Source organism: Lampris incognitus, chromosome 7, assembly GCF_029633865.1.
Source record: "Lampris incognitus isolate fLamInc1 chromosome 7, fLamInc1.hap2, whole genome shotgun sequence".
NCBI classification, from domain to species: domain Eukaryota; kingdom Metazoa; phylum Chordata; class Actinopteri; order Lampriformes; family Lampridae; genus Lampris; species Lampris incognitus.
In genome coordinates this window covers 53462447-53585978 of record NC_079217.1, presented here as the reverse complement: position 1 = coordinate 53585978, position 123532 = coordinate 53462447, and the positions used below count along the sequence as shown (strand labels likewise).

Sequence of the window (123532 nt, the reverse complement as noted above, 5' to 3'; positions counted from 1 at the left end):
TGTGCTGGAGAGATGCCAGCCGTGTGAGGACCTGGTCCCAATTGTGAGGGAGGTGCTGGCGGGGTGTTCTGAAAGGGAGTGGCGCCACCCTGCTGTTGCCATCGTCCATGTACATCTCTCTGTTCATGACATCCAGGAAAAGTCTGTCTTCAACAGAGAGCCCTATTTTGTTGTTGTCATTGGCTGTATTAAAGACGGTTTCTCCTAGAGTGCATTCATAGGGTGCAAGCATTTCAGGGATGGGGAAGAGTCTGTGCTCAGAATTGGACCCATACTTCTCTATGACGCGAATTTTGTTTGGGCATGGGCTGAAGAAGGAAGGGCATTTGTTTTCAAGGATATTGGTGCGGTAAGTATGAACAGCTTCAGGCTTGTAAGCGTCCCCTAAGCAAACGTTGCCTACGATAACCCATCCCACGTCTAATCTCTGTGCGTATGGGGCATCGTGTGGACCATTCCGTTGCTCTCTCACCTTGTGAACTCTAAGTACGTCTCGACCCAGGGGGAGGAGGATCTTAGCTTTAGGATCGAGAGGTGGGATAGAGTGTGCTATTGGCTTGAGGTGAGGGTGATGTAGTGCCGCCTCAGGAGTTGGTATTTCAGCTCTGTCACTTGGAATGTTGTTGCACTCGATCAGCATAGGCAGTGTGACTGTCGAAGCTCCATCTAGTGATTCCACCACAAAACCTGTAGCCCTTCTCCCGGTCATCTCTGTTGTTCAGCACATGTACGGAGTGTAAATGGCGAGGCAGTCCCCTTGATACTGCACATGTCAAAGAAGTCAGACCTGGCAAGACACCGGTTACTTTGGTCATCAAGCACAACATATGCTCTTGTCACTCTTTCTGGGTGTACTTTAGGGAAGACCTTCACTAAGCAGATCTTGGAGCAAGACCTTGTGCTCTGACCTTCTCCACAGACTTCAATGCAGTTTGACAAGACAGTAGGCTGAGGTGTTGTTTCTGTTCCCTCCCCGCCATGCCCAGAAAGTGGAGACGGCGGCGGTCCAGGATAAAGAGCAGAGATGTGGTTCTCACTTTCACACTCTCTACACTTGATGGCTGCGTTGCAGTCTTTGGCCACGTGGCTGGTTGAGGAGCAGCATCTAAAACAAACACCATTGTCCTTAAGAAAGGCCTTACGCTCCTCAATAGGTTTGCTGCGGAACCCTCTGCAGCGATTGAGGGGATGCGGCTTCTTATGGAGAGGGCACTGTCTCGCAACATCACCTGCTTTATAGCTACATCCTTCCTGCTTGCCCTTCTCCTGTGGTATATCTGTCTTGTGAGAAGAAACTAGGCTTTTGTATGGTCTCTTTACAGACGCATCTGACTTGAGGTTATCTGTGCTACCTGTTGTCAGCCTGAAACCTGGGTCGTTACGTGCTTGTGCTTCTTTGCAGACGAAATCGCAGAAAAATGAGAATGGAGGGAAGGTCACGCCATTGTCAGTCTTATACTCAAAACCCTGATAGAGCCACCGTTCTTGGATATTGTGCGGTAACTTTTCAACTATTGGGGCGATACCACGTGCAGTGTCGAGATAGCTTAGGCCAGGGAGGCGACCCTCTAATTTGGCAGCTTCTACCTCTTGCAGCAGATCGCCAAGCTCTCTCAGCTTCACAGGATCTTTACCACTGACCTTTGGAAAGTTCATGACCCTGTCAAAGAGTGATTTCTCAATTATATCTGGAGCCCCAAAGCATTCTTCTAAACGCTGCCAGGCTTTGCTTAATCCAGCAGGAGGATGACGAACAAGCACTGCTCTTATTCTCCTTACATGTTTTGCAGATTCCTGCCCCAGCCACTTAATGAGGAGCCAGCTCTTCACTGGCGCTCAGCTGCAATCCATCAGTCGCATTAAGGAAAGATTTCCACGCCCAGTAGTTCTCGGGGCAGTCATCAAACATTGTGAGACCAGAGGTGATAAGATCTCTGCGTGCCAAGTATCTCGCTACATTACTAATCTCAGCAGTGCCATCTAGTGGCTGTTGTAGAATGGCTCTTTTGAATGAGCACTGAACTGCGTTGGCTGACGGCTGTGCTGGAGAAGGGCGATGAAGCAGGTTATTTGACCTTTGAAGCGACGCTGCCTAGAAGTGCTCCATTTCTCCTGTTGGAGACACAAGTGGTGAAGCGTTGTCTGGGTTGAGTCCCAGGTCTCATTACGTGAGCAATAGGCTCTACGGGCTGTGAATAAGGGTTGACGCTTTCAGATGGTGCAGTTGCTGGTGTTCAACATACTGGCGCGTTCTTTCAGTTGCCTCTTCAACAACTGAGTGTCTATCACCTTTTTCAAACTCTTCTGCTGCCTCTTTGAGCACACTAGCCTCAGCAATGGCTGCTGCCACCTCCTTTTCATGCTTCAGTGTGTTCAATCTTGCTTCTATGGGGGCTTTTTCAATCATTATTTCTGATTCCATTTTAGCAAAGTTAGCTAGTGCGCGAGCTGCTTCAACTTTAGCGCGAGCCGCAGTAGCTCTGCTAGCTGTTGATCTGCTGGATGTTATAGAGGCGACTGACCTGGTTTCAACAGTGACCACTGTGTTTCTTCAGATCCCTGCTTTACTTCCATCATTCAGTGCTGCTGTGAGCCTAGCGTGAGCAGTGGTGAAGATGATGACAAGCGTTGGGACTGAAGACCACTCTTCCTGGGTAGTTCTGCCCGCCGTGAGGTTGCTTTTTTTTTTTTTACCGTTCTGTCCTTATCTCACGCCCGTTCGCTCAACTAGACAGACAGCTAACAGCTAACACGTCCAATGAGCTTCAGAGGCAAGATGTGGTTTCCAGGCTTTTACTTGTCTTCAGTTCAGCAATGGAGTGTTATTCTTTTTTTCCCATAAAACTGCAAACAAACACAAAATGTACATTATAAATGTGTCTTGTCATTATTCAAATTCCATACAAACAGATATGCACTAGCCTAGCCTATCAATCAAGCTACATAGAATAGCTTTCGAAGCTAACGTGGCTTACGCGATTTAAATGAGCATTCAAAACATTCTATCGGTATATTCTTAAATACATTTATAAGTCAATACTTACAATTTATAAGTCAGTGCTTTTCGAACTGCCGAGATTTAAAACAAATTTTTGATGATGATGTAAACTACTAATAAGACACGTTAGTCCATAACTAACGGGTCTGACCCTTTAGCAGAGCGGTTAGTGATGTCGCCTTGTGGTGCAGTACACCCCGTATCGAATCCCGCACCGGGCAAGAAAATAACCGGTCACATTGGTGGCAGCGGTGGGATCCGGAAGTGTGCAGATCCTCAGAAGTCTTTTCGGAGCGCGGGAATAACAAAGCGCGAGGGCGCGCTTCCGGGGAGGGTGACGACTGTAAACTACTAATAAGACACGTTAATCCTTAGCTAACTGGTCTGACCCTTTAGCCGAGCGGTTAGTGATGTCGCTTTGTGGCGCAATACATCCGTATCGAATCCCGCACCGGGCAAGAAAATAACCGGTTATATTGATATTGCTTGCTTGTTTTGATTTTGTTTTCTTTTATTATACTTTTTTTTTTAAAATGTAACATTCGAAAAATAAACAATAAATAAATAAATAAATAAATAAAACAAGCAAAGCTTTCCCAAGGCATGAACGCTTTCAAGAGTTAGTCGGAAATTTAAAAGATTTCCTTGAGAACAGCGTAACCACACAATTTATGTCAATCGGCTTCCGGAATTAGAATGAACTTTGACCTGCGACGTCACGGCCCTTTGACTACTACGTATTTACGCAATCATTTCTATTTTAAGGGAAGCCGCTAGATGGCGCAAGATCACCGCAAATAACACTAGATTACTGCTAAATAAGAATGCCCTGACTATATCTATATCTATATAGATATAACTATATCTATATAGATAGATCGATCGATAGATCGATAGATCGATAGATATAGGCTGGTTCACCCTCCGAAGCAGCAGGTGGCGACACTAAAATTCACTATTGAACACCACTTGCCGAGCCCATAAGAAAATAAGGAAGAAGGTTATTTTCACAGGGGAAGTTCCGCAGTGTAAGCCGCCAGTCGCTGCGCGTGATCATTTAATCAGCTAAATATTGGTAAAAAGTGTACATCGGATTTTAAAGCGTCAAACGGAAACCAGAATGGCCTCTGGTAAGAATACTTGTTGCATGATTACAAACTCCTTTAGGTGTAAGACGTTTTGTAAAGAAGTGTAAAAACCGATTCAAAACCGTGACCGATTGGAGATGTTGGTTGCAAGGCCGGAATGGCCCCGACTATTTCATGAAAACTAGCACGCGTTATCAACTTAGCCAATTTACATAGCTTGATGTTAAAAATTAGCCTCACTTATAAGCGGGCCTATTAAGAGTAATGTATCAATTCGGGATTATTGTAGTGTTCTGGCACAGCTGATTTAACCGTTTGTTTGAAAGTGATGATTTAACTTAATAAATACAACACCGTATCGGAGCCCGTTGGGTTTGCTAGCTAATGCTAGCACTTAGCTGCCGTCTTTGTTCACACCCCCACAGCGTTTTTTGTGTTAAGTTGGCGACGTTGGCGTCAACTAACGTGAGCGGCAACCAATTATCGGCCATTTGATAGTGTGCTCGGTCATTTTATTCATACCTATTCGTACGATGGATTTGTTTAGCGCCGGGGTTTTGGCGAAACGCACGCTAAGACGGCTTCGCAGATATTTTGAGTCGAGGCGTAGTCGAAGCCAAGAGAAATTTGACCGCCATTTTTGTTGGATCAGCGTGGTGGCGGGCGGGCGGGCCTGGTGTGGAGCTAGCGAGAAGAGCTGCCTGTGAGCGCCCGACACTGGCGTACACAAGTCTCCTGTCAACATTTTCCTTTCTCGTCATGGGGGGGGGGGGGGGAATGCTTTCAGATAGATCCGATTTCATCATCGCTAACGGTTTACTAGGGTTAATGGCGTTGAGCTTGCCAACCTGAATATAGGCAAGGTCGTTTAATGTTCAACTGCTGTGAAATTGAATTCTCGCTTCGCATTTACAGATTCGGGCTACGGTCAGCACGGAGCTGCACAAAGGTATTTTACACGACACGAGACATTAGAAAAGGCATATTGTAGAGGATCAACCCCACGGCTGTTGATACACGCATGTCAGGATTAATGTGTACATGTTTTCAGACGGTTTCCTCAGAGTTAACACGTTTCCTATGGTGTTAATAACTTGATTTCCCCCCCTTTTTTTCTTAGCTATGGTTCGTATGGAAGTCAGCCGACTGGACAGGTAATACTTCTTTGTTAACTGCCAATCTTCTCTTTAGCTTGGAGCATCAAAACAGATAGCGTGTTCATTTTGTTGAATACAGCCTGACAAATTCTTTGTGTGTTTTGTTTTTTAGGGTTATAGTCACGGAAATGGTGGTGGCTCTTATGGGGGACAAAGCTATGGTGGTTATGGACAGTCAGGTATGGTTCAAGGTTTTGTAAAGATGGCATCCAAATATGAACCATCCTGTTTAAAGCTGCAAGACTGAAAAGCTGCACACAAATCAAGTTAGCAGATTTCATCCGGGGAAAAACCACATCTAAGTTACATATATTATTTTGGCAATTTTGTTTCTCTAATTTCTCTTGTTTGTTGGCAGCAGAGGGATACAACCAGTCTTCACAAGGTGGTTATGCACAGCCGCAGAGCTATGACAGTTTTGGGCAGCAGACTACTCAGGACTCATCTGGGTAAGCTCACCGGCGTTTGTGAAAGGGCTCTAAAATGTCATATTTTTGTAAGAGTTGTGGGTCTTGGCTTGTATATGACATGACAGTTTGCCACTTGGCCAACGTTATATTGGATTTGGGAGTGCCGATTTGTTGTCCTGTGCTTTAAGTGTCTTGATTGTCCATTCTGATTATATCAACCGTTTTACCCTGAAATTCAAAAGCTGTAGTGAATAGTCAAATCTTTGGATGGCTAAAATGCATGGGAATGTTTGTTCAAAGAACAACATATTGCACATGTATTCTAAAATGCCTGACTATCCAATTTATAGCTGTATAGTTCTGTGTTTGTTGGCCATATTTATTTAGAATTAATCATGACGCCCCACTTTGTCATACAGGTTTAAAGACTTGTTCTCCAAGTCGGAATTAGTTTTGTTTTAATGATTATGTCAAAATATCTTTGGAAGGTTTGGTGACAAGTCTTCAACTTATGGACAAGGATCAGGGTCCTATGGCCAGCAGCAGGGGTCTTATGGCCAACAAGGATCGTATGGTCAGTCTCAAGGAGGAGGCGGCGGCGGCGGCAGCAGCTATGGAAGACGGAATGAAGGTGAGAATACCTGAATCCCTCAGTATGTCAGTTAGAGCCAAGGCAGATTTATTTGTATAACCCTAAATCACATTTTAGCCCCAGAAAGCTTTACAGTCACAATTGGATGCTGTACAATGTGCTACACATGCTGTCCTTGGACCCTCAATTTGTATGAGGAAAAACGTTAGGGAAAAATTTGTGAAAATCTATAAGATAGAGGAGAAGAGGGATTTCTGTTCTGGGACAGAAAGGCAATTAACAGTTTACAACTGGACAGAGTATAAAGGCGGTAACAGATTTACAATGACCACTCGATGAGACGCCATTTAAAGTATTACACTAATAGTGAAACGATGCAGATTAAAATAAAATATATTGCAAAACTTAATGTTTATATAAGTTAAAGGGAAAAGACACTATTGTGTGTATGCTGAAGTACATGGTAAATGAGCAACATGGTAAATGAAGTAAATGGTAAATTGACTGCATTTTATATATTGCTTTTCCTGCTGCTGCAACAGGCACTCAAAGCACTTTAATATCAATTAATGGCACTGGTGCACACAAACTCACACTGAATTGTCAACCATGTAAGGTAACAACTAGGGCTGTCAATAAATATTCCAAATTTGAATATATAACAATTCTAAAAATAAAAAAAAGACATTTGAGTGTAAAAATTAATATTTGTTTGTGGGGGGGCAGCATATACCTATGCAAATAGTTATTTCTCTCGTTGTATTGGTTTGCCCAGTTATGGACATAATGGGCAAAAATATATTCGAATGGGTTTGAACCCATGTGTTTTTTTTAGAAAGAATAATCAAACTTAATTTTTGGCCAGTTTTGACAGCCCTAGTAACAACCAGCGCTCACAGGTAAAGACTTAAGCGGTCACATGCTTTTGGTTGATTGAAAAGGTTCAAGCACAGTTCTGTTAGCCATACATTTGCAAGTATGTTTGCCGGAAGCAATGCATTCTTTTTTCTTTCCTTTTTTTTTTGGTCATATCTGTGGGATTATGACTAAAAATGTTAAGGTTCAAATTCTCATATCAGATAACAATTTATCACAGAAGTTATTTCTGTCTAATTAAAGGGTTACTTTTGCCCCAATTAAAGAACAAGTCAAGGTTAGGTCGTCATGATCTGCACCCTACTACAAATGACTTAACAGTTTTTAATATCTCACTTTATTTAATGTTGTGTCAGGCTAACAAAACAGCTGATTTGATGTACCACATGATTAAAAATAAGAGATTCTGAACTGAAGGCATAATTTTACAAAATTAAATCCAAGGGTTTGCACTTCATGTCAGTTCACAACTGATTGCCTTTAGATGTATAAATTCCTATGTTGACTCATCTCTTCTACTACTACTTTCGGCTGCTCCAGTTAGGGGTTGCCACAGCGGATCACCTGTTTGCATCTCTTCCTGTTCTCTGCATCTTCCTCTGTCATGGAGGCCACCTGTATGTCCTCCCTCACCACATCCATAAACCTCCTCTTTGGCCTTCTTCTTTTCCTCTTCCGTGGCAGCTCCATATTCAGCATCCTTCTACCCAGCATGTCTAAACCATCTCGATCTTGCCTCTTGCTTTGTTTCCAAACCGTCCGACCTGAGCTGTCCCTCTAATATACTCACTCGTTCCCAACCCTGTCCTTCTTTGTCACTCTTAATGAAAATCTTAACTTCAACTGTCACTTCCAGCTCCGCCTCCTGTCTTTTCATCAGTGCCGCCATCTCCAGACCATATACAACATAGCTGGTCTCACTACCATCTTGTAAACCTTCCCTTTAACGCTTGCTGATACCATTCTGTCGCAGATCACTTCTGACACTCTTCTCCACCCACTTCTGCCTGCACTCTCTTCTTCACCTTTGTTCTGCACTCACTGTTACTTTGAACCAGTTGACCCCAAGTATTTAAACTCGTCCACCTTCATCACCTCTACTCCTTGCATCCTCACCATTTTGCTGTCCTCCCTCTCATTGATGCATTTGTATTCCATCTTGCGCCTTCTGACTTTCATTCCTCTTCTCTCAAGCGCATACCGCTACCTCTCCAGGCTCTGCTCAACCTGCACCCTACTCTTGCTACAGATCACAATGTTATCCGTGAACATCGTAGTCCATGGGACTCCTGCCTGATCTCGTCCGTCAACCTGTCCATCACTATTGCAAACAAGAAACGGCTCGAGCCGATCCTTGATGTAATCCCACCTTGAACCTATCTGTCATTCCAGCCACATACCTAACCACTGTCACACTGCCCTCATACCCTGCATCACTCTTATATACTTCTCTGCCACTCCCGACTTCCTCTTGTAATACCATACCTTCTCTCTCAGCACCGTCATATGCTTTCGCTATATCCACAGGCACAATGTAACTCCTTCTGACCTTCTCTGCCTCTCCATCCACATTCTCAAAGCAAACATTGCATCTGTAGAGCTCTTTCGTGGCATGAAACCATACTGCTGCTTGCTAACCATCACCTTGTAGCCTAGCTTTCACTACCGTTTCCCATATTTTCATGGTGTGGCTCATCAACTTTATACCTCTGTAGTTTCTACAGCTCTGCACATCACCGTTAGTCTTGAAAACCTGAACCAAAAATTGGTATGCTTCTTCTCCACTCCTCAGGCATCCATCCTCTCACTTTCCAAGATTGTGTTAAACAATCTAGTTTAAAAACTCCACTGCCATCTCTCCTAAACACTTCCATGCCTCTAGAAATGTCATCTGGACCAACTGCCTTTCTACTCTTCATCCTCTTCATAGTTGCCCTCACTTCCTCCTTGCTAGTTGCCCTCACTTCCTCCTTGCTAGTCCACTGCACTTCCAGATTCACTATCTCCACATCATCCAACCTTCTCTCTCTAATTTTCTTCATTCATCAGCCCCCAAAGTACTCATTCCACCTTCTTAACACTCTCCTCACTTGTCAGCACATTTCCATCTCTATCCTCGATCGCCCTAACCTGCTGAACATTCTTCCTTCCTAGCTCGCTCCCTCTGTCTAGCCAATCGGTACAAGTCCTTTTCTCCTTCCCTAGTGTCCAACCTCTCATACAACTCACCATATGCCTTTTCCTTTGCCTTTGCCACCTCTGTCTTCGCTTTACGCCACATCTCCTTGTACTCCTTTCTACTTTCTTTGTCTCTCTGAACATCCCACTTCTTCTTTGCCAACCTCTTCCTCTGTATACTTTCCCGTACTTCCTCAATCCACCACCAGGTCTCCTTTTATTCCTTCCTCTGTCCAGATGAGTACCTTCCTAGCTGTCTCCCTCACTATTTCTGCAGTGGTTATCCAGCAACTCTTCACTACCACTGAGTGCCTGTCTTAACTCCTCCCTGAACTCTACACAACAGTCTTCCTTCTTCAACTTCCACCATCTGATCTTTGTTTCTGCTTTCATTCTCCTTCTTTTCTTGGTCTCCAAAGTTATCTTAGAGACCAATATCCAATGTTGCCTAGCTACGTTCTCCCCTGTCACCACCTTGCAGTCTCCAGTCCCTTTCAGATTGTGCCTCCTACATAAGATATAGTCCACCTGTGTAAGATAAGATAAGATACTTTATAGTCATTGTGTACACACAATTAAATTTTGTTTGGTGATTCTCAGACCAGCAACACTAGACAAGGTAAATGATTAAAAAAAAAGATAAAAACAAGGACAAACAACATTTAGTAAGCGAGGTAGTAAAAATAAGTGAGGTAGCAAAAATGATGATAAGCAGCAGCTTTTAAAGTTCAAAATGGAGCATGGGGTTATTGCACATAGTTGTCCATATTGCAGCGGCTTTAGTACCAGGTAGTCCTCAGCAGCTACTATAGGCAGATGTGTGTGTGTGTGTGTGTGTGTGGGGGGGACGATGGAGGCTACAGCTCTGGGGAAGAAGCTGTTCCTCAGCCTGTTAGTCCAGGTTTTGATGGTACGGTATCTTTTCCCTGATGGCAAGGGAACGAACAGACTGTGACCTGGGTGTGTTGCGTCTTTGCTGATGTTGCTGACTTTCCTCTGTAGGCGGCCAGCATACACAGCATCCAGGTTCGGAAGCACAGCTCCCACAATCCTCTGTGCTGTCTTTACCACCCAGGCCGCCTGTGTGCACTTTACTCCACTCTTATACATCACCCGGTGTTCCCCCCTCTTCTTGAACTATGTATTCATCACAGCTGTCTCCATCCTTTTTGCAAAATCCACCATCTTCTGTCCTTCCACATTCCTCTCTTTAACACCATACATGCCCATCACCTCTGTTCCCCTCACCAACATACATTGAAGTCTGCGCCAATCACTACTCTCTCCTCCTTGGGTACACTCCACCACTTCATCCAACTCACTCCAGAATTCTTCTTTCTCTTCCATCTCACACCCAACTTGTGGGGCATATGCGCTGATAACATTCATCATCACTCCTTCAATTTCCAGCTTCATACTCATCACTATCCGACACTCTTCACCCCCAACGCACAGTTGACATATTCTTCCTTCAGAATTACCCCTACCCTATTTCTACTCCCATCCACACCATGGGAGAAGAGTTTGAACCCTCCTCTGATGCTCCCGGCCTTACTCCCCTTCCACCTGGTCTCCTGCACACACAGTATATCTACTTTCCTTCTCTCCATCGTATAAGCTAGCTCTCTCCCTTTACCAGTCATAGTGCCAACATTCAAAGTTCCGACTCTCACCTTCACACTCCTACCCTTCCTCCTTTCCTGTTGCCTCTGGACATGCCTTCCCCCTCTCCTTTGCCCAACAGTAGCATAGAGTCCACCAGCATCCTGCTGACCAACAGTACTGGTGGTGGTCGTTGGTAACCCGGGCCTTGACTGATCCGGTATTGAAATCCGATTTATGATCCGCATATTTGATTTGGCAAAGGTTTAACCCTGGATTCCCTACCTGATGCAACCCTCCTCATTTATCTGGGCTTGGGACCGGCACTAAGAATGCACTGGCTTGTGCGTCCTCAGTAGCTGGCCTATGTTGACACATGAAAATTGATATATACCCAAATATGTACATTTGCTGACACAGTTGCTGTAGTTGTAGATACAAAAGATATAAGAATGTTTTGTCCTCAAAGGCTGGTTGATATATAAGTGAATTACTGTCTGAATTTGGTCTGCCTTAGGTGATGCTGCCGGTCAGGGTGGGCGTTATGGACGAGACGATGGCGGCTCAGATCGCCCAGAAGGAGGGGGCTTCAGAGGTCGAGGCCGTGGTGGTGGCGGCTATGAGCGTGGCGGCTATGACCGCGGTGGTTATGACCGCGGTGGCAGCGGCTATGAGCGTGGTGGCGGATTTGACCGTGGTGGAAGAGGTGGACCTCCTGGTATGGGGTAAGTTGCAGAGCGCCACTGCCCCCAAGGTACTTCCATACACTGTGATAAATTAGACTTGTGCTAAACACATAGTATCATTAACTTTCTACTAGAAACCATCACAGACTGATAAAACTCACACTCATCCGTATTGTGCTCCAGATTTTCAATCACTATTTGGCTTTTTTTTTTTCCCCTTCCCCTTAATTTACATTCATAGAGCTTCACAGATCAGACATAAATGGTATGTCACCCCACATATATGTGAGATTCAGTGACTGGTTCACACTCCTGAAGTTGGGATTGACTTAAAAGGACTTGGACACACCGAGGATGTGCCTCTTTTTTTTGTCTTTGATCTCAACACAGCCCTCAATGACACAGAGAAAAGTACATCCTGGTCCAGCCAGGAGTTCTTATTGGTATAATTGTACAGTGCTGGTGTTCCAGCCTTTGGAATGGGTTTTGCCTATTCCTCACTTCAATAATTCTCGCTTCTTTGGCCCATTAAGGGACCCAGGCTTTGTCAGGTTAAGAGGCTCTACTCGTTTTTTTTTAAATTCCCACCCCATTTTTGAGAGACCTTTAGTGATACATGATATGCAAAGCTGGGAATTATGTACCCAAATATAATTTCCTGCTATTATAATTGGTCAACCCAAGCTAGATTTGAAGCCAGATCACGCTTTCAATCCAGCTGTGAGTGTTAATTGTTTGCTGGGGTAAATGGGGCCCCAGGTCCTTGTCATGCTTTGGTCTCGGTAAAAATGGCTCTCCCTCAGTCATCCGGCTTGTGAAGTCGCGCTATTTATGTGTAGTTACGGTTTATCCATTATCAGTATTTCGTTATGGGGTTTGTTTGGGTTATTTTATTTTTTTCCTCCGCTGTTTTGAATTTGGACTCTGCCACAGACTGCAACTCTGAATATTGGTCCATAAAGTGACACGGGTTTGGTAAAAACCAGTTTGTCATGCAAACGGGATTCTGTGTGCTTAGAACTGATTTTTACCTCACATGGCCTTGGGCTAGTGCAAGCTATTCAATGCACAAAAGAGGATTTTAATTATGTTTGTTAACTTCACCCACATTAAGTCAGAAATACTTGGTGGGCTGTCATGATGGCTGCCTGCAGCATAAAGATGAGCATGGCAGTATTCCCCCACTGTTGAATATTGCCCAGAGACAATATACTTTCAGAGAGTGAAAGCTGATTTTTTGACCTGGGCTTTTGCTCGGAAGTCCTTGTCAAACGGTTTCTTTTTGCGCAACGGAACACTGGAAATGATGCACTAAAACCTGGAGCCACATCTTGAGCTGATTATCATTCAGTAGGTCTCATTCAAGTGTTGTATATTTGACATGGCGAACATATGTGTTTTGTTAACATAAATCTACATTCTATACTACAGGTGTTCAAAGTGATTGAAATAAAAGTTGGACATCAGTTAAAGGAACTCTTAAAAGCACTCGGTGGAAGAACTCATTTCATGTGCCCCAGCCCTTCACACCAATCTGGCCCTTCTTATCAGAAAAACAAAATTAAGCTGGCTTCTCAGCTATGTGTATCCAATTTGGTCCTATAAGGCACAAAAAGTGGAAGAAATCCTAAATTTAATTACCATGGTTAACTGTGATCTAGTTACGTGATAGTTGAGTGTCTTCACTCGTCAGCCTGACATGTCCAGAGCTGTTTAGTCTGTTCATTGATATCTAATGTTCAAGACTAACACATTCCATCGTGTGAGACATTTCTACCATAGTCAGCACACCGTGGCAGGAGTGCATACTGATGGGGATGTAGGGGAGCTTTGAGCTCTCAGTTGGGACAAAGGAAAAGCCATCATATCTCCAATTTTTCCTCTGCAGAGGTGGTGACCGTGGTGGCTACAAAAATTTCGGTGGTAAGTGATGAGCATCAGAACTGTCTCGGTGGGGGAGGAAAGAACTTGAGCTAGCAAAAAAAAAAAAAAAGGTTGAAAAAGTGAATGCCACCATTTTCATGTCCAAATCCCAAGGGACTCCACCTATTGCATAAAAATTCACTTGAGTTATGGTAAAATCCATGGAGCCTGAGCTGTAAAATAATGGTACTGTTGCATGAAGACAAGGGTTGATTGTAGACTGCAGAGGAGGAAAGTGGTGTGCCCATGGCGAAGAAGGAAAACATACTAGAACTGGAGACATTTTTGGTGGTTTTATTTCTTTTCTAAAGTCCCAAACGAATCTACTCATTTTGCAAGGTGTTGGTATATGATGCAACCATTTCAAAACACACAGCAGAAGATGTAAACATTGACTTTTTTTATGTGTTTTTAAAGTAGTATTCGGCATTGTATTGCTAGGAATGAAGTTTTTTTTATTTTTATTTTTTTATTTTTATTTTTTTGAGGGGGGTTTTAAGATTAGTAAATGCATTAGATCCCTTGCTTAATGGATTTCCTGTATACTCTCCTCTGCTGTTTTACAGGATCTCGAGACTACGGCCAAAGGGATGAATCAGGTAAGACGTGCAACAAAGTGCCTACAAATTTCAAGAATTTATTGAAGTTATCTAATCATTTAGCTATTGAAAGCCCTTAACAGCAAGGGCTTGCTTGCAATTTTTTTGGGAAGGTCTTGCTTTTTGTTGGTTTCATATGTGCTACCCTCTTTGGGTCATTATAACTGGAAAATTTTATTATTCGCTGTCTGCGTGTTTAAACCTTCTAGTTTACCACTAAATATTTCTTCTCGATGCAGAGACTATGGGCACTTGAATTGATTATTCTTTAATAGTTTAAAAGATATATATTATTGTTTCTGGAATTTCACTGTCATCGTTGATCGCTCTCAGATCCTCACCTTGTGTTCATCTTGTTTACAGGTGGTGAGCAGGACAACTCTGACAACAACACCATCTTTGTTCAAGGACTAGGAGAAGAAGTCACAACTCAGGAAGTGGGCGACTACTTCAAACAGATTGGTATCATCAAGGTATAGCATTAGACTCATATCAAAATCATAGACTTGGGCATCTGGGTGGCATGGGTGTCTATTCTGTTCCGGTTCGAATCCCTGTGTTACCTCCGGCTTGGTCAGCCATCCTACAGACACAATTGGCCGTGTCTGCGGATGGGAAGCCGGATGTGGGTGTGTCCTGGTCGCTGCACTAGAGCCTCCTCTGGTCGGCCGGGGCACCTCTTCGGGGAGGGGGGGGGGGCTGGGGGGAAAAGCGAGATCCTTCCATGCGCCACATCCCCATGGCTCTCCTCACTGTCAGGTGAAAAGAAGCTGGTGACTCCACATGTATCAGAGGACGCATGTGGTAGTCTGCAGCCCTCCCCGGATTGGCAGAGAGGGTGGAGCAGAAACCGGGACGGCTCGGATGAGTAGGGTAATTGGCCGTATACAATCGGGGAAGAAAAGGGGTGGGGGTCCCAAAAAAAAGATAGAATATCTTCATCCAAGTTATTTTATAAATTGAGCATGTTGTAAACAAGACTTTACCTGAGCTTGTTCCCAAGTTCTTGATTATTTCCAAAGACGAAGCTCTAATATAGTTTGAGGACACAGTCAACGGAGATTGACTTCAACAACTTAAGGGTTTTAGTCAATCAGTAAGTCAGAAGGTTTTCTTGTAGTCATGGAGTGACATTTTATTTTTATTTTTTAATTCCATTTATTTTTTTTCAGGTCAAGCCAGAAACTGCAATCATACCCAAAGTATCAACTCTGGATAATTTTTGCTTGTAGACAATGTATGCATGAGATAATCACTCTTGTTAGGAAAGTGCTTCACAACATATGACTCTTGTTTTCCAAGTAGGTTTGATGGTCTTGGTCTCATTGGAGTGCTCAAATGACGAACATGGGATATAGAAAAATCTTTTAAGTAAAATATGGTTTTGTAGGGAAGTAAGATACTTTGGAGTAAAGATTCCTTTCTGTACAGAGTGCATAATCTACACTGTGTAGAGCAGTGGTTTATGGGAGGCTGACTAGTTTCACTGCCAGCTAACCCTGAGTACTGACAATTAATGAATAAAAGCAATAAGCATTGGGCATCTGAAGATATTTGTCTGTTGATGTGCTTTTAGGTCAACAAGAAGACTGGCCAGCCCATGATTAACCTCTACTCTGACAAGGCCACGGGTAGGCTAAAAGGAGAGGCCACTGTCTCATTTGATGACCCACCTTCTGCCAAAGCTGCAATTGATTGGTTTGATGGTAAGAGCCATTATCTCGATCAGTAATGTTTGAAATGCCCAGCATCCTCCTTTGTTCTATATTCACTGTTTTTATATTCTCTTACATTTAGGCAAGGAGTTCAATGGTAAACCCATCAAAGTGTCCTTTGCCACCAGGAGAGCAGAGTTCACACAAAGAGGGGGGGGGAGAGGGGGAAGAGGAAGCGGAGGTATGTCTTAAGTTGGCTCAAATAGGGGTTACTATGATTACTATTTTTTTTTTCTACCGTTGTGCCCCCCCCCCCCCCAAGTGATTTTTGCCTTTATATTATAGTGAACAGATGTGAACTGTCTTGCTCTGTCAGGTTTTAGAGGTCGCGGTGGTGGCGGTCCTAGTTTTGACGTAAAGGGGGGAGACTGGCCTTGTCCCAACAGGTATTTCTGAGGAATGCCTTTTATTTTAACTCTTGTGATCCAAGTGCTGATTGATTGAATACAATTATTTCAGTCAGTTTTGAAAAGGCCCCTGAATGTTATTACTTGTAAAAAGTTGATGCATCTAACTGTTACATCTTCTACTCTTTTTTTTTTTACGTAGCTCATGTGGAAACATGAATTTCGCACGGCGGTATGAGTGCAACAAGTGTGGCGCACCCAAACCAGGAGGAGATAGCTTTGGAGGCGGAGGTATGTGCTTCTACTTGATTTTATTACTGGGAATGTTGGTTTTGGACATGCAACTAATTTCTAATGTTAGAAATGCATTCAAAGGCACACCTCATCTGAGGATTATATAAATACAGATCCTGGCCTGTTAACTGATACTGGAGGATTGCACTGTAAGTTGCTTCTGTGTGTCAAGGTTCCAGTAGGATTAACCCCCCACCCCACCCCACCCCATATTCTCTGATGGCTCAGTTCTCAAGATTTAAGAAAAGATTTTCATTTTTGTTTCTTTGCACTAGGGATGTAACTGAATATGAATACATTATTCAGAAATGGACATCTTAAGCAGACATGATAATATGAAACATTATTTTTTTGTTTTTTGTTTTACTGTGCGGTTTCCTTTTGTTTTGATCTGACGTGATTGCTGGAAAAAATATCATCATGGCGGTAACTTGTGATACAGCATTTTTTTTCCTGTCATAACTTAAAGCTGCAGCAGGCAACATTGAAACAATCCAATGCAAATTCTTCTGCTTCTCTCCTGCCTCGTATCACTCCATTAAGTCCCTCCCACCAAATGACCGATCGTTCTTCATTGCTCTTCAGCCCTTTACACTCATCTGCAACCAGGAAATGTCAAAGCAAGACTCGTGAAAACTGTATGGTAGTTGATAATCTAGCCCATGTAAAAATAAAATTCAGCAAATCTTAGTTAACACTGATTGTTCACATGAAGCAGCCATTTTGAGTTGGTCTTGTTGATTTTTAGGGTTTGGGATATAACCACAGGTGGCTGGCGGGGCAGGTCAGACGTGAATAGATTGCAGACATGAGGCATTAGCATTTGTAGAACAGCACATAGGAATGCCCTCTCTGTAATGACCCATGATAAGCTCAAATCAGTCCCAGATTAGATCTTTTTAAAGCCTACAGAGCCAAGAGAAGGTGCAGAATAGGGGTCGACCGATGTGTTTTGGTTTTTTTTCCTCTCTCTTTTTTCAAGGCTGATACTGATATCGGTTACTGGTAAGTTATGGCGGCCGATAACTGATATTTGGGGCTGATATTCAGTTGCGGTAAATGTAAAAAAAATTGTGCCAAAATTTACAGCAACACAAACCCCAACACAAGGCTGCCTTTAAATGAACATGATGAACATTGAAGCCATAAACATTGAATCCATGATCCCATGAACATTGATGAACAAATGAACAATGATGGACAAATGAATTGATGAACAAATGAACATTGAATCCATGATCCCATGAACATTGAATTTTGTGTAAAACAAAATATTTGAAAAATAGTGCATGATGTTCAAGGCACTAGATAACAATGAGTGGAATTCCTTTTTAAATAAAGATAAATAACTCCCAAAACATGAAAATGGAATGACTTAAACAGCAAGGACAGCAGGAAGTAAACGTTGATTAAACTGAATAATTATCATATTAAAATAATTCCACATAAATTGGTTAAAGTGCTCCCAGCAGGCTTTGACTGAACTGAATGGAAAAATGTACATTAGTGTCATTATGTTCCCTTTCTCTTATCTTTAAAGTGATAGTTCGGGTTTTTTTGAAGTGGGGTTGCATGAGGTTCTTATCAATAGTCAGTGTATTACCGGCAGTGGATGGGGGTCTGTGCGCTCCAAGTTTGGAGATTCAGCAGGAATAGTCGGCACGGAAGTTGAGGAATAGGACACGGACAAAACCCTCCCATATGGAACTACATTCTCTCAACCGCAAAATGTCCGTATTCCTTTGCATAAGTGCACCTATGCAGTGCACATTATTTCGCCGCACATCAGCGGAACCAGATGGATGTTCTTCCATTGAAAGAATGTAGTTATGGAGTTAATGTTATGGAGGCTGATAGCCGATATTTGAGGCCAATATTGAGTTGCAGTAAATGTAGAAAATGTGCCAAAATTTACAGCCACACAAACCCCAACACAATGCTGCCTTTAAATTAACATATGTTTAATAGAAAATATTTGAAAAAGATAAAAATGAAGTGCATGATGTTCAAGGCACTATCTGACAACAATCTAATGTTCATTTTTATTCAATGCCATCACTCTGGATGAGCCTCATTCCCTCACATGCATGAATTCCCAGGATTGGTTTAGGATGTCTTTACCACAATGAAGTCCACTACATATGTTTTGTTCTTATATATTACTGTCAAGTTACACTTTGCTTTCACAGGTATTTTGTCTCCTGTTTATGTAGACAGCTTCACATTTGTGTGTCTTAAGTACATTCTTTTTCCCAATTCTCTGCAGCAGGCTGTAAGGATGCGCACCAGTGTCCAGTTTAAGTTTTACACATTTGCATGCTATTTTCAATTCAACTGTCCATTCAGCGGTCTGTGGCTGCGTTTGCACTATATGAACGAACAGACTAGGTTTCTGATCTGTGACGTCATCGTCATCAACTGCATGCACTTTTCATCGAGCTACACAATTTAGCAAAGTAGTTACAGACTGTCTACATCATGCCCATGATAAGGCTGCTTGCCCTGTCCTGGTTCTTGGATACTTAACTGCACGCAGGCAGGCAGGCTGCTAAGTTGGTGTTCTGGTCATGAATTACACTGGTAATGGAGGGATGTTGAGGACTTCTGCTTTAGGACATCTTATCTTTTTATTGTGCTTGGCTGCTTTGAATTTGAGTTACATGCCTCTATCTTTGTTTTTTTATTTTCTTTATCCTTTATGTTCAAGCCTGCTCTTTCACTTAATAGTACTGTTTATTTTTCTTTGTCTCGTGGCAATTTCAGATACCATAATGGACTGTTGGGGGGGGGGGTCGCGGGGATGCTGGAGCCTATCCCAGCAGTCAGTGGTTTGGATAATGGATGGATGGGTGGTTAATGGACTGTCAAATTAAAAAGGAACTTGCTCGTAGAAACTTACGAAAAGAAGGAATACACGATATGTATTGGGACACCTGGCCATTACAGCTACAGGAGCTTTTATGACATCCCATTCTAAATCCATAGGCATTAATATGGAGTTGGTCCCCCCTTTGCAGCTATAACAACTTCCACTCTTCTGGGAAGGCTTTTCACAAGTTTTTGGAGTGTCTGTGGGGAATTTCTGCCCATTCATCCAGAAGAGCATTTGTTAGGTCAGGCACTGATGTTGGACGAGAAGACCTGGCTTGCAATCCCCATTCTAGTTCATCCCAAGGTGTTCGATGGGGTTGAGGTCAGCGCTCTGTGTGAGCCAGTCAAGTTCTTCCACACCAAACTCACCCAACCATGTCTTAATGGACCTTGCTTTGTGCACTGGAGCACAGTCATGTTGGAACAGAAAATGGCCCTCCCCAAACTGTTCTGACAAAGTTGGAAGCATAGAATTGTCCAAAATGTCTTGATATGCTGAGGCATTAAGATTTCCCTTCACTGGAACTAAGGGGCTTAGCCCAATCCCTGAAAAACAACCCCATACCATTATCCCTCCTGCACCAAACCTTACAGTTGGCACAATGCAGTCAGGCAGGTAACATTCTCCTGGCATCCACCAAACCCAGACTCATCCATCAGACTGCCAGACAGAGAAGTGTGATTCGTCATTCCACAGAACATGTTTCCACTGCTCCAGAGTCCAGTGGCAGTGTGCTTTACACTACTCCATCCGACGCTTGGCATTGTGCTTGGTGATGTAAGGCTTGCATGCAGCTTCTCGGCCAAGGAAACCCATTCCATGAAGCTCCCAGTGCACAGTTTTTGTGCTGATGTTAATGCCAGAGGAAGTTTGGAACTCTGCAGTTATTGAGTCAACAGAGCATTGGCGACTTTTACGCACTATGCGCCTCAGCACTTGTTGACCTCGCTGTGTGACTTTACGTGGTCTGCCACTTTGTGGCTAAGTTGTTGTTGTTCCTAAACTCTTCCACTTTTCAATAATACCACTTCACCGTGGAATATCTAGCAGGGAAGAAATTTCACGAACTGACTTGTTATTGCAAAGGTGGCATCCTATGACAGTACCACGCTTGAATTCAGTGAGCTCTTCAGAGTGACTCATTTTTTCACAAATGTTTGTAAATGCAGACTGCATGGCTAGCTGCTTGATTTTATACACGTGTGGCAATGGGTCTGAATGAAACACCTGAATTAAATGATGAAGAGGTGTGTCCCAATACTTTTGTACATATAGTGTATGTTCTGGCAGGGAACACTTGTAGATCACCGTACAAACCATATAGTTTGGTTTTACCTGTCATAAGTCAAAGCCAAGTCAGCTCTGACACATGCGGTTATCTGTGCTGTGAAATGAAAGTAAAGTGGTAAGAATTAATGACTCCATAATGCTAACAAGCTTAACAGAGACTAGCAGTATTGCTTATAGGTGACTATCAGATAATATAGATGACCACATCAATTACACCACCTCAACGCTAAAGGGAGCCAGTTTTTTGTTGACCTGTAGAACTGTCAGTTCGGGATTTACAAGAGAAGGCCTGTTTTCTTTATGTATGTAATTATTATTTCAGTTAAAATGGAAGCTAGATTGGAGGCACAAAAGCGAGTGAAATACTGGGGAGTTTTTATTTTCATTTATGTAAACTTTTTTTTTTCAAATAATTTCACTCTCGATTGGCTCCCCCCACAATTCAGTTATATACGAATTTGGAACATTGATTGACAGCCCTACCAGTTTACCAAAGAGTTGGCCTTTGCTCTCTCCCTTTATGAAAGTTTATGACAGTTTTTAAAAGCAACTGTCAGTAACGTATTTTGAAGGAATGATGTTGCCAGTGCTGAGAAGGTTTAAAGACTTTTGCAACATTTAGAAATGCCTTGAAAAATGTTCTGGTGATTTCCAGCTACATAAAGGTTGTAGCTTAATTTTGAAGTTTATTTTCATAACCTTGCTCCTGTGCAGCAAAATTTGATTGCTGCATTTATTGGAGTGTCTAATAGATTTTACTCCTGATAATGCTGCAGTTATGCTTTTGAGCACACACCCTGACCATTCATGCCTGCTGTTTTTCTACAAGTTTCCCCGTTCTCCTCTTTTCACAAATCTCTTCATGTGATTGTTTCAAAACCTTTTTTTCTGTATGAAAGGAAATAATAAACATTTTCATATGTGATTTTTTTTTTTTTAAAATCAGCTGGCCGATGATAATATGCCGATAACGATAATATGAAAAATGACAAATACCTAAGCCGACACTCAGTCGATCACTAGAGCAGAAGTCTAGTTTTCTCTGACCGCTTGAATTACAATATGCTGAAAAGTTGTTATGGAAGTTTTGCCCAATGATGCCATAAAAAAACACAACAACAACAACACAGCTTTAATGACAACTCTGTAAGAGCCAGCTCGGTTTGGCCTGAATAGAGGCACTACAAATTCTTGTCTGTCGCTCATCAGTCAGCCTTTTAATCGCTGTTCTGTTCACCTAAACATGGCGGGATTCATTTCCAAAATAGTTCCACAAAGACTGGACCAAAATGTATTATTAGGGATGCACGATATCAGCTGATAAAGGCTTTAAAATGAAATATCGGCATTGATCCGAAATGCTGATATGACAGGCTATTAAGATGACGCTTTAATTATGTTTGCCAGATGTGAACCATTGACAAGACATAGATCTGGTGCATCACGTTGGTAGGGTGCATAGGCACTGATGTATTGTTTTTGCCCATGGGTGCCCAAGTTAAGTGAATAACACCAAGGTGATGATTGACACAAAATCACTTTTATTGTGCTTGCGTTAGTAATTAACCGTGATGTAGGCTTACCAGGCGGCTGTCTGATGTAGACACAAACTGCAGCGAAATGCAACACTGCTGTGCTACAATTTATAACAGGCTACACCATACCAGGGCACAGTCTTGTTTATTTATTTATATTTTGATTGGCCTTTCCCATTGGTGCTCAATCTTCCACAGGATCGACATCTATGGTGGGGCAGAGTGGGGTTTTTTTTGTCCCCCCCCCCCCCCCCCCCCACACACACACACACACACTAAGCCAACTGCGTCTGTTGCGTGTGTGCCAGCTGTGTTTTCTGAAATTTCAAGTAAGTTTCTTTGGAAAATGCTTCAACTGGTATTGGATTAATCAGGCAAAATGAGTTGGATAATATCGGCATATTGAATATCGGCAAAAATTCAATATCATGCATCCCTGAAAATTTTTATAGTCTTACCACCTAACAAGTGAACATCCCAAGCGGCATCTCGTGCAATCAACCTTGTCTTGGTCTAAATCGTTGTTGAATTTATAAATGCTTCACTGATAAACACAACTGCTTTTCTAGCTCACTGTAATTGTAATTGAGAGAGATCACAAAACCGTTTTAATGCATAGATGCATGTATTTTGACTACAAAAAATGTTCATTTCCTGGTAAAAACCAAACCAATTTACTTTGAGTCTTTGACTGCCTGCCTATTTTGATCAGGAGTGTGTTTGTGCAAAATCATTTTCTGTCTAGCTTTAATGTTATATAAAGGAAAATAACTTCTTAAATAATTTGAACATATATATAATCCCGACTAATCCAAATATAGAAATTGATTTTTGTTATGCTCCTAATTTCAGAATTCTGTATCTTCCAGTTGTGAGGGGGGTGGTGACGGAGTTGAAATGATATGACTTCATCATTTATCATTAAATGACGTTATATCCATAGTTATTTGTTTTGGCTATATGTTGTGAACAGATAACTGATTAGAAATCTTAGATTTAAAATGTAATCCATAGAAAATGTAAATGTCAAGTTTTTCCAACCGCTTCCTGTTCAAATACAAATACAGAGTTATGTTACACTCTTACTTTTCACATGTTGTACCTAACAGTCCTGTTGTGTTTTCAGAGCGTGGTGGAAGGGGCGGCTATGGTGGTGACAGAGGTGGTGGATTCAGGGGCCGTGGTGGGTTCCGTGGGGGAGACCGTGGAGGCTACGGTGGAGGTGGTGGAGGATATGGAGGAGGCTACAAAATGGGTGGAAGGTAGGTGTGAGAAAGTTTAAGCCCCCCATCACACACACTTCCCCAAATGTTGACAATGCAGTTCGTCTTGTTTTTCAGTTATTTCTCTTAAGCATCATCTAAAACTTTCCTTTTTCTTTTTTTTTTTTTAAACACTGGAACGACCAGGATTTCACTCTACATATAACAACCATGGGCGGTTAAAATGACCGCCAGTTTTTAAACTCTGTATTCTGTCAAGATAAACACCCAATTGAGATAATCCATTGCATATGTTAGTATGTCTGTTAGGAAAGGACTGACACCAAAATTAACATTTTAATAACTATAATACAATTTTTAAACAATTTAAACTTCAGAGAGACATGGTTGAACTTGAATAGCAAAATTGGAAATATTACCTGAAAAACAAAACGAAAAAAAAATATTGCTAATCTAACAAACGTAACAAGGCCTATAAAACGTGAAATGTAAAAAAAGAACTGAAATAAATATTGAAACGGTTCCAAACAACTACCGGAACTTAAAAACTACTAGAAGAAGCGCCCACGGTTTTTAAACTCTATATTCTGTCAAGATAAATACCCAGTTGAGATACCGATGCATTATACATATGTTAGTATGTCTGTTAAGAAACGGACACCAAAAATTAAAATTTTAACAACTTTAATACTATTTTACAAACTATTCAAAATGGCCACTGTCTAACACCTGTAAATACTGCAATGCCTCAGTGGTAGTCATGGTGCGTCTAAAATGGCGTCTTTACCCAGACTTGTTGGCAATAATCAAAGATCCAATTTAAACTATTTCTTTGCACTGAAGAAGGCTAGTTTTTTTTCTAGGACAGAGCAATAAAGTTCGCAAAGGAAATTATGCGACCAGAACACGTCACAAATAGTGACATGATGCACAGGACCACGCGCAAATTACGAGTGGTCATTTTGACCAGCCATGGTCATTTTATGTAGATTTTATCATAACTTCTTTTTTTTGTGCAACTGGTCTGACACTAATTTTAAATGCAAGAATATGCATTTTTAGGAGAATTCAGGGAGCGGCGGGTCTGTATCCCCCCCCCCACGAAGTTATTAAACTTTGAAAATCCAAAATGGTCATATTAATAACTTTGTTGGGAAAAAAGATAGACCTGCCGCTCCCTGAATTCTCCTAAAACTGCATATATGGCATTGGACAGCGGCAATTTTAAATAGTTTGAAAAATAGTATTAAAAGTTGTGAAAATGTTAATTTTGGTGTCAGCCATTTCCCAATAGACATACTAATATATGCAATGCATTAATATCTCAATTGGGTATTTATCTTGACATAATATAGTTTAAAAACCGGCTGAAAATTTGACCGCCCATGGTTGTTTTAGGTAGGAGTGAAATCCCGGTCGTTCTTATTATTCTTATCATTATGACCAACCTAGCAGTGATTGTGCGATGTGCTACCAGAAGAGGGCGTGCATACTTAATTTATAATGTGAATAGTTGCACCCAATGAGAACTTTTAGGCTTTTTTTTTTCTTCTTTTTTTTTTGCTCTAATACATTATGGAGACATGATCCTTTTGGTTGCTCTAACACAGTATGGAGACATGATCCTACAAAGTGTCATTTGGGTTCTTATCAAAATTAGGCCCAGTAGCCATTTCAGCTCCCAACTTCAGAATTGAGGTTTGAATAGAAATGTGGGTCCCACAATTTATTGCAATACTCTGCCCCTAAAAATTATAGCCCTAAGGATTCCTTGGTATATATACACTTCTTGATGCCTGCTTGTGTGTGCTGTCTGAACAAGGTGACTTGGGGGGGGGGGTGGCCTCCCACCTGTCGGAATGAATTATCCTGTGTGCTTGTCTTGTCGACGAGATCATTTTGAATATCAATTCAACAATCAAACTTTTTCAGCAGTAATTTCTTTGTGGCTTAACATGTCTCGTAGACCATCATTTCACTCTTCGCTTGCCCCATTTCAAACCTGACTAGTTGGAAAAAAAAACCTGTACCTGATAAGACTGAACATAATGATCTTGTTCCTTCTTTCTGCCCAGGGGTGACCATAGAGAAGACAGACGAGACCGGCCATACTAAGTGTTCAGCAGACACCATTCGAGCCCAGGGGTGGTTGATGTTGGTTTCTTAGGGTTTGAGGAAAGGGGGGGGGGTAGATGGAGATTCTGTTTTTCATACCATTCATTACCATTGCATCCCATGTTTTGCTTTCTGGTCTGTCAGTGAGGGAAGGATGCACAGCTACTGTGATGGGACCTTTAGGCTGATTGGAAGCATCAGTTAGGTTCATATGTTGGGTTTTTTTTTTCTTCTTTTGTTTGGTTTCATTTCTTTGTACATCTTAATTTCTTGATTCTAGGCCCAGATCTTATTTGTGTGGTAGACTTGGTATCATTGTTTTGTATGAAAGAATTAAAGTGTTTTACTGGAGTACTTTTTTTCCCAAAACATTAAAAGCTTGTCCTTTTGCCTGTTGTAATACTTTTTATTTCCCGTGTACAAAATAATATCCGGTTCTAGAACTGTGCGCTAGCAACTTGGAGGTTCTAGAACTGTGCGCTGGCAACTTGGAAATAAAGTTGCTTTTAAAGCTCGAGAGTCACAAGTGTGTGTGCGTGTGTGTGAGAGAGAGAGAGAATGTGTGTGCGCGCGCGGCGGTAATGTATTGCCCAAGGGGTGAGAGGGGCGGTGCTGCCCCTCTGTCATGTGAGTTGGAGGATATGCTCCATCCTGCCGTCGACAAGGAGCGCACCGCCAAGAGTCTGCTCCTATTTAAAGGAGGCGGCTGGTGTCCTCGTCAGTCGCCCGCTGGAATAAAGCACCTGGCTAGAGATGCGTCATGGCCGCGGCGGGGTGCAGCGTGTGATGCCGGTGTCGCTGCGGCGCCATGAGTCCTCCGGAGCGGGCGGCGTGGCTCCTGCTGCTCACCGCGCTGACCGTCCACCAACCTGCGGCTTGTTCGGCGGCCGGGCGACAGGGACACGACCCCCCCCAGGTACAGTTTTGATCGGGTCGGAGGAAGGAGACGGAGTGTAATGTGAGGAGGGACGCCGCCTCGTACGGCGGTAGTACACCGCATGGTAGTTGGCAGGGAGTTGGCTGAAGTGGGATGAACATTACCGGGCATGCCGAACAAAAGTGACATTTTGCACTATTTCGACAAGAGCTGAAATGATGACAAAAGTATTTCTCTTAACAGCCAACACATGTTGCTCGACACGGGGTGGTTCTTAAAAGTAAATCTTTGCATCAACTGATTAAAGTGGAGACCCCATGAGTTGGTTTTAATTCCACTCGGTGTATTGCAAGAGGAGGGTTTAAAATGACCTTCCACTCGTCACAAACCCCCCATCGATGAAATGAAGGCGCCCCATCCAGGCTTCTTGTTAAAACTTCACATTGGCACGCTTCAGTTCCGTCTTGGAAAATTAATGTTTGATTTGACATCTGCCTTTGTGGACCTGTCTCGCACTGTAGACTTACTGGGGAGATATATATATATATATATACGTTGTTAAAAGAAACATCCACCAGTAGGGAAAGTGCTCAGCAAATAAGGAGCAAAATACAAGGCTTGTACTGTCTCATAAAGAATTTACTTGACCCACTGGATTATATACACATACATACATATATATATATGAAAAAAATCCAGTTAAGTACATTTTCTATGAGACGGTACAAGACTGTTTCTCGCTATAAGCAATCATCAGCTGTCAATTAAACTACTCTCTTTTTATGTTATGGAATAGTTTCATTGGCAGCTGATGATTGCTTATAGCATGAAACAGGCTCTTGCTGTCTCAGAAAATTCACTTGAATGGATTATTTTGCTCCTTATTTGTTGAGCACGTTCCCTATCGTTGAGTGTTTCTTTTAACAAAGTTATATATGTATGTATGTATGTATGTATGTATGTATGTATGTATGTATACATATATAGACTGAAGAACTCCCTTAATGGAAGAATCACCCATATATATGGGTGATTCTTCCATTAAGGGAGTTCTTCAGTCCCCAGGGTAGATTTTTCAGGAAAAAAAACTTTTTTTTGAAAAACATTGATTGTATTTGTTAGAGTTAGGTTGTGTTGGCCATGAAAGTGATGACATTTTAATACTTTCTCAGCATGTTGAAAATTCAAATGTGCCAGAATGTCACTGTTTTGGGCTTGTCCCCAGCCCAGACTTTTTAAACTTCCCCTCTATAATAAAGTAATGAAAATGGTTTAAATTCATTAAAAACTTTTTTTTTACTTTGCATTTTCTCATAATTTAAAAAGACATATTTAAAATCCATATGGTTTACGTATGTGCAATTTGCACATGTTTAATAGTTGAATGTCGCGGTCCCTCACATCTGTCATTACCGTCACCGAGCATTTTAGAGAGCGGTAACGGTTTTTCAAACAACGAAAACGTGGTTGCCATGGAAACGAGAAGTGCCAGAAGCGCGGTCGTGGCAGAAGCATGACTTTTCATGTCCACAAATGTAAGTGATTTGAAGATTTACACGTCCTAATCTGAGAGTATGTTTATTAGGCGTCATTGCCAAACACGTTACTAACTGAGTGTTTTAGTTCAGAAGTAGGACATTTCACTTTATTCACGTATATTCATTGCACACTGTATGCTAGCTAACGAGTTAGCTTAGCAAGTCTACTCAGCCAGCTTTTAAAACTGTCATTACCGTCACGTGTCATTGCGTCACATTTTGCTGTTGCAACTTTGAAAAAAGCATCACAATATCAAACTTATCTTGTAGGACGATCAACGCTATACTAAGATATTTGTTCCGGACCACTTAATAGAGCTTTGTTTGGGGGAAAAAAAAAACAGATTTTGAAGAAATTTATTTTTTATTTTCTCAAAAAATTTGAAAGCCAAAAGTGCCCAAATTGAAGAATCACACACACACACACACACACACACACACACACACACACACACACACACACACACACACACACACACACACCATTGCATGTGTACTTGTAAGTAGACAAAAAAAAGACTCCTGCTACGTGTTTCACATTCCGTCGTTTTTAAACACATCTGTTCAATTTCAGTTTCCCCTCCACCTTCACTACGTCTGTAATCAGAGCTGTCTGATGATGCCCAAACACGAAAACCCGATGTTTACACACACACACACACACACACACACACACACACACACACACACACACACACACACACACGTACCTGGGGGGGGGGGGGGGCTCGAGCTCGAGTGACTCCATTGTAAAGATGACTGTGTGCCTACCTCAAACATCAATGCATCATTATATTTATGCCATTAAACTTGAGAATATTCTTGGATAGCACTTTACGCAAAAATCCTTGTTAAATAACCATGTTGGCGAACAGCCCAAGGGTCTCTCCATCTCTCAATGATTTGGGTGGTCCAGCACCCTATAGTTTATCCTACCAGGGTATCATGTAGCCTTACATGTCGCTACCTGACTAATTACAACAAGAGATGGAAAAAAATTTTTTTTTCCATAGTTGGCTTAGATATGAATGGTTAGGGGGGTTTACGAGACCTCTCTGATTCGTAAAATCATTTAGTGAATACAGCATCTGTGTCAAGTGGGACGTAGGCAGCTCCCACAGAGACCGTACAGGTGTTTGCAGCCTACTCATTAACTGTTTCACAGTAACCCTGTCTGCACAATGATTCAGTGATGCAAATGTGATATTACGATTGCAGATTTATCTGGAAAAATATGGCTACCTGCATCAGGACAACCACATCCACAGCACAGCCGAGGTGCAGTCAGCCATTCGGTAGGTGTGACCAGTTATTCATTCAGTGCACTCTTGTTTCCTTCACAAAGTTGTGAACCCCCACATCCCAGCGTCACGAGTTGGTTCTGTTCAAAAAGCACACTTAAGAATCAGATCAGTCTCGCAAGAGAAGGAAATTTAGATGACGTCAAAGTTAAAACAAATACAATTTTATTTATATAGCACTTTTAAAAACACACAGTTACAATAAATGGGTTATAAATTATTATAAATAAATAGGTTTGATTGGCTCGTTTGTAAATCCATCCTCTAAAGCAGGACAGCTGATGGAGGGGTATTCGAGTTTGGGACAAAAAAATAAAAAATAGTCGAAAGCATGGTGGGATTATAGGCAGATGAGACTGAGCTGAGTGAATGAATAAAGTTGGTCGCCATTTTGAAAAAGTCCGCCATCTTTGGTTTGCGCATATTCTACGGCGGTCATTGTGACCGTTTTGGATTTTCAACTTTTAATAACTCTGTGGGGGGGTGGATACAGACCTGCCGTTCCCTGAATTCTCCTAAAATTGCACGTATTTGCATTTTAAATGAGTTTTAGATCAACTGCACCAAAAAAAAAGTTATAAGGTCTATCTAAAACGATCGTGCGCGTCATGTCACTATTTATGACGTATTGTGGTCGCATCATTTCCTCCGCGAGGGTCATCGCTCTGTCCTAGAAAAGAAATATAAAGCCTTCTCCAGTGCAGAGTAATAGTCCACATCTGATTTTTGATTATTGCCAACATGTCTGGGTACAGACGCACCATGAGGCGCTGCAGTATTTACAGGCATAGGACAGCGGCCATTTTAAATTGTTTGAAAAATAGTGTCAAAAATTGTCAAAATGTTAATTTTGGTGTCAGTTAGTCTCTTAACAGACATTCTAACACATGTAATGCATTGATATCTCAACTGGGTGTTTATCTTGACCGAATATAGAGTTTAAAAACCGTGGCGGTCAAAATGACCGCCCACGGTCGTTCAAGTAGTTTTTAAGTTCCGGTCGTTGTTTGGGACTGTTTCAACCTTTATTTTTGTTGTATAACGGGCTAACCACAGTTAAGTGTGGTAGCCAATTAGATACAAGGTCAAGGGTTATACGGAAGTGTATGGATTTTGTTCAGAAGTAAACGTGTTAACAGCAACCTCACTCTGCCTCGTTATTATCGAGAATAACATAACATGGCGTCAGAGTGAAGCTGGAAAAAGTCATGTAAAGTCGCATGAGGGGAGGAGATAGATGCGTCTCCATAAGAGTTTGAAGGAAAAAAAACGCTGCTCTGCACGTCCTCCCGTGTGAAGAGTTGCTAAACGAGCTAACCTTATACGAACAAGCTAGCAATGTCACCGAGGCAAGGCAGGAAAGATGAGCCAGCCAGGACAAGCAGCAGCAGCTCCGGCAAGCAGCGTGCAGTTGACTCCACCAGGCAGGTTTGATTCAAATAATGCAAGCGGATGGCCAAAGTGGATACGACGTTTCGAGTGCTTCAGAATAGTGTCAAGCCTGGATAAACAGACACAAGAATATCAAGTAAATACACTGATGTACACTCTAGGGGACGAAGCTGAGGAAATACTGAACGTCTTGCTCTTAAGTCATGATCAGAGAAACTCTTATGAAGATGTGAAGCAGGCTTTTGAGAAACACTGTGTGAGCAAAAGGAACATTATTTTTGAACGTGCACGGTTTAACAGGTGCAATCAAGAGCCAGGGGAAAGTGCTGAAGGATTTATTCTGTCCATAGCCTAGCAGAGCATTGTTGTGCATTTGGAGATCCAAGAGAAGAACTGATCAGAGACACAATAGTTGTTGGTCTAAGAGGTGCAAAACTATCTTGAGTCATTGCAGTTAGATCCTGAACTCGCATTAGTCAAAACTATAGCCAGAGTGCATCACATTGAGGAAATAAAGAAGCAGCAGCCTATAACAGGGCATCTTAAATGAGAAGCAGTTAGAGAACTTAAATGCAATAAGTGCAAGGCGACAGACCCAAAGAGGCACAAAAGGGCAAAAATACAGCTTACAAGTCAAGCCAGAAAATGAAAACAGAAATACAGGTTGTGGTAGATGTGGAAACGCAATAAAGCACCAGTGGAAGGATTGCCCTGTCAAAGATGCGGAATGCCGTAAATGCAAACGAAAAGGACATTTTGCCCGGAACTGTCAATCAGCCGGTGGCATCTGTGATATCACAGAAGATTCTGCGGACGGACCATGGAGCAGAAGATGTCACCTTTCTTGGTGAGGGGGTTATTGAAATTGACGGTGTTGAACATGAGCGGACAGAAACTCTTGAGTTGAATGGGGAGACAACAGAGTTCAAATTATACACTGGAGCTGGAGTTACAGCTATTCTGAGCCACCATTACTCCACAGACAAGCATGGGAAACTGCAGCCACCCAGGATACCCCTGTATGGTCCAGGCAGGCAGCTTTTGAATGTAAAAAGATATTTCAAAGGAAAACTGGAGTTTGGAAACAAGATAACTGAACAGGACATTTATGTGGCGGTCAACCTGATGAAACTGCTGTTGGGGCTTCTAGCCATTGAGGCCTTGACTCTTGTTAAACGAGTGCACACAGTTCAGGTGGGTGAAGATGTCAGAAATCAATACCCCATGGTGTTCAAAGGGTTGGGGAAGCTGAAGGACTCATACAAAATTGAACTGGAGCCAGGGGCCACACCAGCAGTTGGGGCTGTCTGCCCCAACGTGGGGCTGTCTGCCCCACATTGAGTATCTCTTCCAATGTGGAATAAAGTCAGGGCAGAACTGAATCACATGGAAGCAATGGGAGTGATATCTAAGGTCACTCAACCCACTCCATGGTGGGCCGGCCTAGTGGTTGTGCCCAAAGTGAGATCAAAGGAGAATAGCAGCCTGTGTGTAGATCTGACACCCTTGAATAAATGGGTCAAGTGGGAGAGACATATCCTGACAGCTGTGGATCACACGCTACCTATGCTCTCAGGATCGAAAGTTTTCACCAAACTGGATGCCATGTCAGGATTTTGACAAATTCCCTTGACCGAAGACAGCACTCTCTTGGCCACCTTCATAATCCCATTTGTCGCTACCATTTCAACAGGCTGCCATTTAGGATATCCTCAGCCCCAGAACATTTCCAGCGACGGATGACACAAATGTTGGAGGACTGCGAAGGAGTGGTATGCCATGTCAATGACATTTGGTGTATGGCAAAGACCAAGCTGAACATGATACCTGGCTACACCAGGTACTCAGGAGACTGAGAGATGAAGGGCTACCTCGGAACAAGGACAAATATGAATTTGCCAGGAGAAAAATTATGTTTCTTTGACACTGCATCACCACCGAGGGAGTCAACCCTGACCCAAGCAAGGTTAAAGCCATTCTGGAAATGCCAGAGCCAGCCTGCGTTGCTGACATCAGAAGAGTGATGGGCATGGCTAATTACCTGGGCAAGTTCCTGTCCCACCTAGCATCATTCACACAACCTCTGAAAGATCTTCTGTCTGAGAAGACAGAATGGTGTTGGGGAGCACCACAACGAGAGGCTTTTCAGAAGCTGAAGTCAGAACTAAGCTCACCCAGAGTCCTCACTGTATACTCACCCAATGCAGAAACGTGTGTGTCAGATGACGCATCGTCCTTCGGTCTGGGAGCCCTTCTGTTCCAGAAATGCCCAGAGAGTAGTGACTTGAAGCCAGTTGTGTTCATCTCCAGAGGTTTTTCTAATGCTGAAAAACACCATGCTCAGATTGAGAAGGAGGCACTAGCAGTGACCTGGTCATGTGAGTGCCCACAATCGTACCTGCTTGGTATGAGGTTCACAATTGAGACAGATCACAAACCTCTGCTGCCCCTACTAAGTACTAAGGCACTGTATGAGCTTTCTCCTTGAATCCTGAGATTCCGACTGAGCCTGTTGAAATTCTCATATGACATTGTACATGTGCCTGGAAAGCTGCTCATCACCACAGACACACGGTCACGAGCACCAGTGGAGTATACAGTCACTCAGATAGAGAAGGAGTAGGAAGCAGACATCCAAATATTTGTGGACCCAATCAGACAGTCTCTTCCAGCTACTGAAGCTAGACTGCACCAGCTTGCAGAGAGACAGAAAAAAGACCCCATCTGCAGTACACTAATTCACTACTGTCGCACTGAGTGGCCTGACAAAGCCCACCTGGCACCTGATATAGCATTATAATGGAAGGAGAAACAGAACCTGGCCCTGGCTGGGGTTCTTCACCTGAAAGGACAAAGAATTGTCATCCCCAGCTTGTTAAGAGAAGAAATGCTCGACATCCTCCATCAGGGCCACCAAGGGATAGTGAAGTGCCGAGCCAGGGCCTTTCAGTCAGTCTGATGGCCAGGGCTTTCAGCTAACATTAGCCACAAAGTTGAAAACTGTCCCATATGCACAAAACACAGAACAGCACAGAGGGAACCCCTGTTGACGACTCCTGTACCTGAGAGACTGTGGCAATGTGTGGGTACAGACATATTCATCTGGGATAAGACCGCCTACCTTGTAGTGGTTGACTATTTCTCCTGATACATTGAAGTTGCCAATCTCCATGTTACATCCACCAACACAGTCATATCAGCTCTGCAGAACATCTTTGGTTGGCATGGGGTCCCAGAGCTGCTGTTGTCAGACAATGGCCCACAGTATGCCTGTACTCTTTTCAAAGACTTTGCCAAGGAGAATGGATTCACTCACATAACCAACAGCTCAAGATACCCACAAGCCAATGGAGAGGCTGAGCGAGCTGTGGCCACCGTGAAAGGCTTGTGGAAAGAGGGAGGAGATTATGCTAAAGCTCTACTCAGTTATCGAGCCACTCCAATGGAGAATGATTATTCTCCAGCACAGCTTCTCTTGGGGAGACAGCTAAGGACCACTCTGCCTCAAGTGCCCAAAATGTTGTCTCCACACTAGCCCAACATCAAGCAGTTCCAGAGTATGGAGACACAAGGCAAGAAAAGAACAAGAGCAACTCTACAACAAATGTAACAGAACACACTACTTACCTGACTTGCACCCAGGCCAGAAGTGTATGGATCACCACGGAGAACACTCATGAGACTGTCACTCAACAGACAGCAGCCCCGAGGTCATACATTGTCAGACCAGAGATTGGACTGTTGAGAAGAAACTGCACACATCTGCGTGTAACTCATCAGTCAACATCTGGTGCAAACGCCCAAGATGACACAGACGCAGGTAGTGTGGACAAAACGGCAGGTGATCCTGACACCACATATGTTACAAGATCAGACAGAGACTTAGGTCTGCCCAAGAGACTGGACGAATAAAGGTGCACGTTAGTGAGAAACATAAGTGTTACACGTGTTGCTATTTCAGTTAAAGCAGTTTTAGTTCAAAAGAAATGAATGGGATTATTGATGTGGAAAAAAAATAAGGCTAAGCATTTTATGTTCAATGCTAGAGAGAGGGAAAATTTTTCTTACTTAAAAGGGAGAGATGTTGTATAACAGGTGGAGAAGAATGTCAGGAATGATTTGCGACAGCAGGGTAGCAGCAAGAGTTAAAGGGAAGGTTTACAAGATGGTTGTGAGACCAGCTATGTTATATGGTTTGGAGACAGCGGCACTAACGAAAAGACAGGAGGCGGAGCTGGAGGTGGCAGAGTTGGAGATGCTAAGATTTTCATTGGGAGTGACGAAGAAGGACAGGATTAGGAACGATTATATTAGAGGGACAGCTCAGGTTGGACGGTTTGGAGACAAAGCAAGAGAGGCAAGATTCAGATGGCTTGGACATGTGTGGAGGAGAGATGCTGAGTATATTGGGAGAAGAGATGCTGAATATGGAGCTGCCAGGGAAGAGGAAAAGAGGAAGGCCAAAGAGGAGGTTTATGCAGTGCTCGAATTGAGTGACCAGTCATGGGGGGTCCCCTATTTGCGGTTGGGGGGGGGCGGGTGTTAAAAGGCTAAAATTATGCTGTCTTTTGAAAGGTCTTTTGACTTAATGCAACCATTTTGTAAGTCTGGGAGGAGAGGTGAATATCAGTGCATTTACTCTTCAACGTAAGACAGTATGAATGAATGAATGAATGCCCCTTGCACCAGTAGAGAGTGGTGAGGATTTGGTGAGGGATGTGGATGTGATGAGGGAGGACATGCAGGTGGCTGGTGTGTCAGAGGAAGATGCAGAGGACAGGAAGAAATGGAAACGGATGATCCGCTGTGGCAACCCCTAACGGGAGCGGCCGAAAGTAGTAGTAGTAGTAGTAGGTTGTATAATGGGTTAACCACAGTTAAGTGCGGTAGCCAAGTAATCAGAATCAGAATGAGAATACTTATACGGAAGTGTGTGGTTTTTGTTCGGAAGTAAACGTGTTAACGGCAACCTCACTCTCTGCCTCATTATTATCGAGAATAACAACAATTTTGAGGTCTTTTTTACATTTCACGTTTTATAGGCCTTTTTAAGATTGTTAGATTAGCAATATGTGTTTTCTGTTTGTTTTTCAGGTAATATTTTCACTTTTTCAATTTTGCTATTCAAGTTCGACCATGGCTGTCTGAAGTTTAAATTGTTTAAAAATAGTATTATAGTTGTTAAAATGTTAAATTTGGTGTCAGTCGTTTCCTAACAGCATACTCACATATGCAATGCATTAATATCTCAGTTGGGTATTTTTCTTGACAGAATGTAGAGTTTAAACACCAGCGGTCATTTTGACCGCCCATGGTCGTTTTAGGTAGGAGTGAAGTCCTGGTCGTTTAATTGACTCTAAAAGTACAATGGCCAACGATGAGACCTGCATCGATTTGACTGTTTGGCAAAATGAGACGAACCTCATTTGTCTTTGCATGGAAATTGCAAAGTATGCAGGCTTTTGTATTTGTTATCGTTTGATGCCAAAGCCAATGAATACAGGACAAATTTGTTCAGTTCCATCCAGGGGAATTGTTTAGGGCTCCAGAGTATGTGTGTGCTGTTTAAAGTCCCAGGTTTGTGTTTTAAATGTTTATATGGGGGGGGGGGGTTACACACCCTCAGGATGAAAGTCAACACAGCTCAAGACCCTCACCTGGGCACTGGGAAACTTCCTGTCCTGAACTCTTTCTGAACCAGTCAGGAATTTCAGCAGCCTCACCCTCTGGCCTGTATACTAACTGCTAACTGTAATAGGAAATGTTTGAAAGTAGCAAAGAATGAAAACCTTTGCCGTTTTCCTAAAGCCTGTACTGAATGTTAAGCAATGCCACTATGCAATTGTGTAACCTGCCACTCTTAGTCAAAATCTGGTGTCTTGGAGGTTGTGTCCGAAAATTGGCTCGCTTTAAAAAAACAAAACTGAGCCTATCGAAGTCTGTAATAGTCGATGGAGCTAACTTGTAGTATGAACTTACAGGTCCGTCTTCTTAGCTGACACGGTTGCCTACTTGTGTGTTTCGACAGACAGTGACGGGTTAATGAAATCAATTTCACTTCCACACTTTAAAGTTACTTCAACTCGTTCCAACAACAAATCTGTCATCCATATGCAATTATGAATAATGTATATATTGTAGCGAATTCAGGGGGCAGCCAGGTATCCGCCGCAGCCGAGACGTGAACCCAGGTCACCCGCACCATGGGCGACTGCGCTAACCAGTCGACTAAAGCATCCGACCCGTTAGCAAGGACTAGCGAGTCTAGTCATCCATGGTCATTACATCCCCCCCCCTCCTCCTTCGGGAAACACGTCCCCGCGATTCAACGTATCAGCTATCTCACGCCTCTGGGCGTACGCACTTCCGATGGCCTCACGGTCCCCCCATCCCACTTCTAACAGCAATGTAGCGGATTCAGGGGGGCTGCAGGGACGCTAACCCAGGGCGACTGCACTAATCAGTCAACTAGAGGGTCTGACCCGTTAGCCAAGGCCTAGCGAGTCTAGTCATCCGTGGTCGTCACACTACCCCACTCCCTCGGGACGCGCGTCCCCGCGCTTCAGCATATCAGCTCCCTCACACCTCTGAGCTCACGAGCTTCTGGTGGCTTCACGGTCTTGCCATCCCACTTCTGACTCCAATGTAGTGAATTCAGGGGGCAGCTGGGAATCCGCCGCAGCCGAGACGCGAACCCCGGTCGTCCGCACCATGGGCGATTGCGCTAACCAGTCGACTAAAGGGTCCGGATCTGTTAGCTAAGGGCTAGCGAGTCTAATCATCCGTGGTCATTACAACATTATCTCTGCCTTGCTTGGTTCCAGCTCCTTGAATTTGGAGCCATGTTTACACCACGTAAGCATTGGAGCTAGCTAATCAGTTCAGAGGTCTTTATGCTCATGCACAGGCCAGTCGTGTCAACACCAAAACAGATCTTCGCTCATTTCAGTAACAATTGTCAGCGTAAACATGTGCACAGCAGGATTTCATGATGTCCAGTTCAGATTTCTCTGGTTCGATAAGGAGGATCCAGTCACCGTTCATTTCCAAATTGTATGATGAATTCTGTTTTGGCATTGTAAAATAACCTCATTGAACGGAGTTTCCGATGAAATGAACTGTACACCAATTCATTATCATGCAAACTATTCGATCACCACAGGGAGTTCCAGTGGCTGTCCCGCTTGCCCGTCACGGGCAGACTCGACAGCGCCACCCTGAGGCAGATGGCGGAGCCACGTTGCGGGGTAACAGATGAAGGCAGTCACCAGGTGTGGACCCAGAGGGTGGAAGCTATCTTCACCGGGAGAGGAGCACCTGTCCGCCGACCACATCTCCGAAAGAAACGCTCTGCACAAGGTAATGTGTGCATGTGTATGTGTGCATTTTGTGAAACTCTGTTATGGCGCACGTATGTGTGTTTGTACACCAGCTGAGTTTGGTATTGAATAACTGTTTTTCTATATATGCAGGGAAAGTGCTTCTAACTGACTGCCATGGCCTTTTAAGAAGCACTTGAAGACAGTAATCTGTTTGTGCGTTTTCGAGTGTATGTGTTTGCAATGGGGGCTATACGTATCTGTAAATGAGTGTTTATGCATCTGTTTATGTTCCTTGACTGTAGGCAGTTTATGTTCCTTGACTGTTCCGATCCTCACCTATGGTCATGAGCTTTGGGTAGTGACTGAAGGGGTGAGATTGTCGATACAAGCAGCTGAAATAAGTTTCCTCTGTAGGGTGTCTGGGCTCAGCCTTAGAGATAGGGTGAGGAGCTCAGATATCTGGAGGGAGCTTGGAGTAGAGCCACTGCTCCTTCGCATCGAAAGGAGCCAGTTGAGATGGTTCAGGCATCTGATTAGGATGCCTCCTGGGCGCCTTCCTTTGGAAGTTTACCGGGCACGGCCAACTGGGAGGAGACCCTGAGGTAGACCCAGAACTTGCTGGAGGGACTACATGTCCAATCTGGCCTGGGAATGCCTTGGGATCCCCCAGGAGGAGCTGGAGGGTGTTGGTAGGGAGAGGGACGCCTGGAGTGCCCTACTTAGCTTGCTGCCACCGCGACCCAACTCCGGAAAAGCGGCTGAAGATGAGATGAGATGACTGTAGGCAGACCATGGTGTTCATATATGGTTAGGTTTTTTACATTCTTTTGTGCAGAGGTCATAGAGTACCCACAGCAAGCTGGGAGTGTCCACTGTCATAAACTAAAACACTAATAGGTCTGAAGGTTGTCATTAAGGCTTGTGTAGAGTCTGACGTTGCACACATCACCCAGTTGACTACCGCATTGGGTTGCCAAGTCCTTCCATCTTACATCAGTCCAGTATGAATAACAAATTATATCCAAGCAATTCTTCCCTGGGGTCTCCCTCCAGGACACAATGATTCAATTTTCCACCACTAATATTGAAAGGCTTAAAGGCTTGGCTAATGCTTGCTCTTTAATTGTGTAACCCCTCTCACCCAACTTTAAAAAACAGTACAGCAATTTTCAAAAATCATTGCAATTTTCCGCTATAACCATTGCAATAAAAGCACTCATTAATGAACCGATTACCTCCACTTTGAACTGGCTGAAGACTAAAGTAGTTACGGTTGTTAACGGTGGTTAAGAGGGGCTAAACACTACAAAATGTCTTGCAGATTACATGAAATAATTAAAGTAGAAGTTTTCCTTCTATCAAAGTTCTCTAGATTTAGATTTTAAAAAACCTATGAGAAAAGTATGAGGTATAATTTTGCTCTGAATTTTAGAAATTTGTGTGGTGCACATTGTTTTGCTGCTAATATTAATAATTTTGCTTTTGACAGTCTCATATGTCAGAGTTGCAGACATTTCTATACAAACAGTCCAGGTAAAGTAAGAATTGATCAAGTTTCAGGTTCAATCCTTCAAGTGATATAATAGCGTCTCAGAAACTGACATGTCTATTTTTTCCCCATATCTTCTCTATTACTTCTGTTATTTTTTTCTTCATCTCTCACTCCTTACTTCTCTTTTCTGAATGAAAAAGCCCCCCCCCCTCCACTCCTGCCTCCAGCCTCCAGCCTCCAGCCTAAACTGTGAAATATCTGCATTCCTCCCTGTCACTGAATAGATTGGCTAATGTTTGGGGAATGTAGCTGTGGTCGATGTTTGCCGCTGCCTCTTCGTGTCAGTACCTGATGTGTTCCAACTGCTGCTTGGGCAAACACATCGCTGACTGACTGTTTGGCTGGCTGACTGATTTTTTTTGAGTTACTGCCCGTTTTAGCTGACTCACTGGTTGATTCAGCGGCTGGCCAACTTGCTTGATTGGCAAGCTCGCCAGATGACTTGTTGGCTTGACAGATGTGTGGGTTGGCTGAGTGACTGGCTACCTGGCTGACTGGCTGTTCTACCTGTAAGACAACCAGGAAGCCTATCGGGCTGTCATCTGTCCGCTTCTAGGCATGACTCATATGAAAGGCAGCAGTAGTGTTACACAAACACAAGCTTAAATAGTAGATACAGTATCACCCTCCGGCCAAACTTGGTCCACACCTGACTGTACATACATATCCATTAATGTGGTACAGTGGCTGAATAATTTGATGAGGAATAGCTTTAAAATGGGCAGTAATTGTGTCTAACAACTGATTTATCAAAAAAGAGTGTCCTTTCACGGAGAGAGGAGATAGATTTCTGCCCCATAGGCCCTGTGTGCCGGTACAAGCCTTCTCTTAGCAGCTTCCTATTGTTTTAGCAATGCATGTTCACCAAAGGTTTTCAAGGCAACAGACTATGGCTTGGGAAGCACATACAACCTATTTGACTGAAAAGCTCGTCAATGTCTCAGTCCACATCGTCTTTGCTAGCCAGCTCACACTGGCTGCTAAACTGTCTGGCAAACTATGTCGAACAGAGAGTATGAAAGGCTGCAGTATAAAATGGCAAAGATAGGCAGGCATGACAGTTATTCATTCCCAGCTGTGTCATGTCTTGATTTTGTATTGTGTGAACCCCCTCATGGGAACGCATATCAACCCTTGACTCTCTAAAAGGCTTTTTGGGTAGCACCCGTTCTCACCGATATTTACTGAGCTGACATTCCATCACCCTTGTTAAAGATAAGCGGTGCAAGTTGTGATAGGTCTGCGTATTTCTCAGAGGCGTGTGGTTATAGATTCATGCCATACCCAGACCTCTATTTAACTAGTGACACACTGTCACACTCTTCTCTCTGACATGCTGTTTTCTTTTAAAAGTGTCATTATGGCAGGATATGAATGATAGGATGCATATGGATTTGATGATAGGATACACAGATTTGGAATTCACAGAAAATAAGTATTTACATTAGTGGCAGATTTCTAGGGCTTCTCAGCTCAAGGTCTCTCTCTCCCTCTTCCATGGATTCTCCCAAAACATCTAATAAGATAAACCTACTGACAGCAAAACAGAGAAATCAAATCGGTGCAGCAGCAATAAAGATCCCGGGTAGGTTGGCTGTGCATGCATCCGACATGCATCTTTACATATACACAGGTTATAACACAATGCACCTCAAGCGTTCTCCTCTACAAATTAAAGAGAAAAGCGCCATTACCACACTGCTATCAGGTGATCTTGATCACTTCCTAATGATTATGATAGCCCCCCCCCCCGTCCCCTGCCACTGCTGCAATAGAAGGCATAGTACTAATTGCTTCCATAAGGGAAGTTGTGGAATGTCTTCAGTATCTGACTTCCTGGCCCCTCTGGTGTCCTGAGGGACCTCTTACTCTGTGGAGGTCTGAGAGGGAGGCCAGGCGCCCGAGTATTCCCTGGAGTGGGGTGGGCAGATTTCGACACAGAATTTGGCAGTAGACCCAATTCAGCTTTGCACTTAAACATGTGCACATCTTGAAAATAGAGTTACTGGTCAAATTCAGTTAGAAAAAACAGTCTCGTTTGAAAGCATGCCCACAGGTGTTATTGACATGACAGCGTTCTGATATGCTGGGAACGTCATTAAAGAGTAACTAAACCCTAGACCGTTTAATTGTGTTTGCTGACATCTGCAGGTTAAAAACTATGTAAAGGTTAAAAACATGTCAGGTTGGTCTTAGTATTCTGTGATGTTAGCATAGCAGGAAAACACAGCTGCAGATAATAACATTAATAATGGCTGTGTTGGATATGGGTGTACCAAAGAACCAGTATTGACAGTATTTTTGACAATTGTTAGTGCTGGCTCTGCCTGTCTGTCAATGCCGATAGATGTACTGACACACCTAAATCCAACAGATCCATTGTTCATGTTATTGTTTGCAGTAAGTCAGGTGAATCGGCCATACTAAATTGTCCCTAGGTATGAATGTGTGTGTGTGTGTGTGTGTGTGTCAGCCCTGTGATGGCCTGGCAGCCTGTCCAGGGTGTCTCCCCGCCTGCTGCCCAATGACTGCTGGAAATAGGCTCCAGCATCCCCACGACCCTGAGAGCAGGATAAGCGGTTCAGATAATGGATGGATGGCTGCAGCTATGTTTATCCTGCTATGCTTACATCACAGAGTACCAAGACCAGCCTGCCATGTTTTTAACCTTTACATGGTTTTTAACCTGTAGATGCCAGTACACTCACGCAAACGGCCTAGGGTTTAGTTGCTCTTTAAGAATGTACTGAATCAAGGATAAAAATCAAAGAAGCTAAACACAGACACCATTTCAATAACATGAATCCTCAACTGGATTTGATTTTTTTTCTTTATATCTCTATATTTTGTTTTTGGGAATGATATCACTTGGTGGATCGATCCCATTATGTGAGAATGATTTAATTCATATCTAAATAAGATGTTCACAACTGCCAGCCCATGTCCTCTGCCCCCTATTTGGGCTCTGCCCCCCCCCCACACACAGCCAACACAACCACATACAAAATACACTATCACACACTATATGCACTACTGCATCAACACCAACAAGACAGCTGATCTTCAACAACCACTACACACAAGCACACCACTGTGCACTACAGCAGTTATTGCAGCATCACTATCAAATTTTCCTTTATGTCACTCAGCAACCAGATTGCACAGGCATGCCACATGGCACAGGAACAAAAACAGCAAACAAGTTTCCACAGTTCATGTAGTGTTCACCAGTCACTCACGCAACTTCAGCAACTTCAATAAAGTGTAGTCATAATATTATCAGTGCACCACCTCACTTGAGAGACTTGTTGCGGCCTTCTCTCGCAAAATTCATTCAGTAATTAAGTCCGTTAGGGAGAATGTGTAAAAAATGCAGACAATCCTACCAGAGTTGCAAAAAAACACGGTGTAGCTCGGCAACAAGCTCGTCAGTGACAGTGAAGGCAGCAGCCATTGTGTTTAGTTTGCTCACAACCCACCAAAAGCTCAAGCTCAAAGTTGATGAAGATACCAGGGCTAACACTGATACATCCCAAGGCCCTGGGGTGTTCTGTCACTACACATCAAAATTTGATTGGCTGATGATACGGTGACTCAAATCTTGTAATCAGTTCGCAGCTTTGGGCTTCAACGAAAGGCTAGCAATACAAGCTAGTGCTGGTCCAAGGAGCTGTGGTGGGTTTAGATGACGTAGGAAATCCCTGCTCAGCCCCAGCAGAAAACAAGTAATTGAATTCAGACACATTTCAGGCACACTTGAATTTAACCACCCATCCATCCATCCATTATCCAAACTGCTTATCCTACTCAGGGTTGCGGGGGTGCCGGAGCCTATCCCAGCAGTCATTGGGCAGCAGGCAGGGAGACACCCTGGACAGGCCGCCAGGCCATGAAAAACAAGTTATGATTTTAATTTTGACAGGGCCAGCAGAGAAGGCCCTGATGGTGCTGACAGCCCACTCCTGGGAAAACCCAAGCGCGTGTCGTAGTTCCACACGTTTAGGAGTGCACAGAGACCTCCCACTCAGAACTGCCCTCCACATCTTGGGCAAATCTATTTTGAATGCTTCTCAATGTTTGGACAACTTTTAAGTAAGCTTGATTTATCTGGCCACTCGCTACTAAAGCCTCAAAGAGAACAAATCGCTAACAAGATAAAAACAATTTATGTTACCAGAGAATCCTTGTGGCTGAGTGGTCTTATCAGATGTAGACTACCTCTGACATCATGAAGCTGTTTCTCCCCCATGCACTCCCAATAATAACACAATTAAAAAAAATGTTATGAAGCAATGCACGAAGTCGTTCAAAGCGAATTAAACTTTATTTTGCCTTGGTCCTCCTTGTTTCAGCTTCCACGCTGTCTTTTGGGTTTAGAAAACCAGCATGGCAGATTTCAGGCTGAGATCTTCAGCTGGCTCTTCTGACACACGACATTATCCACTGATTGTTTCCTGCAGCACAGCCTCTCTGTCTCTCTGTCTGTCTGTCTGTCTGTCTGTCTATCTCTCTGTCTGTCTGTCTGTCTGTCTGTCTGTCTGGCTGGCTGGCTGGCTGGCTGTCTCTCTGTCTGACTGTCTGGCTGTCTGTCTGTCGGTCTCTCTGTCTGTCTGGTTGTCTGTCTGTCTCTCTGTCTGTCTGTCTGTCTGTCTGTCTGTCTGTCTGTCTGTTTGGCTGGCTGGCTGGCTGGCTGTCTGTCTGTCTGTCTGTCTGTCTGTCTGTCTGTCTGTCTGTCTGTCTGTCTGTCTGTCTGTCTGTCTGTCTGTCTGTCTGTCTCTCTGTCTGGCTGTCTGTCTCTCTGTCTGTCCGTGTCTTTCTGTCTGTCTGGCTGGCTGGCTGCCGATGATGATGATAATGATGATGATGATGATGATGTGTGTGTTTGTGGCTGTGTGTTTGTGTGTGTTTGTTGGGGCAGACATGTTTGCTTTGCCTCCTAGATTATTACATTGTGTAAATCCTCTGTGTACACCAAGAGATTACCGTCACGGAAATGGAAGAAACGCTGAACGTTGCGCTCCGCCTCACTCACCCTCATTCTGGTCGGTCCCTGAAGAAATGTGTGCGAGTGTGGCGTTGTTCACCACATATGTAATCGTGCCTGATTTGAGAAACCGCCAACACAGGTTTTAGTAAATTGCTCACTGAAGCGTGTACTTAGAGCGCATGTGAATTTACCCAGCTGAGCTCCGGTGGCTAACACAGTTAGCATCCTATCGTTTTGAAACATGTCCACACTTCACAGCATTTGCATTTAACCTGGGCTTTGTTGAATAATTCTTTTTGTGATGCCCAATTTTAGGATTAGATACTATAGAAACTTTAATTGAGAAGAATAGAGGAAAGCCGCTTTATTTTTGTCATTGTACAGTTGTTTGGTTACAATGAAACGTGTTCTCTGCATTTAACCCATCCTATAGTATAGGAGCAGTGGGCAGCTGCAGCACCCGGGGACCAACTCCAGTTCCTCTTTTCATTGCCTTGCTCAGGGGCACAGACCCTGGGTATTAGGGTATTAACCCTAACATGCATGTCTTTTTGATGGTGGGAGGAAACCGGAGCACCCGGAGGAAACCCATGCAGACACGGGGAGAACATGCAAACTCCACACAGAAAGGCCATGGGATGGCCTGGGGTTTGAATTCAGGACCTTCTTGCTGTGAGGCAACAGTGCTAACCACTGGGCCACCATGCTGCCCAATATGGCTCTTCTCTACGTAGGGTAACGGATCCATGACAAACAATGAAACAACAATTAACTGTCTTCTCTGTGTGGGCGCCCTTTAGGTGAGAAGTGGTACAAGCGCCACCTGACCTATCAGATAGTGAACTGGCCTCGCCACCTGTCCCCGGCTCCTGTACGGCTGGCGGTGCGTGCCGCCTTCCAGCTGTGGAGCAATGTGTCGGGCCTGGTCTTCCAGGAGGTCCCTGAGGGCCACGCAGACATCCGGCTGGCCTTTTACGAGGGAGACCACAACGACGGGGCCAGCAACGCCTTCGATGGACCAGGTGGGGGTCCAGCGGCACAGTTTCTCCCAGCTAAATTCTGTTGTGTCACAGTTGCCTGTGTGGCAGTGGAGTCGGTAGAAATCCCTTAGAATACAGTACAGTCAACCGCGGAGCCAGAATAGCAGGGGCCTGTCAGAGATGACACAGGTATTTGCAGGACAGGTCAATGGCGAGTCTTTAATTCAGTGTTTATTCATGTGTGTCTCCAGGATAGGAGACCATCCCTGATTCTTACTATGTATTGAGTCTATCTTAAGAACATTGAAAATAATGAGTGCGTAATGTTTTTAGGCTTGTGAACACTTTTGTTCACTAAATCACAATGGAGATGGAGCAGATGCTGTCTCCTGAACAGCCTGTGCAATGATGTGAAGAGACCTGATGGAGGATGTATCTTCAACTAAAGCCCAAAAGAAACACAGAAGGGGCGTCCGGATGGTGTGGCGATCTATTCCGTTGCCTACCAACATGGGGATCGCTGGTTCAAATCCCCGTGTTACCTCCGGCTTGGTCGGGCATCCCTACAGACACAATTGGCCGTGTCTACGGGTGGGAAGTCGGATGTGCAAATGTGTCCTGGTTGCTGCACTAGCACCTCTTCTGGTCGATCAGGGCGCCTGTTTGGGGACTGGGGGGAATAACGAGATCCTCCCATGCGCTACGTTCCCCTGGTGAAACTCCTCACTGTCAGGTGAAAAGAAGCGGCTGGCGACTCCACATGTATCGGAGGAAGCATGTGGTAGTCTGCAGCCCTCCCCGGATCGGCAGAGGGGGTGGAGCAGCAACCGGGAAGGCTCGGAAGAGTGGGTTAATTGGCCAAGTACAATTGGGGGAAAATGGGGAAAATGGAAAAAAAGAGAAAGAAACAGAGTATCTTAATATCTCAATTTGCTCAATATCCAAACCCGCTGAGTAAACATGTTCTATGAACCATACAGCCAAGCAGCTGGATGGTCTGTTTTTCTTCACATAAACATCCCACATGGACGAGTATGCTTATCACAAAGTGTCATTAGTCAATTCTGGTAGCCAAAGAGCTAGATTTGTAGTTTTCTAAAGGTTTTTTACTATCTTCTCATGAATTTCCACTACTTCAGAGAAATACAATCATTTAGAGTCATTGCACCTGACACGAGCACCTCGTACCTTAATGCCAGTGTGGGGTGCATCCTTAGCTATGTGCTAGTGTGCTGGTTAGGTATTGTCTATTCTACCAAACTATCCCTAGCTGTCCATTTTTTGTGAACACAAAAGTTGATCCCATTCACTAAATGTATAATTGTTGAACTGTAAAACATACAGCTCAGGTGACCTTCCTACACCGACTGCTGTAACATTTTTCCTCAGGAGGAACATTGGCCCATGCCTTCCTCCCCCGCCGGGGAGAAGCCCACTTCGACATGGCAGAGAGGTGGACCCTTAATGGGCACAAGGGACACAACCTGTTCATGGTGACCGCCCATGAGATCGGACACACCCTGGGATTGGAGCACTCTCCTGTCCGTCACGCCCTCATGTCGCCGTACTACAGGAAGCTGGGCCGCAAACTGGTGCTGAGCTGGGACGACGTCACCGCAGTGCAGCAGCTCTATGGTGAGGGGGCGTTACCGTTACATTTGACAGGTTTAGCTGATGCAAGATATCCATAGTTGATGTAGGGGCGGATGATATTGACCGAATCAGTGTGGTGGTCTGTTCCGTCGCCTACAGACACGGGGATCGCCGGTTCGAATCCCCGTGTTACCTCCGGCTTGGTCTGGCGCCCCTACAGACACAATTGGCCGTGTCTGCGGGTGGGAAACCGGATGTGGGTATGTGTCCTGGTCGCTGCACTAGCGCCTCCTCTGGTCGGTTGGGGCACCTGTTCGGGGGGGGGACTGGGGGGGAATAGCGTGATCCTCCCACGCGCTACGTTCCCCTGGTGAAACTCCTCACTGTCAGGTGAAAAGAAGCGGCTGGCGACTCCATATGTATCGGAGGAGGCACGTGGTAGTCTGCAGCCCTCCCCGGCTCGGCAGAGGGGGTAGAGCAGAGATTGGGACGGCTTGGAAGAGTGGGGTAATTGGCCAGATACAATTGGGGAGAAAAAGGGGGAGAAAAATCCCCCCCCAAAAAAAAACAAATACCAAAGATTTTTGTTTACTGAATACCTCAAAATTGATAATGTGACAGTGTCAACACACAAGAAAGGTTTGATAAATGATTGTTAGTGATGCGGATATGTTGACCAAGCAGGTAGACGTGTTGATTGTTTGATTCAGTCAGCTAAAACAGTGGAATAAGTTCACAGGATTGTATTGCTGTACTGTAATGCAGTGTCTAAGACCAGGGCCTGACAACACTTTAAGTTATGGCAGCATATCCCCAATTTCTCCTCGGGGATGAATGAAGTGTTCGGATTCTGATGTTACTCACACCAAAATCCCAGATGATATCTAGTCTCATCTCACGATATCGATATTATATCAATATCGCCCAGCCCCCCCCTTTTCTCCCCAATTGTACCCATCCAATTACCCCGCTCTTTTGAGCGGTCCCGGTCGCTGCTCCACCCCCTCTGCCGAGCCGGGGAGGGCTGCAGACTTCCAAGTCTCCTCCAATACATATGGAGTCGCTAGCCGCTTCTTCTCACCTGACAGTGAGGAGTTTCGCCAGAGGGACGTGGCACGTGGGAAGATCACGCTATTCCCCCCCAGTTCCCCCTCCCCCCCGAACAGGCACCCTGACCGACCAGAGGAGGCGCTAATGCAGCGACCAGGACACATACCCACATCCGGTTTCCCACCTGCAGACACGGCCAATTGTGTCTGTAGGGACGCCCAACCAAGCCGGAGGAAACATGAGGATTCGAACCGGTGATCTCCATGTTGGTAGGCAACGGAATAGACCGCCACGCTACCCAGATGCCCGATACTGCCCATCTCTAACTTGATGTGTATTGAAGATGACTTGCAACAAGAGCAAACAGGGAACAAATATAAATTACTTAGTTACCATCAGAGCATCTGAAGAAAGGTTCCCAGTGCAGTTAGGATTTGACAAAATCAAACAAGAAAAAAACTTCAAATTTGTCTATATATATATATTTATAGACAAAGTCATTTAAAGGATGAGGAATGACCGGTGGTATTTAATTTGTGGCCAGCGGGGGGACAGATGTTACTGGTTTGCATCGTTCATGGCGGCTCTCCTCACTGTGTGTCCAGAAATATTTTGATCACTTTAACTTGAGGTCAAAGGTCTCTCTAGGGACGATGGAAAAAGGCCCTCGGTGAAATGGGCGACAAATGTCTCACTCCCTGACCCCAGCTCAGACAGATCCTGGTCTTAGTTTGGCATAGTGAAATGCGTGTGGGATTTCCATTGTTTGGATGCAAAACATTTTATCCCGCCATTAAAGTTAACTCGTTATGGAGCCAGACTTCATGTTCTCTGACAGGTATAAAGGAACGGAGAGTAAAGCGGGATTGTGTGACTTCTTCCTCTGACACTCATTAACATTCAGAGTCAAGTCACCGAGCTGTGAAAATGCCAGGGAGAGGCCCCAAGGCCGTTAACAGCAACCACAGGAGAGGAGGAGAGGAGTGATCAGGGTCAAGAAAGTCATTCAGCTTTTCAGATGGTGTTCTGTGCTCAGTCTCTCCAAGGAGGTCTCCTGTGTTAAAAGCTAATTTCTACGACAGATGGGGTGAAATTATATGACAGACCCGTTAATCAAACCATGTACAGCTTACCCTTCTGTGCCAAACATGGATTGATGAAACCTCATCACATTTTAAACCTATGCGACCTAGAGCTGATCGATTTTTGTCGCAGGCAAAATATGGAAAAAAACAAAACAAAACAACAGGTCTCACAAAAAATGTTAGAATTACCTGTATACATGAAAAAACATCCATCCATCCATCCATCCATCCATCCATCCATCCATCCATCCATCCATCCATTATCAGAACCACTTACCCTGCTCTCAGGGTCGTGGGGATGCTGGAGCCTATCCCAGTAGTCACTAGGCGGCAGGCAGGGAGACACCCTGGACAGGCTGCCAGGCCATCACAGGGCCGATACACACACACACACACACACACACACACACACACACACACACACACACACACACACACACACACACACACACACACACACACACACACATTCACACCTAGGGACCATTTAGTACGGCCGATCTGCCTGACCTACGTGTCTTTGGACTGTGGAAGGAAACCGGAGCCCCCGGAGGAAACCCACGCAGACACGGGGACAACATGCAAACTCCACACAGAGGACGACCCGGGACGACCCACCAAGGTTGGACTACCCCGGGCTTGAACCCAGGACATTCTTGCTGTGAGGCGACCGTGCTACGAAGTGTTAATGATAGCGTAATAAACACGTTTTCGGCCACTAGGTGACGCATGCGAAATGTGCAAAACCTACCTTTCCACACTCGTCTGAGGTTGTAAATCCAATCTGCATACAAAATGAAAACTTAACCTGCTCACTTGTACTGGCAAGGATTATTTTTTCAGGAGCGCTTTACATTAAGCGCATGTAGCTGATATGTAATGTGGCCCTTGTAGGTCCCTGCAAAGTGCTTATTGACATTGTTATCCATTGATAAGACTATAATAAGCATTAGTTCATAGGTAATAAGGCCCTTATAAGACATAACTTTTGCCTTTTGTGGACTATGAAAATTCTTTTAATACATTTTAATCATGAGGGTCCTTAGATGCTACTGGTATACATGAAAAAACATAATTGCAGTAATAAATAAAGGATATGAAGAGTCTGTTCCCTGCTGTTCTGGGGCCACAGATCCAGGACAGACAGAGACAGAAGTTTAAACAAGATGGGCAGCAGAGGTCATCTAAGTTCAGTTAACATGCTATCTCTGCTTGACAAGACCCCCCCACACACACCACACCACACCACACCACACCACACCACACCACACCCAACCACACCACACCACACCACACCACATTCATGTGCGCAGACTCGGTGACCTGATTGTCTTCCATCTCAACACAGGACTCAACTGCGCAAACACAAGCACATTTGTGATAAGTGTGAGCGTGCTGTCCCCTCACGGCATGTGTAGGACAGGTTCCCACATGTGCGGCTGAGGAGAGGCCTCTCATCAGTTACGTTCTGTTCTCTGACTTCACACTGAAACTCATCTTGCTGCAAGGGTTTCGTAACAAACTCTCTTTTAAACCGTCTGGTTTCTCATCCTGCTTGGCCTCCTCGCCTTGGCTTGTACAGTCAGCCCTACTTGGTGCCCCCTCATCACATCCAAGTCTTCACTCGCTTAAACACCAAACCTTTCATGCACAATGTGTTGCAAACAGAGCGGCGAAAATGTGACCCCCCCCCCCCCCCCCCCGTTCTCCTCCTCAACCAGGTCCAATGGCGTTAATCATGCAGAAACCTGGATAATTCAGCAGACTTTTGCAGGCAGGTCAAGTCCAGATGCCTTTCTGTTTGCTTTGTATCTGAAGGACAACATCTGCTCTCCCCATGGAAATGCTGTTAAAGCCCCATTTCCCAAACCTGTTGCCTTAGGTAGGGCCTTTGTCATTCACCCGTTATATAGATGCATATATCCATCCACCCATTATCCAAACCGCTTAAGGATAGCGTTGTGTTGACTACAAGGCAATAACGTGTAGTCAAATGGGGCTCACTGGAATGGGGGGGGGGGGTAGCATGATCCTCCCACGCGCCGCGTCCCCCTGGTGAAACTCCTCACTGTCAGGTGAAAAGAAGCAGCTGGCGACTCCACATGTATCAGAGGAAGTATGTGGTAGTTTGCAGCCCCCCCCCCCCGATCGGCAGAGGGGGTGGAGCAGTGACCGGGACAGCTCGTAAGAGTAGGGTAATTGGCAGGATACAGTTGGGGAGAAAAAGGGGGGGGGACATTTTAGCACGCCTCCTCATCCTCCCAATTTTATTCTTTTGAAGGGAACAACGGTCCTAAAAAAACTACCCCAATTAAATCACAGGGAAATTAGCCAGTAATATCTAAAACCAGTAATCAGAGGTCGTAAGTAGTACTCATAGGTAAGAAAGCTTTCATGTTTGACCACTTTATCACGTTACGCTGAGTTTTTATGTGTTTTAGGGGTGGAAATGCTTGTGAATCAAACTATAAAGATAACCACAGGTTCACTGATACAGAAAGCAGGGCAGTGCTGTATTATGACATAAAGAGTTATTATTGTTTTTTTAGTTAGGATATCCAGGAAGGTTGTGTCTGTCATAATCTGTTATAACCGGTCATCTTGTGATGCAGTCATCTGGCAGAATAGAGTGGTTGTCGGCCTGATTTTCACCTAGTTGGTCATGCCAGGAGACTTCAGCTGTTCCCACTTACACTTTAAGCGATACCAGAAATAATCATGGACAAGTGTCCCAGCTGTTAGGAGAAGTGCCTTGTGTGAGTGTGTGTGTGTGTGTGAACTCTCCCAGGTGCTTGGTAATGTCACTGTGACCTGATGAGAAGCAGATGTCTGAAACAACCGTAATGAATCATGAATTCATTAATGAACTAATGAGTCAAATATGGCCACAAGTATATGGACACCCCTTTTAATGAGTGGATTTGGCTATTTCAGCCACACCCATTTGTTGGTAGATGCACAAAATCAAGCATACAGCCATTCGGCGTCTATAGACAAACACTGGCAGCAGAATGTGTCGTAATGAAGAGCTCAGTGACTTTCAGCGTGGCTCCGTCATAGGGTGCCACCTTTCTAACAAGTCAGTTCATCAAATTTCTGCCATGCTAGATCTGCCCCGGTCAACTGTTACTGTGAAGCAGAAACATCTCGGAGCAACAACAGCTCAGCCGTGAAACAGTAGGACACATAAGACCACAGAATGGGACCAGCGAGTAATGAAGTGTGTAAAAATGGTCTCCCTCCGTTGCAACACTCACTGCTGAGCGCCACACTGCCCCTGGAAGCAGTGTCAGCACAACAAGTGTTCACCGGGAGCTTCATGAAATGTGTTTCCACGGCCGAGCAGCTGGACCCAAGCCTATAGTATGGCTGTGGTGTATCCTCCAGGCCAGCTGTACATCCAGTTCCCCTCCCGTCTGCCTTTGTTTCCTGGGGAGCGCTGATTTTATCCTCCTCTTAGACAAATGTTTGTTCAGCGCCTTGCAAACAAAATGGCCATAATGACGTCTCGTGCACCATCACGACACACAAACTATTCATAACGCCGAGCAGCTCCCTTGCTTTGCATTTACAGTTCACATCGTTACTTTGATTCGAGGGCCGGGGAATGTGCGAGTTAACGAGGGGGAAAACAGGCCCCCAAATGAAAATGGATTCGTATTTTTTTAGCACTACAAGTGAGGATTTACATGTATGGTATCTCTGAGTGCGGTCTTCACTTCCTGTGCGGTACGGTATCTCCCGGTGTGTAAACACCAAGCCGGCCACTTCCCGGAAAGCATCGTTTAAATGCTGCATGTGGTCAAAACTACAGCAGCTCTACCTACATTTTCTACAAATGTGACATTTACCCGCCTACCAAGTCTGTACAAGATGAACAAGTGAATCATGGGAGATTGAAGCAGTGCTGCCGCTGCATCATCATCATCATCATCATCTTCTTCTTCTTCTTCTTCGGCCTGCTGCTGTCAGACAATAAGAGTCTGTTGAGTCCTTTAAATCCAAACTTAAAACTCATCTTTCTGCCTTAACCTACCAATTAGTTGTCTTTAAGTTGAGTGCTTCACAACCTGTACTGCATGGCGGGTCGGTTTCTGTCTCAGTGAATTTACCAACCACTGTTCTGCCGACCAGATTACATATAGCGTATAGGTTATGACTATTGCAAACTGTTCTCTTCTCTCACGTCTTTTCTCTCTCGCTTAATTACGTCTTCTCCTTTTTCTTCTTCTGTGTATGTGAATGGTGTGGTGTGAGTCTCCCCCGTGCGCACGTGTTGTCTGTCCTCCTCCCAAGTCTCCATGGTGATAGTTTTTTTTAAAGAACTTTATTAACAAAAGTGTACAAAAATAGTATACAACAATGTCAATCAACAATAGTCACATTATCAAATGTATAAAACATTAACACATATATTATCATAAACATTAACATAAATATGCCAGGGGGTTGTATAAAGTAAAACAAATAAATTACATATTTAACTAAATATTTTGTAAATCATAAAGTGCTTATATGTTTTTACAGCTTTTTTATTTTCACTATCAGATATTGATGAAATATATTGTTTGATATACGCAGACAGCTCAGGAAAATTAGGTTTCTTGCTAGAGAATTTAGATCTCTGAATATAAAATTTTGTTAAGATAATTGGCAAATTGATTAAATAAAACTGAGAATCGAGGTTCCTATCAAATTCAGTATATCCAAACAATACATTTTTCCAACTCTGGGTGAAATGAGGGTAAATATGATCAATAATCAAACGAGACAACCTACTCCACAGTTGTTTAGTGTGTGGGCAAGACCAAAATAAATGAACCAATTAAACAAACCACAAAGAGAACAACTCACATCAATGTCCTTCTTAAGTCTCTGCAAATAATTATTAGTTGGATAGAATCTATGAATAATTTTGAAAGATATGTCTTTTACTTTATTAGTCAAGAGGAACTTATGAGGTAAAAGCCAAATTTTTTCCCAAACAATTTTTTCACCAACAAAGGCAGACCAATAAGATAAGGCAGAGGGTGAGCTAATAATATCTTGTTGAAACATTTGACGAATAATCTTGTTTTTGTTCTTGGTGTTCCATGAAAAGCATGCTTTCCCAGCAGTTGTTTCAGTTACATCTACTGATATAGGGAGATTAACATTCACATTAACACCTTTGAAAATTGAAACAATACCAGAGGGAACAGCATCAAAAACAATAGAAAATTCTTTAGGTGTAACAGGGAATCTATAATGTTGAATGAATTCAACATAATTGTAAAGTTGCCCATGTTGGTTAAACAACTGACTAATCAAAAGAATATTGTTGTCAAACCACTGTTTGAAAAAGATAGATTTGTTTTTATACAGCAAATATCTATTATTCCAAATAAAAAACTTGTGAGGAGAAAAGTTGTGTTTGTAAATTAGACACCATGCCAGTAACATTTGTTTGTGGAACGAAGAAAGTTTGAGGGGAATTTTGTCAATGTTATAGTTACATAGAAGCAAAAATTTAAGACCACCAATTTCCATGGTGATAGTGGTCGCCACCAGGATACTGCTTGGCACCCCCCTCATCACATTTTCTTATTATATATTTTATAAATCCATATAATTCAATCAGGAACAATTTACTTTTGTTTTTTTCATATTGTAGCGAATTCGGGGGGCAGTCTGAGAGACCGTCGCCACAGCCGGGACGCGAACCCGTGTCTACCGCTCCGCCAGCGACAACGTTAACCAGTCGACTAAAGGGTCCGACCCGTTAGTCGAGGACCAACGTGTCTACTTATCCATGCACGTTACACTACCACCCTCCCTTCAGCATATCAGCGCCCTCACGCCTCTGGGCGCACGCGCTTCCGATGACCTCATGGTCTCACCATCCCACTTCTGACACCAATGTAGCAAATTCGTGGAGCAGTCCGGGAACCGCCACAGCCGGGACGCGAACCCGTGTTTACCGCTCCGCAAGCAACAACGTTAACCAGTCGACTAAAGGGTCCGACCCGTTAGGCAAGGACCAACGTGTCACATATCCATGCACCTTATAATATACTTGCGTACACAAAAGAAACGAAATTTCGTTTCACCCAGCCCACAGCAGTGAAAGATTAAAACACACATCAAAAACCTCCAAAAAACGACATCACCAAAAACAGAGAGAACAAATAAAAAAAACAACAACAAAACAAACAACAACACACAAACAGTTAACTCAGTGCAACACAGTCCAAAAAATAAATCACTGTCCAGAGAGCGAACGCCAGCCAGCCGGGATGACTGTGGGAACTGCTGGTCTGCGTGGGCTAGCAGTTAGCTTAGCCTGCCGCGCTGTCGAGGGCGCACCGCCCGCCCTCGTTGCTTCCTCTTCGGGTGCAGCTCCGGTCAGGGCCGTGGTCCCTTGGCCCACCGGATACAGCAGACCAGGCTCCCTCAGCAGATCCAACGCCAGCTCTCCCAGCCAGACACCCTCATCAACACACCTCCCCGCACGACGACACTAAAACACAGTCAACGCCAGGCGAGGAATTGCCAGTCTGCACGGGCTAGCAGTTAGCTTAGCCTGCCCTGCCTCCGCGTCCCGTCAGGCCGCCCTCGGAGCTTCCTTTTTGGGCGCTGCAATCGTGAGTTCGCGGCGTGTCCTGTGTCAGTGTTACGTCCTTCTCACACTCAGACGTGTGACTAACGTGTTTTTTGTTAGTGTAACCGGTTATTTTCTTGCCCGGTGCGGGATTCGATATGAGGTGTACTGCACCACAAGGCGACGTCACTAACCGCTCGGCTAAAGGGTCAGACCCGTTAGCTAGGGACTAACGGGTCTTATTAGTAGTTTACACTTGTTTGTTTTGTTTACATGGTGACGGTGGTTGCGCGGCTCAGGTCCTGGGCTGTTCAAGCGGCGTCTCTACACTGCTTGGCCTCCTCCTCACCAGTCTTCATATAGTTTACAACTCCCTTATAATTCTGTTATCCTCTTTCAATGTTGTATTGTGTACATTGTGTAAACAACATCCATTACACGTCTGTCTGTCTTGGGAGAGAGACCCCTTCTCTGTTGCTCCCCCTAAGCTTTCCGCCCATTGTTTCCCCCTCTTAAAAGGTTTTTTTTTGGTTTTTATCCGATGTTGCTGTAAAGCCCCCTGAAGCGAATTTGTAAATAAAACTGAGTTGAAACTTTTCTTTTTATGAAAGCATTTACAAATGTTTGATATTTGTTTTAATTTATTTATACTGTTTTTTTTTTTACTCTTACTTATTTGGTCTTACGCTTACTTTTGCCTTGTCTGGTTGTATGTCTTTGTAGAGCAATTTGTAAAAAATTTTTTAGAAAACTGCTATGTACATATTATTATTATTATTCCCACTGTAACCGGTTATTTTCTTGCCCGGTGCGGGATTTGATACCCATTAGCTGGGGACTAACGTGTCTTATTGATAGTTTACAGTCGTCACCCTCCCCGGAAGCGCGCCCTCGCGCTTTGTTATTCCCGCGCCCCCAAGAGACTTCTGAGGATCTGCACACTTCCGTATCCCACCGCTGCCACCAATGTAACCGGTTATTTTCTTGCCCGGTGCGGGATTCGATACGAGGTGTACTGCACCACAAGGGGACGTCACTAACCGCTCGGCTAAAGGGTCAGACCCGTTAACTAGGGGCTAACTTGTCTTATTACTAGTTTACACCACTAAGCTTCTTCTTCTTCTTCTTCGTCTTCCTCCTCCTGAAGCAGTATGTGAACTTGCGAGCCTTGTTGCCCTCAGGTAAGCCGGCGGGGGGGCGGCCGGTGCGGCTGGCCGGCCAGGTGTTCCGCTCTGCGCTGCAGGAATGGGAGCAAACAGCCGCCTCCGTGGGGGATAACGACACGTCCCGGCCCGAGTACTGCCAGGGCATCTTTGACGCCATCACCGTGGGTAAGGTCCGCCTGCAACGACACGCTGGCCACGGTCCGGCCGGAACACGCAGCATGCAGCTAGCAACATCGCCCCTTGTGGCAGAACGTAGCTACAGCAACTGTAAAAACCCAAGAAATAAACCTTCAGTAGGGTTTGACCCTTCGAAGCATCAGAAGTATTGTAATGGATGGATGTGTGTGTGTGTGTGTGTGTGTGTGTGTGTGTGTGCGTGTGTGCGTGTGTCCAGACCAGAATGAGACGGTGCTGGTGTTCCGTGGCAGCATGTACTGGACGGTGTCGGCTGAGGGGAACGTGAGTGTGCCGCTCCCTCTCCGTCAGCGCTGGTCACACCTCCCCCCAGCCATCGAGGCCGCAGCCTTCTCACCGCAGGACTCCAAGTGGTACTTTTTTAAAGGTACCACCCAGGCGTTCCCTCGCCTCCTCGATGCTTGCAGCGCTCTCTCAGACATCACCCAGCTCGGAAAAAGCTCTGTGTCGGTTACAGACCAATAAGGAATCAGTGTATTAGGAAGTAAAGCGGCAGTTTAGGCATTGCTTTTACTTTTCCAGCTCCTTAAATACAAAAATTCCAAAAAAAATTTGAATTTATTACTTAGTGCCATTCTTTTACTGCAGGCCGACGACTTTCTTAGGAGTAGATGCCATTTAAAAGACTTCCTGTTTACGGCCAAACATTTCCTCAACAACTTAAAACCTGGTTTCACTTAAATCCACTAGATGTAAAACAATCCACTCCATCCATTATCCAAACCGCTTACCCTGCTCTCAGGGTGGCGGGGATGCTGGAGCCTATCCCAGCAGTCACTGGGCGGCAGCCGGCAGGCGGGGAGACACCCTGGACAGGCCGCCAGGCCATCACAGGGCTATATCTCTGAAAAAGGACAGACAAATAGTGACATTCTCATACTTGATTTAATAGATAAATCCCTCCCTAAACAAACTAATAACTTTCTTAATGCGTTCCCTTTTCTACGCCGTCCTATCTTAGCGTTCAGAGAGGGAAAACAGCTGTTTAGCTCCTCTTTGGCTCCAACGGTTCACTTTTTCAAGGTGGTGAAACAGGCGTTGGAGATGACCCTTTCTGCCTTTAAAATGGGAGGGGTTCGACCATACTGTGGTCTGACTATCAGAGACAAACATAAGCATCCCGCCCAGTGTTTGGGTTGTTCTGGACTTGATTGTTTTTGCTTAAGGACAGTTTCCTTTTTCTTTTTTTGAATGCGTTGTCATTAAAATGTTGTTGGGTATATTTTAGTGTCATGCAGACAAAAACTTCACTGATCAGTTGAATATTAAGAAACTTACCACTTGACAAAATTTTCTCACTGGGCTTCAGTGAGAAGATTCAGTATGCCATGCCGCGAGGAAGGTCTTGTGACCGAAACATACATATATACACACACACACACACACACACACACACATATATATATATATATATATATATATATAGTATGCACTGGGCGCAATGATAACCCCTTGGATGGGGCACCAGTCCATTACAGTTGAAATATGATGTGCTTCATGTAAATCATTGCTGTAAAATTTACAATTGTCACCTTCTGGAATCTGTGACTTATATTTTCAATATTGGCATCTGGGTTGTCTAGGTAAGCGGCTGTGGCGCTACTCTGGCAGCCTGCTGGACCCAGGGTTCCCCCGGAGGAGCAGTGAGCTGGGGCTCCCCCAGCATCCCGACTGTGCTTTCTATTACGCCCCTCTCGGCCACATGGTCCTCCTCAAGGGCTCCCGCTACTCTGTCCTGAACCTCAGAACGCTGCACTCGGAGCCCTACTACCCCCGAAAGCTGACAGACTGGAGTGGTGTGCCACAGGGGACAAACGGGGCGCTGACCCGTCCAGACGGCTGCCTCTACCTGTTCAGGGAGCAGCGGTTCTGGAGATTTGACCCAGTTAAGGTGCGGGTCACAAGAGAAGGCCATTGGGCCCAAGATCTGAGCTGGACTGGTTGCAGGAACTCTCCCATAAGCAATATCATTCTTTGACCTACAGGTTGAGCCTGTGAGCTTTAGGCAAAGTGCAATTAAATATTTGTTGATATGTACTGTAACATAAAAACGGGTTCAAAGGCGGGTGGAGTGCTGGATTTTGACCCTGCTTTGATAACCCAGACTATCACTCTTCTCATATAAAAGCCACCAGGAAAGCTGGCCGGTGGTATTGGTTCCTGATTTGTAGCTGCGGAAGCAAATACTCAATGCAAAGGCTTTATGAATATGCAACGATAGGCCCCAACATTTCAGCTGAGACCTGCACTGGCCTGTAAAAACACTTCAGTCAGCAGACCAAAAACTGCTTTAGCTTGTGCCGGAAACAATAACACCGGTGTTCTCAGCTGTTCGACCACAGCTGGAATAAGGCCCAGACGGGCCTTCTCAGTCAACATGATGTGTTTTGTTGACTTGACTCTGTTGTGATATCTCCTCAATATTTGCACGCGGATAACAAGGTGGAAATTGTATTTGTCTTAGATTTCTTCAACGACTGAAAAGTATTTCTGATACAACATTAATAAATACTGCTAATTTTGGCTCGTGTTGGTGTGCTGTATCCCCTGACAACTGAGGTCCACGTCTTCTGAGCAATACTGCCATCACATGGTGATCACAAAGCAGCACCTGACAGTTTTTCCTCCCCACCAATCTTTCTCAGTTTTTTTCCTCCACCAATCTTTCTCAGTATAAGTATATAAGACAACCCCTAATTCAGTTTTGGTTAGCGGTCTGGATACAGCTGGAGGGAGAAAATAGTGCCTAGGTAACTTAGATGATGTCCACTGACTGCCTGAATTTAACCCGTTAGCCCTTATAATTAAGACAGAGTAAAAAGACAGCTGTTAACCCATCTGCATCTCACACAATACTCTGGACACCACAGCCTCGTGGTTAGTTGGTCCTTCGTATCATCTATCATCACATTTGTTAGTTTGATCAAATATCGAGATCCAAAATGAACACCAGATGTAAGTAATCCTCTATGGTGAGCAAATGTCAGAGGCCTCGGCCACATTCTTCATGAAGGTATGACAACGAGACAGCTAGGATGATGAAATACGTGGATCTGCTGAAGAGACCCCTCTGCTATGCAAGAACACATGACCATAGAAATAATTTATTATACACAATACAATTACAGGGTTAAATGTATGTATTCCTTTTTTTGAAATAAAAGCAATTCACCTCACAGCTCCTTTGTCTCTAAGCGACTACATCAAGAGCTCCGCGCAAATAGATGTGGGTTTCAACTCCCATCTGTCAAACCTGACTGCAGCTCGGGTGATCCCAGTAAACACATGCAATACTTAAACGTTTCGCTGTAGTTAATCCCTCATTGTAAGCTTCTGATCCGCAAGTTTATTTAAGCCTTGCAGTATTTAACACTTTTTGGGCTTAGGACACTGCTGGGCTATTTTTTTTTCTTTTCCTGAACACTGTGTTATCAACTTATTTACAATTAAATACTGATGAAGAAGAAATATTTCACATTCTGACCCTTGATGTTTGCACAGTCCAGTTGTAGAAGATGGTGAAGGCATACCCCTTATTATTTCACAAAAGGCTGTTTCAGTATTAGAATTTAAGCAAGAACAGTCAATCCCTCCATCCATATTTTTCCAGAATAGATTGAGATGTCTCCACAATGCAATGATTCAGCAAGGGTCTATTGAAGAGCCACGTAACATATGTCTACTACACAGTTTAACAAACAACAACGATCAGTCTTGAGGTGCTATCCGAGAAATCCAAGGTTGTCAAGCCGGTTAAGGCAAACAAAGCTCGGAGTTAACAGCTGCTACATAGTCTGGTAGAATGACAGTGATTGATTGAGGTTAGCTTGAAGGCTACATCACAATGACATATACGAAGAAACTTAATCATGATCTCAGGGTTTAGTTTTCAAGGAGTATCTTGGCACTACGACAAGTTTTATCCCTTGGCAAGTCAGTAAGACAAGATTTTAATGCCGTCAACTGGAAGGAAACACTAGCTAACTAGCATCACAGTATAAAACTAGAAAAACCTAGACTGGTCATTTTTAGTATGCTGACTACAAGTAGTTTCTTCTTTTCCTCATTTCTGCTGCACAATCATTGGCTAAGAGTGTATAAAATCCCAAAATATATCTGACATTAAACATTATTGTTATGACTGGCAATATCACTTATGCAGCAGCTGGAACTAGAAAAGAAAGGACTGGTATAATTATGTCATTGCATTGTTAAAATTCATCAGGGGTTGTTCAAAATTAAGAGCTACAATTTAAGAGTGGAAAGTATCCCCTACAGTTGAAGTATGATTGTAACCTCTATGGCTCCAGCTCATTTATCAAGCAACCAAGCTGATCCCTCCAGCGCGACGACTCTCCTTCGGATCCTCAGGCTAGTGGTTCTTCTTCCTTTTTCCTCCTTGGTCCTTACAATAGAGTGGTGAGATATGCATTTAACTGCACCATGACAATGTTGTATAGTGGTAGAAATTCAGATGAAGAACTCATCCACAGGCTCATTGCCCTGTGTGTGCACTGACAGAGGCTTGGCCGTGGGCTTTGCTGCAGTCCTGTCTCCCTCCACCACAGGCCCTTTGGAGGGACTCTGCCCCACTGCTACTGTCCTGCTGCCACAGGTCTCCTTGGAGGAAGAGCCATTCTTAAAACCAGCAGGATCCCATGTCCTGGAGCTACCTGTAGGGTGAATAGGCGTCCTGGGCAAACACTCAGTCAGCTCCCTGGCTAAACTCTCCAGGGCCGACGCACCAACGGCTGCAGGCCTCTCAGTGCGCAGGCCCAACAGAGCGTCTGTGGAGGAGGAACGTGTTACCACAGTAACAGCTGCATTGGAATGCGACGAGATGGGGACACCTGTGTCCACGTTGGTCTCTGGATCTTCACCCTCCTCCTCTTCCAGGAGGAGGTGGGAGAGGGAGCGAGAGATGGAGGGGCGCAGAGGAGAGTCATGGTGAATGGGGGCAGAGGGCAGGGCGGGGCTGCTGCGCTGGGAAGAATAGCACGAGCTGCCTGGGGGGGTGCTGCAGCAGCTGTCTGAACCCAGACTCTCTCCTCCTCCTACATAAAGCTTCTCCAGGCCTGGGTCAGTAAGGGGTCTGTGGCCTAGGAACAGCCAAAAACAAATACACCCATGTCACAAGAGTGGAAGCTTTGTGACAGTCCTGACAATTTGCCAGGTTATGATGCCATGAACTTGTATGAAGACAACAGAAACACTGACTTTTAAAAAAAACAACTTTTTTTTTACGGTTTCTAAAAGTCAGATTGGCTGCACATGATCCTGACACTACATCCTTTTGTTCGGTACAGCCCTCACTTTCCTCCGTTATGTTACCTTGTCTGTGTCCTGGCCGGCTCAGGGGATTGATGACACTGCATGGCTGCAGATTGTGACTGTAACTCTGGGTAGGGGCAGTTCCTGAGCTCCTCAGCTGAAACCCTCGAGGGGGGACATTAGGGCAGGTCATGGGGAACGCACAGGTCAAGGGTCGTTGAGGCTTGGCTGGGGTTTTCACCTGCTGGGGCAAGAGGTACAGGTTTTCACAAGGATTAGGAGAATTAAAGTGGGATAAGCAACTTTGACAGAATTATCATACACGCATCCAACATATGGCTAATGTGAGGCAGCTTTACGTTGCCCTTTTTGCCCTTAACATGTTATATGAAAGCACTTTTTTCAATCTGATATAAAATATTTTTAACATTCCATGCTTCACCTGAATGAGTTTGAGGTTTTGAGAGATGTTACCGGTATTAACGTTCATGGGCGCCAATTTTTTTTTTTTGCCCGCGGGTGCCCAAATTAAGCGAATACCACCGAGATGATTATTGTCACAACATCACTTTTATTGCGGTTGCAATAAAATAAATAAATAAAACAAAGTAGTAATTACCGTGGTCTAGGCTTACTAGGCGGCTGTCCTCTTTTGGACAGATACAAAACACCCGATAGTGAGGAGTTTCACAAGGGGATTGTATCATGTGGGAGGATCACGCTATTCCCCCCAGTTCCCCATCCCCCCCGAACAGGCGCCCTGACCGACCAGAGGAGGCGCTGGTGCAGCGACCAGGAAACATACCCACATCAGGCTTCCCACCCGCAGACACGGCCAATTGTGTCTGTAGGGACGCCCAGACCAAGCCGGAGGTAACACGGGGATTCAAACCTACGATCCCCGTGTTGGTAGGCAACGGAATAGGCTGCCACGCTACCTAGACACCCTACTCATCCATTTTTTGATCGGCCTTTCCCGCGGGTGCTCCAGCTTTTCGGTGGGTGCTCCAGCACTGCAGCACCCACGGGATCATTGTCATTAACATTTTGTACAAATCACTTTTTTTCTCAAACAGTTGTACTAATAAGTTTAATTAGCCTATGCAGCATCTTTCAAGCATCCAATATGTCTTACATCTTGACGCAAAGAAATCTTTTAAGTGTTTATATTGAGGACAATACATAAAAGTAGGGGGAAATCACTTTGAAAAAATTAAAAGAAAGCATAATTACTCAGAACTGAAACAGAGCTTTATAGTTCATAAACAAAACCAAACTTAAATTCTAAAAAAAAGAAAAAAGAAAAAAGACTGAGGTTGGGAGAAACTGATGTTGAGATTGTAATACAGAGGTGTAAATTCACTCTTTCAGTTGAAGTTGTTGGCCCCCCACACATCGAACAACTTGTAGAAAAATCCCCAATGTTTATATCCAGATGTTTTCCTGACAATGAGCGGGGATTCAGCTTGTTGGACCCCATGTGCAGTGAGATAATCACAGAGTGTGCCATCCAGGAAAGCATTATATGTTTGTGGCGCTGCCTCGGGCCGTAGAGACCACAGGGGGATAACCTACCTCAGCATTTTTAACCTGCTATAAATCAAGAGGAAGCTTATTTCACAGTTTGAACAGAGGCATACTAAAACACATACTTGATGATTGTAAAACCACGCAACCCCAAGTTATTTTCTCAGACACAGGGTAGGAACACATCTCAGAACAGATATGCTTAGGTACACAGACACTCTCCAGTATGAGAGAAAGTACTCGTTATTAAAGTTGTCAGCTATTAAGTGTAACCTGAAATGAATAACAGTGTGATGTTCTTCATCAAAAGTGTGTACCTGGAAAAGAACTTTGTTTCCATCCAGGTCTTCAGTCTGCCAGCGTGTGGTGCTGATGGGTGTGCAAGGGTTAGGCAGCAGAGGTACAAGCTGTCCAATTTCTTCAACCTTAAACTGCAGCACGGCAGAATTGCATGGCTCAACCCGGACCCCTGGGGACAGCTGCTTGAGAGCCAATTGCAGGCACAGCCCTGGCTCTGTCCGGTGAATATAAATGCCACCATAGAGTGGAATATTTTGGAACATATTATTATCATTATTATTTTATTAATTGTTTGGGATTTCACACTCTTCAGTAGTGCCATCAAATTTCTTGCCAAATTCAGTTGCGATCCGTTAAAAAAGCAAATGTCACAGACTTGCCTGAGTGGAGATTGAACCAGCAGAAGCCGGCTTTCTGCTCCTCTGCCTGCCGCTGCAACACTGTCTCATAGAGCCGCACTGAGTCCTCGTAATTGTCGTATCCACTGTACAGCGTCACGCGCAGAATCTCCCCTCCGCAGTGCACTGGCCGTACCCCCCACACCGGCATCCCTGCACCCAGGCTGTAGAAGTCACGGCTGGGCAGCAGGTAGGGCCGAAGTGAGGCTTTGGCTGGGGAGCTGCTGGAGGTTATGTGGACTCCTGCCGTTCTGTTACCACAGCTCTCAGTATGGTGGTACTGCCAAGGAGGACTTTGAAAGAAGTCCAGCACTCGAAGGATCCGCTCCTCGCCATAAGCCTCATGGAGGAAGAAGGTGACTGCTAGAGATGGGTAACCTGTCAGAGTGAAGAATTAAAAAAAAAAAGAAGCTTAGTAATGATTTAAGTAATAATTTAAATCAAACTATCTCTTGAGAATATTCTCTGTGATTCTATTAAGAGTGAAGGGGATCTAGTGTTGGGTGGACATGTTTATACCAGAGTCTGTGAATTTCTGACCAGGAATTCAGTAAAAAAAAAATTTTTTTTAAATCCAGTTTATGCATACATACTTTTATGAATGCTACTGAAATTAAATATTTCAAAGGTGGATGATCATTTTCATTAACTACATTTATTTCTAAAAAAAAAAAAACCCAAACCATGATGAATTCATTATGGCAAATACAATTCTGGTAAACACTGCACTTTGTGAGGCTCAAACTCACTCAGACAAATGGACACCATTAGGTTTTTTTAATACATTACGTCACTGAAAAGTAGGGCACTTAAACAGTATATTCTATGATTTAAGGTGAATCAACATGATTGACATGACCCCTCCTATGCTCGGCATTATTGTAACCCCCAGGACCCTGAAATCCAGGTAAGAGTCCTTGTCCATCCCTGGAAAAGCCGAGATGTAATATCCCCGTTGGAGAAGAGCAATAAATCTGTGCCCCCCTACCTGCCACGGAACAGAGGCGAGGCCAGGCACAGCCACGGAAGGGGGACGCCCTCTCTGACACGTGAAAGATGCGCAGGCTCGGGCAGAGCCAACGCAGCAGCCGATCCAGGGTCTGCTGCAAAAGCAGAGACTCTCCGGGGTTTGCGAGGAGATGCATGTCTATTAGCAGGAGCTGCTGCTGCTGCTGGACCCGCCGGGCCATCAGCTCAACTTGGGAAACTTGAGACACAAACAATATAGAGAGACAGACAGACATGCATACAGGGGGTCTGCGGGCACACGTACCCTAACCCCCCCAAAACCACTTTCTGAACATTACAGACACACAACTATAGCAGAGAGGACAGGGTCTATACGTTCCGACGATTTCCTAGTAAACCAAATGTCTATTAGAAAAGAGCGATACTCACTGCCAGATGAGGACACTCTACCGCAATCCGATCTAAATGGAACAAAACGAAACAAACGGCTGAGCGACAGATCACATTTTGATTTTCACACAGGCGTTAAACCGCTGTCTCCATCTTGCGGCGGTGGGCTTGGAAACCTGGCCCACCAGTCGCCATGACAACACGTTATCTTTGTTGTTAGCCGACGCAAGCTAAAGCACCAAACTCGGGAAATGCGCAAACGTTTCGCCGTGTGCGAATTACACAGAGCTCAGAGGAGCGTCGATATGGACGCCGGACGAGATGTCAACGCGAACGCAACATGCAACGTCTCCGCCGCCGCGAAGGGCAAAACCGAGGCACAGAGTTAGCTAGCTGGCTGGCTAGCTAGCGTTAGCCGCCAGCCCGCTGGGGCGACTCACTCGGCAGTTTCAGCTCCGGAGTCCACGTTTCCATCGTCCAGCCTCTCACACACCACCGGTCTTCGAAGCATTGTCAAACGCTGCCAGGCAATAAAAAAAAAAGAAAAGAAAAAGAAAAAAAAATCCCCGAGTCAAAACTAAAAGATAAGGTTACATTTTCCAGCGTCTCCCGTCATATTGTGCGAATCGCACCCCCCCCTCTCCCAGTTTGATTTCCCAGTCGGTCTCCTTTTCCCCAATCCGAAACAGGCGTCTTTCCTCGGGACGCTGACGTCACCAGACAAACACGTCCCCCGTTAGGTTATATTACGTATCCTCTCTGCGGGCTGCGGACCGCGTGAGAGCAGCACGCCAAAGGAAGGGTCCCGCGGACATCAGAAGCAGGTCGGGAGATCTGAACGAACGGAGGAATCGTGACCCAAATGATCCGCCAAAGGGGGTTTGAACCGGCGCTCCCTTCGGAGCTAAAAGCCATCCGTAAGAATGGCAGCAGATGGCGTTCGCCTCACAATGTGAGACAAAGGGGAGCTGGTCCAGATGGGCTGAGCAGAATTAGAAGTGCGGAGCAGGTGTGGAAGGGAGACCCCTAAACCCTGCAAATTAAGGAGGCATTAACAAACGACGCCCTTAAGGGCGTTATAATGCTGCCCATGGTGGGTTTGGAGCGCACCACATGTTTGGCAAGCCTTTTGGTTGTTGGACGTGCACACTGGTGAACTACACAAGTGTTATAGATGCAGTGAAGAAAAGTGCTGCACATGGCTGCCTATTATTAACTGAAGCCTGCCTGGTGAACACTGTTATGAGAAGAGCATCTCGCCATCAACACACTGCAGGGGAAAAAATGTATTGCAGGGTTCAGAAGTTTGCAAAGCTCCTCCTGGAAGTAAATGAAGTTCGACTGTGGCTTACCATTTACATTAAGCTTCAATTATGGTTGGAAAGCAGAGCATTTCAGAAAGTGTACTGTGCCTTTTCTGTGAACATAAAAACAGCCCTCGGTTTTCTTTATGCTACATTTAATATGATGAAAACAAGGCCCTGTACAACCCACCTTGACAGTGAGTACAATCATTATTTTACAATTTGTACACATTAAAACAGATGCTAGATTGGTTCCGTTTGTTGCAACTGCAGAACGACAAAATAAAATAAAATAAAAAAATAATAACAATTGATACCTGCATTGCAAGGAACCTTCCATTCAAAAAGAAACATTTTCTGTCCTGTTTTTGATCTGATACTACAGTGGGCCAGAACAGAAAAAGTGACATGAGACCATACACCAATTATAGAGCATTAGATGCCCCCCCATCAACCTGTTAGATAAAAGCATGCTGTAAAGCAGTGGTCCTCAGTCATGTGCCATGCAGGGCAGTGTGTATGCAGGTTTTCTTTCCAACACATTACACCGGCTGCTTTCACTGATCAACAAACCCTCAACCTGACGGGAGGAGCGCCAAGAAGTACAATCAGCTGGTGTCGTTTTAGGTTAGAAAGATAACCTGCATCTTCTTCTACAGCCCACAATTGAGGACCACTGCTGTATAAAGCTACAGCTCCCCATCTCTTACACCGCTAGCACAGACCTGACCAAAATATGACATGGACCAGTATCCTAATATGGCATCCAGGGGTGTCCGGGTAGTGCAGCGGTCTATTCCGTTGCCTACCAATGACACGGGGCTCGTCAGTTCGAATCCCCGTGTTTCCTCCGGCTTGATCGGGCGTCCCTACCGACACAGTTGGCCGTATCTGTGAGCGGGAAGCCGGATGTGGGTATGTGTCCTGGTTGCTGCACTAGCACCTCCTCTGGTCAGTCGGGGAGCCTGTTCGGGGGGGGGGGGGTTGGGGGGGACTAGCATGATCCTCCCACGCCCTATGTCCCCCTGGTGAGACTCCTCACTGTCAGGTGAAAAGAAGCGGCAGGCGACTCCACATGTATTGGAGGAGGCATGTGGTAGTCTGCAGCCCTCCCCGGATCGGCAGAGGGGGTGGAGCAGAGATCGGGACGGCTCGGAAGACTGGGGTAATTGGCTGGATACAATTGCGGAGAAAAAGGTGGCAACCCCCCCAAAAAAAGAAAAGAATATGGCATCCAATATTTTTCCTACATGAGATGTGCTTGATTTATCTTGTCAGACTCTGTAACAACCTTTTTTCTTTTTTTTAAACGTACCCGAAATATTTTAATAGCATTTCAAACCAGATCTGTACCAATAAACTGTAGTCTGTAATCCTCTTCTGAGATTTAGAAATCTTATGGAAGGAGAAGACCTTTGTTGTCTGACAACCTGTACAGACATCATGGTGCCACAAAACACAAACATAATAACATTTACATCAATGTTTGAAATGGGAGAAAATTCCAAAATTTTCTTGTCTCCATTTAGCCATGTGATTGCTTGGTAACATGTTTCTCATCTTTATGCTCATTCCTTTTTCTTTTGTCCCAAACAGACTGTAACTGAGTGGCAAACACACTTAAATGTTTTTTTCCCCCAAAAGGCCACATAAAAATGACTGCAACAAAGCTGTACCACTTCTATTCAACTCTCTCACCAGAGGAAATCTAATATTGTTAGAAAACCTCCCCCTCTTTTGAATTAGTTCAAATACATTTTTATGGAGAAAAAAAAAAGTTAAGCTTCCCAGTGCTTCCCAGGATCAATGATGAAAACTCGTTCAAGTTCTTTTAAACACATCGCAATCCAAAAAAGGCTCTCAGTTCTTCTCGACTTGGTGATAAGTTTCACTGAATCCACTTGTTTTATGCTACATAAGTGTACACTTTACGGTCCTCTGGTGTTCGTGCCAAATATTCCCTCTCAATGAGTCCTTCAATACGCTTCTTGATGACTACAGGACTAGGGAGGAATCGTGCTCGCAACTGCTGAGTGACCTGGGGATATAAATCAAACACAGAAATACAATCAGTAACTTTATACTCCAATATTTAATGCCAATTTGCTCTTTGGATGGATGTGCTTCAAGCCAGAGGACTGAGAATTTTCTTTTGAACAAAAAAAACTATGCACAGATTAAACTGAAAACCAGACAACAATCACAATACCCATTCTCTGTGTTATTCTTATAGCAACTGTATAACAGATATCTAGAAAAGGGGTTCCTCATTGTGGGGTTAAGGTATCACGGAGCGCCTTGAAAATGACAGTTCTTTCCGAGGATAAACATCTTCTCTTTAAGGACACTGAAGGTGCACATCTGAATTTTAAACAATGAAATTTAAAAGAAATCATGGTCAAACATGGCCGGCACTGGGGGTGGGCCAGACCGGGCTGTGCCCGCTCACTGGAACTCCTTGCCTGCTGACGGCGGTCCTGCCCTCACATATAAACCTGTTTGTGTGATTGATGTCATTTTTGAACCGTCACAGCATCGCGTCACTTGACTCAAGTTTTGAATTAAATTGGCGGGTGGAATTAGCTAACAGTGCTGGAACAGAAGAAGGCTAGACCGCCACTTCATCGGTATGATTACAATCGGGCTGGCAAAATGGACATCAGAAATTAGTAAAAAAAAAAAAGAAGCCCATCTCAACCAGGACAACAGCATCCTCGCTCTCCGTGCCACCAGTGCTGCTACCAGCCTGTGAGCCCTCCACCGCTCTTGACGCTACATCGCCGGTGCCACAACCAGCAACACCAGCCCTCCTCAAGCTCAGCTTCAAACAACAACTCCTCCCTCCCGCTGCTAACCGCATCAAACCAGAGCAAGCACCCCGCAGCGATCAGTAGCCCCCGACCTCAGGGATAATATACCCAACCAGGTAAAACTGGACACGTTTCCAGCTCGAATGACTTGAGGGAAGAAACGGACTTTTGCAACTGCATGGTACCACAACAGACCCTGGCTGGACTACTCAGTTAAAGGTGACGCAGCCTTTGGTTTTCCGTGTCGCAAGTTTTGCGGAGGGTTTCTGGAGCCTATTATTACTATTAATATATAATATTATGACAAAAATAGTGATAATAACATAATTATAAAAGACTTCATTGACAAAAACTTTAAAGTGCTGTGTAGTGTGGTAGTGCACATGCAGTGGTGCTGTTGTTGCTATTTTGCAGTCGCTGTGGCCATTTTGTATGCCCCCTCACGAAAATCAATTGCCCGTCCTATTGATCTGCCCCAGCGCTGGATCTGTAGTCAAATTCCTTGTTTTGCTAGGACACCGAGGGAAGTCTGGTTTTATTATGAGTGATGACTTACTGATGAGAAAGTTTTAGAATCTATACGCAAGCTGTATAACAAGTTTACTGACCTCTGCTACTAGTACGTTGTGCTGCATTTTCTTTCTGGACTTCATAATGCGGACAATGGCGGCTTCTATCTCATGCTTCCTGTCGTCGTCCACTTTCTGCCGCGTCTCCTTCCTTTCTGGATCTGACTCACCCTGTTTAGCAGCCACTTGGACAACAAAGAAAATAAATGTCACTGGCAGGCATTATATCCTAATCCATGATGACACCAATCACAACATTCTGAATCAATCTCAGTTGACAGTTTCAATAAAAAAGGAATGTGAATTGATGTGTTGCTAACATAGGTCACCTGATACAAAACACAAAACCATTGAGTAAAACATATATTAAAAGGTAAAATGAGAATGAGAAAAAAAGATACAGAAAATTAGAAAATCATGGCCTCAAGAATGAATAAAGTCTATGTTAGAGCCTGATTGCATCAAATGGTGGCTATGGAGAACAGTAATGGCAATATAAGTGTATTTTGGCCCTGCTGCCTCAAACACTTTACAGAGATGGAACTATGAACAATATTTCGGTCACACAATAGGAAACAGATCAAACAGTTGTACCTGTTAAATAAATGGTGTATACCTGCTGACATGTGGACTGCGGTAATTACATCATCACAACTAATTCAAATAAACACCATTTCTTTGACAGCACTCAACACATGCGACAGTATGCTATCGCTATGTGATTGTGTGACAGTATGTTTTTTGGTACTTCTTGACCTGTATTTCCATAATTTATTAGGGCTTTAATGCTGTTGTACTTTGTGAATGAATGTTCTGATGCCTTGTTTTAATATATAACTGATGTTTCTGCTTTAACTGGGCATCTTAATGTGTTCGGCTGTCATAGCACAGGCATGCTTGTAAATGAGGTAAAGAACCTCAATGTGTTATTCCCTGGTAAAATAGAGGTTAATAGATAAATGGATAGAAAAAAAATGAATTTAATTTTCTTTTAAAAAAAAGTTACTTTTACAAATCAATTGTATAGTCAAATAATAATAATAAATATATATAAATAAAAATAAATAATTACAAAATATAGATAAATAAAAATATCGCTATCAGGGGCGGCACGGTGGTGTGGTTAGCGCGGTTGCCTCACAGCAAGGCGGTCCTGGGTTCGAACCCTGGGTTGTCCAACCTTGGGGGTTGTCCCGGGCCGTCCTCTGTGTGAAGTTTGCATGTTCTCCCTTTGTCTGCGTGGGTTTCCTCCGGGTGCTCCGGTTTCCTCCCACAGTCCAAAGACATGTAGGCCAGGTGAATTGGCCGTACTGAATTGTCCCTAGGTGTGAATGTGTCGGCCCTGTGCTGGACTGGCGGCCTGTCCAGAGTGTCGCTCGCCTGCCACCTGATGACTGCTGGGATAGGCTCCAGCATCCCACGACCCCGATTGGGATAAGCGGCTTGGATAATGGATGGATGTATAGTCAAAAGTTGACATTATTTACCTGTCTGGATCTTGACACGGTGCAGTTTGGAGGTAAACTGGTCGTTGACTGTAAACACATGGCCATTCTCTATCTCCTTGGATTTGGGTTCCTTGGTGAGAACCCTCTGAGTGGGCTTCCCACAAGCCAGCGACTGAAGTGCTCGCACAAGCTCGCGCTCTGGGATGTCTGTCTCCTGCTGGATCTCCTACGCAGTGGGAAGGCACCAGGGTTAATTGAAGTAATACAAAAGAAACAAACAAACCTAAAAAATAGTGATACTGAAATTCTTTACATTGGACTGCTGCAGCCATTGCATATGAATCTACAAGTAATGTGTTTGTATTATTTAGCATGTTCATGTGATACTCAGAGGGTATTGTGATACCAGGTTACATGGGATCAAACTCTCGGAATTACAGTATTGTGACAATCATACTAAATTGTGCCAAGAGTGACAGGGCAGTTAGTGGATCCACTATACTGTACCTCAAAGGTAGATTTCTCCCTGTTGTTAAACAGCATGAGGATGGTCATTTGGAAGGTGGAGACCTGCAAGATGTGCTTCCTGGTGTTGGAGCCTGTAACCTGGGCCCCTCCCACTCCAACCTCCGAACCGTCCTCCTGTGCACATAAAACCAAAAGTTAAGCGAACCAACAAACATGGCTCTTTTTGTACAATGACAGGGCGACTGACCAAAGTTTTCTTCTAACTATCTATGCGGTTATCAAGGTAATTACTGATCGATTTATCATTCAATATTAATAGTTTCTATTTCTTGTACCTTGACACACCCATCCTAAACATACACTATATGTACAAAAGTATTGGGACACGCCTCTTAATCACTGAATTCAGGTGTTTCATTCAGACCCATTGCCACACGTGTATAAAATCAAGCAGCTAGCCATGCAGTCTGCATTTACAAACATTCGCGAAAGAATGGGTCATTCTGAAGAGCTCAGTGAATTCAAGCGTGGTACTGTCATAGGATGCCACCTTTATAGTAAGTCAGTTCATGAAATTTCTTCCCTGCTAGATATTCCACGGTCAACTGTAAGTGGTGTTATTGAAAAGTGGAAGCGTTTAGGAACAACAGCAACTCAGGCACGAAGTGGCAGACCACGTAAAGTCACACAGCGAGGTCAACGAGTGCTGAGGCACATAGTGCGTAAAAGTCGCCAGTGCTCTGTTGACTCAATAACTGCAGAGTTCCAAACTTCCTCTGGCATTAACATCAGCACAAAAACTGCACCGGGAGCTTCATGGAATGGGTTTCCATGGCCTAGCAGCTGCATACAAGCCTTACATCACCAAGCACAATGCCAAGCGTGGGAATGGAGTAGTGTAAAGCACACTGCCACTGGACTCTGGAGCAGTGGAAACATGTTCTGTGGAATGACAAATCACACTTGTCTGTCTGGCAGTCTGATGGATGAGTCTGGGTTTGGTGGATGCCAGGAGAACGTTACCTGCCTGACTGCATTGTGCCAACTGTACAGTTTGGTGGAGGAGGGATAATGGTATGGGGTTGTTTTTCAGGGATTGGGCTAGGCACCTTAGTTCCAGTGAAGGGAAATCTTAATGCTTCACATACCAAGACATTTTGGACAATTCTATGCTTCCAACTTCGTGGGAACAGTTTGCGGAGGGCCTTGTTCTGTTCCAGTATGACTGTGCCCCAGTGCACAAAGCAAGGTCCATTAAGACATGGTTGGGTTAGTTTGGTGTGGAAGAACTTGACTGGCCTGCACAGAGCCCTGACCTCAACCCCATCGAACACTTTTGGGATGAACCAGAATGGAGATTGTGAGCCAGGTATTCTCGTCCAACATCACTGCCTGACCTCACAAATGCTCTTTTGGATGAATGGGCAAAAATTCCCACAGACACGCTCCAAAATCTTGTGGAAAGCCTTCCCAGAAGAGTGGAAGCTGTTATAGCTGCAAAGGGGGGACCAACTCCATATCAATGCTTATGGATTTAGAATGGGATGTCATAAAAGCTCCTGTAGGTGTAATGGCCAGGTGTCCCAATACTTTTGTCTATATAGTGTATCTTACAATAGTCAATTTAAGATTTCAACGATTCTTTACAGTCTAGGACAGCCCAATAAATACAATAAATAATAATAAATCTACATGTACTCTTGTGTACTCATGTGCTCTTATGTCAAGCTAGCAAAGAACTAGAATTTTGTGATTTTCTACAATTTAAATAATTTGGAGCTGCTCATTGAACATTGCATTAAAGACTATTTCTCTACGTACATAGTTGACCTTTTTATCTTTTCTAGAATTTCTCTATTACACTGTAGCTTGTATATTTGTAAAACACTACTGATTAGGAGGTATAATCACTTTATAATGACCTTTTCTGATAATGAATTCTCATGAGCGCAGAATCAACTGTCTTATTGCATTAGTATAACATACATCAAGGCTTCAGACTAACATTTTAGACAAGTGGCAGTTTTTCTGTTTGTGGCACTAGCACAATAATTAAACAATTTGGTCGCACCACAAATTTATCATTTCGCCACTGGCGCTGCACGACTGATTGGATCATTGATACTGAACATCTTACCCTCCCCACACACATCATATCGTTTAAGTATATCGGATATACAGTCAACCAATTTTTTCAGCAGCATTTGCGTTTTAAATTTTGTGAACAGTGGTTTTAAACTTAATTATTATCCATGCCTCATCATGATATCTGCTGGCGACTTCTTGGCGTTGAAACATCGCTGCATTGCATGTATTTATGGCTTTTGTTGTCATGTTTTAAATTGTTTAGCTGCAGGTGCGAATTTGGAGTTGCTTGCAACAGTTGGTCCATATTGTTTACAATAAACTCAATACGTAATAAACACAGTCAGGTCAATTTTTTGAGCCTCTCAGGGTGAAAGGAATAACTCTTCTTGGGCTTTTTAGTTGAAGGTGGCTGCCCAGTTTCCTTCACTGATTCCTCTGCTAGCTGTCTGTTCCTCTGGGTATGAATCAGTTTCTTCTGTTGGGTTTAGTCAAATGTTGGCCTCAGGAAAACAAGGTGGCATGGGCATCATAAGTGTAACAGGTTGTGGGGCATTTTTTTTTTAAATCAAAAAATTAGTCTACTGTGGCTGTAAGCTTCAGAGTGAATGGACATGTCTCCTTTCGCAGTGAGCGACAATGTGCACGCTTCAGTTAACATCCTACTTAGTGTGCAGAGAACATGGTCATAGTTATGAGCTCAGGCTCAGGAGGACCACGAGATGGAGAAACAAATGGCACCAGTAGATATTTTGAAGAATGCTTAATTTAAATATTTAAATTAAAGGTGAATTATAAACTACTGCAATATTACACATACCTTTTTAATTGGACCATAGAAGGTGGCGTTTAAGTCTGCAGAACCCATATGATGCTGTAGTGTAAGTTGTCTGCCACTATGTTTGGCAAGGTAAAACCTGGATGCATGAAAAGAGTCACAAAGACTTAAAATTCCACAGAGTCAATCTACCTAAACAGGCATGCAGTAATTACCATTATGCCTGTAGTGGGCCACAGGGGATAGTTAGATTTGTTGTTAGGCTGGGTAGCAAACAAGGGAATTCAAATTGAACTAAAGGGAATTCAAACTGAATTAATGGGGCTTCAGAAGCATGATTCTCATCTGAAATTGGTAGCAGGTCTGCTTCTGGTGGGCTTTTTTTTTTGTGGACCCCCCCCCCCCCGTTTCTCCCCAATTGCACCCGGCCAATTACCCCAACTCTTCCGAGCCATCCTGGTCGCTGCTCCAGCCCCCTCTGCCGATCCAGGGAGGGCTGCAGACTACTACATGTCTCCTCCGATACATGTGGAGCACCCGCCGCTTCTTTTCACCTGACAGTGAGGAGCTTCACCAGGGGGACGTAGCACATGGGAGATCACGCTATTGCCCCCCCTCCTCTCTGAACAGGTGCCCCGACCTACCAGAGGAGGCGCTAGTGCAGCGAACAGGACACGTACCCACATCCGGCTTCCCTCCTGCAGACACGGCCAATTGTGTCTGTGGGGGGACGCCCGACCAAGCCAGAGGTAACATGGGGATTCGAACTGAAGATCCCTGTGCTGGTAGGCAACGGAATAGACCGCTACGCAACCTGGACGCCCCTTCTGGTGGGCTTTTAATTGACAGAATAAAGTGTAGTTTAACATTACTAAAACGCAACTAGATCACACAGTGAAAAGCTAAAAACCTCTGGACTAAACCAGTTAGCCACTGTACAAACATATTTCAACAATACTACCCAACCTGTCAAAGCCTGGACCAAAGCTAAGAAACCTACTGACCTTCTGAAGACCTCAAATGCATGACGAGGTGAAGGGGGGATGTTACACTTGGGCGTTGCTGATTGTGTCGGCCAATACCCAGTGGTCAGAACTCGTACAGTCAGATCAACTCCACCCAGAGACACCTGAGGTTAGACAACAAGTAGTAACACAAATGCAACTTAGCAGCCTGATCAAACTATTTATACTGCACTGATTTAATTGCACTATTTCTGCTTATTTTATTACCTACTGAGTAATGTACTGCTCTGCAGATCCTGTTTAATATATATTGTGACTGCAGCTATGACTTAGTTTGGTATGAATATCTTGTTTATGCGATGACCACCCCTGTTCAGGGGACATGTGGTGTAACAAATTGAAGGTAAAATATTATAGTTTGAATGCAACAAATAAATCAGTTAATAAACATGAATAATTAAGTCGTGTCATGACACTGAAACAGAATATTTTCATCTTTTTATAATTTAAGGCAGTATAGTGAATACAGACAGCACATAATGTAAAGTTTATGTGATAGCACAACATGAGCCAGTTATCAACAACATTCATTCAGAGGACAAGAATATTGTGATGCATATGTAGGAAAATGTGTTTACTCAAACCCACACAGCACCTTTCAGTAGCAGTTCAGAGTTGGTCAGTTAGCCATCCATGTGTTCATCACCGATTATAACTAGTGGTCCATCATACAGTGTTACTAGCATGAGCTAGTGTATTAAGAGTCTCACCCCTGTTGTCTGTAGATGTTGTCTGAACTCATCCATGGTGGTGTTGGAGATGCTCATATCTCGGAACATTCCCTCCAGTTTAGAGGTGAACTGGCAGCCACACTCCGTCTGAGCACAGAGAGGAAGAAGAACGTAGTTACACATTACTAACCAAAGACAGATAAATAGTAAATCAAATTTCAAATTAAAAGCATGAAACACTCCTCTGTCAAGCAAACACATTTTCTAATGCTTTGTTTGCAATAAAATCCTTAGGCTGTCTCCACTTAGGCTTAGGCTGTCTCTCTCTTTTTTTTTGTTAATATCAACACAGTTTATCAGGAGAGAGTGCAAACATAGTCCCCCCCACTACCAGAAATTGTGCAGTCAAAACTCCTACATTTGGGCATGTGGGTAGCGTGGCGGTCTATTCCATTGCCTACCAACACGGGGATCACTGGTTCGAATCCCCGTGTTACCACCGGCTTGGTTGGGCGTCCCTACAGACACAATTGGCTGTGTCTGCGGGGTGGGAAGCTGAATGTGGGTATGTGTCCTGGTCGCCGCACTAGCGCCTCCTCTGGTCGGTTGGGGTGCCTGTGCAGGGGGGAGGGGAAATTGGGGGGGGATTGCATGATTCTCCCACACGCTACGTCTCCCCAGCGAAACTTCTGTCAGGTGAAAAGAAGCAGCTGGCGACTCCATATGTATCAGAGGAGGCATTTAGTAGTCTGCAGCCCTCCCCTGCTCGGCAGAGGGGGTGGAGCAGCGAACAGGACGGCTCAGAGAGTGGGGTAATTGGCCAAGTGCAATTGGGGAGAAAAAGGGGGAAAAAATCCCCCCCCAAAAATCCCATATTTGGGGAATTCGCAGAGGTCAGTTTTGCTGGTGTCCAATGGCTAAGCCTTGCCCTGGATGAACTATTTTCCTGATCATGGTTATTTACTCAGCTGGGTAAATTTCTTTAACTCCTAAACAGGTGAAGTGCACAAAGTGCTGAGCAGATGTCAAGTGCCTGCATTGAGATGAGGGCAATAAAAGCACCAGTTCACCATAGAGAACGAGAAAAGATAGGTGCCCACCCAATGAAAGACATGTCTCTGGTGGAGAAACAGCCCTAATGCTTCATTCTTATCTTTTGCTGAGACCAGCCACTTTGGTTTGTAAGTGGCCCATATCTGACATCAGTGTGAACAGACCAGTGTGTGCACATTTAAAATAACAAATAATGTCATGTGCATGACTCACATGGTGCATTAGCAACAAAAACATAACTCTGTGTGTGTGTGTGTGAGAGAGAGCAAGAGAGAGCGAGAGCGAGAGCAGACTGGTGTGACGTGGATATGCACAAGTTCTCTCCCAATCTCCCATTTCAAAGACTTTTTGTTATTTTAACTGATTCTAATAATGGGTGCTTTTAATGTGTATATGTTTTTAATAAACTGGTTGTTGAGCTCTTTTTTAAAACCATGTCTTTGTGCCGTAGAACTCCTGTACATGAGACTTGTCAGTAATATTTGTGAGACAGTCCATCATGATAAGAAATTATATAGTGGTGCAATCAGATTATTTTCTATGGAGATAAGATGACGGTTCATCAGCTTGAATGCTTATATGAAGTATCTCCCCAAATATCAAGCAACCTATAAATTCCTTCATCTCTCCACTGACTCCTGTCACTATTGTTGTTGTCCATTATTTAAGTGAGACCCGGTTGACACTGGTGACAACAGATTTAAAAAAGAAAAGAAAAAAAGATCACTTCTGTGTCATGAATAATGACACAGATGTGATATTTATAGGCAAAAATATCAGATTTGGGCTACTTCAGCTTGTCATGTGTAAAGGACTTTAGATGACTAACAATAGAAAAGACTTTCAGAACACTGGTTGGCTACAGGCCAACGTGGAATGGATGGGGGGGCGGAGTGGGGGTAGTGTAATTTCAAGCCCCCTTCATATTACCTCCATCCTAAAATGAGTTTATATAAATACGTGTGACAATTAACTTGTTGCTTTGATAAACCTACTAGTTAAAAAAGAATTCCAAAATAAATGAGGCCTTTTGCTGTGAACTGTGCTGTATTTAAGAAGTATTCAGTAGTAACTCTATGATCAGTGCCTCTAAGCCAAGGTGATCTGTTCTAATGCGAGGTCCAAATCATTTTTAACACAGAATATTTGCAGTGTATCTGTTCTACACAAAGACAAACGTGCCCCTTCCACCACCTCCTGCTTCATCTAGAGCAGGGGTTCTCAAACTTTTTCACACCAAGGACCACTTGATCATAAAAATTTTTTTCCGTGGACCACCTAACCAGTCGGCCAACACCCCCCCTCCCCCGCCCAAAAAAACCCCTTTTAAAACAGTCTATATTAGGCTTACAATAGCATATTATGTTTTATATTACAAATTATGTCTGCAGAATATTACAATACAAAATATGTAATAAATAGGCTACTAGCAAAATTAGGCTAGGCTTCTACCATATACCTTGACCTTGATTTTTGTGAGATGTATGTGTAATTACTGTTTCATATTAATTTTGTTCAGAGCTATTGCCTTTGGTTGTGATTTGATGAAGAAAGGAAAGAAAGGCTAGTTTTGCGAGCCATTGAAAGTCATGCATTCTGCCATAAAGTTCATCAGTTTGATGCAAAAACAGCTGGTTTCATCGCGCAGTTCAAAGAGGCGGGTGAGAACTTTACCACGCGATAGCCAGCGCACTTCTGTGTGGAAAAGAAGTCTTGTGTGCTCACTCCCCATTTCTTCACACAGAACTTTAAAAAGACGTGAGTTCAGTGCCTTGCTTTTAATTAAGTTGACAATTTTTACGGCCTCATCCAAAACCTGTTTAAGACAGGGTGGCATTTTTTTTACTGCCAATTGCTCTCTGTGGATACAGCAGTGCGTCGATGCGGCAGAGGGAGCGATAGCGCGTACACGCGTAACCAGGCCCTTGTGTTTGGCTGTCATCGCCGTGGCACCGTCAGTGCACATGCCAGCACACCTCTTCCAATCAATGTTATTCTGCACAATGAAGTTATTTAGGGACTCAAATATCGCCTCTCCTGTGGTGTTGGTTGGTAGGGATTGACAGAAAAGAAAATCATCGTGAACAGCACCCGCATGTATGTACCGCACAAAGCGGAGGAGAATAGCCTCGTTACCGATGTCCGTGGACTCGTCCAGTTGGAGAGAGAAAAAAAGACTCTGACGCAGACGTGTCACCAGCTGATCTTGGACATTTGCAGCCATGGATGTTATTCGCCGCTTGACTGTATCATTGGACAGAGGTACTTTGTAAAGTTCCTCACTCGCTTTCTCCCCTAGCTTTATGTTGGCCATAACCTTTGCAGTTGGCTTAACCAAGGTCTCGCCGATTGAGTGAGGTTTGCCAGCTTTCGCAATGAGTAGGGGACCTTGTATGAGGCTTCGGTAGCTTTCGCGTTTTTCCCTGGCATAAAAAACTGTGTGGCTTCCTTTCTCGTGCGTCGCTCAAGCTCTTCACGTTTTCTCTAAAAAAATTGCACAGGTTTCGAGGCGTATTCCTTGTGTTTTGACTCGAAGTGACGCTTGAGTTTGGCAGGTTTCATTGCTTCATTAGCTAATATGTCATAGCACACAACACAATGAGGTTTTGGATCCTCAGCATCTCCAGTCCAGAAAAATCCAAATTGAATGTAATCGCTACTGTATTTACGTTTCACTTTTGCAGCCGCTTTTTCAGAGTGTTGTGCTAGCTCCTGCTGCAAACTGTTAGCACTATGGGACTCGATGCTAACACTGACGCGCTCAATGTGAGAAGGAAGTCTTTCCACCTTGTTGCTTACATTGTTCGTCGTTTCTTCAGATTTTCTCTTCAGCCACCGATCCATGATGTTTGTATTTTGAACGGTTCACTTCACTCTTTGTTAGATTCTACTTAATTTTCACAATAGTCAGGAGGTCTTTGATATGAAAATCCTGTTATTGGAATGGAAGCTAACTAGGTAACCTAGGTAACACAGGCTAACTGAAGAGACATGACTCAAAACGCAGGTTTGCATTAGACAAATTGAACAAAATTCTTAGGCTTATTTAGGCTACATTTTGATTCACTTTTAATTTAGAAAACATTTAGAAAACAGCTGTACTCGTAACTTTGCATTGGAACGCAGATGAAGGTGATTTGAGAAACACGATTTTTTTTTGCAATCCTCCCGCGGACCACTTGGGGGCGCTCGCGGACCACTGGCGGTCCGCGGACCACACTTTGAGTATCACTGATCTAGCGGTTGGAGATTATGTATTGGTCCTGTTTCATAGGCATGGACTGAGCCTGACGCAAGACAAAGAGATTTGATGTCTACATTACATCCACTCTCCTTCCCACCTTGAGCTTGGAGATCATGTTCTTCTCAGAGTCATCGGAGACGCTCTTGTTTGTGAGCAACCTACGGGCCAGGTGCTGTTTGTAGTATCTCTCAAACACATCCTTCTCCTGCATGAAGCGGAACAGTACCATAGCCTTGTCCAAAATGGACTCCACCTCCTGCTCTGTAAGCTGGATATGAACAGGACACAGGATCATATAGCAAGTTACCTACAAATGATAACTTTCAACTTATAAATTAAAAACTTAAAAATAAAAGTGAGATAATGACACAAACTTAATGATATGACAAATTAATATAAAAGGAACAAAGGAAAAGAAAAAAAACCTGGTTAACTTGCTAGTTTGTATCATTAGCATACTAGCCAATTAATTTAGCCAAGAAAGACCCACTTAACAGAGATACTAAATAAGTAATTTTCTGGACTCTTAAATCTCTTCTTGGCATAATGACACAATGGTGGTATGTGGTCTTTGTAGATTCAAAAGGTGTGGCAACAAAGCCTACAGTGCAGTATGCTTGGGACATCATAATTTGCCCTAACACAACTAAGGGCAGTGTCAGATGGCTCACCCCTTTTACTCCTTTCTTTAACTTGTCGTCAATAAAGAGAGAGAGGTACTCAGGAGAACGGGAGTTGAGGTTGAGGAAGTACTCAAAATCACCAGCGATGGTCTGTTTGAATAGGCGGTCGTTGCTGAAAGACTCCTGTAGGAAACGGTCAAAACGGGACTTCAAATCCAGAAGACCCTGCAGGAAGAGGAGCGAGAAAAAGATTGAAATGGAAATAAGAACAGGAAACACGGGGAGAGCGTAGACAAGGGGAAAAGATTCATGTGCAACATATCAGAGGATGTTAGGCGAAAACATCTTTTTTTTTTATATTCCTTGTACTTGTTGCCTTCTAATGCCATTAAATTTCCCATGAAATGGCAAGCAGAGTGCTCGGACACCGATACCAGTATCGGAAATGCCTCCTATACTGCCTATAATGCTGGATCTGGTATCGGCGGGTACGCGAGTCTATGCAGCGATCCGATATCACGTAACCTATTAGCCCCAAAACGGAATCAACTTGAAAGTAGTTTTGCCCGGATAAAATGGCCGTTTTCCCGGGAATCAATTCTTCTTCGCTGCTCTAAAAACAGTAGCCTACACAGCAAGGTGCACTATGCTGCCATTAGCAGCTACTGTTTTAGAGAGGCAAAGAAGAACTGGTTTCATGTAATTTCATGTATCGCTGGCACGGTGGCGTAGTGGTTAGCGTGGTTGCCTCACAGCAAGAAGGCCCTGGGTCCGAACCCCGGGGTGCTCTAACCTTGGGGGTCGTCCCGGGTCATCCTCTGTGTGGAGTTTGCATGTTCTCCCCGTGTCTGTGTGGGTTTCCTCCGGGTGCTCCCATTTCCTCCCACAGTCCAAAGACATATAGGTCAGGTGAATCGGCCGTACTAAATTGTCTAGGTGTGTGTATGTGTGTGTGTGTGCCCTGTGATGGACTGGCAACCTGTCCAGGGTGTCTCCCCGCCTACTGCCAAATCACTGCTGGGATAGGCTCCAGCATCCCCGCGACCCTGACAGCAGGATAAGCCGTTTGGATAATGGATGGATGGATGGATCGTGTAATGCTAGCAATGTCAGCAATTTGGGAATATTTTACGCTGCAAAATCCCATCAGTAAAAAGGCAACGTGTACAGTATGCAAGGCTTTAGTTTTTAGGGATTGCACTAGTGTTGCCGATTTCAACACCAGCAATCTTATAAGGCATTTGAAGACGCATCACGTGAAAGAGCATGCTGAGTTCAACAAGGCAAAGGGGGGGGATGCACGAATTGCAGCAGCAAACATTGGAAACCGCATTCCAATGACGCGATAAATTCCACAAAGACAGCCCAAAAGCGACAAAGATAACTGACAAACTTGTCGAATTCATTGTTCTGGATGACCAACCCTTGTCAGTTGTCGAAAACGTGGGATTTCACTGTACTAGAACGACACACTAGAATGACCAAGGTTGTCATTTTGATGGTTTTGGATTTTCAAAGTTTAATAAGTTTGCAGACAAAAAAAAAAAGATACAGACCTGCTGCTCCGTGTATGCTCCTAAAATTTTATATATTTGCATTAAAATGAGTTTTAGGGGTTCCGGTAATGGCAGCTTGCTGAGAGGACATACTCGCTTCGGCTCCATTACCTTTCTGCAAAATTCTTGACCAATACTCGTTTAAATGGGACGTTAAAGGACTTCTGTGGGTGTGATGGACAGTAGCGATGCCTCTCATACAAAGGAAACCTGGTAAAAACTCTAACAAGCCATTTCAGTCGATGCTGTCTGACTTCGCTTCTCAGATGAGTTGTGATACTAACTGTGAAGATGGCGAGGCTAATGCTAGCATACGTGAGGCCAAGGAAGGGGTAAAAAGATAGTGCGTCTTGTGGGAAAGAGCTGCACAACGGATCAAAGTGATCCGTGATCCATATTAGCTGCTATCGCAAACTCGAAATAGGATTTTTCGTCCAAACTGAAATTACATTTTGTCAGCAATAGAGAACGTGAAAAAAGATGTCAATGATTGTGTTGAGCGGGTTAACTGTGCAGCGATCCAGATATCTGTGGCAGAGGATAGAATCACCTCTCTAAAATCTAAAGTTTAGACGAGCGGTCGAACGATATGGTTTTTTCAGGGCCAATACCAATATCGATTATTGGTAAGTTATGGTGGCTGATAACTGATATTTGGGGCCGATATTCAGTTGTAGTAAATGTAGAACATTTTGTGCCAAAATTTACAGCAACACAAACCCCAACACAAGGCTGCCTTTAAATGAACATATGTTTTACAGAAAATATTTGAAAAAGCTAAAAATAAAGTGCATGATGTTCAAGGTACTATCTGACAACAATCTAACAATCACTTTTATTCAATACCATCACTCTGGATGAGCCTCATTCCCTCACATGCATGAATTCCCAGGACTGGTTTAGCATGTTTTTACCACAATGAATTCCGCTACATGTTTTGTACTTATAGTTTACTGTCAAGTTACACTTTCCTTTCACAGGTATTTTGTCTCCTGTATATGTAGACAGCTTCACATTTGTGTGTCTCATACATTCTTGTCCCCAATTCTCTGCAGCAGGCTGTAAGGAATTACAGTGCATCCGGAAAGTATTCACACCCCTTCACTTTCCCCACATTTGTTATGTTACAGCCTTATTCCAAAATGGATTAAATTCCTTTTTTTCTCATCAATCTACACACTCTACTACTACTTTCGGCTGCTCCCGTTAGGGGTCGCCACAGCGGATCATCCGCCTCATCAATCTACACACAATACCCCGTAATGACAAAGTGAAAAAGGTTTTGTAGACATTTTTGCAAATTTATTAAAAATAAAAAACTGAAATATTGCATGTACGTAAGTATTCACACCCTTTGCTATGACACTCAAAATTGAGCTCAGGTTCATCCTGTTTCCACTGATCATCCTTGAGATGTTTCTACATCTTGATTGGAGTCCACCTGTAGTAAATTCAATGGATTGGACATGATTTGGAAAGGCACACACCTGTCTATATAAGGTCCCACTGTTGACAGTGCATGTCAGAGCAGAAACCAAGCCATGAAGTCAAAGGAATTGTCTGTGGACCTCCGAGAGAGGATTGTATCGAGGCACAGATCTGGGGAAGGGTACAAAAAAATGCCTACAGCTTTGAAGGTCCCGAAGAGCACAGTGGTCTCCATAATTCGTAAATGGAAGAAGTTTGGATCCACCAGGACTCTTCCTAGAGCTGGCCGCCCAGCCAAACTGAGCAATCGGGGGAGAAGGGCCTTGGTCAGGGAGGTGACCAAGAACCCGATGGTCACTCTGACAGAGCTCCAGCGTTCCTCTGTGGAGATGGGAGAACCTTCCAGAAGGACAACCATCTCTGCAGCACTCCACCAATCAGGCCTTTATGGTAGAGTGGCCAGACGGAAGCCTCTGCTCAGTAAAATGCACATGACAGCCCGCTTGGAGTTTGCTAGAAAGCACCTAAAGGACTCTCAGACCATGAGAAACAAGATTCTCTGGTCTGATGAAACCAAGATTGAACTCCTTGGCCTGAATGCCAAACGTCACATCTGGAGGAAACCAGGCACCTCTCATCACCTTGCTAATACCATCCCTACAGTGAAGCATGGTGGCGGCAGCATCATGCTGTGGGGATTTTTTTCAGCGGCAGGAACTGGGAGACTAGTCAGGATCGAGGGAAAGATGAATGGAGCAAAGTACAGAGAGATCCTTGATGAAAACCTGCTACAGAGCACTCAGGACCTCAGACTGGGGCGAGGGTTTACCTTTCAACACGACAACGACCCTAAGCACACAGCCAAGACAACGAAGGAGTGGCTTCAGGACAAGTCTGTGAATGTCCTTGAGTGGCCCAGCCAGAGCCCAGACTTGAACCCCATTGAACCCCATTGAACACCTCTGGAAAGACCTGAAAATAGCTGTGCAGCGACGCTCCCCATCTAACCTGACAGATCTCGAGAGGATCCGCAGAGAAGAATGGGAGAAATACCCCAAATATAGGTTTGCCAAGCTTGTAGCTTCAAACACAAGAAGACTTTAGGTTGTAATTGTTGACAAGGGTGCCTCAACCAAGTACTGAGTAAAGGGTGTGAATACTTATGTACATGCAATATTTCAGTTTTTTATCTTTAATAAATTCGCAAAAATTTCTACCAAACCTTTTTCGTTTTGTCATTATGGGGTATTGTATGTAGATTGATGAGAAAAAAAAAAAGGAATTTAATCCATTTTGGAATAAGGCTGTAACATAACAAAATGTGGGGAAAGTGAAGGGATGTGAATACTTTCCGGATGCACTGTACGTTGGCTTGTGCACCAGTGTCCAGTTTAAATTTTACACATTTGTGTGCCATTTTCAATTCAACTGTCCATTCATCTGTCTTCGGCTGCGTTTGCACTACACCAACGGTAGCTAACCTTTGCCATGGAGAGCCATGTGTATGCAGGTTTTCATTCCAACCCAACTCCACACCAGGTGATTTCACTGATACATTCTTCCTCTTTGGCCGAAGGCTGCAAATCAGTGAAATCACCTGGTGTGGAGTCCGGCTGGAATGAAAACCTGCATACCCCTGGCTCTCCATGGCACATGGTTAGCCACCCCTGCACTACATGAACGAATAGATTAGGTCTCTGATCTGTGGCATCATCGTCATCAACTGCGTGCACTTTCTTCGATCTACACATCTTAGCGAAGTAGTTACAGACTGTGCATCGTGCCCAGGATATGGATGCTTGCCTCTCTTCCTGGTTCTTGGAGACTAACTGTGCGCACGTGTACGTACGTAAACACACACGCACACGCACACACGCACACACACACACACAAAAGACGTGCTGCTAAGTTGGTGTTCTGGTCATGGTACTACACTGGTAATAGAGGGATGTTGAGGAGTTCTGCTTTAGGACATTGATCTTTTTATGGTGCTTGGCTGCTTAGGAGTTAAGTTACATGCCTCCATCTTTGTTTTTTTTCCCCCTTTATCCCTTATGTTCAAGCCCGCTCTTTCACTTAATAGTACTGTTTATTTTTCTTAGTCTTGTGGCAATTTCGGATACCATAATGGACTGTCGGGGGGGGGGGGGGTCGCTGGAGCCTATCCCAGCAGTCAGCGGTTTGGATAATGGATGGATGGATGGATAATGGACTGTCAAATTAAAAAGGAACTTGCTCGTAGACACTTATGAAAAGAAGAAATATGTTCTGGCAGGGAACACTTATAGATGACCATACAAACCATATAGTTTGGTTTTATGTGTCATTAAGTCAAAGCCAAGTCAGCTATGACACATGTGGTTATCTGTGCTGTGAAATGAAAGTAAAGTGGTAAGAATTAATGACTCCATAATGCTAACAAGCTTAACAGAGACTAGCAGTATTGCTTATAGCTTGACTGTATCAGATAATATAGATGACCACATCAATTACAGCACCTCGACGCTAAAGGGAGCCAGTTTTTTGTTAATATGTAGAACTGTCAGTTCGGGATTTACAAGAGGAGAAGGCCTGTTTTCTTTATATATGGAGAAGGCCTGTTTTCTTTATATATGTAATTATTATTTCAGTTAAAATGGAAGCTAGATTGGGGCATAAAAGCAAGTGAAATACTGGGAGTTTGTATTTTCAGTTAATGCAATATTTTTTTTTCAGACAAATAATTTCACTCTCGAATGGCTGCCCCCCCACACACACACAATTCGGTTATATACGAATTTGGAACATTGATTGACAGCCCTACCAGTTTACCAAAGAGTTGGCCTTTGCTCTCTCCCTTTATGAAAATTTATGACAGTTTTTAAAAGCAACTGTCAGTAACATATTTTGAAGGAATGATGTTGCCAGTGCTGAGAAGGTTTAAAGACTTTTGCAACATTTAGAAATACCTCGAAAAATGTTCAGGTGAGTTCCAGCTATAAAGGTTGTAGCCTCATTTTGAAGTTTATTTTCATAACCTTGCTCCTGTGCAGAAAAATGTGATTGCTGCATTTATTGGAGTGTCTAATAGATTTTACTCCTGATAATGTTGTAGTCATGCTTTTGAACACACACCCAGAACATTCTTGCTTGCCGTTTTTCTACAAGTTTCCCCGTTCTCCTCTTTTCACATTTCTCCTCTTCATGTGACTGTTTCAAAACCTTTTTTTCTGTATGTAAGGAAATAATAAACATTTCAATATGCGATTAAAAAATAATCGGCTGGCTGATAAAAATATGCCGATAACTGAACTGGCTGTACTAAACTGTCCCTAGGTATGAATATGTGTGTGTGTGTGTGTGTGTCGGCCCTGTGGCCTGTCCAGGGTGTCTCCCTGCCTGCTGCCCAATGACTGCTGGAATAGGTTCCAGCACCCCCGCGACCCTGAGAGCAGGATAAGTGGTTCAGATAATGGATGGATGGATGGAAGTTCAACCATGTCTCTCTGAAGTTTAAATTGTTTAAAAATAGTATTATAGTTGTTAAAATGTTAATTTTGGTGTCAGTCATTTCCTAACAGACATACTAATATATGCAATGCATTAATATTTCAATTGGGTATTTATCTTGACAGAATATAGAGTTTAAAAACTGTCATTTTGACTGCCCATGGTCGTTTTAGGTAGGAGTGAAATCCCGATCGTTCTAGTGGATCATTTGGAGCCAAGGTACAGTTTACCAAGTCGCAAATACATCTCCGAAACTGCCCCCCCCCCCAAACTATACGAGACAGTTAGGGAACACATTTCATATAGACTAAAAGACGTGTGGTTGGCTGGCAGGGTCGCTGGCAGGTCGTGGTTTACAACTTTACAACTGACATTTGGAGCGCCGACGTATGTCCAATGTCTTTGCTCAGTTTAACTGCACCTTGGGTGGACACGGCTTCAGCATTTGCTCTTCAAAGTGCGGTGCTGCAAGCAAACGAATTCCGTGGGTCACATACTGGCACGTCAATTGCCAAAACAGTTGGAAGGGATGCTGGTAAAATGGAACATCCCCAAGTCCAACGTCCATGTTGGTTTATGTGACCACGCAAGCAACATGAAGAAGGCGATGGACGTGTCAAGTTTGGGATGCTTCGCCCACTCAATCCAGCTGGTGGTGCACGAAGGGCTACTATCACAGCGAAGTGTGAGCGATGTGCTGGCCTATGATAGAAAGATAATTGGGCACTTTAAACATGCACCACTGGCTACAACACGCCTGGAGGATAGCCAGAAAGATTTCCCAATGCCCAGCAAACATCTGCATCAAGACGTGGCAACGAGGTGGAACAGCACGTTTTATATGGTCGAGAGTCTACTGGAGAAAAAGTGATCGATTTCATGATATGGAGCTGACCACGACCTGCCAGCCAACCAGTGGGCTCTGCTCGAGAAAACCATCGCTGTTCTGGTACCATTAGAAGAACTGACCAGACCGATTAGCTCCTCCACCTCCTCTGCAGCTAAACTTATCCCCTCGGTCATGGTGCTAAAACGGCTGCTTGCTTGGGAGAACCAGGAGGACATGAAAAATGATGAAAACTACCTTTCTAGAGGCTGTCAAAAAAATATTCAGAACCATCGAGGATGAGCACGAGTATGCAGTCGCCACTCTCTTGGACCCACGTTTCAAAGACAGTTATGTCTAATAGTATGCTTATTAAATGTAATTGTCCATATTATAATCAAAACTTAGAAATGGTGTTCTAGATATCTAGATATTGCACTGTTATTATTTTATACACATGCATCATATGCATTACTATTGTATTAACTTACCCTGAGAGCAGGATAAGCAGTTTGGATAACGATGGATGGATAGATGTCTCTCACCATTAAGAGCTACTATGGAGGATGTTTTTTTTTCACACATTTATTTATTATGTTTTATTGTTATTTCAGATATTTCACAAGTGCAGACAGCATCAAGCATGCAAAGGATGCACTAACGCCAGAGGTGGAGAAAATGGAAGAGTCATTGAGGAAGACCACAACTAGGCAGCAGAGCCAGCACCAGAAAAGGTCCCACGTATGGAAGCACAGCCAAGAAGCAGCAGCAGAAAGAGTAGCTTGAAGAGCCTGTTTGAGGAAATCCTGCAGGAGCATGACGAGGAATGTGGGGCGAGAAGCGCAAGCACACAGGTTCAAGCACAGAAATATTTGACAGAAGTATCCCGCGGTCAGACAGCCCATTCCAGCGCTGGGGAAGCAACCTAGTTTGATTTCCCATCCTGGCTGCCACTGTTGCAAAATTTGTCTGTGCTCCTTGTACCAGTGTGGACAGTGACAAAACTGTTCAGGGCAGCCTCCAACATTACTGATGCATGGAGGAACAGAGGAGAGAGAGCAGAAATGCTCATCTTCTTGAAGAAGAACCTGTCGTTGCTCTTGAAATATGAGCATACTAGGTTGCTACTGCAATGTGTAGCCTACTTGTTTCAACTTATTTTTTGTTTACTGTGTAGCTGTTGCTCTTTTGTTTTACACTTTAATTGTAATTCTTGTTTATTTTTGAATGTTTAGTTTTTAAGTTGATGTTTCACTACTGTTTACTGTTACTGCACTATTTAAATTTTAAAAATGTCCATTTTATTAAATTGTGGCTGCACTTTAATATTTTCTTAAAGGAATTGTCATTTATTCCTAGATTTATTCATTTGTGGTCTTTTTCAGTTATGACTGTCAAACTAGATAATAAAAGAAAGTTCTATGGCATTCGTTCTCTGTATGCATTTGTTCATGTTTTACAAAGGGTTTAACCTGAGCATGGCCATACATCAATGACAGCAATTATCACATTCATACAGGGTTAGTAGTTTACAGCTGTTAAAAAAAAAATTTCTATATGGCGGCATGGTGGCACAGCGGTTAGCGCGGTCACCTCACAGCAAGAAGGCCCTGGGTTCAAGCCCTGGGGTTGTCCAACCTTGGGGGTCGGTCATCCTGTGTGTGGAGTCTGCAAGTTCCCTCCGTGTCTGCATGGGATTCATTCAGGTTCTCCGGCCGTACTAAATTGTCCCTAGGTGTGAATGTGTGTGTGAGTGTGGCGTCTGCCCTGTGATGGCCTGGCGGCCTGTCCAGGGTGTCTCCCTGCCTGCTGCCCAATGACTGCTGGGATAGGTTCCAGCATCCCCGCGACCCTGAGAGCAAGATAAGTGGTTTGGATAATGGATGGATGATATATAGTACTGGTATTGGATCAGTATTCGGTATCGGCAGATACGCAAGTTCAGGTATGGGAATCGGTATTGGGATGGGGAAAATGATATCGTAACATCTCTACGGACTTGTTGCGGATATTGATTGGTGTTTACAGTAGCCAATAGTGCTGAATGTCCGTTACGCCCCCCTGTCAAATTTCTGATTGAGAGTAGCTACTAGCTCAACATGGAGAACAGCTATGATAATAAGCTGGTCTCTGTTGTCAAGGACTTCTCGCCACCCCCTTTGCCTACGCCTGCAGATTTTACTGATGAATTGCACAGGGATAAAATGGAGGGAGAAGATGACCATGATGAAGTCGAGTAAGCATTTCATTTGATGCAAAATTAGTATACACCCCCGAGTGCAGGATGTCATCAACATTTTTTTATCATTTTCCAGGAAATAACAAACTCTAAAATACCATTAAGGATACTTTCAAAATGGCTTTTATGTCATTGTTGGGCCAGATACTGGCAAATAGATGACTATCAGTGCAAGACATACATACGGGATAACAAAACTTAAACAACTATTTCGACTTCATGGGAACTTTAAAGAGTTGTGTGGTAAACAATTGAAAATAGCTCAATGGTATATAAAATAAAACCCTACCATTGTCTTTAAGGATATCACGATATAGTGCTATGGATATGCCACAATGACATATGGCCGTTGGCCAGATGAGGTATTAAGACAGTATCTTTATTCCTTTTAGTCCCAGCTGAGCTAAAAGCATGCTATTAAGGGTTTTAACAAAAGAAATCTTGTCTTTAAATCACCCTCCACTTGCAAGTAATTGACTGGACTGACTGATGCATGACACACTGCAATACAAAGGATTCACGAGGGTGTTTAGACATTATCATGCATGAAGTGGAGATACAGTAAAGGATTTCACTTCATAGCTCTCTTACCTGGATGTAATCAACAGGGTTCTTTCCTTCTCCCTCCTCTGACACTAGAGCCTTGCCCTGCTCCCTAAGGTAGGAGCTCATACACTCACACATGGTCTTCAGCCCATTGGGAACCCTGCTGAATAGTTTATACATGCACGCCAAGTCTGCATAGACAGAAAGACGGGCAGACACACATGCATGAAAAGAGAAAACTTATGAACTAAAAAGGACTGATCAGCTAAGCTCAGCTGAAAGTAGGGTTGCCATGATACCAAAATTTTGAACTTTGATATAATACTAGAAAAATTACGATATTCAATACCATGGCAAAAGAGGAAAAAAAAATTTCCACAGAATATAAAAAAAATTTGCTGAATAATTTCTAGTGACCAAAAGAGATTGATATGCTTATACTTATATCATATAAGAGAGCCATATTTCTATCCTACTGAAAATTAAATAGTGAAAAAGTAACAGTTATTAGGGCAAATGTATAGCACACGTATTTGGGAGAGAGAGGGAAAGAAACATCCATCTCTCTTTCTGCCTGTGTATGTGTCTCTCCAAGTCATTTTAACAAACCGATTTTGCCTCTCTTGCATGTAAACTGCAGAACAGTGATGCTGATACAGTCTGAACAGCCAGCCTAGTCTCAGGGAAGTGAAAACTTTAGCAAGTAGTCAGGTGAATGGCAGCCAGGCTGATGACACACTGGAAGCAGCAAAACTGCCTGCTAGTGTTTGCTGTCTGTGGGTGTGTTGTCTTGCAGATAGACACACATGTAGTATATTTTTATGCCCAGTTAAATTAAATATATGAAAATAGCCCACATATGATCAGCAACTAAGCCAGACAACACATATTCATGGTCGGTGGATAAGATCATTCTGCACATTTTCTGCCAATTTTCACCAGTGTTTCTTTTGTCTGTATAGTCGGAGAGTTAAGTCCTGCAGTTCAGGAAAACCTGACACGGTTAATCACACTCTCCTCCATGTTGTTGATAAAAGGTGAATTATTATTTGCAAGGGGGAGAATTTTCACAGCAGACAGTTCTCTGAAATCCGACTGGATGCTGCTATGTATACTGCTCAAAAAAATAAAGGGAACACCTAAAAACACAATATAGACCTCGATGAATGAAATATTTCAGCTGAAAATCTTTATTTATTAGACAGAGGAATGTGTTTAGAGCAAAATAACCTAAGAATGATCAATGGAAATCAAAATCATTAGCCCATTAAGGTCTGGATTCAGAATCATACTCAAAATCAAAGTGGAAAATGAGAACATAGGCTGATCCAACTTCTGTGGAAATTCTTCAAGACGATTCAAAATGAGGCTCAGTAGTGTGTGTGGCCTCCACGTGCCTGTATGCACTCCCTACAACGTCTGGGCATGCTCCTGATGAGACGACGGATGGTCTCCTGAGGGATCTCCTCCTAGACCTGGATCAGGGCATCGGTCAACTCCTGGACAGTCTGTGGTGCGACATCGCGTTGGCGGAGGGTACGAGACATGAAGTCCCAGAGGTGCTCGATTGGATTCAGGTCTGGGGAACGTGCAGGCCAGTCCATAGCATCAATGCCCTCGACATACAGGAACTGCTGACACACTCTGGCCACATGAGGACGAGCATTGTCATGAATGAGCAGGAACCCAGGGCCCACTGCACCAGCATATGGTCTGACAATGGGTCTGAGGATCTCATCCCGGTACCTAATGGCAGTCATGGTACCTCTGGCTAGCACGTAGAGGTCTGTGCGGCCCTCCAAGGATATGCCTCCCCGGACCATCACTGACCCACTGCCAAACCGGTCATGCTGGAGGATGTTGCAGGCAGCAGAACGTTCTCAACAGCGTCTCCAGACTCTCTCACGTCTGTCACATGTGTTCAGTGTGAACCTGCTCTCATCTGTGAAGAGCACAGGGCGCCAATGGCGAATCTGCCAACCAAGATGTTCTCTGGCAAAGGTCAATCGGGCTGCACGGTGTTGGGCTGTGAGCACAGGCCCCAATTGTGGACGTCGGGCCCTCATACCATCCTCATGCATTCTGTTTCTCACTGTTTGAGCAGAAACCTGCACATTAGTGGCCTGTTGAAGGTCGTTTTGTAGGGCTCCGGCAGTGCTCCTCCTGTTCCTCCTTGCACAAAGGACCAGATAGCGGTCCTGCTGCGGGGTTGTTGTCCTCCTGCGGCCCCCTCCACGTCTCCTGGTGTACTGGCCTGTCTCCTGGTACTGTGCTGGGAGACACATCAAATCTTCTTGCCACAGCACGCATTGATGTGCCATCCTGGATGAGCTGCACTACCTGAGCAACTTCTGTAGATTGCAGATACCGCCTCATGCCACCTCTAGTGGTGAGGGCACTAGCACAATGAAAAACTAACCAAAGATCGGCCAGAAAAGATGAGGACAGGCAAATGGTCTGTGGCCACCACCTGCGAATCCATTCCTTTTATAGGGGTTGTCTTGCAAATTGTCTAATTTCCACCAACAGGTGAAATTGATTCACAAATCAGTGTTGCTTCCTAACTGGACAGGTTGATATCTCAAAAGTGTGATTGACTTGGAGCTACATTGCATTGCTTATGTGTTCCCTTTATTTTTTTGAGCAGTGTACATTTCTTGTGCGGAAGGATCAAGGATCAACTTCTGATTTAGATTTTTGTTACCACACCGCTGGCTTTCCTTGCACAGCAAGATACTGCTGTCAGCCTACTCTGAATCAAACTGAACTAAGGAGGCGGTGACGAGTGACTTTGCCACTTCTGGTGTGACTTCAATCAGGCTCGGATTGAATATGTCATGTACAGGAGATTGACATCATAAAAACTCAGAATCGATACTTGCCGATATATTGATATTTTTGACAATCCTAGCTGAAAGTTAAATTCATTGAGTGAATGGCAACCCCCCCTATCCTTTTTGATTAAACAAAAGCTTTTTCTAGAAAGACATTTATTTCTTATTGCATTTTTTAAAAGTTAAACTTACTAAGTGTGACTTTTGTCTAAAACATTCAAAATGTGCATGTCATAAGGGAAAATATGACAAATGTAGTGTTAATGGCATGAGCAAGAGAATTAAAATAAGAAAAATTCACACTCATGTGACCATAAACCTCTCTCCGCTATTAAGTTACACACCTTATCAAAGAATGTTGGGAATGTCACCAGTTGTATCTTAATTTTGTGGATTTCATGCATGCCATTTCAGTATAGGTTGTATGTAACTGTTAGAAATTTCGTGTTTAAATCATTGAAATCGCCAACTGGGATAGACAGAAATGGCAATCCAAAGACGGCTACAAAATAAGAGCAGGGTTGAAGTGTGACTTTCAGCAAACGCTGCACAAAGCTGCATACTGACCTTCTGTCTTGCCGTTTTTGAGCATGTGGACCAGGCCAGAGTTCTCCATCTCCACGATGGTCTTCATATGTTTGGAGATGAGCTCCCTCTCCACCACTTTGACAATGGGCTCCTCTGTGGACTTGTCCAGGCAGTGCATCACCCGCTCAATCTCCTCATTGATTCTGGCCTCTACTTTCTTTATGTACACACTGGCACTGTTTTCTGCCAGGAACTTCTGACTCTCCATCTGAGAGGGAAGGAAAATAAACACTATGAGCTCTAGATGACTAGCCAAGTTCCTACAACTTTTTAATAAAAACACCAATAAGCCATGTTGTTCATCATCTTTATTAGATTTTGTTGAAGAGATTGTGATTCTTTGACAAACCTGGAAAAACTCTGCTGACATTTCTAGGAATGGTGCCTCAAAGTCCTCTTCGTAAACAGATCTCCCCTCTAAACCAAGGATCATCAACATTTGGCAAGCATTCCTGATGGCTCCCCTGATGGAGAAGAAAGGAAGGTGCAGGATGAAACACTGAAGACATTTTTTAATGTGGTCTGAGAAAATAATGCAGGCAAAAAAAGCCGTGAAAGCTGTTTATGAATACAAGTGCGGTTAAGAAAAGTGGTCTTGGGTTGACCTTCACTTAAAGACATTCCGTTGCAGTCTCCTGCCGTCTGCATCAGGTGTGAAAGCAATCCATTCCACACGCTGGGTGTCAACTAACATGATAAGTTAAACATAGTATTTCATTATGTCATGTTGCAAATAGCGGGGAAGGGGACGTAGTGGTCAGCAAGTGAGACGAAATGTTGACTTAATATTTGGAGTGAAGGAAATATCCTGGTGCAAGTGCATGCACCATAGCACAACAGGCACATTTTGTGACATGCTGCATTGTTAAGAATCTTCTCAAACAAGAAATGTGCCTCGTTTTAAGGTGCTACTACATTATGCCACGCATCCAGGCAAAACTGGAGTTTATTGCTGTCATATTAATAGGACTAACTAACTAACTAACTAACTAACTAACTAACTAACTAAACAATAAAAAATTATGACAGAGGAGCATCCATCTTCCATACTGGCATGCGTGAAGGTGTTGATAGTGTTGTGCAACTGAGCCATGATTCTGAAGGATTCTCATGTTTGAAAACAAATCTGTGAACACCCCCCTTCCTATTTCTATCAATGTACCATGAAAATGTATGGCCTCATTCTGGTATCTCTGTGCAAGTGAAAAGTCAAGTTATTTTAAGTGGTTCTATTTTCAACAAGAAGCAGTGGTTGATAATCTGTCATGTTATCAATCCAAGTTGCAATACTTCGCCTACCTGTCCACCACCTCCCCTTTCCTCTCTCGTGCGATCATGTCCAGCAGGGTCTGTCGAAGATGGTCTCGAATGCAGCCATATCGCACCACCTGGTCCCTGAAGATGATTAGTCCCAGGTTGTAGACATTCTCTACATTGTTTTGCTGTACATATACCCGGTCCTGTGGGTCAAACACAAGCCAAAGGACCATTGACGGCTAAATTTGAAAGAATCACGTAATTTGAAATGAAATACTTTTTGTTTTACATCCTTGATAATAATACCAGTGACAATAAAGAAGATCTTTTAAAAATACATTTCTATTTGGAAAACATAAGGCATTCACCGTGATTTCGAAAGTTTCTTAATTCCTCCACCAAATCAAATCCCCTCCTTTTATCCACACTTCCCACCCACAACCTGCACTCAGAAAGAAAATTGCTGTCAAAAAAAGAGAAGAAAAACTTAAGTAAAAAAACAAAACAATCCAGACCAATTAGAGATATGCGACAGCTACAGTGTTAAGAAATAAATTACCTTATTGGGTATTGCAAGGAAATGTTTTCAGTTTTCCTTGATATGAGCTCATAGAGCTTCAAATATGATAGATAGCATTTGTTAAATGACCTTTTCAGTGTGCATTTCCCCTTTTATAGATTCAGAAATAACATCCGATCACTTAGCAATGGGGCCTTTTTGGATTTGTTTGATTTCCAATAAGTAATATTGTCCATCCAGGAAGTAATGTAGCAAGGACAATATTATTTTACACCTTGTTATTATTTACTGATTGCTACCAAGGACCCCAAAAATGGCAGCCTCTGTTCGGGGTGTGTCTCCACACATTTAGCATACTGGAAAGTGTCAAAAAAAAAAAAAAAACGTTGACCGATAATAAATGCAGGTAAATGCAGTGTAGGACTTTGCACTGAATAATGCTAAGATTTTTAGCAAGTTCTTCTACCATTCACTCTATCCAGGGTGAAACACTTTGCCTTGTCTGATATGCCAGTTCACTCTCCCACTCTGCCTTCTTTCTGTCAAGAGATGTCTTTGATTAAACATGATGATCATGATATCCAAGATACTATGTAATGTAAGACCTTGGAGCTCCTTTTTTTTTTAAAAACTGCCCCAATACATGCATTTGGCAGGATATTTAGAAAATTGGAAAATTTTTGATTATCCCATTTTGGGAAAATTATTTAAAAATAAAGTAAGACTTAAAATAAGACTTGATAAAGTAGCAAAGCTGGAATAACTTAAAAAGGCCTGATCGTGGATGGTTAAACTTGTTGAGATCATTAAAACTGGAGAACATTCCATCAAAGTACAGATCTCTGAAGTTAATAAGGCTAAGCCTTTTCCAAAGAGAAGGCTGACTCTTTACTAGCTTGAAGCAAGCAACTGTTACTGCAGATATGCTCTGAAAAAAAAAATTTCATCAAAATATTTTGTCTAAATTGGAAGCAGCTTTTTAAACCCAGAGCCTAACAATGATGGCATTAGGACATATAAACAGAGATCAAATGTAACAATTGCTGAGAAAGAGAATATATGAAGGAAAAAGGATTCTTAGGTGTGCAAATATTCTGACTACCTTCACTGGAACATTTGTTATGTTTTATGACCTTTTTTATGTACCAGCTCACAAACCTCACATTTCCTACAATAACCTCCGTCTCAGCTGACAGTTTTATCCATATTCCAACAAAAAACTCCCAACAAAAACCATTATAGGTATAGGATATACTTCATGTGTCATTAATTAACCACTTTTCACTGTCTGCAAAAAGAGCAGTAAGGTGCCAAAGGAGCAGTAAGGTGCCATGTACACTGGTGAATTAAAACATTATGACCACCTGCCTAATATGTTGTTGGTCATCCTTGTGCTGGCAAAACAGTGCCGACCCACCAAGGCATGGCCTCTATAACACCCCTGAAGGTGTCCTGTGGTATTATCTGGCACCAAAACAGCAGCAGCAGTTCCTTCAATTCCTGTAAGTTGTGAGGTGGAGCCGCTGTGGATCGGACTTGTTGGTCCAGCACATCCCACAGATGCTCAATCAGATTGAGATCGGGAGAACTTTGGAGGTCAGCAGAACACCTTGAACACTTCATTATGTTCGTCATACCACTCCTGAACAATGTGTGCAGTGTGGCAGGGCACATTATCCTGCTGAAAGAGGCCACTGCTGTCAGGGAACACCATTGCCATGAAGGGGTGTACCTGGTCTGCAATGATGTTTAGGTAGGTGGCACATGTCAAATTGATGTCGACATGAGTGGCTGGACCTAGGGTTTCCCAGCAGAACATTGCCCAGAGCATCACATTCCCTCCACCAGCTTGTCATCTTCCCACAGTGATTCCTGGTGAAATCACTTCTCCAGGTAAACAGTGCACACGTACACAGCCATCCATGTGATTTAAAAGAAAACAGGACTCATTGGACCAGGCGACCTTCTTCCTTTTGTCGGTTCAGACCAGACAGGATAGTCTTTGTTGCCCTCACAAATCGATGAGCCTTGGGTGCCCAATACCCTGTCGCCAGTTTGTGGCTTGTCCCTTCTCGGACCACTGTCTGTAGGTACTCACCACTGCTGACTGGGAGCACCCTACAAGCGTTGCCATTTCAGAGATGCTCTGACCTAGTCATCTGCCCATAATAATTCGCCCCACACTGACTATGAGAACTGATTGTTCGCCTACCATCTAATCTACTCAGACCTTGACACGTGTCCTTGTTTGGAGATGATCAACCTTATTCAGTTCTCCTGTGAGTGGTCATAATGTTTTGTCTCATCAGCGTACACAGTTGAAATACGACAAACCAGAACAAAAAGAGATGCATGTTCCCAATTCTCTAAAAACTCTGAATTCCCAAAATAAAAGCCTACAGCAGAACACAATTCTAAATCTCAACAAATACTTGCATCTAAGGCTAGCTGCTTTACTTTCTTTGCCTTCCAGGGCACATCTTCTAAAGAGAAGAACATTTGACTAAAAAACGCTCTCAATAAGACTTTTGAACAAATATTAATATCTGTATTGACAATGACAGCACTCCCTTGCTGTGTTTGTCACTTCTGAGTTTGGTCACATAATTTTTTTAATTTAAATTCGAAACAAGCTTATTCATATGATCGATCCATTTTAATTCATCCTCTTGTAAAGCTTTTTAAAAGCTGGTGAGTGTGTGTGTGTATATGTATGTATGTATGTATGTATGTATATATATATATATATATACACACACACACACACACCCACACACACGTGTGTAAGGACCTGTAAAATATGGTTAATGCACACTATATATGTATTTTTTTCCAACTGTATATCCTGTATCTTGTTTCTGCTGTTACTACATTTACCAGGATGCTTTGTAGTGTAAAGATTCCCTCTGTTGAGGTGGAATTTTGTAATGAGCCAATCGCACACTCATCAGCTGCTAATGTCTTAGCAGCTGATGGGTGCTCAATGAGACATTAGCAGCTGATGAGTGCGTGATGCACGAAAGAGGCTTTTACTGCTATGTATTATTTCCTGCATCTGTATTGATATTCTGCCTATTTCATCCAAATTTGACATGTCTAATTTCTTCTGGCAGCACTCTTCTGTGGCCCTGTCATTGCACAAATAGTGGTTGGGGGGGGCATAGAGTAGCAACGCGTCTCCTTTTCCACTTACCATGTACATGAGGATGTCTCTGATCATCACCATAGCTGTCTGATGGTCATTCCAAGCCTGGTTCAGGGTTTGGAGGAAGTTATTGTTTAGCGAATTAAGGACATCTTCGCGCACCTTTGGAGGAGATAAGATGGACAATCATTAGGTGGCTGTATCAGAACTACTGCTCAAGTACTCAGTTTGAATAGGATATCTGGTGAAGAAGATATAATATGCATGAGTTTATTTTTCAAACTATTAAAATCTTTGAACCATTATAAGAATTTTATTTTTAGTACAGGACTGAGGCTTATAAAACAATATTGCTGCAAATTTCTGCACAGTTCTGTTTTTTTTTTCAGAGAAAGTGTTGCCTCAACCACATTTTTTGACATAAAAAATGGGCTGCATAATGCACTTTTCCATAAAAATGTATGCTCTTCTCAGCTGCCAACAACTTTCAGTTGACATGAAAAGCTTACATAGTAAAATAAGACAGTTACATAATCAAAAGTCAAAATCAGATGCAACAAGCACACAATTTGTTTTTATTTTTGAGCGTTGTTTGAAAAAAGGAAAGGGAACAGGTTAGTTTTGGTGATTGAGGCAGAAGAACCTGCCAAATTGTCACAGTTCACACAAGCATAAAATCTTGCCAGTTTGTTTTGACGAGGATGGCTCACATTATTGCATTTTTTTAAGTCTAGACTTTTCCCAAGTTCCAACTTCTCTGTCTCAACAACCCCCCCCCCCCAAAAAAAAAACAAAAACAAAAGAGAAATGCAGCCACTTTTTTGGTAGCCCTGCTGTGTATCCCCATTTCCATTAAAATACAAGAAGGTGATGACAGTTTGAAAACAATAAAATAGCACGAATGGCAGTTTGAAAACAGTAACATAGCATGAACAGGTCCCCAGAGAGCAAGAACGTTTCAAGAAATGAAGTCTCTTTGCTTTTTCATGCAGTCTTTTATTGTGAGACATGACATCTTTCCCTATCCTTTTGGGACCTGTTCCCTACTATCCAGGCAGAAAATAGCTTGATAAACCTCATACTGCAGTGTGACTCAGCACTGTAAACCTAACGTCCCTGTGGTGTATGATTCCAAAGGGTAAGTTGGTCTCTACCCTATCCCTGTCTCTGGACAGAGGCGATGTATTATCACCTCTATGCCTGCTGCAGGGCCCAGCTGATGACTTACTCATTTCCCCAACTGATGACAGCATCAAACAGCAGGCAGCTAGCAAACCACAGCAACGTGCAAAATCCGGATATAGTTTCACAATACCACTTGCTTCAAGTAATTAGGTGATGTGTGACTTTGTACGCGAGTTTGACAAATGCTTGAACATATGTAAAAAGTAGACAACTATATCTTTCAAGAGATATTAAAAAAAGCTGCTCATCTCTGAAGCTGTAATGAAATGGTAGTTTGCAACCTAGTGGGCAGACGAAGCGGTTTGTTTGCTAATCTGGTTGTCTGTCCTGAAGAATTCGAATTTATTCAAGACCAGACAGTCCACTTGAAAGTATTACCATTTAAAAGGCCTTCTAAAATCAAAACACTATCAAGGCAACCTATTTCAAACCTACATGTAAATAAATGTCAGTTAGAACTTCAACTATGTAAGTTTTGTCTTTAGATTTTGTAATGATTTACATATGAGAAACATTATTTTTCTAGCTACAATCCAGATGAGATTTTTGAAGGCACTTGGAATAAGAGCAAATAAATCACAAATTTGGGTCATTTGCCTCATTTGAAAAATCATTGGCATTGTTCTACGTGACAGAAATCTACTTTGGTACTAACACATTCAGATGTTAATTCTTAATACTCTGACCTATATCTTTTCAATATGTCTGTGACTTCATTCATAAAGGATCTGATGCAAATTCAAGAATGTGTATATAATTAAGATAGAAGGCTGTAAAGCAAACCGATTGAAATTCAATAGTAGCCTGCTCATGAAAAATTGCATCTTGGGAATCTCCAGACTGTAAAAGCATCTAATGACATAATAGCCAAACTTCACTTCTTTCTAATTATATGAAAGAGGAAAAAATGAAAGCTTGGAGAAATACATTCAAATGAGGTTTCTGCTATATTAGTTACATTATCTAAATTGCTAAGCGTAAGTTGCCTAAGCATGTAAGCTGAAAAACTTTGTCCCGACAGGGTTGCTCATAATAAGGACCAGTACACTGAGCTTTATCCATAACGCAATAGATGTTATTGAATGTTAAGGGTCAGAACAGAAGTACTAGATTTGCTACCTCAAACAAATGAAAACCTATGACAAAAATGAACACCTTCACCGAAACAGGAACTTCCTAACCAATAAACCACAGAGGCTTGCAAAGGACAAGTCTGTTCTATCCTTGTCAACCAAGAATCAAGCAGCAGTCCCCAGAAAGTCAATTTATTACTTTTTATCTATTGCTATTAGGGTTGCAAATATATTCCAATTTTTTCGCCGTTGTTTTCCATTTTAAGATGTAATCAAGCAAGATTGCAATATTTAGTTCCATTTCATCCATCCATTATCCAAACCGCTTATCCTGCTCTCAGGGTTGCGGGGATGCTGGAGCCTAACCATCACAGGGTGTGCGCGCATGCACACACACACACACACACACACACACACACACACACACACACACACACACACACACACACCTTGGGACAATTTAGTATGGCCGATTCACCTGACCTACATGTCTTTGGACTGTGGGAGGAAACCGGAGCACCCGGAGGAAAACCATGCAGACACAGGGAGAACATGCAAACTCCACACAGAGGACAACCCGGGACGACCCACAAGGTTGGACTACCCCGGGGCTCGAACCCAGGTCCTTCTTGCTGTGAGGCGATTGCACTAACCACTGCACCACCCTGTTTAGTTCCATTCTTAAAATGGAAATTTCTGATAAGATTACAAAAAGCTGCCAAATTTCAAGACTGACGAGCCACAGTAGCAGAAAGAAAAAGTTGCATTCACTTCCAGATTGTTAAATTTCAAGTCTATTCTAATGTCTCTACCAAACATGCTAAAACATGTATAGCAACAGTTAAAAGTGCTGTATGTATTTGAACCCTGATCTCTATCAAACAGCTATGAGAATAACAACAAATCAAAGCAAGTGAGAGAAAAAAATTCAATAGAAAGGTGGCAGATACACAGTAGGCTTATCAACAGCTGCCACATAATTTGCTCAAAATTGCAAGAGCACCCCACATTTTTGAGGGGCGTCAATTAACATCAAAACAACTCAGCTGTCCCATCGCCAGTATTCTTAAATGCAACAGAGATATGGGAGGTGAGGGGGGGGGGCGGTGAGTTTCAATCAGTACTATCCATTTCAATCAGCAACACCAGCTAATATTTACAAGTTATTTAGTGATTTAGCAAGGCCAAAATAGTTAACAAAGCACCTATAAATAGGATAAATGAATGAAAACATAAATTATCACATTTTCCAACCTGAGTGAAAAAAAGGCGAGCACACTGATAACGTGTTGGAAATAAATGAAGAGGATGTACTTTATCTTATCTTGCAAATGAATGTGTTACCATTTAAGGGTTAATGCATAACTTGAATAAGCAAATCTGAAACAGTTAAAGAAAAAAATGTTAAAATAATCTTTTTTGGAGGAGCTAAAAAGCACAGATGGTTTGTATTGAGTTTTAATAGATGCTGTCATGGAAAAAGCATTGTTTGTGAGGGCACTGCATGATACTTCATATTACCCGTTGACTTATTGTTCAAGGAGGTATTCACGTTATTTTTGTCTTCTTTTGGCTTGCTCCCTGTTTTTCAGAGGTCGCCACTTCGGATTTTAGTTTCCATTGGTACCATGTGAGAACACAGCACCAATGGCGGCCGTTGTTAACCTAGGCCTTGACTGACCCAGTATAGTCTTGTCAATCCGCATACTGATTTGGCAAAATTTTATGTCAGATACCCTTCCTGACACAACCACTAACCCTATGGACGGGGGCACAGGAAAAGTGCTGGATGCCATCCAGTATTCATGGACTTGTGCCCATGCCTGTTGCATTATTCACGTTATTTTTGCATGAGATGCAAAAGCCTTCATGATCCTTAATTGGTTAAAATATTGAATCTGAACACTTACAAGCTCCCAAATGTTCTTTATAAGCTGTAACAAGCCTAATTATACATCAATATTCGCCAAACAGATTCACATCACATATCAGATTGATTCCGCAGTGTAAAAATGTTTAAACGACCCTGGAAAATAAATTCATGCTACCCATAAAAGTGAGATTAAAATTGGGATGGGAATTTTCATTTTGTATTAAGTTTACCTAAATGTTTCTCTTATATTCAAGTTTTAGAGCCAAAAAAAGAGTCACTGTAGAAACTAAAAATTGTGCTAAACCTGCAACCAATCATGCCTAACCTAGGTGAAGAAAACTTGAAAAAGGAAGACCTAACTAAACTGCTTGAAACACTATGTTTATCCAGTGTTATGACACTGTGCATGTTACTGGATTGTTAAATAGAATACGATTACCTCACGTGGTCCTTTAATTGCCATATTTTGGCTTCTGTTTACCTTGAAATCAAGGTGTTAAATGGTAAATGGACTGCATTTATATAGCTCTTTTCCAGTCTACCAACCCCTCAAAGCTCTTGACAGTGTATGCCTCACATTCACCTATTCATACAGTGATGGCAGAGGCTGACATGCAAGTCGCTATCCTGCTCATCAGCAGTAGTTATGGGTTCAGTGTCTTGCTCAAGTACACTTCGAGACGCTCTGTGGAGGAGCCGGGGATTGTACCAGCAACCTTTCGATTACTAGACCACCCGCTCTACCTCCTGAGCCACGCTGCCCTGGGTTACTGTTTTCCCTCATGTTTTATGGTATGATACTTATTTTACAGATGCAAAACTTTTTCCCCTCCCAATGATTTAACGGACTCGACTTTTGATACTGTTTCAATGAGGTGCATACATTTCATTTGGGACTGTGACATGGCACTTTTTTTTTTATTATTGGCTGGACGAAAAGGTGGGTGTCAGATTCAGAAATGTTAAATTCTTCTTGAGAATCTGTTATAATAAACAGACTGGCCATGTTATGCTTCCAAATTCATTCCAGGTGTTGAAAGCAGGTTGCATAAAACAGTGGTACACTAGCTGGTTGAGTTGCTCAAAAGGCTACATTTTGCAAGGTAAGTTTAACCTGGATGTTGACTTTTGGCTTTAAGAAAAATCCTATGCTACCCATACTTAGTAAAAGCATGAAACTATGTAAGCTGCCTATTTGTGTATCTGACCATATCTTACTTTGTTGATGAGGTGCTCAGTGACGACTTCTCGCAGACCTGTGTAGAGCTTCTCGCCATGCTTATGGAGTACCATGGTGTAGGCGTTCCTGTACAACTCCTCAAAGCTCAGCCCACTGTTGTTCTTCCTCTGAATCTCTTGGATGGCATTCTTCAGTAGGTCCCAGATGTTGTTGACATACTTCTCATCCATCGTCATCTGCAACAAGCCGTCGGGTGAGGGGAAGGGGGAGGTTGTGGAGCAGGTAAAAGAGGAGTGAGAAGAAGGGCAATGTTTAGTGGTCCTTTTCCCCCTTTAAAGACCCTGACCTGCAAAAATCAAGCAATAAATGTTCTAAGGTAATTTCTCTACTTAAGGGACGATGAAATACAAAAACACATTCCATACAAAATGTGTTATTTTGCTCAAAAACGATTTTCCCAATTCTGAATGAAACAGTAGGAACATATTTGTGCTGTCACTGAACATGGGCCAGGAACGTTCTTATTTGTTCTGACTTCAAGGCTGAGGGGACAGTTTCAATAGAAATTCTCTTCAGAAACCACATGACTAGGTGGAGACTTTCAAATTGTTATATGGTAACCTTACTTCTTAGTATTATCCCCAAACTTAACCACGGTATCTGTAGCTACCAGCACTACAGTGCAAAATTTGACTTTTATACATGCATGATAATATGCATTAGCAGTCTTTGCCAATCGTGGTTTCAGACACAAATGTCACCAAGCATAGAAAAAGGAAAAAAAGCTGTTTCTGAGAGAAAAGGGCAAAAATAAATCCACTGTTGGATGGGGTCTTGAAATTGGATGACTGGCATCATACAGTATTTAGACAGAATTCTATCTAGTCATGATAATAGTCACTGATAATAATTGCACACAATGACAGATTCATGGGTACAGATATTCCTCTCCACATTTCCCTGCTCTGAGCTAAAATGGGGGATGCAATCTCCTTACATCCTCCCCCAAATCATTCCTTTCTCACTGGACTCTTACAGCTGATGCTGCAAGACTATGCATCAGAATGGAGGATTGAGTGTTGGTTTAAAAGTAGCCACCACATGCAAACTGTGTTCTTGAACAATGCAGGTTGAAAAAACTAGCATCAAAAAATTTTAATTGTTATGAATTTTCACTGTTTTTATTAAGGTGTGCCCGATATGTTGCTTTAGGCAGAAGCAAAAAAACAAAACAACAGTCTAGCTAATATTTTCACTAATCAGGTAGTCCTAATTGATTTGAATGAGAAAATAGCATGCGATGCTTTTCACAGAGCAGTGCAGAATCTTTTTTGCCAACAGTCAAGCAAAGTCATTGCAATGTCAATATCGCTTAGTTATTGTCTCATCATTGGAAATCTTTAATCATTTACTACTACTACTACTACTTTCGGCTGTTCCCATTAGGGGTCGCCACAGCAGATCATCCGTTTCCATGTCTTCTTGTCCTCTGTATCTTCCTCTGTCACACCAGCCATCTGTATGTCCTCTCTCACCACATCCATAAACCTCCTCTTTGGCCTTCCTCTTCTCCTCTTCCCTGGCAGCTCCATATTCAGCATCCTTCTCTCAATATATCCATTATCTCTCCTCCACGCATGTCCAAAACATCTCAACCTTGTCTCTCTTGCTTTGTCTCCAAACTGTCCAGCCTGAGCTGTCCCTCTAATATATTCATTCCTCATCCTAGCCTTCTTCGTCAATCCCAGTGAAAATCTTATCATCTTCAACTCTGCCACCTCCAGCTCCGCCTCCTGTCTTTTCCTCAGTGCCACTGTTTCCAGACCATATAACATAGCTGGTCTCACAACCATCTTGTAAACCTTCCCTTTACCTCTCTTGCTGGTACCCTTCTGTTGCAAATCACTCCTGACACTCTTCTCCACCCACTCCACCCTACCTGCACCCTCTTCTTCACCTCTCTCCTGTACTCCCCGTTATTTTGTACAGTTGACTCAAAGTATTAGAACTCATATGCCTTCGTCACCTCTACTCCTTGCATCTTCACCATTCCACTGTCCTCCCTCTCATTCACGCATAGGTATTCCATCTTCCTCCTACTGACTTTCATTCCTCTTCTCTCCAGTGCATACCTCCACCTCTCCAGGCTCCCCTCCACCTGCAACCTACTCTCACTACAGATCACAATGTCATTTGCAAACATCATAGTTCACGGAGACTCCTGCCTGATCTCGTCTGTCAACCTGTCCATCACCATTGCAAACACAAGAAAGGGCTCAGAGCTGATCCTTGATGTAATCTCACCTCCACCTTGAACCCATCTGTCTTTCAGACTGCTCACCTCACCACTGTCACACTTCCCTCATACATATCCTGCACCACTCCTACATACTTCTCTTTAACTCCCGACTTCTTCATACAATACCACACCTCCTCTCTTGGCACCCCGTCATATGCTTTCTCTAAATCCACAAAGACACAATGTAACTCCTTCTGTCCTTCTCTATACTTCTCAATCAACATTCTCAAAGCAAACATCACATCTGTAGTGCTCTTTCGTGGCATGAAACCATACTGCTGCTCGCTAATCGTCACCTCTCCTCTTAACCTAACTTCTATTACTCTTTCCCTGTGGCTGATCAACGTTATACCTCTGTTGTTGCTACAGTTCTGCACATCGCCCTTTTCTTGAAAATCAGTACCAGTATGCTTCTTCTCCACTCCTCAGGCATCCTCACTTTCTTCTTAGATTGTGTTAAACAATCTAGTTAAAAACTCTACTGGCATCTCCCCTAAACATCTCCATGCCTCCATATGTATGTCATCTGGATCAACTGCCTTTCCACTCTTCATCCTTTTCATAACTGCTCTCACTTCCTACTTGCTAATCCACCACACTTCCTGATTCACTATCCCCACATAATCCAACCTCTCTCTCTTTTTCTTCATTCATCAGCCCCTCAAAGTACTCCTTCCACCTTCACTACAAACTCTCCTCGCTTGTCAGCACATTTCCATCTCTATCCTTGATCACCCTTACATGCTGCACATCCTTTGCAGCTCGGTCCCTCTGTCTAGCCAATCGGTAAGTCCTTTTCTCCTTCCTTAGTGTCTAACCTTTCATGCAACTCACCATACGCCTTTTCCTTTGCCACCTCTCTCTTCGCTTGATGCTGCACCTCCTTGAACTCCTGTCTACTTTCTTCATCTCTCTCCCTATCCCGCTTCTTTGCCAACCTCTTCCTCTGTATACTTTGCTGTACTTCCTCGTTCCACCATCAAGTCTCCTTGTCTTCCTTCCTCTGTCCTAATGACACACCAAGTATCTTCCTAGCTGTCTCCCTCACTATTTCTGCAGTGCTTGCCCAGTCATCTGGTAACTCTTCACTACCACCCAGTGCCCGTTTTAACTCCTCCCTGAACTCCACACAACAGTCTTCCTTCTTCAGCTTCCACCATTTGATCCTTGGCTCTGCCTTCACTCTCTTCATCATTCTCTTCATTTTCATCATTCTCTTTTTCAAAGGAGGACTCTGGAGACCTCTTCTTGGTCTCCAAAGTCATCCTACATACCACCGTTCGAGGCTGCCTAGCTATGTTCTCCTGTTACCACCTTGCAGTCTCCAATCCCTTTCAGATCTCGCCTTCTACATAAGATATAATCCACCTGTGTGCACTTTCCTCCACTCTTGTACGTCACCGTGTTCCTCCCTCTTCTTGAAATATGTATTCACTGCAACCATTTTCATCCTTTTCGCAAAATCCACCACCATCTGTCCTTCCACGAAGGAAATCTTTACTTATATTATATTATTATTAATTACATCAATTAGTAACATACTAATATTAGTAACATTAATATTAGAGTAGTATATATTAGCGTAATATGTTGTTTTAGAGTGCGTTGGAGGGGCAGCTTAGGCTGGACGGTTTAGAGACAAAGAAAGAGAGGCAAGATTGAGATGGTTTGGGCATGTGTGGAGGAGACATGCTGGGTATATTGGGAGAAGGATGCTGAATATGGAGCTGCCAGGGAAGAGGGAAAGAGGAAGGCCACAGAAGAGATTTATGGATGTGGCGAGAGAGGACACGCATGTGACTGGTATGACAGAGGAAGATGCAGAGGACAGGAAGAGATGGAAAAGGATGAGCCGCTTCGATGACCCCTAACGGGAGCAGCTGAAAGTAGTAGTAGTAGTAGTAGATATCAATTAGTAACATACAAAGTGCTGTGTATGACGCAGTCCCTTTGGATCATTGTTTTCTACTAACTCCTAAGATAAGGCATTGAACCCCCCCCCCCAAAAAAAAACCTGTTGAAAGCCAATCTGGTCTCCCCAACTACTAGGGTGATCACATACCAAAGTTTTGAACTTCAACACAATACTAGTAAACAAACTGATATTCAATGCCATTTTTGACACACACACACAACTAGGGAAAATGTTATGTTAGCTAAAAATTGTTTTTATAATGCTAATTTTGGCCACACTAGCTACCGAGCTAAAGTTGTTTTAAGTATTTACATATTCTGACTAACTTCAGGCGGCATGGTGGCACAGTGGTTAGCACGTTCGCCTCACAGCAAGAAGGTCCGGGATTTGAGCCCCGGGGTAGGCCAACCTTGGGGGTCATCCCGGTTCATCCTCTGTGTGGAGTTTGCATGTTCTCCCCATGTCTGCGTGGGTTTCCTCTGAGGGCTCCAGTTTCCTCTCACAGTCCAAAAACATATAGGTCAGGTGAATCGGCCATACTAAATTGTCCCTAGGTATGAAAATGTGTGTGTGTGTGTGGGCCCTGTGTGATGGCCTGGCAGCCTGTCCAGGGTGTCTCCCCACCTGCCACCCAATGACTGCTGGGATAGGCTCCAGCATCCCTGCGACCCTGAGAGCAGGATAAGCGGTTCGGATAATGGAATGGACTAACTTCAATCATATTAAAAAAAAAACTTTTTTATATACATATATATAGTAACATTTTACAATAGCGTTCCCCAATTTTTTTCTTAGGAGGGCCAGCTCATTCTGCCTGGCTCCTTGGGAGGGACAGAGTATGTCAGTAACAGTAAATAGTACTGTGGACAACAACAGGTCAACTTTAGTTGAATGTTAACCCATTATACCCAATGATATATTTCAATATACTATTATTAGCTGGGTTTATTTTACATTGCCATGGCACATTGTCAAAGTTGTGTATAAAACATAATAGGGAGGTAAGTAGAATTCCATCCATCCATCCATTATCCAAACCGCCCATCCTAGTGAGGGTTGCGGGGATGCTGGAGCCTATCCCAGCAGGTAAGTAGAATTTAAAAATCAAATCAAACTAATTCTTAAGCATTCCAACTATTATCATCTTTTATTCAACAATTTTAGTGCAAGTAGTGAAATACATAAGAGTGCAGTATATACACTGCAGGCACTGCAGACTTCGCATGAACAATTCAACAAGTGAACAAGAAACAAGCGAAGGAAAAGACTTACAAGTACCTAAATGAGTCCTTTAGAAAGCTTATTAATTATTTAGCAAGTAATTAACGATTTGGAGGAAAAGCTTCGTCTTCCTTCTCTTCTCTTCTCTGACTGACTGACACAGCATAAGCATGCATAAAGTCATTTGTATCACATATGACAATTGAAAAAACAAACAAAGTTTACCTCCCCATGTTTCCTAGTGTGAACTATGGGCTTGTATCTTTCTGACGAGTAGGTTGAAGTCAGGCTCCATTCTGGCCACAGCCAATCTCAATGAGTGGCGAAAATGTTCATCAGTGAGTCTTGATCTCATCTGACTTTTCAGAAGCTTCATCCTTGAGAACGTTTGCTTGCATATATAAGTGCTGCTGAAGATCGTGCACGTCTTGATACTGTGCATTTTAATGTTTGGATAAGTGTCATTGGGTAGGGCAGCATAAAGTCAATCAATCTGCCTGACTTGAATGCATCTCTCAGTGCATCACAGTTTTGTAAGTTGGCCAACTTGAGCTGAAGAGAGGGCAGGGCCTCATAGATGTCTGCAGCAAATGGGTTCTGAAATAGATGAACGTCTTTTGTGTTGAGATGTAGCTCACCTCAAACTCCATTGTCAACATTTTCAGTGCCTCTACATACTTTGTGACAGGGAACGGTACCCGTCGGTCCTCAGTGGCTACATTTTGTGTTGCAGAAAGATGAGTAAAGTTTCCATCACTCACCTGCTGCAAAAGCAGCTGTAGTTTCACCTGGAATGTCTTAATATGGGAGTACATTTCACAGATTAGTTTCCCTGTGCCTTGTAGCTGCAGATTGAGACCATTGAGATATTCTGTCATGTCAGTTAGAAAGGCAAGGTGCCATTTCCACTCTGGGTCTGTCAGCTCCATGACAGTTCTGTCTTTTGACTGAAGAAACGCATCAACCTCGGGAAGCAGCTAATAGAAGCACTTCAAAACTCTGCTGCGACTTAGCCATTGCATTTCTGTGTGGTACATACAGTACAGTACATCCCTGTAATTGCATCCTAGCTCAGAGAGAAATTCTTGGAACTGCCTATGGTCGAGTCCATTCGCCCGGATGAAGTTCACACTTTACACCACAACAGATTCCTACTTAACCACTTTGCAGCACAGCGCTTGCTGGTGAATAAGGCAATGACTTTGCATTGGCTATGCATGTCCTTGCTCATCTCTGTGTTAATGCGACCGATTAGTCCCCTTGTGGCGCCAATCATGTTTGGTGCTCCGTCCGTTGTTATGCTTAATAACTTTGACCAGTCAAGTCTAGGGTTGGGTATCGTTTGAAAATTTTCGATACCGATACCAAACCCATTGCTCCGATTCGATACCTAAATGATACTTTTCGATACTATATATTATGAGAACCTTGTAGGATTATCAGCAAACTACTTTTCTATACAGCGAGCACCATAATTCATTAACACATTGTGTTATTTTGGTTCTGTACTCTCGCACTTTGAGATTGAAAGGATACAATGACAATGAGGTCAATGTGCAGACTGACATCTTTAATGTATGTTTGCTCATTCTCATTTAGCATTCTTATGCAGGAAGATATGCATAGTATCTGCCCTTTCTGGCAGGAGACGGGCCCTTTCTACAGTAATTGTGTCCCAAGCTGTTGAGAATGTTTGCTCAACCGGAGTGGAGGATGCTTGGGGACACAAGTACCTAGCATTTAGACCAAACAAGACTGGTAAAGTCTCCTTTCTCTCAAACCACCAGAATACTGGATTTGTTGAGGTCAACACATTAGGTAGGCTTCTATACAGCTCCAACTCCTTTCTTGCCCTCTCTGCTTCAGTCAGTGCGTTTGTGTTGACACCCTCCACATTTCCGCTGATGGTTAGGGCCCTGGCTTCGTCCTCAAAGAGTTCATGTATTTACTGTTACTTTTCCTAGTAGATCGTTGCAAACGTAATTTACCTAAAAGATGGAGATTCAACTGTATTGAAGGGCTGCTACCCCTTAACTATGAAGCGGGTTACAGCCCGGTGACTTTCCTCTCTCTTTTCTTTCCTCATCTCATCTTAGCATTGGTACTAGCCAAAGAGAATGGAGTCACAGAGACTTGACTTGGCTCGACTTGGCGAACTACACTACTGCAGGCTTGGAGTAGGGAAAAATGAAACAGGAGATAAAGTCAGGAAAATGCAGAGCTAACGTTTTTGGGTTTTTTTTTAACCTCAGACTGCTGTTAACTAAAGTTAGCAAGTGCTAGCTACGTTAGCTTCATTTTTATAACCTAGCGTAGCTAACGTTCTATGTCATTAGACTAGCTTCATTTCTTTTGTTTTACCTCAGACATACTGTTAACGTCAGAACCAGGAACACTTGACAGAACCGTCCTTACCTGTTTCATCATTGCTAGCAGTGGCACCAGAAGACCCAGTGGCAGACGTTCCAGAGCTAACGTTAGCGTCGGCAGCAACACGGACATTAACGTTATCAAACACAGAGCAGTTGTCCACTCGGAAATTTATCCCATGCGTGATCAGATGTTTCATCACATTCGACGTATTCTCAGACTTGGGTTTGGTGATCGCTTTGCAGCGATTGCATTTTACTGTGTCAGGTTTGCCGTTTATTTTTTTACAAAGCGTAGCCACGCTTTGGAACGCAACTTGCCCGCGAGTTTTCAGCTCCAACCAGTCACTCACGAGACACACACGCATACCAAATAGCTTCATGCTGATTTGTTAGTCTGTGTACAACAACGCCGGCAGTGATTGGATGGCTGCGATAGCGTTCACGTCGTCTACCGTAAAGTATCGAAAGTTGGCACCGTTTTCCCCCCAAAGAGTTTGATACTCGGTAGGACCGAGATATTTCAGTCGGTGCCATATGGGCACCATTTTCGATACCCAACTCTAGTCAAGTCCCAAGTTTCCAATGGTTTGACAAACCTTGTCAAAAATGTCTCTGCCAGTTGTTGTGCCTTTGAGGCTTTATAGTGCTGCAAGCTCCTCGGATACCTCCAAATTTGTCCCATCTACTCCGCAAACAAAAAATTAACAGCTGCGCGGTGTCCTTAATAGGGTTGGGTATCGAAAGCGAAATATCTCGGTCCTACCGAGTATCCAACTCTTTGGGAAAAAAAAACGGTGCTAAATTTCGATACTTTATGGTAGACGACGTGAACTCTATCGCAGCCAGCCAATCACTACCAGCGTTATTGTACACAGGCGACTGACTGACAAATCAGCATGAAGCTCTCGTGACTGCGTTGGAGTTGAAAACTGGCGGGCAAGACTCAGTGAGCTACTATGCATTCCAAAGCGTGGCTACACTTTGTAAAAATAGACAGCAAACCTGACACAGTAAAATGCAACCGCTGCAAAGCGATCATCAAATGCAAGCCTGGGAATATGTCGAATATGATGAAACATCTGATCACACATGGGATACATTTACGAGTGGACAACTGCTCTGTGTTTGATAACGTTAACATTAGCTCTGGCACGTCTGCTGCTGGGTCTTCTTCTGGTGCCACTGCTAGCAATGATGAAACAGGTAAGGACGGTTATGATGATGTATATAAATAGGCTCACATACATTAAAGATGTCAGTCTGCACGTTGACCTCATTGTCATTGTTGACCTCACTTTCAATCTCAAAGTGCTAGAGTTCAGAACCAAAATAACACAACATGTCAATGAATTATGGTGCTCGCTGTATAGAAAAGTAGTTTGTTGATAATCCTATAAGGTTTTCACAATATATAGTATCGAAAAAGGTATTGTTTAGGTATCATATCGACTTGGAGGTATTGGGGTTGGTATCAGTATCGAAAATTTTCGAATGATACCCAACCCTAGTCCTTAATATCGTTGCTTTTGTCAAGTGCAAGCGAGAGAAAAACAACAAGGTTTCTCTTGCAGCTGATCGTGCACATTGGCTCTCATCTCTTCAATTCTCCGTGTAATTGTACTTGCTGAAAAACTCACACAACACAGGGCATTTTTTTTTTTTTAATCGAGACACAGCTCCTCTGTGATTGCAGTTAAACACTGTTTCACGAACTCACCTTCGGTGAAGGCCTTCCTGTTCTTAGCTATCAGTCTCACCACACGAAAGCTAGCCCATAGGTATGACTGGTTCTGCTGAGCTTGCCTAAAAAATGTATTCTGCTGTGTAGCTAGCACACCCCTTAGTTTTCTTCTCTTGTCCGTCCCCACTTGTCAGTCCATTGTCAGTCCAATATCAGCCCATTGTTCATTGAACAACCGGCACTCATGATGAATTTTTCGTTGACGATTCATCTTTGATATTTCCTCGGAAAATAACAGAAAATTATCGAGCTAGGCTAAACCCCCCCCCCCACCCATTACAATATTCTTGAGGTGTGAACTGCGACGGGAGCCTGTGCGGCGCAAATGGTTGCTATGGTGACTAAATGGCCGTCTATATACAGTAGCCAGCAGAGGAAAAAATGTGGACTTTCAAGTGAAATGCACCTTAGGGGGGAAAGTCAATGAATAAACCAGAGGGCTGGATACAATATATCACAAACAATGCTTCGGGGGCCACCCAGAATGCAGGGGCGGACCGTATCCGGCCCGGGAGCCGTAGTTTGGGGCCCACTCCTTTGCATCAACGTTAATCTATAAACAAAGCAAAAATACAGATAAGGACTACCAGCTTGCTAGCCAACGACAAGCACAATCCACCTTCAAAAACCCTTTTCAGCCATTTTAACCATTTACCTAAATTAGCTCTGAACTGTTTCCCAAGTTAATATTAACTTGCCAGCAAGCTAACTTAGTTAACTAACTAGTTAGTTTGTTAACACTTGTGATCGGCTCACCCAAGACGCATGTTAATGCCAGATGTGAACAGGGCCCAAGTTACCTTAGCTAATGGTAAAGTGTACCACCACATTGAAGCTCGACAACACGTTTGATAAGACATAAACTTAACAAATATGACCTCAATTAACATCAATACAACTGTAAAATTATGTCAAGTTGAAAAATTAGCTATTTGTTGTTGACAACACAGTAACGTTACAATGTCAGCACTCTGGAGCAGTTTTACAAAGTGTTCATCAGCCAGCATACATGACCACAGCACAGCAGAGTGGCACGCATTTATCATACTGTAGAGTAGAATTTTCACTGCATGTCTGCAGAATTTTACAACTTCGTTTAACTCCATTAAAATTGACCAAAACAGAAAATTAGAGTATTTTCATTGAACTATAAAGCCACCTTTTTTCTATAAAGCAAAACGAAATCTTTTCCCCAACTGAAAATAAACAGTGTAACAGTAAATGTTATTACTAGGGCAAAAGGACAGTAGTGTTTTGGGGAGGAAGCAAGAAAGACCTGTCTCTTTCTCACCAACTCTCTGCTTGTGTGAATGTGGTGTGTGTGCATATGCGCATACGTATGCATGTGTGCGTGCGCATGCACACTGCGGCCATTCTCTTTCTCAGCCATTTTGACAAACCAACTTTGGTTCTCTTGCTAACAAACTACAGGATAGTGAAGCTGGTATAGCCTGAGCAGCGAGTCCACTCTCAGGGAAGTAAAAAGTTTTGTAGCACTCAGTGAAAAGAAAGAAAGAAAGAAAGAAAGAAGGAAAGAAAGCCACTTTATTTTGTTATTGTATTCTTACAACAAATTGTATTCTTACAATGAATTAGTTCTCTATATTTAACCCATCCTATTGTAGAGGAGCAGTGGGCAAAAAGACAGGCCGGGCTGAACTCAAATGGTTGACGCTACATGAACTTCTTGTGTGACAGGGTCAAAATTTTGACTTTTGATTTCAACTTTATTTTGCCATTCTGTAAGCTATTCCTTCATGCTCTGGGCAAGCAGCCGCCTTTATAATTTGTATAATCAATATTCTTGATTAAGAAGGTAACCTAGGAAATGTCTAATCAATATTCTTGATTAAGAAGGTAACCTAGGACATATCTTTCATTCACAGAACTAGCATACTGCATACTTTATACCAAGGGTGCACAGCTTACAGCCTGAAAGGGCTGTATGTACCACCAATGAATGTTCCAAAATAAAAACATTTTAAAATACACATAGCAGCCACGTCTAATTCAGTTAGATAAATTAGTTAAATGTGATACACTGCCACTCATTGCCTGTTTTCCAATATTTCAACCGTCATTACTTTGTAGCTCATATTTTCTTCCATCTTAGAATGGTCAGCGCGTGATTTCATTTGTCGTACACAACTTGTACTACCCATCCCTTCAATGAGTGAGTTTGTGAAAGACTATGATCAAGATTTATGACATTCTTTGACTGGTCTTCAAAAACAAGCACTCAGCATCATATTTTTGGCATGGCCAATAATTTGTATGATCAGTTAAAAAGCAAAATAAATGACATCACATTTTTCTGCTGCTTTGGATAAGAACACAGACATGACAGATAGAGCACAGTTCTCAATATTTATCTGTGGTGTCAGCAAAACATGTCGAGTCTATCAAGAACTTGTATCACTTGCACGGAGAAACTTATTCGAAAATATGCAGTGCCTTCAACAGTACAGTCGAGAACCCAAATTTATCATTGAATGGGCAAGTCTCTGGGACAACTGATGGTGCTACTGCCATGCTTTATCAGATTTCGGAAGAGGCACCTAGGACCAGACCTCGCACGCACGCAGCACAACTAAAACATTACCACTGTCTAATTCAACATTAGGCATGGGCAGACATTTTTTTTCTGTTGCTGTAGTTACTGATATTACTGGGGGGTTTTTCCCGCTAATTTCTTTTGTTGTAAGCTAGCATTCAAGCATTAACAGTATGGTTATATTTTGTAGTTTGTGTGTGTAAAGTACCGAGTCACAACTAAGCTCCAAGCACTACTTAGCAATTGTAGTCCAACTCATTTCAATTTGGTGTGGTGTAAATATGGAGTTAGTAAATACCCAAGTTAATTAAGTTGTAACCAATTTACTAACCGGTAATGCTGAACATCCGTGAGAGATTATAGAGCTATCTTGTTCATGGTCTGTTCTTCAAGCTCACTAAAGGCTGTGGTCCAGAACATTTAAATCAAACATTTACATTTCCACCGTTCTTATTGCTCTGCTGTGACCTTTTCTTTTTAATTGTAAATACAACAATTTCTATCAGTACTTTTTGTCTTTAATCCCTTTGATTTTTTTTGAACTAGTGTCAAAGGATCCTGCAACAAGTTAAATTAGTTAACCACAAGGTTTCTAATTCATATACCTTACCAACTGACCTGGCAGACTGTCAAGCTGGAACTGGCCATGAAAATGTATCTACTTCATATCTTTCAATGACATTACAGAGTCAATCACTAAGGCCAATCAGTGGTTTGTTCTGCCCTTGACTGAGATGTGGTTGCAGCGTTATTACAATAATCACTAGCTGGACTGATAGTTTTATGTAGTTTTCTGATAAAACCCTCTTTCGGAGGTCATGAGGATTTTTGTCAGCAACCACAGAGGCCAACATATAGCCATATATGTGCCCCAAAAATAAGAAAACTGCATGAAGCTACTTAATATGTAACAGTTCCACTGCACAGAACACTTTGTGCCCCGTCTCTCCAGGCAAGCCCAAACACATGCATGTCAAGAAGCTGTTCTAATGTTAGTTTCTTGGACTCACTCAAAATCCTCTCTACAATAATACCAGGTTTACGAAAATCTGGTTATTCTGCGTAACTTGAAATCAATTACTCACGGACGAGTAATCAGCCAAGTATTTGGGTAATCAGCCAAATGTAGGTAAGCTGGATTCATGTTTCTGACAGCGCACAGGGTTATTTTGCCGAAACATGGCCCGATCAATGGTCTTAGAAACCAAGTGTTTGCGGACGGATTATGAAGTGGAACGCACCAACAGAGGCTGCGGTAGCAACAAAGTAACCTCCAGGCAGTTCTGGCATGATAATCATTATGGGACACGGATGAAACTTTAACGCGTTTACCGTTTACAACTGTCAACGTTTGGACGCGTTTCTCCGCCAACTACAGCAGCTTCCCAGAAACGATGTGAAAACTCGACGGCACCCTGGTACACAAATGCCATTTTACATCTGTTACTGTGACACAAGGAAAACATTAATTTGACTGGTAAAGCTAAAAAAAAGAGAAGAAAAAGACTGAAACAACAAGTGTCAGGAGCCCCATCAAACACTGCTAACGGCTGCTCAGCCAACGAGAGCGTGACGACAAATCCAATTTGTTGGCTTTAAACACCAGCTAGCTAGCTGGGTGGGTAAATGACAGCTCGTTAGTAATCTTATCAAGTTGGCAGTGTTTCGAGATGGTTAACCAACTAACCGGTCAGCTACTTGGTAATGAGCTGGGCGGGCGAAAAATTTTGACGGCTGCCGTTTGTTTACGAACAGGAAGGCCATACCTCCTGCTCAGCTGGTTAGCCGGTTAGCATCGGGCGGGCCGCTCAGACCACGACGGTCGAGTCACCGCCTGTCGGGCAGACGGCGCGACTAAGGCGGTGTATACTTACGGGGAAAGCCCGTATCCTCATCTTGGTGTCCTTCTTGGTGCCGCCTTTGCTGAGATTGGACATGGTTACCTCGTCCCGTGTGTTACTTCTTTACATTAAAGTGTTATTTGGAAAGGGGACGGGGACGTCTGCTGGTTAACGGAGCAGCCGCGGAGCGTTCACTCGACCCTACTCATAGGACCGCGGGGTGCCAGACGCAAGTTTATTGTTGAGAGCCCCGGAGCCGACGCTTCTTTACGGCGCAATGGCGGACTACCTGCAGTCTCCAGTGCGCAGGGCTGCTTGGGTTTAAACTCACGCGAGAAATCAGTAATTCGGGAACGTTTCGCACGTGAAACTTTCCCGGAGACCCGCCGCAGCGCTTCTCCCTCCGCCGGAGAGGGGGGGGGGGGGAGTTGCCTCGAGAATACGCGCGCATCAAAACACAGGTTTAACCGGGGGGTTAAAACGTATCTCTACAAGTTACGTCACCCAAACTAAATGGGGAGTGTTGAATTTGGCTGTCCATGATTTGCCTGTCCGTTGCTACCGTTAGGCCTTCGGGCGGTTAACGCTTCCATTCATTCCCATGAAATACTCATCATATTTCAAATTAAAAAATAAATAAATATATATATAGCGAAATGCCCGGCGCGACTTCAGTTCAAAAACCGTGTCCACCCAAAATGATGGGTTATTCATGAGGAAGTTTTAATAGACTGGCAGGTGCTTCAAACGGCATATATAGCTTTGCGCTGAAATGAACGTAGGTGCGGTTATGCGGCTGTATCCTTCCGAGACCATACACGGGAAGGCGTCAGGAAAGCGGCCTAATCTCTGTTTCAGTTCAACAAGGACGACTCAGATTACCTGATTAGAATGTCGCCTCTCTGATGTCGTTTGGAACCATTGTTTTTTTTAACAAGTAAACATTTTATTTCTCAGTAACTTCTGTTGTTATTGTAAACTACTGTAAATTACTAATAAGACACGTTAGCCCCTAGCTAACGGATCCAATCTTTTAGCCGAGCGGTTAGTGATGTCGCCTTGTGGTGCAGTACACCTCGTATCGAATCCCGCACCGGGCAAGAAAATAACCGGTTACACATTGTTTTTTTTAACAAGTAAACATTTTATTTATCAGTAACTTCTGTTGTTATTGTAAACTACTAATAAGACACGTTAGCCCCTAGTTAACGGGTCCGACCCTTTAACCGAGCGGTTAGTGACGTCGCCTTGTGGTGCAGTACACCTCGTATCGAATCCCGCACCGGGCAACACAATAACCGGCTACATTATCATTGTCCCCGATTCGAAGAGTCGTCAAATGTCCACGATATGCAGCGCAACACGAAGAGATATCGCAGAGATGTTGCAACGGTACTAACGTGTGTGGGGGACGATGCAGAGACAGGGGTCAAAGTAATCTTGAAGCGGTTCACCAGATTTATTACAAGAAAAAGTCAAAGTCGCCTTCATTTTCTCTCCAAAATGCCCTTGTTCAGAACACGTGTTGAAGAACAAGGCCACCAGCACTCGAAGCCCGACTAAAACAAATGATTACATTATTCCTCAGTTTAAGCATCATTTATACATTGAAGATTAGTTTTGGTTTGTATTCCTGCTAGGATATCATATGTATACCATGAATACATATATTTTGTTTGTTTCGTCCCCCCTGTCCAAAGGTCTGGGCTTGGTTGGGGGTAATTCAGAGTGAAAGAAAGAGAGAGAGAGAGAGAGAGAGAGAGAGAGAGAGAGAGAGAGAGAGAGAGAGAGAGAGAGAGAGAGAGAACAGAATATTTAAAATGCAACCACTTCAAATACAATAAAGAATTGAACTATTTTCATTGTAATAACGACATACTTCAGACAATTAAGTAACACTCTGTTTTAAAACTTTGATATTTACAGCATTTATATATTTGCCACGTTAGACGACCATGACAAAGGTGTCCATCACATTGACATGACTTCACAGGTCAGCATCCTGCCTGTGTGATGGCAGCAGAGGGATGTTACCGTTACTTTCTGGACAAGCAGCATTACTGGAACCAGTCACAAGTCACACAGGCCAAGTTTAATATAAACTTCACCTTCTCTTCAACCCCAAACTTCACTTTAACACAGCTCTCATGTTTAGCTCTCACCTTACACAGAGTTAAATGGAGGTGTAAAGGAAAAGATTATCTGTTTTTGAAAGTGTAGCTGATTGACCAAAAAGTAGGAATTATTTAATTGGCACATAAAAGCTCTGACTTGCGAAAACGAACGTAGGACAGATACTCATCCTATATATATATATATATATATATATATATATATATATATATATATATATAATGCTAAAAGGCCAAGACTCTCAAAAGCATCTCTGCACAAAAATTATCTTAGTTCATCTGATGGAACTAACAGAATCTAACATTCAAATGCTTTTGGGAATCTAGATGTAAAGGAATAATTTTACAACAACAGGCGTGGGTATTTACACAGGCGTATGTATATGCATCATCACATAGGCAGACACTTCATATTGCACATGAACAAGGCAGGTCTGAAATAGGACGGTGGAAAAATAACAGCAACAGGAGAATTGGTGTTTGGAGACGTTCTGAGAGAGAGAAAGAGAGAGAGAGAGAGAGAGAGAGAGAGAGAGAGAGAGAGAGAGAGAGAGAGAGAGAGAGAGAGAGAAGGCTCCTCCACAAAGAGACCTGTTTGCCCTTTAAATTGTAGAAAATCTACAATGATAATAACAGTAATAAAAATGATAAAACAAATCACTCCATGAAGCAATAAAGAGATACATTGGTAAAGACACTTCCATCAGTTCATGCCAAAATAACTCACTTCCCCCACCAACTCACCAGGCTATCTCGTAAGCCCCCATTAGACCTTTGCAAAATGGATTTAGGAAACTGCTCTTTCAATTTTTTGTCTTTCATCCATCTTCATGTATGTTATCAGGGCTGCATGAGAGGAGGAAACGCTTCTGATAATTCATAAGTTTATAGCAGAGACCCTGAGCATTGTGTCTACCTGTGTCTATGCAACATGTGTAAGGACCAGTTGGACCAGATGTTTCTCTGGTTGATCCATTAACCAACCCCTGGTACCACAACCCCCCCCTCTCCCTATTTCTGTCCCCTTTACACATCCATCCATCCTGTCATTCACCAACAACCTCTCTCTCTTCAATGCACCATGGGCATACAGTGCGGCGGTAGCCATTATAGAAATCGTATGTCTTATCTGATATCAGCACTGCAGTAGTCACTGGAGTCTCTCCTTTTTCAGACATTGTAAGGTAGAACAGATTTTTTTTTGTTTTTTTTTTTTTGGTAGTACAAAACTTATGGCCCTAAGATGACTGGCTGCTTGATCATATATTGCACTATCTGAGGGATACAAAAAAAAGAACAGAAAGAAAATATTCTTTTTTTTTTCTTCTTCTAGCAATTGTGTAGATATTGGGTGAGAGTGTATTCAGTAAAAAAAATAGTGATTTCTTTAATGGCTGTACTAGAATTCTGAGTTTTTCATAATTTTCAGATGCACTGAAAGTTAAAAAGCGGTTAGATATTGAGTCCATCTATGACCAATGACAGTTTTCTTTTATACATCATAGATAGAAAGGCATGAAAAATGACTTGAGGTCTTCACACATGTATTTCACAAATATACATTTTCTGAGCATTGTGATCATTCAGCCAACACATTGTTAATCGTTAACTATATGTCTATAATAAATATACAACATAAATACTAACCAGACTCTTTATTTCAATGT

At 43.3% G+C, this 123532-nt stretch overlaps 4 protein-coding genes across 7 annotated transcripts; 2 read left to right on the top strand and 2 right to left on the bottom strand.

Annotated features, from left to right (window-relative positions):
- The first annotated feature begins 4012 nt into the window (after positions 1-4012).
- Positions 4013-25983, top strand: taf15 (TAF15 RNA polymerase II, TATA box binding protein (TBP)-associated factor). 4 transcript variants are annotated; one of them, XM_056283866.1, is made up of 16 exons: positions 4013-4128; positions 5002-5035; positions 5207-5240; positions 5356-5422; positions 5605-5692; positions 6142-6284; positions 11419-11626; positions 13476-13510; positions 14077-14109; positions 14473-14582; positions 15686-15815; positions 15907-16005; positions 16141-16210; positions 16374-16462; positions 23289-23424; positions 25461-25981. In XM_056283866.1, exons 1-16 carry the CDS (start codon positions 4119-4121, stop codon positions 25498-25500), a joined length of 1326 nt encoding a protein of 441 aa, XP_056139841.1. In that variant the 5' UTR covers positions 4013-4118; the 3' UTR covers positions 25501-25981. The 4 variants fall into 4 exon arrangements, with proteins under 4 accessions (XP_056139841.1, XP_056139840.1, XP_056139844.1 ...); XM_056283865.1 differs by having other exon boundaries at positions 5602-5692; positions 25461-25980; XM_056283869.1 differs by lacking the exon at positions 13476-13510 and having other exon boundaries at positions 4022-4128; positions 25461-25983.
- A 311-nt stretch (positions 25984-26294) lies between these two features.
- On the top strand, positions 26295-59179 carry mmp28 (matrix metallopeptidase 28). The gene is made up of 8 exons (XM_056283864.1): positions 26295-26416; positions 29134-29210; positions 37771-37967; positions 45270-45491; positions 46839-47084; positions 56939-57088; positions 57318-57485; positions 58702-59179. The coding sequence occupies exons 1-8, from the start codon at positions 26309-26311 to the stop codon at positions 59094-59096; spliced, it is 1563 nt and encodes a 520-aa protein (XP_056139839.1). The 5' UTR covers positions 26295-26308; the 3' UTR covers positions 59097-59179.
- A 2409-nt stretch (positions 59180-61588) lies between these two features.
- Positions 61589-66484, bottom strand: LOC130115277 (protein FAM124B). The gene is made up of 7 exons (XM_056282889.1): positions 66414-66484; positions 66013-66044; positions 65603-65812; positions 64597-64992; positions 64234-64430; positions 62450-62630; positions 61589-62217 (listed from the first exon to the last, which is right to left on the bottom strand). The coding sequence occupies exons 1-7, from the start codon at positions 66482-66484 to the stop codon at positions 61589-61591; spliced, it is 1716 nt and encodes a 571-aa protein (XP_056138864.1).
- A 947-nt stretch (positions 66485-67431) lies between these two features.
- Positions 67432-120105, bottom strand: cul3b (cullin 3b). Its single transcript, XM_056283861.1, has 16 exons — positions 119767-120105; positions 105829-106026; positions 100528-100641; positions 96857-97017; positions 95907-96021; positions 95537-95765; positions 92181-92326; positions 82100-82276; positions 81526-81696; positions 77171-77278; positions 76440-76564; positions 75478-75574; positions 72612-72746; positions 72144-72330; positions 70696-70841; positions 67432-69315 (listed from the first exon to the last, which is right to left on the bottom strand). The coding sequence occupies exons 1-16, from the start codon at positions 119827-119829 to the stop codon at positions 69184-69186; spliced, it is 2304 nt and encodes a 767-aa protein (XP_056139836.1). The 5' UTR covers positions 119830-120105; the 3' UTR covers positions 67432-69183.
- Positions 120106-123532: the final 3427 nt, after the last annotated feature.

Coding starts and splice junctions, on each gene's coding strand:
- taf15 (XM_056283865.1), top strand. Junction 5,241..5,355: donor GAAGTCAGCCGACTGGACAG/GTAATACTTCTT, acceptor TTTGTTTTTTAG/GGTTATAGTCACGGAAATGG. Junction 6,285..11,418: donor CTATGGAAGACGGAATGAAG/GTGAGAATACCT, acceptor GGTCTGCCTTAG/GTGATGCTGCCGGTCAGGGT.
- cul3b (XM_056283861.1), bottom strand. CDS start 119,829: ATGTCCAATCTCAGCAAAGGCGGCACCAAGAAGGACACCAAGATGAGG. Junction 75,575..76,439: donor GCATTTGAGGTCTTCAGAAG/GTCAGTAGGTTT, acceptor TCATGCATCCAG/GTTTTACCTTGCCAAACATA. Junction 72,331..72,611: donor GGGAGAAATCTACCTTTGAG/GTACAGTATAGT, acceptor CCCACTGCGTAG/GAGATCCAGCAGGAGACAGA.
- mmp28 (XM_056283864.1), top strand. CDS start 26,309: ATGAGTCCTCCGGAGCGGGCGGCGTGGCTCCTGCTGCTCACCGCGCTG. Junction 29,211..37,770: donor GAGGTGCAGTCAGCCATTCG/GTAGGTGTGACC, acceptor CGATCACCACAG/GGAGTTCCAGTGGCTGTCCC. Junction 47,085..56,938: donor CGCAGTGCAGCAGCTCTATG/GTGAGGGGGCGT, acceptor TGTTGCCCTCAG/GTAAGCCGGCGGGGGGGCGG.
- LOC130115277 (XM_056282889.1), bottom strand. CDS start 66,484: ATGCTTCGAAGACCGGTGGTGTGTGAGAGGCTGGACGATGGAAACGTG. Junction 65,813..66,012: donor TAGAGTGTCCTCATCTGGCA/GTGAGTATCGCT, acceptor AAGTTTCCCAAG/TTGAGCTGATGGCCCGGCGG. Junction 62,218..62,449: donor CCGGCCAGGACACAGACAAG/GTAACATAACGG, acceptor GGCTGTTCCTAG/GCCACAGACCCCTTACTGAC.